The following is a 138,927-nucleotide window of genomic DNA, read 5'->3' on the forward strand; positions in this document are numbered from 1 at the left end:
CCCAAGGCTCTTACCCTTCCCAAGCTCTCTCCAAAACACCTTTCAAACAAACACCTCCTTTATTCTCCATCTCTCCCCAGCCTGCCTCAGATCAAGAAGGAAACCAAGCCACCAGAACGAGGGACCGAAGCTGCCCTCCCAGCCCAGGAGCCCGCGGAGGCCGTACCCTGATGATGGAGTCGTTGTTGGTGGCCAGGTAGACCCAGAAGGACAGCGAGGGGTGCTCATCCACGGCTTTGTAGAGGATGACGGCGCCGTGGTACTGCAGGGGCGCGGGGCTGTGGATCAGGGGCCCCACGGGGGACAAGGAGCTCACCAGCCATTTGACGTGCGAGGCCGAGAACTCGGCCGGGGCCTCCATGGCCGCGCCACCCGCCTTCACGTGCAGCACCTTGAAGGCCACGCTGCTGCCAGCATCTGTGGGGACACCCAGAGTGTTTGGGGCAGGGGGATGCTGCTGCCTTCTCTCCGGCTGCTGCCTTGTCTCTCTCTCCCCAGGGGTCTCCTTCAGAAGCCACAGCAGCGGCCATTTTAAGGCCAGGCACTTGTCTCAGAGGACGAAGGGCAGGAGGGGATCGCTCCCGTGGGGTGTTTTCCAGCAGGGTTTATTCTGGCATGGTGGAGGGATCAGGGAGAGCAGGCCCAGGCCATGTAGTGTCCAGGGGACGAGTATGGGGTCAGTGGGCAATGGTTTGAGGGCACAGTGACCAGGGACAGCAGACACAGCCCATGTGGTGCCCAGGGGTCAGTTGGTCAATGGTTTGAGGGCACAATGACCAAAGGACAGCAGGCCCAGCCCATGTGGTGCCCAGGGTACAAGTATGGGGTCAGTGGGCAAAGATTTGAGGGCACAGTGACCAGGGACAGCAGACTCAGCCCATGTGGTGCCCAGGGGTCAGTGGACAGTGGTCTGAGGGCACAATGACCAAGGGACAGCAGACACAGCCCACACAGTGCCCAAGGGTCACATATGGGGTCAGTTGGTCAATGGTTTGAGGGCACAGTGACCAGGGACAGCAGACCCAGGCCATGTGGTGCCCAGGGGTCAGTCGGTCAATGGTTTGAGGGCACAGTGACCAGGGACAGCAGACCCAGGCCATGTGGTGCCCAGGGGTCAGTGGACAGTGGTCTGAGGGCACAATGACCAAGGGACAGCAGACACAGCCCATGTGGTACCCAGGGGTTAATTATGGGGTCAGTGGGCAAAGATTTGAGAACACAGTGACCAGGGACAGCAGACCCAGCCCATGTGGTGCCCAGGGGTCAGTGGCCTGAGGGCACAGGGGCAGCACAAAGGGCCAGCCCTACAGAGGGCTCTGAGGGATGAACAGCTGGGGAGGGCAGGGTTAAGTGACCAATGAAGGGAGCAATCCAAGAGAGATTGGGGATAATTCTGCAAGACACCACGAAGGAAAGCCTTCTCTTCCAGCCAAGGCAGGGAACTCTACCGCAAATCTTCCCAGGGCAAAGCTTTGGGAAGAAAAGCGCAGAAATTTCCCTGAGGGGATTTTTAGGGTTCCCACAGGGCTCAGAGCTTCCAGAAGCTCCCAGGGGTCCCTCCCAGCCCCGGGCCCAGGCTCACCCCCCAGGCAGAGGCAGTGAGGGAACTGGATGGAGCTGAGCGCGGCGGGCGCCGAGCAGCGCACGTCGAACAGGGGCCCTCCCACGATCCAGGGCTTCTCCACCAGCTGGGCGTATTTGCTCCAGGACAGCAGGGAATAGGTGATCCTGGCACAGCCTGTCACCTCGAAAATCAGCCCAGTGATGCTGCACTGGTAGGAGCCCTCTGCATCCAGCTGCACCCTGCAAGAGACATCCAAAGATGTGGCGCTCGGCCAAAAGCACTGGGGGTAACAGAGAGACTCCCTCCTGCTTTATCTCCACAGCACAGGGGCCACAACGTGCTCCAGGCTGGTTTGGAGCTGGTACTGAGCTGTTAAAAACTGCTGAGGGCTCACCCAGCCTATGCAAAACAGCTGGAAATGAGCATTTTGCATAAAGCTTCCTGCGCCAGGAGCTGCCCTCAGGGGAAGGGCTCGGTGTCAGAGCCAAGGTTTTCCCATGGATATCATCTACAGCCAGAGGGGAGAACAGCAATGGACAGCCCACAGTGGCCACTGCAAGGCAGAGAGGGGGAGAACAGTGCTGCATCCAGGGAAAATGCAGAACTGAAGGGGAGGGGGAGGCAGGGGACATGCCTCGTGTGCACTCAGGCTGAAATAAGCAGAGGAAAATGGGCCTGCTGTTCACTGGGGCAGCATCCTGAAAAACCCTGCCAAGAGCTGTCTTGCACCAGGATCTGGAGGCAGCACAGGCTCTGAACTGTGATTTTCAAAGGATTTGGGTGCACCTTCCAGTCTAAATCCAAATGCATTTGTGCAGCAAATGAGCTGTTTGCCCACTCCAACCAAAGACTGAAGCACCTTGCTGAGAACAATGTAAACTCAAACCCATCACATTAAAAATATTCATACATAAATTGTCCTCCCGTAAGTCTCCTGGGGGTCACTTGTTCCTTCTGGTCCTGGAAATAGATTAAAAAAAAAAAAAAACAAAAAACCTTTAAAAAGGTGAGGAGAGAGTAGAATTACAGTTTGCAAATGATCTCATGCAAAATAAGTGGGTGGTTTTTTGCTCACAAACCTACATTATCACTCCTGCAGTGCTGACAGGGTGGTGGCAAGCAGCTCCCTCCTACTGGGGAAAGAGGAAGATGAGCTCATGAAAAGCCAAGTAATTAAACAGCCAGGAATAATTAAAAAAAAAAAAAAAAAACCTCAGGAGATCTGTTCCTACCTGACTCACTGCAGTAAGGTGTGGATTCCTTCTCCTCCTCCTGTTCTTCATCTAAGAAAAAGGAGTTTGGAGTAAATATCTCAATGTCCAGAGAGTTTCTGCTCCCACGTTCACCCAGGACATCCCAATTTCATTTGCTTAAATTCACCAAATCCTAAGGAGAACATTCCTGAGAGTCCTTGCATGCTGTGCACAGCCTGGGGGTGAAGCTGAACAATCAGGATACAAATTTGCCAAAGGCTCCTTAATTGCCCAAACTCCTGGGAATTTTCAGGGGGGTTAAAAAAAAACCCAAAAAGATTTATCCTGGGATGAGCCTCATAGCGCCAAGGCATGGAAACTGGGAACAGCTTTCCTAAGGAGCAACCGCCACACTGTCTGCACTGTGTTTGTCCCTAAAATGATTTTAAAAGTGCCTGGATTCTCCTGGCTGCATCCAACAGGACGGAATTCCAGCAGAGCTGACACTTCAGCCCAAAGGTTGTGTCCTGAGGGGTGGATTTGGGAGCAGGGGAGTGGCAGGATCAGCTGCTTCCCATCCCACTTCCCTCCATGGAAAAAGGGATGCTGGAGGCTGTCCCAGAGCTGCCCTGGAACTCCCATCTCCTCCTGGGCTGGGAGAGGCAGGGAAGCAGCCTGGCAAACAGCAGGAACACTCCCTGCACGTGGAAACTCGTGGCCTCCACCCCTCCTTTCCTAGGGATGCTCTCCAGCAGCTCCTTTTCCCCAAAGAGATGGAGCTGCTGGCTCAAAAAATCCTTCCTGCCACCCCACATCACCCCTGGGGCAGTGCCAGCTGCCTTCCTCCTGCTGAGCAAGGGACAACAGGGACAATAAACCCACCCTCACCCAGCCTTCCTCCTCTGCATCTGCAGGGAAAAACCACTGGAGCTGTTTAATTAGCAGTATGACAAAAAAAAACAGAATAAAGTGCTGCCAGCAAAACCCATGGAAGAGCAAAACCACCGACAGCAAACAACACTTCCTTTAATTCTTTTCCTGTCCATCCTGTTTGGTCAGTTCTGTTGCCAACTTTTGAGGAAATTTATGGTCCCCTGGTGTTTGGACAATGCTGTGGCTGTGTAAAAATACCCGTGGGTATTGTGTCTGGGGTGTTGTGTCTGCGAGGTGAAAGCAGCACCAGCTGCTGCCCTTTGATCATGGACAGGAAATCATTGGCTCCCAAAAATTTTATTGGGAAAGCAATCAGAGTTAGCATTCCCTAATAACTGTGAGGCTCTTCCCAGGAGCAGCAGCTGCTTTAAACTGAACATCAGCTTCAAAAAAAAGGGGTTACAGGTAAATAAATCACAATGTTCTGCTCACCTGACTCCTCTTCTGAGCTGCTGCTGGAGCTGTTTCCAGAACTGGCTTCTCCTAAAAAATAGACACAGGTGGAATGTGAGTCCAGGGATCCATCCAGAGGTTTGGATCCATCAGGCCAGGCGGCAGGTTAGAGATTGGAACAGAGGAAAAAGAAATACTGAGGGCAGAGAAAAACATCAGAGCATCAAATGCCACCACGAGGGGAGACTTTGGGGTCACCCAGACCCATGTGAAGGGCGTTTAGAAGATTGAATCCTCATGTTTTATACAACCTGGGATAATTTTGGAGCTTCACCCATGGCACATCCCAGTGAAATGATGGTTTTCCACGGCAAGTGGGAGCAGCTTTGGAGGGAGCTGTGTCCCACCAAGTGGGATGCACCAAAGGTGGCATCAATTAATTATCCTAACAAACGTTATTCAAAGAGAAACCAGCACTGGAAAGGCAGGGATGTGCTCTGGGATGTGGCTGGGGGGGGAAATTTGGGATGGAGGAGGGAGGAAATCCCTCAGCCATGGTGCGTGCTCACCCTCTGGCTGCTCCTCGGCCGATCCTGATCCGGATCCGGATCCCTCCACATCATTGGGTGCCACCTCTGCAAGGGAACAGCAGGGAATAAAACTCTGAGCAGGATTTAACTCTTCTCTTGCCCATTTTGTACCCAGAGAAAGGGAATAAATAACAAAAGAACAGGGATTTTAAAAACCAAAGTAATCCATAAATGAAGGGTTTACACCAAAGCCTCTAAAGGCAGTTATAGAATTCCCATTCCAAAAGATGGGCATTTCCACAAATTCCTGTACCTTTTCAACTGGTTTTTAAGGGCAATTTTAGAATTCTCATTACAAAGAATGGGCATTTCCCAAAACCCCTGTACCTTTCCAACTGGTTTTTAAAGGCAGTTTTAGAACCCCCAATCCAAGGAATGGCTATTCCCCAAAACCCCTGTACCTTTCCAACTGGTTTTTAAAGGCACTTTCAGACTTCCCATTCCCAAGGAAGGGCATTTCCCCAAACCCCTGTACCTTTTTCATCTGAGGAGAGGGACTCAGCTCCGCTGGAAGACAAGAGCAGACACACATGAAACCTCTGCCAGCCCTTTCCCACGCCTGCACAGGGGCAGCATTCCCAGCTCCTGCCCTGGCATCGCTCCCAGCCTCAGGAATCTGGGAGCTGGGGATGGAATATTCATCTCCTGCAGCATCACCCCTGCCCTGCCTCTCTCCTGACCCTTTTTGGGGACACTTGGCTCTGCTGGACACAACTCCCACTGGCACAATTCCTGGTGCCCTTTTGCCAAGCACCAGCGTCTTGTGCCAGGTGCCTGTTGGATTTGGGAGGAATCCAACCAATCTCCAGGCAGCCAAGAAACTCAAGATAAACTTTGTACTCCAGCAGAGCCATCTGTGGCAAATTCACACCAAGCTCCAGCCTCTAGCCCCTCCTGGGAAGGGGAAAAAACTGCCGTGTGCATCATTCACGGATAAAAATCCTGCTTGGAAAACCTTTTCCAGGAGCTCCACGACATCTGTCAGGCAGATCCAGGCAAGAAAAGCCGCCCTGAGGAAGGGAATGGCCCTGGGTGCAGTCACCATAAACCAGCAGGTGACATTCAGCACCGTGGTGGCATCAGGAAATATTCCAGAACCTCCATCCTGCCAAGGGGCAGCTGGAAGAACAAGCAGGGAAAAAAATCCAAACCATCCAGCCCTTTTTTTTTTTATGGGAGGTGGTGAAGGTGCCAGTGCAATCCCAGAGATGCTGGGGATGCTGAAGCTGAGGTGTGGGAGTTGCTCAGCTCAGGGGGATGATTTTTGGGGCTGATTTTGGCCATCCTGGGTGCACCTGGAATGAGGGGACATCACCACGGGGGCCAGAGGCTCGGGGCCATGCTGGGGCGCTCAGCCAGAAAATTGAAAAAAGAAAGAAATAAATTTCATAAAAATCAAGAAATAAAAGAGGCAGGAACATCCCAAATGAACTCAGGGAAGCGATGCCAGCTGGGGGAGTCCCAGCAAAAGGGGCTGCAGAAGTTTCTGGGTCAAGGGCAGGAAGAAGTGCTTGAGAAAAGCTTTTCCCTCACGAGACATTACACAAACAGTTCGCTCTTCCAAATTGTATCTTTGCAAAGAAAAACCAAAAAAAACAAAAAAAAAACCCACACACACAAAAACAAAAAGACAGAGAGTGAAAAAAAAAAAAAAAGTGTATTTATCTGGAGGATTTGGACAAAGCCTGGATGCTCTCCAAGCCCAGAGCCGGCACCTAAGCCAAGCGATGTTTTGTGCAACCCTTCCACCAAGTGCTGGCTTGCTAATTTGGGATCGCTTCCCTCGAGCCCCTCCAGCTGCATTTCCCTCCTCCCGCGCTGGCAAACGGCGCAGAAACAGCGAGGAGAGAGGAGAAAAAAACAACAACAAAAAAAAAAAAACCCACCAAAAAAAAGAGAAACAAAAAACCCGCCCGCAGAGCCTCGGAGCAGTGCACATTAATAACTGTAACCATTAATTGCGGCGGGGAGGAGCCGCGCAGGGCAGCGATAAAGGCAGGGGAAGATAAACACCAGCTTTGCTCGGGGTCACGGCAGCACCGGGGGCTCGGGGGGCTCGGGGGAGCGGAGGGGACCCGGGGAAGGCGGAGGGGACCCGGGGCAGGCGGAGGGGACCCGGGGAAGGCGGAGGGGACCCGGGGAAGGCGGAGAGGACCCGGGGCAGGCGGAGGGGACCCGGGGCAGGCGGAGGGGACCCGGGGAAGGCGGAGAGGACCCGGGGCAGGCGGAGGGGACCCGGGGAAGGCGGAGGGGACCCGGGGAAGGCGGAGAGGACCCGGGGAAGGCGGAGGGGACCCGGGGAAGGCGGAGAGGACCCGGGGCAGGCGGAGGGAGCCCGGGGAAGGCGGAGGGGACCCGGGGAAGGCGGAGAGGAGAACCCAGCGGTGCGGACGGGGCGGAGCGGCAGCCGCGCTTTGTTCTGCAGCAGCGGCGCGGCAGAAGCCCGCTGCAGGTGCACGGCCGGCCTCGGGTACCCGAACCGACCGGGGAAAGGAGCGGCTGGGCACGGGCGGGACCCTCCGCGCCCGGAGCCCAGGAAAAGGGGGGCCGGGAGGGGATGGAGGGGCGGGGGGATGCCGGGGATGCAGAGGAGGATGCGAGGGGCGGGGATGGGGGCGCAGGGGGGACAGCGAGGGGATGCAAGGGGACACCGGGAGGGTGCAGGGGGTGCACGGGGACAGCGGGAGGGGACAACAGCGGCGAGGGTGGCGGGTGGCGGGGGACGCCGCGCAGCCCCGGGGAGCGGCGGGGAGGCTGCGGGGGGATGGCGGGGGACAAGGGCACCGCAGGGACACCCCATCCCCGCTCACCTGTCGGGCTCCTGGGCCTCGGACATCGCCGACCTTCCGCTCGGGGCCACCGCGCGGGAACGGCCGCGTCCTCCGCGCATGGGGGGCGGGGCCTCAGGGGGCACGGCCTCCCCTGGCCACGCCCCAAACACCGCTGGCCACGCCCCAAACACCGCTGGCCACGCCCCCAACTCCTCCGAACACCTCCGGGCCCCGCGGAAACCCCCGGATACCCCCGAACGCCTCAGGGCACCTTCGGACACCCCGGAAATCCCCGAATACACCCGAGCACCTCCGAACAGCCCCGAATACCCCCGGACACCTTCGGACCGCCCGGAAATCCCCGAATACCCCCGAACACTTCCGAACACCCTCAGAGGCTCCCGGACACCCCCAAACACCCCTGACACCGCTAATATTTCTCTTATTTTATTATTCAAACACCGCTAATATTTCTATCATTCTATTATTCAGACACCGCTAATATTTCTGTTACTCTATTATCTGGAGGACAGCCCCACACACCCCCGGAGCTCCTGCTCGCCCCCTCGTTCTCGCCGCCCTCAGAGCCCCGGTGCTGTGTGTGTCCATCACCTCGGTGCGATGCGGATATAACCGGGATAATTCGTAAATAGAGAGTTAATATTGATATGCTGAGGGCGTTGTCTATTAGAATGTTTGTATTCAATGCACGCATTAGATAATTTTAAAGCTCAGAATGGTTTGGGAAGGGACTTTAGGGCTCGTCTGGTCTCACACCTCCCCAGACACGGGCAGGGACAATGTCCATGGCTCGGGTTGGCCTTGGGCAGCTCAGGATCCGCCTCCTGCCGCCTGAGCTGCTGAGAGCGAAAAAGGAAAAGGAAAAGGAAAAAAAACAGCTCGAACTTGCAGCACATTCAGACATTTTTTTATTGATTAAAAAAACCAAACCAAACCAACAAACAAAAACAAAAACAAAAACAAACCACCAAAAAAAACCCCCCACAACCAAACCAACCAAACAAAAAAACCGGAATAAAAGGGGAATAAAAAGGGAATAAAAATGGAATAAAAAGAGGAATAAAAAGGGAATAAAAATGGAATAAAAAGGGAATAAAAGGGGAATAAAAAGGGAATAAAAATGGAATAAAAAGAGAATAAAAATGGAATAAAAAGAGAATAAAAGGGGAATAAAAATGGAATAAAAATGGAATAAAAAGAGAATAAGAAGGGGAATAAAATGGAATAAAAGGGGAATAAAAAGGGAGTAAAAGGGGAATAAAATGGAATAAAAAGAAAATAAAAAAGGGACTAAAAGGGGAATAAAAGGCTCTTAGGCAGCAGCATTTGGACGCTCCTGCAGCATCCCAGCAATGCGGTAATCCCGGAGCCCCAGCACACCCCTGGTGTGTTCCCGGTGAGGGAATTCCAGAGCTCCAGCCAAGGAAAACCCCTCCCAGCCCTCCCCGACAAGCCCCGGGCTGGAAACATCCAAAATCACCCCAAAATCACCCCCAAATCACCCCCAAATCAGCTGGGCTTTTATGCCCCTTGCAAAGAAGGGCGTTCAGAGGTGTGGTTTAAGGGTGTTTCTCCCATTCCAAGAGCTGCTCCAGCCCCAATCCCTCTCTCAGCATCATCCCTCCGCCCCAGGGCAGCTTTGGGCTGAAGGTGGGCTCTGGGTGACCCTTTCTGTGTGTCTGCCCAGGGCCCGGAGCAGAAATGAAAATAATCTCCCTAAATAAACGGCAGTACTTGAGCAAACACAGGCTCAGAATGCTGCTTCCAGGCGCTTTTCAAGTGCTCCTGGAAATAATTCTGGATTGAGAGTTTTGCCCCTCGCCCCAAATCGCAGCCCTCTGGAGCTCCAGGACACCAAAAAATTCTGGAAAATCCATATTCCTGGGAAATTCCAAGTACAGAGCTCCCAGGAACGAGCTGCCAGGTCCAAAGGGAGGGTCTAAAACCCATGGAAACCCGACAAAACAAACCAACTTTTAATGGGACACCCTGGAAAAGCGACATAAAGCGGTTGAGTTGGGAAATATAAGGCAAGGAAATCCCCTATTTAAACGACTCGTCCAGGCAAATCCAGGCTGGAACAAACAGAAGGAAGCAGGAAAAGTTCATGGCACGATTGCGACAGTTGAGAGTGTAAATAATCCCCCACGGTGGAGAGTAAATACAGAAAGGAAAGCAAAACCAGGGAAGGGGAAGGAGGAGAGAGGGGGAAAGTGGAGTGATGCTTTTTGTCATTCCCAGCTCCATCCCTGCGATGCCGCTCAGAGCCGAGGTTTTCCAGCTTTTCCAGAGGTCTCCAGGCCCGAGGATGATGCGATCAATATCCCGGGAAGTGTCGGGCCACCGAGGAGCCACCGGGGCAGCCCCAGTCCTGCTGCTGGAGCCGCAGCAGCTCAAACATCTCCAATTCCGAGTTTTCCTCTTTGATTCACCCCCCCCAGCCAAAACCTGCCCCAGTTTACACCAACAAACCCTTCCCAGTTTAACTGGGAGTCTGGTGGTGCTGCGATTCAGTTTCTCAGAGCATAAATCAGCTTTTTTTTTTCTTTTTTCTTTTTTTTTCTCCCCAAGGACGAGACTAGATCTAAGACCCGGCTTTGTTGGCGCTTTATAAACCAGGCCTTTGTGTGGAAAAGGAAACTGCAGCTGCTGGTGGCACCCCGGGACAGGTCCTTGCAGGCAGCTCCCAGGGGAATTCTCGCTGCCAGGACCTGGCCAGGCATCCCTGCAGGGGCTGCGGTGCAGAGGCTTCAGGGTGCCAGACATTTACCACCGAAAAACCAGGCTCTGGAAGCACCCAGAGCAATTTCAGCCTCCCACCACCTCTCTGTTTTTTGCAGGTCCATCCCCTGAGCCCCAGATTCATCCCAGATTTAAAAATGGGGATAAATAATAAAAATCCAGAGCCTGAAGTAAATGTGTGCAGGGTAGCAGGAGTATCTCAGGAGGTGAGGAGAGACATCTCTTCCTTCTTCCCTGGCAGATTGGATCTGGGTTTTCTGGAGGATTTTCAGCACAGTTCGTGATACTACTTCTGCTTTTTCTTTTCCTCCTTCTCTTTCTTCTTCTTCCTTCCTCTTCTTTTTCTTTGGATCTTCTTTCCCTCCTTCTTCTCCTTTTTCTGTTAATCTTCCCTTTCTTCTATTATTATTACTACTATTATTATTGGGTTTTTTTGTGTTTTTTTGGGGTTTTTTTTTGTTTGTTTTTTGTTTTTTTGTTGTTGTTTTTTGGGGTTTTTTTTGCTACTTACAGCAGGCTATCCATTCACTTTTTGGGTACTATCTGAGCAATTAATACATTAACCAGATCACTCAACAGAAAATAAGAAAGAGGCACAAAAAAAATGTTGTCAGCTCCCAGAATCTCTCACTTTTCTGGTCCCAGCAGTTTTTTTCTCTCTTCTCAGGAGGATGAGAAGGGTTTGCAGTGCTGGGATGGATTGTGCAGCTCTTCCAGGGATTGCCATTTTTGAAGGAAAGCTGGGTGAGTGGCTGGTTGTACTTTCTGGGTGCAGTGGCCCTGCAGCCTCCCAGCACAACAGGGGAGTGTTCTGAGCAGGGCAAAGGGAGCTGTGTGAATGCATTGAAAGAGCAGCTATTGACTGAGTCCTGCAGGAATTCCTGTGCCAGGCTGGGAGTGAGGGCTGGGATTGTCTGCTGTGCACTGGAACCCTGTGGGAAACGGATTAGAAAGAACAGAAATCACAGAAACAAGTTTCAAGCGATGACCTTGCAAATAGACGAGATTGTCTGAAGCCTGGAGGCTGAAAATTTCAGGTTTTCTGTGCTAAAAGGTGCTGAGCCCCAAGGAAGCACCACATTTGACTGGAGGCCTTGGGAAAGGCTCCCAAAATTGAGTGAAGGCACTGGGGTTGTGGGTGTGTGCTTTGAATGGCGTTGTGTGATCTTGCAGGGTGAAAAAATTCGATTTAGGGGTTTAGTACATAGTAATATATATATGGGGCAAGGTGGAGCATTTGAGGCCTTGTCTAAGTCTTTCTTCTTCATCTTCTTCATGAGATTTGGTGTTTTTTTTCTTATTGGGGGAAAAGTTCTGCATTGCAGACCTTGAGTGGTCAATTATTGGGTTTAAAGCATAAATAATCAAAGTGTCATCTCGTTATTGGGTGATTAGTGCTTAAATAACCTTGTGAAGAGTTTGAGTTAGAGACAGAGCCCTTTTCACCTTGTCAGCTGGAGCTCACAACTTGTGAGACTGTGCTATAGAAAAGAATTAATAAACATCTGAGTCCCAACAGGAAAACTCCATCTCTTCCCTTAATCCTGGCCCTGACACGAAGAAAAGAAGATATGAATCCAAAATACCTGTGGATACTTTTTCTTATTCACCCAATAAGATAAAAAAACACACCCAAAACCATGAAGAAGAAGGTGAAGAAGAAAGACTTTGACAACACCCCAAATCCTCCATTTCCCCCCATACATTACTATATACTAAAACCTTAAATCTAAATTTTCCACCCTGTGCTATCCCACACTTCTATCCAAACCCCACACCCACAACCCCAGTGCTGTCACTCAATTTTGGGAGCCTTTTCCACGGCCTCAAGTTAAATGTGGTGTTTGCTTGAGGTTGTTTTTTTTTTTTTTTTTAGCACAGAAAGCCTGGAATTTTCAGCCTCCAGGGTTCCAGCGCACAGGGATTTTATTCCAGAGCCGCCTGCAGATGGCAACAGCTCCCCAGCCCCGTGCTGCTGCCCCCGGATTCCTCCTGGTCCATCCCGGCTCCCGGGATGCAGGAATAGATCATGTCATTCATAAAATAATAATAGAATCAGAGAGTGAAAAAAAATGAAAAGAAGTCGATGAACGGGGTTGTTTGATTATGGAGGAGTGGGTGCCCTGTAAATTTGGGAAATTGTTTGTAATCCCACCCCAAATTCGCCGTGGGCTCAGGAACTCCCTCTGCTCTCCTGCTTCATCCCTCAGACACCTCCCAGCACGGGGTGGGATGATGCAGCAACAGGTGCCTGTTGCAAATGCAGTTTTTATTTCACTCCCAACTCTATTTCCCCCCATTACAGCAGATTTAAACTGTCAGAGAGCAGGGTTAGATGGGATTTTGGGAAGAAATTCCTCCCTGTGAGGGTCAGGAGCCCCTGGCAGAGGTGGCCAAGAGAAGCTGTGAATTTTGGTGTTATTTTTGGTGTTTAGGGGGTACAGCGGGTCAAGAGCACGGGGGGAAAGTGAAAATGAAAGGAGAAATGGAGTTTTAGCCTCAGATACTCGTTAGGCTGCTCAGTAAAAGGCAGATTTTACTCTCTATAATCCATAGATATCATGCTAAATGCGTGTTTTACTAAATACATACATTTCTCTTACCATGTGGGTTGTAAAATCGACGGTCAGAAAATCAACATTTCCCCTCAAAATGACATCCAGGGACCCCCAGGGGAGGGGAAACATCACAGCCACAACAAAATCCCTGATTTTTAGCTGCAAAAACACCCCCCTGATGCCCAGGGACACATCCCAATGCCTCCATCCACATCCTGCAGCATTCCTGGCCCCAGAATTGTGCCCAGGCCTGGGGACAATGAACTTGAGCTGCGTTTTTGCTTTCCACCAACTCCTCTGCAGGCAGGATTTTTATGTGGCCCTGGAGCTGGGATCATCCCTCAGGGATCAGCACTGGTGATGTGGTGTGGTCACTCAGAGGAATAATTCCAAATATCCAACACTCCCTTGGGGCAGGAGGAGCCAAAATTGTGTCACTGCAGCTCCTGCTGCACAGCAAAGGGGGGACAGCCTGACTCTGGTGATCATGCCACGTTCTTTTTTGCTGGATATTCACTGTTTTTACCCTGTTCTGCTGCAGGTTGGGTCATCCTGGAGCCCCAAAAGGTGACAGGAATCGCAGGAGCCACCAAATATTTTGTTGCAACACATTGAGTGGCAAAGGCAGGGAGAAGGTGGATCAGAGCCCAGACTCCTGGGCTCTCAGTCACCGCAGATTATTTATTATTTGATTTTTTTGGTGTGTTTTGGTTGATTTGTGTGGAACAGGAGGGGCTGAGGACACCACCCAGCCCCAGGATTGAAATGTCACTGAGTGAAGCAACAAACCTCGGGCTGAGCAGGAAGCCGGGGCTGGACACGGCAAATCTGCTCTTGGGGCTTGACAGCAGCCACCCACCTCATTTTCCAGCAGGGAATATTTGCCTTCCTCCAGCCATCCCACCAGTTTGTGCTGCCCAAAAAGGGAGCAGCAGGACCCCCAAGGCTTGGGATGGATCCAGGAGGGGCCATTCCAGAGCTTTGCCCTGTTTTCCACGCCGCCTCCAAGGCTGACACGGTTGTTTAAGGAGAGTAAAAATAGCAGGGTCAAAACCTCTCCTGCCCCCTCAGAGTCCTCATCATCCCTCTTTGCATCTGCACCTTTCCCTGAGGATGCTTCCCTGTGGAACACACAGCCCTGGGCCTGCCCCAGTCCTGGAAAAACAGCTGGAAGGGGTTTTCTCTCCCCTTTTTTTAACATTTTCTCTCTTTTCCCCCCATTTTTTAGCAGCCTGGGGATGCCCTGAGCAGCCTCACTTGAGGGTGTTGGATTTTCCCCCCAGGAAAACTCTCTGGCTGCACAGGGAATCCAGGGAATTCAGGCTCCTGTGGACAAACTGGGGTGGGAAATGTTTGATTTGGTAAAAATGAAACGTCTTCAGAAGGAAAGGGAGAAGGAGAGGGAAATGGGAAAGGATTTGGTGCTCACTCCCTGCCCTGGGGCATTGCCCCACTCTTCTGACCTCACAAAAACTGGGATTACCTGGAATTCCTGGGACATTGGAATGGCAGGGAAGCAGGTGGGATCCAGCCAGGAAAATTGGGATTACCTGGAATTCCTGCTGGAATGACAGGGAAGCAGCCAAGAAAACTGGTATTACCTGGAATTCCTGGTGGGATGGAAGGGAAATGACCAGGAAAACTGGGGTTACCTGGAATTTCTGCTGGAATGACAAGGAAGCAGCCAGGAAAATTTGGATTACCTGGAAAATTTGGATTACCTGGAATTTCTGCTGGAATGACAAGGAAGCAGCCAAGAAAATTTGGGATTACCTGTAATTCCTGGCAGGATGACAGAGAAGCAGCCAAGAAAACTGCTATTACCTGGAATTCCTGCTGGAATGGAAGGGAAGTGGCCAGGAAAACTGGGGTTACCTGGAATTCCTGGTGGAATGGCAGGAAAGCAGCCAAGAAAACGGCTATTACCTGGAATTCCTGGCGGAATGACAGGGAAGGAGGCAGGATGCAGCCAGGACGATCCCTCCTGGAATTCCTGGAGCTGGCAGAGCATCCCGGGCTGTGTCACACGAAGATTCACCTCGGGATGCTCCAGGGCAGGCGGGGCGGGCTCATCCCGCTGGGAATCGCTGCTCCTGACTCATTCCCTTCGAGTGGGAGAGCGCCGGGGATGGGAAAGAAGCCGCTGCTATATTTAACCACAAATAATAGGAAGAGGTTAAGCTTTTTTTTTTTTTTGAGGGGGGGAGCTGAGTTGGTTGTAAATAGCAGCGGGATGAAATCACGGCAGAAATCCACGCCTGGATCGTGGCAGCCTCTGGAGGAACTGCTGTGACTAACGAGGAAAAATGTTGCTCCCTGAAAAACACAAAGAATTTCAAAATGAAAAAAAAAAAAAAAAAAAAAAAAGAAAGAAAAGGGTTTTGGTTATTCCAGACCGGCACAAAGATCCTTCCAACTGTGACAAATTGTCCTCTGGTGAATTTGAGGATATTTCAGCTGCTCCCACCCAGCCCTGTGTGGCCACTCAGCTCCTGCCTGGATCCCAGAGGGATTCCATGTGGATGGTGTGGGATGGAGGATTCATCCTGGAATCACTTTTAGGAGTTGGGATCATTTGATTCGAAGGAAAACCAGCAAATCATCCAAGATAGGAAGAGGTGTTCATCATTTGTAACTCCAAAAGCCTCAGCCAAAGTCACTGCGTTGCCTTTCCATGGAGTCAGGGGATTAAAATCCTAATTAGGAGGAATGGTTGCAAAGGGAAAATCAGTCTAAGCCAATCTTTCTAATGCTTCTGTGTAGAAGGAATAAAGAAGAATATTTTCAGTGTCACATGCAAGCTGAAAGAAAACCCACTGACACCAACATCATTGCCCTGATATTTCCACCTTTCATTTGCTGGAGAAAATGATGTTAAATAAATAAACATTTTTTACATCAAATACAAAAACAAATGCAGAATTGATAGCAACGATTAAATTTTATTTATTTCTTCGATTCGACTGATTTATTACAGAAAACACATTTCATTTCTGGAGGACGCCCAAACTCGTTAGCAGCCTGGGGAGGAATCAGAGTTGTCCAGGAGGGTTTCAGCCTCTCTCTCACTTTCCCTGGGTTTTAAACAGTCCAACAGCAAATATTTGCTGGCAGAGGAGATTTCTGAGCTGTGAGGTAATGGCTGGTGGAGTTTTTTTACATTTGCAGAGTCATCTCCTCGGGTTTTGGGCCTCATTGCAGTTACAGATGTGCTTGAGGGAGAGGAGGCACTGGAGCTCAGCTTTGGGATTTAATTCCCTGAGCCCTGCTCCAAGCTCCTGGGCCTTCCTTAGGAGCTCCTCTGGGAGTTTTTACAGGAATATTCACAAGTATTTTGTTCTATTAAGAATGATTTCAGAATTATTCTGGCCTTGGAGGAGGTTCCCACGAGGCTGTGTTTGATTATCGTGGAATCCTGGAATGGTTTGGCTGGGAAGGGACCTTAAAGCTCATGCCCTTCCACCCCTGCCATGGGCAGGGACACCTCCCACTGTCCCCAGGGTGCTCCAGCCTGGCCTTGGACACTTCCAGGGATGTGGCAGCCACAGATTTTCTGTCCAACCTCCAGTGCAGCAGAGATTTGCTCCATAATTCCTACAAAAGCCTCAATTATCACAAAGTTTGCATCTATCAGATAGTAAAATATTATTGAAGTTGAGAGTGTTGAACTTGCTCTTATCCACATCCAAAGCTGTTCTTCCCTCCATCAATCCATGGGATTTTTCCAGTCACCAAACACGTGAAGCTTTCAGAGTCTTCCCAAAAAACACCAAACCTCAGGTCATTATGGTGAGCTTTTCCTCACTAGTTTTCCCATATTTGAGAGCAAAACATATCAAAGGAAACTCAGATGGGAAGCATCCCTTGTGCAAAGAGCATTTTGCTGGAGCAGGTTCCCGTGGGGAAGAGTTTGGAGCTCCCCAGATGCCAAAGGTCCCAGGGACAGTGACACCGTGCAACGGTCATTTTGCTGTGTCAGCACTTTGGCTCCACCTGAAAGGTCTGGAAGTTGTGCCTTAACGATCCTGCTGCTCCAAAGGGATCGATGGATTTCTGCAGGGCTAATTTGCAGGATCAATAGTTGTCCATCCCCTGCAAAACTGGAGAAAATCCACTTGAAAGCTCTTTCCCAGAAACCGCGCGGCGGCTCCGGATTTTACCTGACTCCTGGGAGTCTCCAAGTGAGTTTCTTACAGGTTTTGGGATGGAGGAAGGCAGGATGTGGCCACTAAAGATGAGTTTGTTCCTGCTGGTCCTGCCCCAGAGCTTTCCTGTGCTTGGGAGGCAGAGGAATTCCAGGCTGGGTGGAGCTGGGAGCAACCTGCTCTAGTGGAAGGTGTCCCTGCCTGTGGAATCCTGCTGGAATCAAAGATCTCTGCCTGCCACCACAGTCCCTCTCTCTGTAGATTCCCAAAATTCAGCAGCTGAGCCAGCTGCACCTCCCCAAATCCCCCAAACCCACAGCCCCTACATCCACAGCCACCCCAGCATGGATCCTCTTGCCCTGATTCCTCCTGAGCCTGTATTCCTGCATTTTTCCAAGCCAGGCACGGGGCTGAGGGAGCTGGGGCTGCTGCAGAGCACAGCTACACACCAGGGCTGGAATTCTTCTTCCTTCTTGTGCCCTGCTCACTCCAGCCACGATTTTCCCTGTCTGATGGGACATGGAGCAGCTCCCGAGCCCCTGCTGCAGGCTGAGCACCAAAGCCCAGCTCACAGCACACAGGCCCAGCCAAAACGCTGGCTTTAACGAGCTATCAACAGGCTTTAATATTTCATGGAGCTCCGAAGGGAGTCCCAGCTGATCAGAAATGCTGTTAAAAGGCTGAGCTCTATTAAGGGCCGGGCAGGTTGCACAAGGCGCCTGCTGTTTACTCCCAATTTGCCTTCAAAACACCACATCAGTTATTGGCAGCTCTGTGGAGGGAATGTGGCCCCTGGAGCTGCTGCTGGAGCTGTTGCAGAGCAGCCCAAATCCTGCTGGCCACGGGCAGGGCTGAGCCCCCGAAGGAAAGGGTCTCCTCAGAGTCACCCAGTGTGTGATGGATGGTGGCAGCTCCTAAAGCAGCCGGGGCTGGACCCACTGCTGGCACTTCCCGCCCTCCTCTCCCAGCTCCTGTCCCTTCCTGCAGGGAGAAACGTCCCCCAAATGAGGGAACAGATGCAGAATAAACCCCTGAAATGCAGAAAGAAACAGCAGTTTCTCCTCGTTTGCCAGAAGCCCAGCACCACCTCCTTCCTCAAACTCCGTATCACAGCTGAGGATTTGCCCTTCATTTTTGTCCAAAATGTGTCATAAATACCATTACCCAAAACTGGGGCTGACAGCAGGGGGATGGCTTGCAGCTATCAGCAGTGAAATCATCACCAGGCGAGCAAAGAGGACAAAGGAAACAAATTTACCCCACGTGGCGCTCCCGTAGGTGGGTCAGCAGCTGCCTATCAGATTTGGCAGGGTCACCGAAGAGGAAACCAAGCAGAAAAGGTCTGGTCAGCTTTTGCCATGTTTGATGTTAGTTTTTCCATGATGAGAGCTCCCTCTGCTCTCCCCTTCACTGGAGTTTTGCAATTAAGCTGAGGGTAATCAGCAAACCACAAAGATGAGGGGCTGTGCTCATGGGGGTGGGTTGGGTCTCCACAGAGACCTGTGAGACCTTAATGGCAGGAATAAAACCCACCAAAAAAGAAGAAAGGTCTCACTGTGCCTGCACGGGTGCCAGGCCCCAGTTTGTCAGTGCCTGCCCTGACACTGCTGTTGGTCCCATTTTTAAGCTGCAAAATCAGTGCTGGGCTCTGCACCTTGAGTTCAGAGGTGAGGGTACGTAAACCTGAGCTCAGGGCTCAGTGTAATTTACCCTGATGTCCTCGGGTACTGCTCATCCCTGCACCCTTGGGTTTATCCCACCTGCTCAGCCATTGCTCATTCCCACATTCCCAGGTGTCACACACCCGTGTCCTTGGCTCCTGCTCGTCCCTGAACCTCAGGTTCTCTCCCATCCTTGGGTACCACTCATCCCCACATCCTTGGCTCCTGCTCATCCCTGCATCCTCAGGTTCTCTCCCATCCTTGGGTACCACTGATCCCCACATCCTTGGCTCCCTGCAGCCCCGGGTTCCTCCCCTCTCCCCTCTCCCCGCCGTGTGTGTGGGGGGGCTTCCAGCGCTCACTTCGGGGCACGCTCAGCCGTGCCTCGGTGGCGGGGCCATCCCTCCGCCGACCCCCGGGGCTGAGGCCGCTCCTGGCGGCGTGCCCCGGCCCCATTAAGCCGCGAACGGCGGCCAAATGGCCCCATCAATATTTCATGCGGCTCCAAGGGCGCGGATAAAGCGCGGCGCTGCGGGCGGGGAGCAGCGCTCCGGGGATGGCGGGCGGCCGGGGGCCGTGCGGCCGGGACCGCTGCCTCGGGCCGGGGGTCGCTCCCGCTCCGGGGCCGCTGGCGGCTCCCCCGTGGGTTCCGCGGGCGCGGTGGCTGGCGCGGAGGCTGGCGGCGCTGCTGGTGCTGCTGGCGCTGGTGGCCGCGGGCTGTGCGCTCCGCCGCCGCGCCTGCCCCGAGCCCCGCCGGCCGCGACCCCCGGCCCGCCCGCCCCCGGCCGCCGCTCCCGGCCCCGGGGCCGCGGGCAGCCCGCCGGCGGCGCGGACGGCCACCGAGCTGCCGCACCTGCCCAGCTACGAGGAGGTGAAGCACCTGCCCAGCTACGAGGAGGTGAAGCACCTGCCCAGCTACGAGGAGGCGCAGCGCTGCCCGCCCGCGGAACGGGGCGCGGCCGCGGGGATGCGGAGCTGAGCCCCCCGGGAACGCATCATCCTCCTCCTCATCACCATCATCATCATCATCCTCCGGACTGCCGGGAGACACGGCGCGCAGCCCCAGCTCTGCCCGGAGGGATGCGACGCCGGGAAGCAGCAGCTTTGTCTGGTGGGACATTGGGGATTCCTGGGAATGCTGCACCCCGCAGGTGACCTGCTCTGCAAAGGGACCTGCCAGGGACATCGGACATTCCCAGGGTGACCTGCTGGACACCCCAAACTGCAAAGGGACCTGCCAGGAATTCCTGGGAATGCTGCACCCCGCAGGTGACCTGCTCTGCAAAGGGACCTCCCAGGGACATTGGAGATTCCCAGGGTGACCTGCTGGACACAAAGGGACATTGGGGATCCCTGACGACCGCGGAGGGATGGCACACGCTGCCTGGACTCACCGGGACAGCCCCACAGGGACGTGGCACAGTCCTGGAAGGAGTTCCATGAGGAAGGTGACTTCCTTGGGGATATCACCTCCAGTGCAAGGACATGGAGTGATGGGAAGAGCCGGCTGTGAGCTCGTGTTCCCCGGGAATTTTGGGAATCCTCGGCTGTGGGATTTTGCTTGTGGGATTTTTGTGTGGACACGGCTGGGGGATCCTCACCCCACGGGTGCCAGAGGGAGGATTTTTGGGACAGGCTGTGCCCCTCTGGCTTGGGCAGCAGGGGAAGGAGAGAACCTCTGCAAAACCTGCAAATCAACAATCAGCACCTCCTGCTCACTGAGGGGACCTGGGACCCCTCCTGCTCTAAGGGAAATAAATGTCACAGCTCCTGCCCACGGCTGGGAAATTCTCCATGAACAAGACAAACGTCAAACCCCGGGAAAGGCAGAAACCTCCTCCACCCTCAGTGCCACCACCCCTGAAGGAGCTGGGAGTGCCTCATTGACTCCTGAATCCTCCTGCAGCATCATCCCTGACTCCTGAATTCTTCTATAGCATCCCCCCTCGTTCACTCCTGAATCCTCCTGCAGCATCCCCCTCATTCACTCCTGAATCCTCCTGCAGCATCACCCTCATTCACTCCTGAATCCTTCTGTAGCATCCCCTCATTCACTCCTGAATCCTCCTGCAGCATCACCCTCATTCACTCCTGAATCCTTCTGTAGCATCCCCTCATTCACTCCTGAATCCTCCTGCAGCATCCCCCTCATTCCCTCCTGAATCCTCCTGCAGCATCCCCCTCGTTCACTCCTGAATTCCTCCTGCAGCAACACCCGAGCTCAGCCCAGCTCTCCTGACAATGGAACTGGTCAGTGCCCAAAACTTCCATTAAATACCTTTTGGGTTTTTTTTCCTTTCCTAGTTTGACTCCAGCCCTGGGGACTGAGGGTGTGCTCAGTGCAGGAGCAGCAGCCACGGGCACCTTCCTCCCTCTCGTTTGGAGGTGTCTCTAATGGCAAAGAAACCTGCAGGTTTATTTAAAATACAGATTAGAGCTTCTCAAAACTGCGGGACACCAACTATCACAGTCGTTTCTCTATATAAAGCCAAATAATTCTTGCTGACTCTTCATGAAAAACATGGAAAGAATTAAATATTTTGGGTTTTGTATAACCAAGCTCTGGGCAGACTCATCCCTCTCTTTCCCTGAAGCTATCACACCATCCTATTTTCCCAAACGTTTTTACAGGAGGGAAAAGGCACCTGAATTAAAATTGAAAGTTTAAAATCCAGTATTTTGTATTTCCAATTGGGATCAACAGAAATAAACTCTGGAAATAAAGATTCTCACATGTGATCAATTCATAAAACCCTTTTTTTTTTCTCCCTGGCTCTTCCCCATCCCCTGCAGAGTAAAATCTCATCTCTGTTATCATGAAAATAAAGAAATGGAGGTCGTAAAATTTCTATGTTTAATAAAAAAATGTAAAAAATATTAAAAACCATATGTATAATATAAAAATAGCAAATTGCTTCTCTCCAACTTCCTCCCCCTGTATCTGTAGGTGATACAAACTTTATATTTCTACAAATATCTATTAAAATTTCAGAATTCAATTTTAGAAAGCTTCGAGCTTTTCCATTCCTGCTCATTTATGATTTTGACTCTTCTGAGGTGAATAAGGCAACAACCACCAGAGTTGTTCTGCAGGAAATGGTTCCACATAATGTGTAAAATCAAATTTTCATGTCAGATGATTCAAACCTTCCTCCTTGTTCCAGTCCCAAAGGGTAAAAAGCCCACGGACAAATCCAGATCTCAAAGTTTTATTGCCTTAAAAGCCAGAAAACAAAAGATATTTTTCTTTTTTTTTTCCCTTGAACTATTACAAATATGCAGGAGGTTTTTAAACACCCACCTGAGCTTTTGATTTTCCTTCACTTCAGGACTTCATTTTTCACCTAAAGATGTATTTTTCAACCTCTCTTTTTGCAATCAGAGAGGATTTACTGTGGCCAAGGTTAAATCAAGTGAATGAACTCAACTCCCACCCTGCAAATGGCAAAATTTGGGATATTTTTCATTATTGATTCATAAAAGCAGCACCCAAACAGCTAAACTTTAACCATGTTAATTAACCTGTTTCTTAAATTGGTTTATGATGGTTTAAATCAAGCAGTCAGTAATTAAATAAAAGGTATTTCTTTTGGAAAGAGGGTTTTAAAATAATTTCTTGTTCTGGGCAATAATGTAACCAAAATGTACCTGAAACATCTGTATCCTTCTGCTATTTTTTTTTATTTAATACTGAAAATAATTGAAACTAGGTAAAAATACAGTGCAAAACTTTGGAAACATCCCAAAAAAACAGCTCAAAATTCCCTTGGCACAGATGGATGGCACTTCCCTTGGAATTACAATCCCTGAAATCCCTGCCACAGGGCCAGAAAAGCCATTTAGGAACATTTTCTCCTAAGATATTCTGAAATTTAGATTTCATACCCAGGGTCATGACTGTATCTAGAACCTGGTAAAAACAAGGAATAAAAGTGCTTTTCTAAAATATTTTGCTTTGCTTTCTATTTAGCACCAAGACTGGATGTGTGTGATAAAAAATGGAATGAAACACCTCTCCCATCCCCTTGAAATGTAATTAAAACACCCCAAATACTCTTTTTTTTAGCTCTCAGATCCATTAAAACCCTCCACTTTTATTTGGTTTTATTCAGAAATTTATGAACTGTGCAAGAAAGGGTCACACAGAGATTTACAAATTTGCTGTATGTACAGATATTTAACATTTGGCTGGTAACATTTGAAAGATACATAATAAACCTTGTCAGTGGTGAATAAACTGGTAATATATTCATAACACCAAGAGAATCCAGCCAGTTTTTGGGTGTGAAACAAAGAGAAGTGAATCTTGATGAAAGAACATAAATTGAAAACCAAAGTATTTACAAATCAAGTGCTTTGGGCAAAAAAAAAAATACATGAAATATTCTCTTCTTTTAAATATTCTTGTTAATTTTACACATCAGATGCTACAAATGCTGTTTGTTACTCCCAACAACCCTGAAAGCACATTCCAAAGTATTTTTAAACAACAACAAAAATTCCTTTTACTGCTGAATGTTTTGCTCAGTGATAAACCTGAGCTGCTGAAATTATCCAAAATCATCAATTAAAGAACTCTCTGCTACATCCTAACAAATATGTGTTCTCACAACTGTGAGGGAAATATTTGCACTTTAGAGGCTCAAGTTCCCTTTTTTTTGTTGTTGCATTTTCTGCACTTCCTGTTTGCTAAATTTGTTTTTAGGGCAATTTAAGCAAGTCTGGAGAGATCCCTGAGGCTGCAGAAATATCCCAACTGCTTAACTCGGGCCTTAAATTGTCATTTCAGTAGAGGCAACCCCAGTTAAAGACTATTAATGGCAATGAAAATTTAAAACCACTAAGAGAGGAACAGTTAATTCCCTTTTTTTGTCTCATTTATGTAGCCATCCCTGGCGCCAGAATATAAACCCAGCTCAAAATGAAAGGAAATAATTCATCCTGTGTTTCACCCAAGGATTTAAATCTACAGAAATTCTCCCTCCCTGTGGCCCACAAAATGTTTGCTGTGTTTTTTTTTTGTCTTTTTGGGGTTTTTTTACCACAAGCCAGTAGCAAATATTGAAGCAGCACTTTGAAGGTGCCCAAAAAGTGAATTATTGCTGCACAGTCACACTGGTCCTCACTGCAGCACTGGCTGCTGCTCGTTCTCTTTCTTTAGCAATCTCCATCTCTATTTTGGCTTTGATTTTATTCCAATCCACTTCCAGCTGTAAGAAGAGAAAAATTAAACACACAGAGCTCAACATCAGAGAGAGAGAGACAGGTCAGTGATTCACTGTAAAAATACAATTATTAAGTGTTGAGCAGCCAAACTCATGAAAGATGTGAAGGCACAGCTGAGTTCTGACTGAGCTTCCACCTTTAAAACAAACCAAGCCTGAGATATTTTAATAGATCTCATTGTGCCTGGCAATGAAACACAAAAATAACCTGCTTCTAATTCAGTATCATGGTATCAGTGTCCTGTCACTGAAAATTTAGCCCTGCATCATTAATTTAGGAGTGATGTCTCCTCCAAGGAAGATGAGAGGAGTGATCTGCTCCAAGAGAAATCAGATTTCTGCTTGGAACTGCCTTTCTCCATCAATAAACGTTTTAGTTTTAACCTTGGCATTTCTCCAGCTGCAGAGAATTGGCATTTTCTGCCTGTGTTCTGTGTCAGTGAAACCTCAGAGCACAACATCACAGCAGGAATGTGGGGAGAAAAGCTGTTTCTTCCCCCCAAAAAAATGCTTGACAAAAGGAAAAAAAAAAAAGGATCGTGGTGTATTTGATGACCATAAAAACATGCCCAAAAATGTCATTGTGCAGTGCAGTTTATTGCTGGGGAATTAACCCTGTCAAAGGTGGCATGGGAGAACAATTTCAAGGGCTGCACAGGTAAATTTTTGCTGTAATTAAGTAATGGGATAACAGGGGAGATTCTCCAAGAGGGAAAGTGAAATTAAACACCCACATTCTCAGGTGAACATTTAATAATAATAATAATAATAATAATAATAATAATAATAATAATAGTAGTAATACCTCCGTTCTAGAGGCATTGACTGGGTCCAGGATTCTCAGGACATGTGTAAGGTATTAAGAACCTGATATATAAAATAAGCACAATTTTAGATCCTGCCTGGCTCCAGAAAAGAGAGGAAAAAACTCCTTATTTAAGCCTGAAGAGGTTTTAGTTTGTGAGAGGGAAACTGAGACCCTTTTTTACCCCTGAGAAGGAACAGCAGAGCACAAAATCTTGCTTTTCTTATCAATTTCTTTCTGATGTTGCTTTATGAGTCAGGTTGCATGAAGAATTTAATTACAGCTGAAAATTCCCATTATGTGGATCCCTCCTACTCTCAGATCCAGCAAAGACCTCCAGCACCTGGATGAGGAAAAAGCCTTTTTCCTTCCAGAAATCTCCTGAGTGAGACCCAAATTTCAAGAGTGAGGAAGCTGAAAAATCCTCCTGCTCACACCTTGTCACTGCCAAGGTGGAATCCTTATGGAATCTACAGCTTTCTCCAGGATTTTAAGAAAATCAGGATTATTTCCAGGGGATTTATGTGATTTTTTGCTCTGTCATGGGTTTGCACAACACACACTTCCCACAGAGCAGCTGGAGAAGCTGCAGGATACAAATGCTTGGAATCTGTGCTTTATTTTTCTGTATTTTCCAGGTAAATTACTGTGGGATGGTTCATTAGGGGCTGACTTTTGTTTAGGAAATGAGAATCTTTAAAAGTGCTAAGAGCTAATGACTTCCATTAGAAATCCAGCTTTATTCCAAATGTCCAATGAAAGGATGTGAATTCCCAGCTCAGGTGTTCCCTGATCCATCAGCTGCAGTGGATAAAAGGATTTCACACAAAGAAAAGGACTTTTTTTGATAATTTCTCCATCAGAATTTTGAGGAATAAAGAGGGGAAAAGCAGGAAGGACTCAAAGGCTGCTCAGTGGAGTTGTGCCTCTCCTGAGGGAAATGTGTGGAAATATTCCAGTGGAATTCAAGATACAGCATCAGAACTTCAGGATGTGCCCTGAGCCTTCATGATCTGTGAAATACTAATAAATTAATTTACTGATGATGCAGAGGGTTCCCAATAAATGTATCTTAATTGTTTATTAGAATGGTTCATAAATATCCAGATTCCTTCAAAGTTTGTTACTGTTTCCATCCATAAAATGCCACAAAAATGTTGGAAATATCTGAGAGACTCATTGAACCACGGTGAAGTTCACCTCCCTGTTCCCAGAAAACAACTGTGCCTCCACTTGGGTGATCCTTACCAAGTATCAAATGTATAAATATTGTGGATCTTCAAATAAACCCCCAAATGCCCAGCTATTCCTGGCCAAGCAGCTCAATATTAGGCCAAAAACTGTAAAAAAATCCCACATTTATGGTCACAATTGAACCCCAGAAGGACAACAGAGGTGCAAACCCACCCCAGCCTCCCACGGGGTGAAAGCAGCTGAGGGACACTTACACCTTCTGCATACTGCAAAAACCTTTGGTTGGTTTCTTTCTTCCCAAAATCTTCCAAGAATTTCTGTCTGTAAGCCAGGACCGTGTCCACGTGTGTCCTGTGCTTCACTGCCAGCTCCAGGGCTCTGCAATAAAGCAGGAAAGGGTTGGGAAATGCTCTGGCATCACCACAATCACCAAGATCTTGCAGAAACTCTCAGGGTGAGGGCAGAGATCCCAAATCCAACCCCACATTAGGAGCAGGAGGTTAAAAGTAGCCAGTGATGAAAAATACCCAACAATTATTCCCATAGACAACCTCATCATAGCATTAATTTGACCCCAGAAGGTTTTTTCTTTCAAGGAAATGCAGAATATTTCAGAGTTTAGCACAAAAATAACATTGTTTAGTAAGTTTTTTCTAGTCAAAAATAGGTTCTGAACACTCATAATACACATTTATTATATATTCTATATAATATTTATAAATATTGTATAGGTGGAAAAGATCAGACACTGCATTAATTTAATTCATTACTCACACTTGGTTTCTTCTCAATGGCTTAAGAATGCTGATATTGGATACACAGAGAGGTTTTAGATGTTAAAATAAAATAATATTCTTTTCCTAATATCCAGCTGAAACCTCCCCTGACACAGCTTCACAACAAAACAAAATTACAGATTTGTGGGGGAAAAATCAACCTTTTGCCTGAATATATGACTGTAACAGCAGAGCAATCAGGAGTAAACAACTCAGAGGATTGTGTCAGAAAACGTGGGGGTTTTGTTTAAAGGAGAAATTCCTCCTTTGTTTTCTCAGCCTCAAATTCACATTTTCTCCACCTACACAATGCTGGGAGTCTGAGTGGCCACAGATTTATTTTTAGCAACAAGACATTTTAAAGCAGCCCAAATTCCCCAGCCAGTCTGGGGCATCACTGAGGGCTCTCTGTGAAAGCAAAATGTTATTTCAAAATGCTTCCTGGAATATTTTGGGCTTTTATCACCAAATATTTGTATTTTCTAACCACAACAACAAAATGCTGGGGTGTTTTCTGCTTATCATCAGGCAATGATTTAACTTTTTTCTTTTTTTTGAAGTGGTGGGTGATTAAAAGATAAAAAAATGAGTCAGCAATGAAACAACTGATGGAAATAATTAGGAAAACGTATTTTAATGGGGAAAAAATTCCTACCTTTCCCAGTTGTAAAGATTAATGTTGACTTGGATAGCTTGGTACACCAGGCCTGACTGAAGCAGGAGGGTTTCAGCCTCCTGGGTGTTCCCACTGAACAGCAGCATGTGAGCCAGCCTGGATTCCTTGGATGGCAGATCCTTGATGGAATTGATGTACTGCACTTTGTCAATCTGCTCAGCAGGAGGACAGCAAGGAAATTCCTTCATCAGCTTGGCTTTGGAACCGTTTAATTGGGATTTAATTCCATTTTGTAATCGCGGTTTCTTACCTCGCCGATGGCGGCGTAGGCAATTTCGGCTGTGCTCATGTCCTTGTTGGCCACTGCCATGGCAGCCAAACAAGCCCAAAGGGTCTGATCCTGAAATTCAGAATAAGAACAACTCCTGAACCTTCAAATGTTTATCACCATGCTGCCAGTGACTCCTCAAAGCTGCTGCACGAGGCCTGAAAATGATGTGTCACGTTTCATTTCTCTGTGTGTGGTCTAAGTCTCTTAGTAGGAAGTTATTAACTATTCCTCAGAACTAGGAATTAGAAAAACTTAATGGTAATAATAATATTACACCTTTTAAAATTATTTTTATTGCTTTTATTGTTTCTTTGAGGTTTTGGGTATTTTGCACAAGCTTGAGGAAACCCCCTGAACTCAGAATCCAGGAAAATCCTAAACGAGATTTTGATGGATTTTCAAGCGACAACACTATGACAAAGACACACTAATAAACCATATTTTAATATAGTTTAAGCACATCTAAACTATTTTAATATAGTTTACCACATCTAAAACTCTATTCAGACAAGGAAAATGTAATTTTGGACTTGTTAGCCCAGGAATTAAGGTGGTTTTAATGTTTTTGTTGAGTGTGTTCAGTAACAAATCTGGAAACAAAGACTTTGCACTGTGAAGGTTTTTAGAAGGATCACTCTAGACTGAAATCAGAATTAACACCTGCACTGAGGATGCTCTAAACACATTCCCATATTTTCCAACTGACTTTTCCATCACTCAGGACAAACTCTGGGAAAATTCGGATCGTTCAGAGAATCAAATGTTCCTAAAATCATCATCACATTCTCTTCCCATTTCCCTTTTATTTAGAAAATCAGGTGACAAAATGCTGAAAGCTCAGCCTGAAATTGCCCAGGAGATAAAATTTCCTGGAATTGCTCCTTGATGGTTCCAAGTTTCTGGCTGGTTTTTTTTTTTTTTTTTTTGCTTCAAAGATATGACCCATTTTGTTATTCCTGATTGGAAATACTTTTTACTTTCTACCTGGGTTTCCAAAATCAAAATATCCTGACTTGGATGCTTAAATCAGGTGATGTGGGACGCTGCAAATAAAGATTCTGTTACAATTAATTCCAATTATGCAGCCCAAATTATCTGGCTGTGCAATAACTGGTTACAAAAATACCTGAAATACATATTTAAGGTCATGACAAAAGTGCTGAACTTTTCTAGGAATAAATGGGAAGGAAGGTTTGAAGGGATTTTGTTGTTTTAAAAACTACCACACTCACCTCATCTGGTGCTGTTGTCTAAATAAATACAAAAGAAAGCAATGCAAAAAGGAAAAGAAATAAAAAGAAGTGAAATAAAATACAGAAATGAACAGGTCGTTGTGGAAACGTCACTTTTAATTGGTTATATTAAAATTTAAGTTTAGAACTGAACTCTGTGAACACTCTGTGTTCAATCCAGCTGGATTCTGGTGTGACTAAAACGAAGAATTATTATTTATCATGGAAGTCAGGGAACTATCACGTTATGGAATCAAGAAAAGCACATCATTTTCCACGAGCAGCCAGAACAATGTGTGATAAAACAGGCTGGAGATAAAACTGGAGAAACACAGACCTGGAGAGCTCATTATTAAAGAACAGTTAAAGCCCATGAATGCCCTATTGTTGGGGAAGATGAATCAGGGAAGCCTTATAAATATGATTGCTTAGCAAAGATTCTGAAAATATGAAACCTGTAATGGAAACAGAAATGAAAGCTGACTTTGAGTTGTAGGAAACTGAGTCTTAGTTCCTATAGAACCTGAAAACAATGGTCTAGCTGAAGGAGAATCCCTTTGGATTGAACAATCCCTTTCTGCTGGTTAAGGGATCCAAAGGTCAATGTAGTAAAACAGAAGTCTATAGAGTAGTTTTTAGAGTTTAAAATATAACACAGTATGGTGATATAGTAGTTCTTATAGGCTGGGTGTAGATTCTATAGGATTTTGTGTCTTGTGTTGGTTGGTCACTGTGAATTAGAATATTCATCACGAAAGGAGATAGAATGGATTGTAACAGGGACCTCTTAACTCTCACCTCTCTTAACTCTCACTCCTCCTGCTCTTCCTTCTTCCTCCTCTTTTCCCTGCTCTCTCCCCTGCCCTTTGCTCTCTCTCTCCCTTCTCTCTCAGCTCTCCCCCTGCTGTTCTCTCTCCCTCTCTCTTTGGGACTCCCCTCCAGCCCAGGCTGGTGGCTGAAGGCAGGACCCTTTTACCCAGACCCTTACAATAAACCCACATGTCCCAGAATATCCAGGTTGGCAGAATTCCCTGTCCCAGCCTCTGTGGATTCTCCTACACCCCCTGGGCTGGGTGTGTGAGGATTGATACAAATGAGCTTTACCTTGACAAAACGACAGAGCCTGAGCCCGTCCTGCCAGCTGGAGGTGCTGATGTAGCCGTGGAGGATGGAGGGGTAAGGGGACACGTGCAGGTGCACGAGGGACCCGTCTGCTCTCCTGATGGTGATCTGATTGCCCACAAAACTCACTATCTGGGGGTTTTTGCTGAATTCACTGAGTGGAGAAAGGAAAAAAAAAAAATAGAAGTTACTGGTCATCGTTTGTTTGTGCAGGAAAGAATTTTTTTCAGATCAGTTTTTGGTCATCTGGTGTTTTGTTATAGATCTTTTCTGCTTGGTTTGTTTTTTTTACAAAAGCTGAGGTAATCTTGGATGAGAAAGAATTCCAATTTTGGAATTGAAAAATGGCTTTTACTTCAAGATGCTGCTCTACCTTTAAACCTTGCATCATCATTTCGACCCTAAACTTTTTAATTTTCCTTAGAAAACCCTTTTTCCTCATTTCCCAATCAAGAACCAGGAGAATTTTACAAGTCACAAGGTCAGCTTTTACTTCTCCTGACCACAATTTGTTAAGAAAGGAGGGAAAGAGTTCAAATAAATCATCTTTGGATGAAAAAGGCTTTCTCACCTGGCATCTTTTTCATACAGGGTTTTTGGGAGAAGATCTTTATCCACATAGACTGTGTTGGGATAATACCAGACTGTGAACCTGGAATCCTGAATCCCACACAGGATGTTGGAGGTGTCATTCCAGGCCAAGCTTTGCACCATTGTCCCTTCATTTATAGACAAGAAATAATGATAATAAAGAGATAAATAGCTAAAGAAAGGAACAAAACATTTCCAGGAGCAATTTCAAAATAAAGGGAGTTATAACAGGGTGGTTATTCAGCATTTTCTGGTTGCTGTTCAAAGATTTTGACCCTGAATTTGTAACATTTTAAAAGCTGCTTTGCATGGAACTGATAGAAGAAGTATTAGAATTTAGATAAAATCTACTAAAATTGTTTCTACCTCTATGATTTAAAAGCCACAGTTTTTTTTTAAAAATTCAATTTCACTATTAATTAAGCAAAATGTTGTCTCTTGTATTAAAATAAAAAAATATTTCCCTCCCAGCATCTTCCCAAACATCAATTTGAATTTTTCTCACCTATTTTGACAATTTTCTGCTCTTTGCCAAACCTTTTCACTGAGGTGATGAAAAGATCTCTGTTCTTATCAATAAAAGCAATTTTTCTTTCACTCGTCAGTCCTTTCTGGTCCAAAGCAATCTCCACAATCTCTGTCTGAAAAGATAAAAAAGAGAATCTCTAATTTTTATTTTGGAAATTTTATATTTGGACCTCCAAATTGATTTTTTTTTCCCTAAAAACAAGGCCCAAAAATCTTTGATAAACTGGGTTGGAAAAACACTTTGTGTGTGATTTCTCTATAGGATAAATTATTCCATGGGGTTAGAATTAAGATTATTTTAAAGTCCTTTCCAACCCAACCCATCCCATGTCCCTGTGATTTTACACACTGAATTTCATGAGGATTAAAACAACTCTGAAGACAACACAAAGCATTAAAAGTTCAGCTGAGAAGCTCCTTTCTATTAAGATTTTAAAACCTTTAATGGGTTTTTAGTCCCATTATTGAGGAAACCCATTAGTGATTCTTAATTTCTGAGTCAAATAAAGACATTAAAGCCTTCACTTTACCTTGTGGGTCAGAGGTTTTCCATCACCCAGTGGCTTCCCAGATAAAGCTTCAAATATGTAGATAACTGAAGAAAAAGAATGATATAGTATACAATTTATTAATAACTTTATATCTATAATGTAATATGTGATGTGGTTCACTATATATATAATAATATGTAATTATATAAATCCTTGATAATGATATATTATATGTTTTATTCACTAAAACAGAAGTTCTTAATGGATTCTTTCAGTGATTCCCTTCTTTTTTGAGAGTTATTTAGTGCAAGTGGATAAAATATTCTGTGTGAGCTTCACCACTGATTTTCACACTGTGGTGAAAAGAAACTAATATAAAAAACTGAATTTTCATTTCCTATCCCTATTTTTCATTTCCTATCTCAAATGGGGCTTTACAGGAATGACACCAAATTGTGACAGAAGTCTGCACCCAGAATTTGAATTTGAATAAATCCCCATTTTCAGTATCAGATGGACTCAATCTTAACCCACAATTTAATGTTTAGAAAGAGAAAAAAATTGAAAAATCCCATCAGAGAGTAAAAATTTACTCAAGTATTTTCTGTAAATATTCCACGGATCAACTGGAAATTCAGCACCAAACCATTCTCTTAAAGCTTTTTAATTCATTTTAAGCAAGACCCATAACTTGAATTCGTTTTTAGAATAAATATATGTATTTTTATCCAAAATAAAGCAGAATTTACCCTTCTCATCAGCTTTGTCCTTCACTGCCAGGGTGTCATTGCTCAGGGACACTGTCTTGGCATTTAAAATGTCTGTTCTCATCCCTGGATATTTTGGAGAGGAGATTAATCTGCCTTCATAGGAATATAAATAAAGTCCTCCACCATCCACAAGAAGAAAATGCCTAAAAAAAGAAAAAAAAAGAAAAAAAACCACCCCAACAACAAAGAAGTAAATCACTAAATAATATAAAAATGGTATTTTCAACAAGGGAAAAGTCATTGTTTAACATCCTGCAACTTTCTATCAGTTTCCATCACTCCTGAGCTTTACATTTTCAAGATATTCTGGAAGTTCTCTATGGAGAAGTTGGGTTTTAATGTTATTATCTTTTCTCCAGAAGAGATATTTATTATGTGAAATATTTATTATTTTATCTGGCTATTTTTTGTTTATTTCTGGTATTTCAATGTGAGCTTATTTTGTTCATTTTATATATATACATAATAAATAATTTATTAGAAATACAATAAACATATTTATCATAACAAACATTATTTATACTGTAGACAATAAACAAACAAATCCATTTATTTATTTAATAGTTTTATTATGTTCATAATGAGCATTTTAAGAAGTCAGGTACCTTTCTGCTTGGAGGATTAAACTCACAGTTCCTTCCTTCAGGTCAAAAATCAATGGAGTGTTCCAGTTCTTCGTCCTGCAAATATTAAAAAAAAAAAAAATCAGCATTAAAATCACTAATTTCCACATATTTCAAAGACAAAGTTGGATTCAGCAAGTAAAACACACATTTTTCATTATCAGATATTTCTAAAAGGGAGGTTTTCCAACTTCAAACAGCATTTAGGAAACCAAGGAACCCTGATAAACACAAAATACGAGAGAATAACACTTTTGCCTTCATTATTTCACCCCTTCACATCAGCAGCAGCTGCCCCAGAAGCCCTAAAACCCATCAAAGTTATATTTATATGGATTATTTAATTAAAAAAACATTTAAAAATTATTTCTGACTCTTTTATGGTGATCTGCACTAGTGTTCACCGAGCAGATATTCCATCAACTATTTCAATTACTTCAAATTCAATTAATTCTCGTGCTTCCAATCAAGTTCCTGCCATTTTTTTTTTCCCCCAAACAATCTGAGGAAGAGGAAGGAGCTTTACTCACGAAAACACATAACACTGCAGGGAAGTGGAAACCACCAAATAGCCATAATTCAGGGAGGCTTTAATCACCCTGTCCCGGAATTCCAACAAATCCACGGCGTCGTTGATGACATTGTGCACCTGAGCCAAGGGAAATGGAATTAATTGATGGAATTCATGAAATTAAACAACAGTTAAAGAGCTGGAATTAAAATTCATTAATGGTAATAGTCCTGGTGGAGAAAATCTCATTTGAGATGGAGGAAGTCTGAAAATTCCCGTTTTCAGATTGTTCAGTTGTTGGTTACTTGAAATAAATATGTCAACGTTTATTTTGTTGTTATTTAAATAAATATCAGTGTTATTTTAATAAACACTTCATCTAAATAATCCAGCAATATCCAGGATGGGGATGAAGATGTTGCAGAGCTCAGGAATTTGAATGATTCCACACTTGGAAGCACAGGATATTCAGGACATGGGTGAGCAGGTTGTGGTTTTTTAATTCTGCTTAAAATTGGCTCAAGAAAATCAGAATTTGTCTCAAATCAACACAGATTTTTCAGCTCAGAGATTTTAGGGAGGTAAAAATCCAAGAGTGGACCTTAGGCAAAAAAAAAAAAAAAATCCTGTTTTTTTGTGGAGTTTTTTTTTGAAGATATCACCATTCTGAGGGTGGTGACTTCCTTCTGATGTTCTCCATTATCCACCAACTGCAAAACAAGGACTGACCTCAATTATTCCAAGAGTCTAGAAACCATTTCCAAGGATGTATTAATTATATACCCACCACAGTATCACTGATTAACTTTTCCATTGTAATACTAAAGAAAAAAAATCCATCTCCAAGTTTTTTTTTGTAGGATTTTGTAGGATTTTCCTACATAATATATAGAAAAAAAATTCACTGTAAAATAGTAAAAAAAAATGAAAAATGAGTCAGAGTTAGCTACACTTCCTGACTCTTTGCATATTGAAAAAGAGAATTCAAATCCCATGGAGACCATTCCCAAGTCCAGCTGGTACGAGTCGATGTCTGGGAATGAGGGAAAAAAATTGGGAATTTTGAGCAGATTTGGGCTTTGTGTTCCCAGACACTGAGTCACAACATCCCACCCACGGCCCCAACCCCAAATCCAGCCCTGCTGCTGCTCCAACTCTTCCCAATTCCAAACCCAACATGACAAAAGAAAAAAAAAAAAAAATTAAACCATTAAAAGGTCTATTTAGGAATTCGATGCTGGAAAGCCCAAATGTGTAATTTGGAAAATGCGGAAGGATGGAAATCTTTATTATAAATCCCAGAGAACGAACGCTGTGAGTCAATGTCTGGGAACACAAATCCCCATTTTGCATTAAAACATTTGGGATCTCGAGGCCGAGGCTCTGAGGTGATTTTTACCTTCATGGTTCTTCTCTTAATTAAAGTGATTTCCAAGTTTTTCCACTCCCAGTGCTGTTCCACCACGTGGGCAAAGATGACCTGGCCATTCCCACAGGCTCCAGCCAGCTGGGTGCCATCGATGGACCATGAGATGGCAAAAATGCTGCCAGTGTTGGGCTTCTCCAGGGCATAGGACCACTGGGAAAAGAAGAGAAAATCATAATTTAAGTCATTCTGTATTTTTTAGAAGTTTTTTGTTGTCATCAAGAGGTTGGCAGGGTTGGGATTTCTCACTAAATGAAGTTTTGGTTGCATTTGGATTGGATGTTGAAGTCAGACTCTAAGGGAAAAAAAAAAGGGAAAGGATCGGTAAAGCAAAGATTTAAAGTCACAATGGTTGAAGTACAGCAGGTACTAGTTTTCTACTCATTTATTCTCATTCATAAATCCAGGCAATCACTGCATAAAAATTAAGTTGCCTAAGAAATAATCACATTTCCTTCACTCTGTTACTGGCCAAGTGAATGATTAATTAAAAAACTTCCTCCAGCAAAGACCTTAATTCCTCATTCCCTTGGTCTTATCCATGAGACTCCTCTGAAGTTTAGATCCTCCTTAATAAATTCCTATCAAAAATTAGAATTTTCAGACCAAGACACTTTTTTTTTTCAATTTCCTGCATATCAGAAACACAAATCATCCTGAATCTCCAAACAGATGTTTCACTGAAAGTGGATGACAAATAAAAAATTAAATAACCTTCTTAGGGAATTTTAGGAAAATATTAAAGCAGATTCTAAAACAAGAAGCAAATCTCAATTATTTCCTCTTTACGTAATAGAATATATTTTAAAATTTAGTCATTGAAGAACTACATGAATATTCAAATATACTGGAAGTCTTAAAGAGCAAATCAATAATAAAAATCATGTGATTGAAGTTAAATATAAATATTGGATTGACTTTAAGACACATGAAATTACCCCAAAAGGGGCACAGCTGGAAGAAAATCCTCACCTGATGCTTCTAACACATCTCATCTTCTGATTTCTGTTGCAGAGCATAAAAACCTAAAAATTAAGTCCTTCAAACCAAGTCTTCATATGATTTAGGTGGAAGGAAATCCCAAAAATCCAAGTCTTTGTGTGATATAGGTGGAAGAAAATCCCCCAAATCAGTGTCTCTGTGGGATTTAGGTGGAAGGAAATCCCAAAAATTCCAGTAAAATAAACCTTGAAAGGTTCAGTGGGAAGGAAATTCCACGGGGTGAAATCCAACCCCACTGGTGCTCCTGGTCTGGGAATTCTGAGTGGAATTAAAGCTCTTTTTTTACACCCCAGGGTGAGTAAAAGGTGATGCTGGCACTGCCTGAATTTCCACTTCCAAGCCCTGATTTTAAAGCTTCACCTTCCCCATCATCCCCTGTTCTGTGCAAGGGAAGGAAATTCCAATTTTTGAATTCCAAGGAAGGGAATCTCCATTTTTAAATTCCAAAATTCCAAATTTTGACCGGTCCATAACTGCTCCTCCTCCTGACCAGGCTGAATTGAGCCCCAAACCCTCTCCAATAATTAACCCCAGTAATTAAAGCCTCTCTCCAGGCCTGGCAGCTCCATCCCAGATGTTTTTCCCAGCTGGAATGTGTCTGGGAACACTTGGAAGGAGCAGAGCTCTGGGATCCTCCCAGGCAGACCCGGCTGTTTCCGAGGTCATTTCCCTTGGATCAAGGATCCACCCAGAAGGAATCAAAGGACATCAAACCATAATTAAAAACCACTTTAAGCAGCTCCAGGAATTTTTTTTTTTGGAGCTACTTTTCCATGGAAAGCAGAACCACTGCAGCTCTGACTGCATCCATTCCTCAAATTCCTTTTCTTTTTTTTTTTTTTAAATAACCTTTTTTTTTTTCTTCAGGCCATTGAAAACCACTCAAATATTTCCAGATCATAACCTACATTAAAAAAAAAAAGAAAAAAAAAAGAAAAAACCCATTTCCAAGCTTTATTTTCCAGCTGTTTTGAAGGCTCTGTGTAAGTCAGAGCACTCCAGTGATTCATGCTCCCTGCAGATGTCTGGGGCGTTTCTCATGGCCATAAAATGGTATCAGAAAAATCATTTTTAAATAGAAAAAAAAAATTATATATTTTAAAACTGGAAGAGCTGCTGTGGAATTCCTAAATACATGGATTTCTGTTTTTATTTTTTTTTAGGAAAAGTCTGACTGTGACTCCAGGAAGGAATGTTGGTCCAACATTAATGCAACATTTTGGGTTCTACTTTTCCTGTGCCATCATTAATTTTTCACTGAATTCTCTCAAGAACAAAGCCAGGAGTTCTCAAAGTTTCATTTTATTAAATAAATCCAGAAAAGCAGCAGCTTGAGCTTCCCTTTTCTGATTGCACAATAAAGTAAAAGTCTGCAGAATGTTTTCTCTATTCTCCAAAGATATCAGGCAATACTCCATATTTTAAATAGAATTTCTAGCAAAATTTGATAGAATATAGAAATAGAAGAGGATCACTCAAATATTTAAACTGCCAATGTAGTAAAATGGCCAAAATTCACTCTGCAATACAAGGAAAAGTTTGAAGAGTGTTCAAAAGAATTAACAAATTTAGGGATTAATGGAAAGAATTGCTTTTATTACACAGGATTTTCTCAGCAGAGTGTTGAAGACAGGAGGGAAGCAAAGGACAGGATTTAACAGTCAAACAAACATCAATATATAGAGAAAAATCACCAGAAAATAAATGTTAAACAAGAAGAGCACAAACAGTTTGGAAAATAAACAAAAGCATTAAATGAAACTGGTCAATCCCATTCAGGGTAAGTCATTAAGAGAAGATGTATAAATACATTCAGCATTATTTAAATATAAACTGGATGCCTCTTTTTTGCTACTTAAAATGATTTATTTGGCCAGTGTTTCACTTTTAATGTTTTTTTTTTTTTTTAATCACTGATCCCTCTACACTTCCAAGGCCCAGGGAACACAACTTGCCTGTAGGCCAAAGTTATTATTAAATAATAATAAATATTAATTTATTTGACATATAAACACACCATGTCTTGTCACGATTTTTAATCAAAGAAACACAATTAAAAATGTTATTATTAATTTTTTTAAGTTTGCTCTTTACCATGAAGCTGCTGGAACATGACAGGGAGGTTAGGTAGAAAAAAAAAAAAAGAGAATAAAAAGATCATGGAGTGCAAGAATTGACTAGAATTCTGCCCCAAATGATAATGAACATGCTGGAGGAGAGTTCATGATAAATATGGATTGTCCTGCTGGAGCAGTTTGCAGGGTCTGTGCTGAGCAGGAAAAGCAGCTCCTCAACCTCCCTGTGCTGGGATGGGAATTGTTCCCTCTTCTCCCTCAATTCCAGCCACTTCTTCACTCAATAGTTACATTCAATCTCATGATTTACCTTCAAAAATCCTGAATTTGAAGGGAATAAAACCTGCTGAACACACCAAGCATCTGGCAGCAGCTACTGTTCATTTGTGATTAAGAGCTGAGTAATGACCCAGGTAAAATAATCTTAATTTTATACAAAAAATAAGCCTGTCTGCATTAGAATTCCCAGTAACCTGTGCAGTGTAAAATGCTGATTAAAACATTGCTTTTTGGCCTGCAGGAGTCTGAGCCAGGCTTACAGTAAATGAAATTACAGGTCTGTGGATATCAAAATAAAACATTTTTAAATCAGCCACTTTACAGAAGAAAACTGCATTTGAGTGCTTCTCCTCCAAGATAATTGTAATTAAATTTCACTTACAAACTTCTAATTAGATTCTATTTATATGCTGCCAGTGAACATCAGTGGGATCAGAATCACTACAGAAGGTGAAAATTCAGATTTTATCCTTTTAAAAGGTTCCTCTTGATGAATTGAAAATATTTGAAATCCACACTCCAAATTCAGGGTGAGGTGAACCACAATTAACTGAACACACCCAAAACACCACAGCAGATTTCTCCCCAAAAAGACCAATCAACACAACAAGAAAATAGGATGATGAAAGTCCCCCAAAAAATTAAGGTTTGCAGCAAAAAAAGTAAATCTGAGCAAAAATGTGCAGAGCCACAGGAAACTCACAGGGACAATGAGGTCAATCTGTGCTAATTCACAGCACCAAGGAATGGAGGTGAAATTGCATAAAATTCATTTTAATTGGAGACCAAGTTCCATAAAAAAACCCTACAAAAATAATGATTCAGGAGCAAACCTTCAAGGGAAAAAAAAAAAAAAAGATTTAATAATAAAAGTGCAGGACATGGTTCTTCCCCTTCCTTTTCTACCAGGTTATTGTCATACACTCTATTGAATGATTAAAAAATTGCAATTTATGATGAGCACTGATCACAAGAGATGTTCAGGTTATTGTCATACACTATTTAACGATTAAAAAATTGCAATTTATGATGAGCAATGATCACAAGAGATGCTTCTGAACTCTGCTTGTGGTTTACAGGTAACAAATTTCACATCCCAAAAGGCAAAATATTATTAAAAATAAAATATTCTGGTCAGCAAAAAAAAAAAAAAAGTGCTGGCAATCACAAGCAGTTTTTTGCTAATAAAATACCCACTTTTACACTGTTATCCTGAAGGAATATTTCCCGTATCATCAGTAAATTTGGAGTTTCACACTGGAATCTTTAAATTGAAAAGATTTAATCTCATTTAAATTTAATCTCATTTTTAAATACCTTTCTGATATGACATGTTTTTTTTTTTTAAATCCCCACCTAAAAGAAATCTGCAGAGTTGTTTTACTCACCCCAGTTTTATCACAGAGACGTAAAGTGTTGAATGATCCCACAGCAAAGAATTCCCCGTGCAGAGCCCAGGCAATGGAGGTGATGGGATTCTCGTGGGGCTGGGAACTGAACAGGACACGGCCAAAACTGTCCCAAACCTGCAGCAAAAGTCACATTTCCATCCTTTGGGTGCGTTTTTATCATCCCAGAAAAATTCATTTCCCCTCATTTTAGTTCTCAGCGTCATTTAGTTTTAGTGTTGTTTGAAATATCATCTGTGTTGCAATTAATTTTTGGTTTTTTTTTTTTTTTTTTTGTATTTTTGTTACACCAGAAGAATAATTCTTCCTCAGGTTTAGTGTCATTTGAAACATTACCTATAATGCAATTAATTTTCACTTTATATATATATATATGTATTTTTTTTTTTGTATTTTTGTTACTGCAGAAGAATATTTTCCCCTCGTGTTTTAGCGTCATTTGAAATATCACCTGTATTACAATTAATTTTTGGTTTATTTATATTTTTTTGTATTTTTGTTACACCGGAAGAATAATTTTTCCTCAGGTTTAGTGTCATTTGAAACATCACCTATATTACAATTAATTTTCAGTTTATATATATATATTTCTTTTGTATTTTTTGTTATTGCTGAAGAATAGTTTCCCCTCATGTTTTAGCGTAATTTGAAATATCACCTGTATTACAATTAATTTTTGGTTTATGTAAGCTTTTTTTTTTTGTATTTTTGTTATTGCAGAAGAATAATTTCCCCTTGTGTTTTAGTGTCATCTGAAATATCAGCGGTATTACAATTAATTTTCGGTTTATTTATATTTTTTTGTATTTTTGTTACTGCAGAAGAATAATTTCCTTCATGTTTTCAGTGTAACATGAAAAGTCACCTCTATTATAGCTCACTTTTGGTTTTTATATTTTTTTTTCTGTTATATATTTATATATATATATATATATATATGGTTTTTTTGGTTATATATTTTCATATATATATTTGTTATACATTTATATATATATTTGTTATTTCTTTAATATATTTTTGCTATTCCAGAAGAATAATTTCCCTCATGCTTTAGTGTAACTTTAAAAATCATCTGTATTTTATACCTCCTTTTTGTTTTATATATATACATTTTGTATTTTTACTATTCCACAAGTATAATTTTCCCTTCTGTTTTAGTGTAACTAGAAAAATCAATTATATTACAGCTCACTTTTGGTTTATATATATATATCTGTAATTTTTATAATTTTTCAGAACTAACATTTTCCCTCATGACTAAGTGTAACTGGAAAAATCACCTATATTATTTATTTTATATATACACTTGATATATTGTTATTATTTCAGAAGTCTCATTTTCCCTCATGAGATAGAAATTCTAGAAATAATTGCTCAAGTTAATTAAAGTGTAACTATACATATAAATATATATATACATGCGTATATATATTATTATTTAATTAGAATTGATTTATATAATGCAGCAGATTTTGATTTTTGCCATGGCAAATGTCACCTAATTCTAGATAAAATATTCTATATAAAATATTTTGCACCCCTGAGATTTATTTCCTGTAAATTACTATTTATTTCCTATAAATTATGAAGTCCATCAAAGAACCACAAGGTTTATTCTGTTTGCACTCATGAGGCTCCTCTGCAAAACTTAAAAAAAACAAAAAACAAAACAAAACAAAACAAAAAAAAACAAAAAGAGAGATTTTTTTAATGGAAATCAACAGAATCCCAGGAAGCCAGTCTACAAAACAATTTAATAATTTATTGGATTTTTAAAATGTCTTAAGTTTATATCTTCTATCGCAGCCATAACACAATTAAATGACAGAACCAACATACGATACATTTAAAAATCAGTTTTTATTTAAGGGAAGACACATAAAAAATGCTTTGTAGCTTGGATGCAGATTATATGAATATATTTCCTGCATCCAAATTTATATGAATATATTTTAAAATTTGCTGAGGGATTCACTGATGTTCCTGTAGTAGAAAATCAGCAGCTTTACCTCCTCTAATTTGATATGCCAGCTTATATTAATTCAAATAACCACTTTTTTATTTGTACATATTTCTCTTTTTGTTTCACCTCCATTTTACCAGTTTTTATCCTGCTGAATTTAAAAAAGACTTGTCATTTTATGTTACTGCACAGAGTGAGGTGTATTTATAATTAATACAATTTTTTTTTCTTGAAAAGTGGAAGATTTCTCATTTCATTTTGAGCTTCCAGGGTAAACATCAAAAATTTCAGGGTATGTAAGAAATGTTTTGGTCATGAGGTTAAAATGGAACCAGAACTCACCTTGTATCTACAATCCTCCCCTGCAGAAAGGATCAGATCACTCACTGAATTCCAGTCTGTTTTTAAAATCAGGCCATCGTGGGCTTTCCACTGAAATGGGAAAAAAAAAAACCCAAATTCAACAGATGCAACAATTCTGACAACTCCTATTTTTAATATTTATCACTCCTTGGACTTGATAATCTCGAAGGTTTTTTTACCAACCTTAAGGATTTTATGATTTAGCAGAAAAAGAAATTAAATAAAGGCTGACCGAGGCAGAGTCTAAACACAAAAAATCTGCATTAAAATCCTCAACAAGAGAAAAGAGAAAGGCTTCTGTATCTTTATTTAGGTACAGAAATCTCATTAATGAATCAGATTATTAATGATACCTGTAAAACTTTAGCATTTGGCTGCAGGGGTTTAATAATCAGCTGCTTTCCTGAGGTGTAGAGAACTTTGTCAGAGTCAGGTGCCCAGGAGACTGAGTACACTGGTGTTCCTGTGGGTATAAACAGGGAAAAAACATGGAAAAAAAAACCTGGAAAACATTCCTGGGCTTTGCTTTGGCTGAATAAATCCTGCAGGAATTCCTACAGCAAGGTAGGTCACCCATTTGGCCTTTTAATGCTGTATTTTAAATACATAATATATAATTATTATTAATAATAATAATAATATGGAGGAGACGATACAACAGTGCATAAGAAATAAAATATATAATTATATATAATAGAACATAGAAATATAGATATTTAAGGACATAAAATACAACCATCATTATTGCATTATTAAAATAGATTAGATTTCTATTAGATAAATATCTAGGCAGATAATACAGTCTTATCTAAACATACATCACACATTTCTCAAGCCTCTTTGTCTGTTGCAATTTCTACATTATCAATTTCTAAAACTTTTTACAGTTTTAAGTCCAGAAAAGTCCAGAAAATGAAGAGGAAATTGCTGCATTTTGTATTTATATTCAGATTTTATCCACTGATACAATTTTAGTCCCAACTGTCACTCCACACATAAGAGAAAATCAAAATAATACTCACCAAGAGACAGCAGAAAATAAATATTTTCACTCAAATTATGAGGCTGAACACGAATGTGGGAGGAAATAGTTTTGGTTTGCACCTAAATTATTCTTTTTTAGATTTTTGGGCACCATAATTAACACAGATTTTTGTTTTGCTGCACAAACATCCCATTCACAAATAACCTCCAAAATAAATAACACTAAATAAAACTGGCCCAGAGACTTGACAGATTTTTCCCAATGAACTGAAACTTTCTTAGACTGAAACCCCCAGAATTTTGTATCTGGAAAAAAGCTGACTGTTCCATTTAAAAATCATGTTCCAGTTTTCAAATTAGATTTTTTGAAAAGAGAATAAAGCAAAAATTAGATGGAAAAACATCCAAGGGAAGAAAAAAAAAAAGAATTTACAAAAGTCAGACTTGCCAACTATGCAAATATTTTCCATATTATTTGACAGGATTTGTCTCCTCTGAAGAAAAATCAAAGGATTTTGCTACTTGATTCCTTGAAATAAAACTAAGAAAGTGAAGTAAAAAGCCTCTCCAAGTATTAAACTGAGCAACTGAATTAAAATTGTTTAAATAAACCATTTGAAATGTTACTTTATGGTAATAAAAAAACCCCAAAAGGCTTAAAGATGCTCTTCCAGGGTAAAATTCTCAGGGACAACTTTGACATATTAAATTCCATTTCCAAAAATGACTCAGGAATATTTTTGTATGGGAATATTTGGCTGAGATTTAGACAATGAAGTGATTGAACTGCTACAACTGCCCTAAAACCACCCAGGATCTCCCCACTTCTCTCTGTGCAAAAAGGTGATTTTATTATGGTTAAACTCAATTTGAGCTCCCAAATATTCACCCTCTAAACTGAGACCTGGTGTCGTTGCTCCTGGAGGTTTCTGTATTTCATAGACTTTTCTTTTAGGGGATTTTATGACTTAAAAATACAGAATTATGGCAGATTTTTTTTCACTTGTCAACCATCAGAGCAGACAAGCCCCAGAAACACAACATATATTAAATAAATGTGGCTCTGGCTGTTTTCCTCCTGGCAATTCCTGGTGAAAATGCCATAAATTCTGTCACCAGCTGGAGCAGAAATTCTAAATAAACTCTTTTTTTTTTTTTTTGTCCTGTCTTAATGCCGATCTAACAATCAGAAGAGGTTTTTTTTTTCTATTTAAACCAAATGTTTCCCTTTTTTTTATGATGGCTGAGGACTTAACCACAATTTCCAGGGCTTAACAGCAGGAGCTGAGTTAACTCATTTCCTTCTGCACTTAACAAGGGCTGGGTTGGGAAAATGCTGCCAACACCCTGGAAAACCCAGAGGGATCCAATCCTGCAGGGATAAACAGGAATATTCTGGGAGAAAAGGAGGAAAAAAGGCACAAAATTGGCATTTGAGGAAGGAAGATCCAGCTTATCCCACAGCAGACTTGGCAATTCCAAGAGTTAGTGTGGGAGTTTGGATTTTTATAGGAGGAGGAAAAAATAATTGAAATAATTGTAGATCTTGTGAAGGTGTCTCCAAGTTATTATAGGTATCAGGAAAAAAATTCCTCCCTGGGCTGGAATTCCCAGAGCAGCTGTGGCTGCCCCTGGAAATGTCCAAGATCAGGTTTGGGATAGTGGGAGGTGACAGGGGATGAGCTTTAAGGTTTAAACCATTCCAGGATTCCATTTTAATCTTGTGGGTTTTCCAACACATTATCTCAGAAATCCATAGGAAAAAAAAAAAAAAGTTTCCTCATCAAAATGGAACCCAAATACAACATTTCAGTGTCAGGAGAGAGAAGAAGAAAAGGAAGAATTGTAAGAGAATCTAAGGAGGAATAAAGGTCAAAGACAGATAATCCTCCCAAATTATGAGCCTGAAAAGTGATTTCTAACACAAAGAGTGCAATGAGGCACAGGAATGTTGGCAATGGGATTTTTTTTTTTTTTCAGTTATTATAATAAAGGAAGGGGAAAATTAGTTGAACAATTGATGCACTTCCCTGGAATATCAGCATTCCTGCAGGATCCTGTCCTGAGGCCAGGTATGGCCACACTTACAATGGGACTGTGGGATTCTCACTCTGAATTGAAAGATTTCAGGGCCTCACGAGGTTTTTCAGTTGGAAACACAAATGCAAGGTGACAGTTTTTCCATGGGGACTCAGCTGTGCTTTTGTGCTGCACCAGAAACTTGGAGAAATCATGAAAATACAAAAATTCCTATTTTAAACTACAGCACAGAATTTAACGTATATGCTTTTTCAAACCTCAAATAAGCAAAATAATATACAAAAAATTTGACAACATCAACTGAGATACACTAAAGAATATGTGCCTCAATTTGAATTTTTTTTTTTCTAAATTCTAGTTCAGTTGGTTCATCTTTTCACCTGACAAACACTGCAGGAGCATGTGAACTTCCTTAAAAGCACAGAAATGCATTTTACACTCACTGCTGTGGTTAAAATGCCTTCCCCAGGTTGAAAGAATTCAGATCATTTGTTTCAGGCAGAGATAAGGGCCTGACATTTAACCCAAGCCCAGGTGTGTGTGGTTTCTTCAAAAATGTCAGAGGGTCACATGGGCTCCATCTATGAAGGCTGAAAAACAAAATTTTAGCTGAGGATCCTCACTGAAGTGGCACCAAATCCTTAGGGTGGGACTGAGACTGCTGCCCAAAAATATTGCAACATTTTTCATTTGAAAAACGGAATATTTTTTAGAAATCTTATTGAAACGCAACTCTGATTAACGTTTCATTTTAATTAAGGCCTTAACACCCTTGAACAAACCATCACTGCCATATTTAGGGGCTGGGATTTTAATATATTTCAGAATAACCCAAAGGAATGAATCCTGATGGATCTTTGAGCAAAGAAACTCACCTTGCTGAGCCAAAGTGGATCTCAGCATCCCACTTTTGGACCAGATTTTCACTTGGCCATCTTCCCCAGCTGCAAATGAGCACAGGAATCAGCAAATGCCATGCACTCATCACTCTGACAAATGTGTTTCTGTTTACTCAGGAAACATGTGAGCTCAAATAAATCCAGGTAAATTTTCTTGCAGGTAAATTCCTTTTGTTTAGCCTTCCAAACATGCAATAGCAAGTACACGAAGGAGAAATATTGAAGAAGGTCCTTTTGTTATGATTAAGGTGTTTTTTTTCCTTTCCTGAAAAATCCCTGAATTCTTTTTCTGCAGCTGCTCCTAGGAAGGGAAAACCCATCATTATTTAAGCATCCCAAATTCTGTATTTTTGATTCCTTCAGTGGCCCAGAAGCTGCTTAAAGGAGTCTGAGGAGGCCCAGGGGAGCAGGAGCAGATTTGATGGATTAAAGTGGAGATTTCCCAGCTGATAAATGGTGGAAGTGAAGAGAACTCTGTTGGGATGGCTTCAATTTTTTACCATAACTGTGTGTTACCAAAGAACTCGGTTTATTTATTGAAGAATTAATTGCTAAACACTACACAGCACAGTTAGGGCTCTTTTGACAGCACACAACTCCTGGTGTTGGTGTCATTTTTAAAATGCTCTGCTCCTTCAATTTAGGCCTCCCAGATCCAATTAATGAGAAAAAGGTGCACCTAGAAATTCATGGATTCTTCCATTCAAATCTAATTGATTTACCACATTTCAGGTTTCTATATCTGGCCAATGTTGGCTTAAATGTTTCAAAAATTGTTAAAACAAAAAAACCTCAAAATTAAAAATTTTATTTGTGCACATTTGAAACATAACCATAAAAAATATTTCAAGTGGTGCAGTAGCAATGATTTATTTCCTCTTCCTCCAAGTACAGCTGTGGTAGAAAAGGAGTTGATCTCCTCAGAATAAACTGGAAGTGGTGATGAATTCCCACACTCCCAAAAAAGTGTCAGTGTCATGCAGTCTCATAAAAAAAGCCATTAAAAAAAGGGGGGATTCAAAAGACAATTTTGACTTTGTCTTTGGAGAAGTTCCTGAGGCAAAGCTGCCTTTAAAAGGAACAATATTTCCATCCCTCTGGGATTTCAGAGGAACAGGCCAGACAAGAGTTCCTTGAAGCAGCATTTCAGAGTCTGGAAATGAGCAGATCCAAAATTATCTTCAGTTCTTGTGGCCTGAGCTGGAATTTCTCCAGAGGAATCAGCTGGGCTCCATCAGCAGGAGGCTGACACCACCAGAAAGCCCAGCAAGGAACCCAGCACAGGGAATTTCAGCAGTTCCTCTCAACACCAAGATGGAATTTGGGATAAAAAAAATGCCAAAAGCAACAAATTAACCAAAGATTTAGGACAAAAAAAATGGTGTAGAAATGAAGAAATTGTGGGTTCACTCCCCTGACATTAATACAAACAGGCTGTAGGTGATTCCTGATAATTAATGAATAAAACACAGGAATATTCAAGACCAATGAGCCTTTTGGACTCAAAAACCCCAGAAATGTGCAGAGATATAAATGTACCAACTCAACAACTTTTTCTTGTAACAGATAGAAAAGAAAGAAACCAAATATTCTCCTTTCTGAAGTTCAGAACAGCCACAAAACCACCTAAGCAGTCTGATATTATTAAAACATTCACTTTCAAGTAGATTGGATGGCTTAAATGAAAAAAAAAGAAATATTTTTACTAGATCTATTAATTAAAAATGGACAACACTAAGCTAAAATAGCATTAATTGAACAGTGCAAAATGCACTCCTAATAAACAAGGTGATAACAACCTCTGTGATAATTAAGACCAAAAAAAAAATAGATTATTATTTTAGTTTTCAAAGCAATTTTTTTAATGAAGAAATGCTCACCTGTAACCAGGGCTGTTCCCTCATAATTCCACCTTCCTGCAAGGACAGCTCCACCATGTGCTTCTACACTTTTCTCCACTCTTCCTAGCTTGGAAATCAAGTGGAATTTACCTAAAATAAAATAAAATAAAATACACAGTGTATATAATTTACACAATAACAAACAATTAATTATATTACAGCAGTGCTGGTACCTTCTGTGGAAAACAAGCACAAGGTTTTTGACAAACCAAGAGACCAACAGCACAAAGAGAACATCCAGTTGTTTTTCCCAGCTGAAATCAGAACTATCCCTGTTCCATGCTGGAGCTGGGATGGAATCCCACAGCAGCCAGCCCCAAAATTTGCCATGATTGCAACAGAAGGAGCAGGAAGTTTTTCTTCCCAAATAAAGGATGCTGCTCAAATCCAGGAAGATCAGATTTAAACTGGAGCAAAGAGCAGACAATGGAGAGCTCGGAAAAATGAGCAGTCCAGTAACTGAAATGAGCTCCTTCAAAATCAAATTATTTTTAGCATTATTTGATGTAAGCTGCCAGACTGAACCACTGCAAGGAAGCTCCTGAGTGAGCAGAACTTTTGGAACAATCAAAAATCTCTGCCAATTCAAGATTTCCAAGGAAAAGACTTTTAACACTGATTAAAAAAAATTCTATGGTTTGGCTAAATCAATTTACTGATTTATAAATTATTTAAAGTATCACAGAATCCCAGACTGGTTTGGGTTGGGAGGGACCTTAAATCCCCATGGGCAGGGACACCTTTCACAAGACAACACTTCCAAGGTGTTATTAATTAATTACTATTAATAATTCCATTATTTTATTACTACAAAACAGAATTTATCTCATTAATGTATCACTTATACAGAACTTCTCTCAGGTCTGAGATTTTCATGTGTAAGCAATAACTGGTTTTAGAGGAATTCAATGTTATTTTCTCCAGTTTGCTTTAACATTAAAAGCAGCTTTAATTTTCTGATAAATAAATCTTTTCTGCACCTTTTTCCATGCTTTGCCTTTGCTCCAGCTGTATCCAAGACCTTTTTCATTGCAGAATCCTTAAACCCAGGGCCAGGATCATTCCCATGCCATCACCTACAGGACTCAGCCTGAGGAGGTTGAGCTCTTCAGAGCCACTTTTTTCAGGATATAAAGAATTCCATGGGATTTTATCCACTGATCTAATCCAGAATCCCTGAATGTTTCTGTTATTTCTGTAACCAATTCCCTGACTCATAAGAGACAAATGAAATTCCAGTGGAAGCACAAGCAGCTGGGAAGGAACTGAAGGCTTTGGTGAAGTCAAAATATTGGGAAAAGCATCAGATAAAATCCTGATATCCAGGGAAAACTCTACTGTTTTGCCAGTCTTTGGCATCCTCTCCCACTCCACAAAATCCTACTTCTCTCACAAGGCCCCTTCCAAAGAGGGGAACAGAGGAAATTGTAGCTGAGCAGGGAAGAACATGGTTCACATGTGAAAATGCAGGATGAACTTTCCAGAATTCCTCTGGAAAAAATGTGATCATCACTTCAAACTGTATCCTAATCCTTCTGCAGAACAGGGGAAATCAAGTTTTCATGGGCATCAGTTTTACTTCTGCAATTTCTTTGCTTTTCCAGGAGGGGAATTCACAATTGCTGACAGTCAAATGCTTTTTCCATGGGGAGGTTTCTCCATTTCCATGGATTTCTCCTCTTCAGCTGAGAGAACAGAGACTTTCAAATTACAACTTATTACACAAAAAAAAAAAAGAGAAAATTTTAGCCAAATGCCTGTACTAGGAAGAATTGATTCAACTTAATCTCTGGTCCTTTATTTTAATTAAGTTCTGAAACCAGAACTGTTCTCAACCTGAAAATGACTCCCCAGTTCTGAAGGAATTCCCAGTGAGAGATTCCCAGCCTATCCAAATACAGAATATAAAATATTTATGTTTTGTTCATTAACTTTTGTGGACTCTTCAATGCTGACCTAATATAAAATTATCATTAAAAATTAAAAAAAAAAAAAAGCACTAAAGATTTGTGCTTAATTTGAAGGCTAAAGCTAAACATATTCTTCATTTTTGTTAAAAAATAGCAACAAGACCAATGTCAGTAGGAAATAAAAGGACAATATCCCCCAAGAGATGCATTTCAGAGGAAAACCCAAGGGGGCTAAATTTACATTTGCTCTGATTTCCAACATCTGCAGCTCAACTAGGAATTAATGCAACCCTGTAAAGACATTCTGCTCCTTTTCCATTGGATTCAGCAAGTTTCCAGGAATCCTTACCACAGAGGAAAATTGCAGGAATAACCTGGTGCAGGAAAATTCATGCAGGAAGAAAAAAATTCTGGCTGGGTGCAAAATCTTTTTGGGGAGAAGGGAAGAAAAAAAAAAAAACACCCCATCCTAAGCAATCCTCAAAGCTTCTTGCTCCCCAAAGAATGCCTTGTATTTGGACTGACACCAGCACGAAACAAGCAACATTTTATATTTTCTGAGCTATTTGCAATTGCTTTACCATCAGAACTGGTCAGAACAAAGCTCTCAGCCTGGGATTGCTTCTTCCCACCAATCCCTCTGGGGAACCAGTGCAGATCCAGGGGGTAGACATCATCTGGGAGCTTCACCACTCGAGTGGCCTCGCTGGTGACAGGGTTCCATTTCAGGACCTGGTGGTCATCACTGCACGAGTAGAGCTCGTCTGCTGTTGTCCAGCCCACACAGCTCACCAAGTCCTTATGTTTTATTGAATTAAGGAATCTGAAAGGTGGAAACTCTCACAAATAATTAAATACCCCATCCAGGCTATTCAGAACTGAAGGGATGTTGCAGGATGATTATTTTGGTGAGATTGTGTGGAATGTTCTGCTTAAAAAAAAAAAGGAAAAAAATCTTCTTTTTACTTTTTGGTCTTATGTGCCGAGAAGAGCTGGGGGAAATTCAGCCAAAAATAAAGCAAATTGTCATGTAAAAATAGAACTTTTATCATGATGCAAAGTTCTCAAAGCATGGCTAAAATGTTGGGTTAATGGGCTTAATGCAAAACCACCCAACCATCATTCAAAGGCATTGGTTTATTAACACCACATTATATGTAAGTGTTCAATATCTCTTAAAACATTGTCCTGAAAGGCTGAATTTAAAGGGAACAAAAGAAAAACTTGGGAAAAAAAGCCATCTACAATTTACTAATATTTTACTGTAACTTCAACAATTAATAAATATTTTCTGGAAGAGTCTGTTCAGAATGAACATGATGTTCCATGGTTTTGTTTTTTTTTTTTTCTGGGACAAAGGATATGTTTTGGCTCCTTTAAAAGGGAAGTCTTCAGTCTCATCTCAGTCGTTCAGTGGAGCATTAAAACCATGTGTTATAACTGTAATGAGAGAAAACAAATACATAAATATGTATAATTAACATAACACATATGCACACACAAGCAGCCAAAATTAAAAAGGAAAACACTACCACTAAAATTAAGAGTTCTTAAGTAATACTGCATCACGACTGGGGAAAAATAAACACAAGAAATACCTGAGTTTAAAAAGAATTCTGTTTTCACATTATCCAACTGAGTATGGACAACTTGAAGAAAAAATGATGCTTTGAAGAGTAAACCCTTAAATAATTAAAGTTAGAAAAGACCTTTGAGATCAAGCCTGGAGCGTCAGAGGTTGGAGCACTGGAGATCCCTTGTGCTGACACACAGCCGGGAAGGGGAAAACCTGCTATTTTCATTTCAAAGCCCACAACTTTATGATCATTTTGAACGCATTTTAATCGCTCTGTAGTGGCACTAAAAGGCAGAACGCCCACCCTGGGTCATCCACAGGTACATCCATCACTCCCGGCCCACGTATTCCCTACATCCCAAGGAACGCAGCAGCGGCTCCGCTGGAATCTTACGAGAGATGTGGCACCAACCAGGAATTAAAACTAGGAATTATTAAAAGCAGGAATTATGCCGACTCGGGGAAGCCAAAGCGCCTCCCGCCTCCTCCTTTTCCCGGAGCTGCCGGCCAGGATCGGGGACGGCGGAGATGGGGACAGCGCAGGGAAGGAATGCCAGAGGGAAGGATGGGGGAACACCGGGAAGGAAAACTGGCGGGATAAGGGAAAAAAGCATCGGGAAGGGATGGGGTAGAGCAGGGAAGGAAAAGAGCGGTAGGATGAGGGCAAAGGGAAGGAATGCCACAGCTGGATGGGGACACGGGGAGGAAGAATGTCACAGCTGGAAGGGAGGAATGCCGAGAGGGAAAAGCAGCCGCCGGAACGCACGGAGAAGGAGACACCGAACCCTCCGGGCAGCCTCGGCCAGCACCGCCCGCTCTCCCACCGCGCCAACACTCGCTTTTCCCCTCCGTTTCCAGCTTTCCAAAAAAAGAGATTCTCCAAGCCGGGCCTCCCCGCCCTGCCCTCAGCTGTCCCCCGGAGCTCTCCCTGCCCTCCATCGGCGCGTCCCACGCCCAGCCGGGGTCACGGCCGCCGACCCTGTCGCCCACCGCGGCGGTGACTCAGCCGAGGGCAGGCGGACGGCGGCCGCCGCCTCCTCAGCGCGCCTTTACCTGCGCGGCCAGCGGGAGGGAGCGAGCAGAGCGGCGGCCGGAGCCCGCTGCCGCGGATCCCGGGACGATCCCGCTGCCGGCGGATCCCGGGACAATCCCGCTGCCGGCGGATCCCGGGACGATCCCGATCCCTCTCCCTCTCCCGTCCCCTCAGCGGCGGCGGCTCCCGCTCCGCCGCCGCCAAGCGCCGCCGTCTCTATGGCGACTTCTCGCGAGAACTCATCCCCTTCATCCTCCTCCGCCACCTCACGGGTCCCCCCCCGCGGCCCCCCCAAGGTGCCACGGCGCCGCCCGTTCATTAATTAAACCCGCTTCAAACTCGCCGCGCTGCCGCCACTATTTTTTTTATTTTCGATTTTTTCTTTTTTTTTTTTTTCACGCGTAAAAATATTTTTTTTTAATTTTTTTTTTCCATTATAATTTTTAAACCAGCGCGCGTCGCCCAGCAACCAAGCGCCGCCCACTGACCTACTTCTAAAATGAAAACGAGCCCCTTTCTCCGGCGGCACGGCGGCGAGGCCGTGTTACCGCGTGGCCCTCAGCCCCTAAAGCCCGGCAGCCCTCCGTCTGTGGCCGGGAAAAGGCGCTCCCGGCGGGATTTGGGGCGCTCTCCCCTCCCCGCCGTAACGAACACAAGATGGCGGGCGGGGGCGGCGGGGCCGTTCAAACCCGCGGGCCGGCCCCTCCCGTCCCAGCCTGCCCCGCGCTTTTTCTAACGAATTTCGGTTCGAGTTCGCCGTTTCGGCGCCATTTTCGACTGTGGAAGCGGCCGAGTGTTTTACAGCGGTGCGAGCTGCCCGAGCTGCCGCCGCCTCGCCGGGGCACGGAGCCGCCGCGGCCAGCAGGTACGAGCTCGGCGGGAAGGGAGCGATGGTGGCTCGCTTCACAGCGGTGAGGTGGGGGGACTTGGCGGCGCAGGAGGTGCCCTCAGGGGGTGCCGAGGGAATGGTGCTGATGGTGGAAAAAAAGAGAGTTGAGGGGTGCTGAAGCGAAGAGAAGGATTTTTGAAGGGAAGGTGCTAACGGGCTGTTGAAGGGAAGGTGCTGAGGGGGCAGGCGGGGGGCGCCTTGGGCATGGCAGGAGGCGCTGAGGGAACGGGCGGCTTCTGCCCCGCGCTTTATTCCCCCGTTTCCCTCCTGGGCCGGAGGGAGAGCGGCTTTCCCCGGGCCGGGCTGTCCCGGTTTGACACCGCCGAGGGCCCCGGCTGCTGTGGGCACGGCGCTTTGCGGAGCGGCTCTCCGTCCAGCCCCGTGCTGTGCCCGTGGCACCGCGGCTCGCAGGACCGGGACTTCAGGGACGCGTTTGGGTAGAGACACATTTTTAATCTGCTTAGAGCAGGGATCCTTCTCGCCCCGGCTCTGCCTGTTGCTTTGATGCTCGAAGGATGAGAGAAAACCCCCAAGAAAGCCTTTAACGATTCGCTTAAAAGAGCTGGACTCGATGATCCCCGTGGGTCCTTTGCAACTCGGAATATTCTGGGATTCTGTGGCTTGGAAAGAGCGTGACAGGGCTGCAGGCTGGCTCTTTAGGCTTTAAAAAAAGCCTCAAGTTTGTCACTGACAGGGCTCGTCGCTGTGCGATGTAATCGGCTGTTAATAAGGCAGCTTTTTCTGCCCGTCTCCGACTCTTTTTTTTTTTTTTTTTCGCCATCCCCGTAAGGAAAACGGCGCTTGGCAGGAGAGATGCTTTTACCGAACACCTTCGAGCTGGCTCGGGGGAGGGGCTGGGCACGAATTTGTTCAATTTGTTCGAGGCTATGTGGCAGCTGATTTATCGCGATTTAAAAGCTCAGGTCAAGTAGTTGGGCTTGTTCATTCTGCTGAAGTGTCCCGAGGACGGCGGGGGAAGGGTTGGGAAGGTAAATAGGTCTATATTGCACAATTCTGTTGGAGTGGAGCAGTTTGGGTGGGGGGGGGGGGAAATAAATAAATGTGTTTTTTGAGAGGCTGTAATTGTCGGCGACAGCCATTGCGGACCGGTTCTGAACGGGGGCATCGACTGAAATCGCCTGAAAATGAGTCGTGTCTCTGATTTCCCCCCGCCCCCATTGTCCCAAATGAAGGACTCTCATGAGAGTGTGGGCTGGGGGTAGGTCTGAAAACGTCAAATGATTGGCACCAATTGTAAGATGACTTTCTAACCACGTCAGTTTTTTTTTATCTTGTGAGAAGTAAACTTTCTCATGTCTGGTTGTTTCTTTTTTTTTTTTTTTTGCGAACTCACTTCGCCACTTGCTGCGATTTCAGCTCTTGAGGGGGGAGAGTTTTTGCTCCTCACTCGTCATTTCTTCTCCTCGGGTGCTTTCTCTTCCCCCGTTTGGGGAGCTGTGCTCAAGTGCCAGCTGATGGCTTTTGTAATGCTCGTCCTCGCTCGGATCGCTTTAACATCCCAGCTAGATGAAGGTATTTGGTTTTTGCTTTCTCTCTGAAATTGCTGAACGCTGGCAGGAGGTGTTGTGCTGTATTTTGCGAGCGGAGTGTGTCGATTGAAATGATTTAAGAGTCAAGTCGTTGCTGTAATCACGCAGGGCTTTTGTTTCTCTTGCCTGTTTATCAATCTCTCTATGGCCATCCAAATATTTAGCGCGGATTATTGGAAGTCAAACGAGTGTCAGGTCCGAAACATAACGAGTTCTTCTGGGAGAGCAGAGACATGTGGCTCCTGGGCTTGTTATTCAATGTGCATTTAACTCTTCTGCCCCCAGCACCACGGTGGCTTTCAGGGAGCAAAGTCAGCGCCCTGAACGTGTCCCCACGAGTTGGCAGCAGGTTCATACAGATGTTAACACGCTGTTAACACAGATTAGGCTCAGCCCTTCCTTTTGGGGCTCATGTATCTTAAAATATATCGTTATGAAGCTCACGTCGATATTTTGTTTCAAATTTGGATTTTTTTTTTTTGCCTTCCAAATACCTCCAGGCTGAAGTTTCTAAATGAGTCAAGCCTGTGGGCCGAGGTGTAGGTGAATTCCTTGCGGGGCTGTAGCTCGGGGCTGAGATCACGGGGTTCTCTTGTTTGTGTTAGCAAAGGAGATCGAGCCCTTCGGTGGTTTGATTGCTGGGCATGGAAGGGGAGCAGCCAACAGGGACCGTGCCAGGCAAGAGCACCAAAACCTCCACTGCAGCCCGTGGGAAGGGCAGGGAGCCCTTGGAGGAGTCCTCCATGGACATGGAAGTGGAGAACGAAGGCACCAGGAGGGACAAAGAACCTCCCCAAGGTACGTCTGGGCTGCCTCTGGTGGTGCTGGTTGAGCCTCCTTAGCAGCAACTTGAATTTCCCAGCTCTAACAGATGGGATTTGCTCTTTTTTCCCCTTTTTCAAAGCAACGCTGGAACCCCAGGCGATTTCCAACTGCTTTTAAAGTGGTCAAAAGAGCTTGCAAAGAGTTAAAGGGTTTGGCCCAGTGCAAGTGCAAAAAAACAATTTGTAGGCTTTCTCCTAATAAAGCCGATTTCGGAGCTCTGATCTGAGACATTGGACTTCAAATTGTGATACAACAGCAGGATTTTTCAAATTTATAGGCAGCCAATGGTATGGGATTTCTTGGAATGGAATAAATGTCAAGTTTATTTACTTAACTCTTAAAATGATTTGACTTTCTTTTTTTCATGAAGCAGTGTATTTTCTTGAGCTCCTTGAGCTGAGCTTATGCAGAAAAACTGCAAACCCAGCAGCTGGGTGACTTCTTAGGGAGCCAGCTGTGCAGTTGTTCAGGACAGGTATTTGACAGACAGACGAATCCATGGAAATCGGTGGCAAAACCTGCTGCCTGCTGGAAGGAGGACTTGCTGGTGCCTGGGGAAAAGCTGCTCTGCTGATAGCCAGGGGGCCAGTTTGTTTTCGTAACAAACTTCCTGTCTTTGCAGAGCAGCCGTGCTGTCATTGCAGCTTTCAGAGCCTCGTGCAGAGAGCCCCAAATCTTGCCCAGGGACTCTGAAATGTGGCTTTGCGCTCCCTCATTAGGGAAGGCTTTGCCTGCTTCACATTTGGAGATTTATTGTGATGGTTGGAGCTGTTGGAATTGCAGGGGGCCCGTTAAAAGTGTGGTGGAAGAAGAGTTACATAATGAAAGAACAAACCCAGCGATGGGACATCTTAAGTAGCTCTTAAAAAACATTTTGTTTGTGGAAAGAGGAATTTTAATTCCACTGAGCTCGTATTAATGATTCCAGGCCGAAATGTAGTTTGGTTCTGACAGAAGTGATCTTTGCTTTTTCGGTTCAGCATTTTAAAAAGGTAGTCAAATCATCGAGAGCTCACAAGGGGTTTTTTTTGTTGTTGTTGTTTTCTTTATCTTTCCATTTATTCGGATGGCTTTTAGCAGCCCCAGAGGAGGTGGTGGATAATCGAAGTTTAGAAGAGATTTTGGGTAGCATCCCTCCTCCCCCACCTCCAGCAATGACCAGTGAACCTGGTGCTCCTCGGCTCATGATCACTCACATCGTAAACCAGAACTTCAAATCCTATGCAGGGGAGCAAACTCTGGGACCTTTTCACAAGGTATCTTTCCTTTTCTTTTTTTTTTCTTTTTCTTGAGGGCTTTTGAGCTGTAGGTAAAGCTGCACTGGGTGAGATTATTCCTTCCTGCATTTGCATCTAAGCTGACCTCAAAATATCTGAAAAAAAAATATTTCAAGTTGAGAAATATTTCGATAATAATATTCTAAATGAAGCAGAGAAAACAGTTAAGTGCAATTTGAAATTGTCAGCACAACTTAGCAAAAAGCTCTCTTTGCTCTTGATTTCGTTTGCTGGAGAACTTTTAGGGCTGTGTTTGAAGAAAGAGAATATTTTTGAGTGCCCACAAGAGACTTACGTGGCTGAGCATGAAACTTTGCTCGTGCAGAGCTTTGGGTGAAGAGGGGAGAGCTGAGCTCAGCTCTGGATTCTCTGGCTCCACTTGTCCCTTGGGCAGCAAAAGCTGAGCCCTCAGCCCCCTGCACACGCTGTAACTGTGCTAGAACAGGGTGATGGACCCAGAGCAGGGTTGATTTCCCTCTGAAGGTGATTTTTCCCCTTCTGTGTGCAGCGTTTTTCCTGCATCATCGGCCCCAATGGCAGTGGCAAATCCAACATCATCGATTCCCTCCTTTTTGTCTTCGGCTACCGAGCCCAAAAAATCCGCTCCAAAAAGCTCTCGGTGCTGATCCACAACTCTGACGAGCACAGGGACATCCAGAGCTGCTCTGTGGAGGTTCACTTCCAAAAAATCATTGACAAGGTCGGTATGAGTCTCCAAGTTGTTTTGTTTTTTGTTGGGTTTTTTTTTTTCCTTTAAGGAGCTGAAAAACTTTTGAATATTTGCTTATTTTTGTTGGAGCTGGGGAAAAACTTGGTGGCGTGATTCGTTTACCTTTGGGATGTAAAACCATCAGCGTTAATTAACTTGAAAAAAAAAATCCTCTGTTGAGTAGTGCAGCTCTTCAGATCTTAGGAAGGATTCTTTTATTTGCTGCAGGACTGTTAGAAGGTAGATTTCTGTTGGAAAACAATTTAGGCCTTTTTCATCATCATTTTAAGAAGAACTCGTTTGATTTTGTAATTTAGTTTACCTCAAGTCAATTTATTTCTGCAATTAAAAGAATTTACTAAAAATTTGTAAGTCTATGTTTGGACATATTAAAGATTTTTAAATGTATAACACAAACAAATGTATTAAGAAATAAAACCTATTTAAGCAAAACTTTTCAAACCAGTTAGAAATTATTTTAGGTTACCTAAATTTAGAAAAATATATCATGAATCTGAAACTTATTTACACTTCATGTACTGTAAACGTGGCTGCAATTTTGTAACAGATTTTTCAGCAAAAATTCTGGACCCCACATTTTACCAGTAAAATTTTTTGAAGCTGATATTTTGTTAGAATGAAATAGAAAGAGTTGGAAAATTTAAAGAATATTTCTTTTGCTTGCTGCTTTGTGTATTGATAAAAACTTCAGCACTTTTTTGTTGCTTTATTGCAATTGCAGTGCAAAAAAAATATTTCTCTTAATTTAAATTTCTTTTTCGTGCACACATCCAAACTTTGAAATTTAGAGTCAACCAAAAAAGTGAGAAGTGTACATTGAAATTCCAAAAATGGTGTTCACAAAGTGCAGCATTTCCAGCCTTTTTTAGAAGCTGCTTGAAAAGACATTTATTTTTTCTTCTTTTTATATTTATAATAACCAGATTTTTAAAAATTAATCTATTTAATTTTTTTTTCTAATTTTTTGTTTTGCTTTGAGTGAACATCCAGAAGCTGGATGTTTGATTTAAAACCAATGAACAATTTGAGAGCTCTTGGGGGTTAATCTGGATGAGTTTTAACTTCTTCAAGGCTGGCAGCAGCTTTATTTTGCCTGCTGCTCTGGGAGGTAAATGGAAGCTCTCTTTTGAAGCTGCTGATCTCACATTTGTCACATCTTTAATGTTTGGCTTTTTTGTTTTTTAATCTGGTGCAGTTTCTCTTTGGAGCTGGAAATGCAGGGAGCTCTGCAGTCCCCAGGGCTCCCCACAGCAAAGGGAATTAATTCTCATTTCTCAAAGCACTGGCTGATTTTAGAGGTGGGAAATGCATCAGATCAACACAATTCAGGATATTTTTTTGTCCACTTCTCAAAGGATTTTTTGTTGTTGTTATTTTTCTCTCTCTCTCTTTTATTTTTTTTTTTCTTGAGAGATGCAATTTTAAGGCAGCTCCCACTTGTACAACTCAGAGTCCAGGATAAAAACATCTCATGATGAAACTTATCTACTTCATTGTGAAATAGGAGGTAAATCCACAGCTCCAGTGATTGTTTCTGTGCCTTTGTGTTCCCTCAAAGCAGGAAGGAGATGATTACGAAGTCATTCCTGACAGCAAATTCTGTGTCTCCAGAACTGCCTGCAGAGACAATTCCTCCTCCTACTACATCAACGGCAAGAAAAAGACCTTCAGAGATGTTGGGCTGCTCCTCAGAAGCCACGGCATTGATCTGGATCATAACAGGTTCTTAATTTTACAGGTTGGTGTGTGAACAAAACCCAGTTCCAAGTTCTATTTCCAGTTAAAACTCTTTGGGAAAACAAAAAACAAAAACCCTGCAGGTTTGGAGTGTTGCCTTGGAGGCCTTGAAGTGCTGTAGCAGCACATCATGGTTTGCATGCTCTGCTCAAGGTGCGAATCATTATTTGCTGCTGTAGGAATTGAAGGCCCAGAAGCAGTTGGGGGGATCCTGGTGGCCCTTTTTCCAGGAGGGAATTGTGTTCCTGACTGCAGGACTTGTGCTCCTGCTCCTTTTTCCAGGAGAGAATTCTGTTCCTGTCCCTTTTTCCAGGAGGCAGTTATGGTCCTCACTGCAGGACTCGTGCTCCTGTCCATTTTCTGGGAGGGAATTGTCCTCCTGTGCCTTTCTCCAGGAGGGAATTGTGCTCCTGGCTGCAGGATTTGTTCCTGTCCCCTTTTCCAGGAGAGAACTGTGCTCCTGTCCTTTTTTTCAGGAGGGAATCGTTCCTGGCTGCAGGAGTTGTTCCTGTCCCCTGTGTCCAGGAGGGAATTTGGGCTCCTGTCCCCTGTGTCCAGGAGGGAATTTGGGCTCCTGTCCCCTGTGTCCAGGAGGGAATTTGGGCTCCTGTCCCCTGTGTCCAGGAGGGAATTTGGGCTCCTGTCCCCTGTGTCCAGGAGGGAATTTGGGCTCCTGTCCCCTGTGTCCAGGAGGGAATTTGGGCTCCTGTCCCCTGTGTCCAGGAGGGAATTTGGGCTCCTGTCCCCTGTGTCCAGGAGGGAATTTGGGCTCCTGTCCCCTGTGTCCAGGAGGGACTCATTCCTGGCTGCAGGATCTGTGCCTGTCCCGCCTTAGCAGCACGTAAATATTGGTGTGTAACAGAAACCTTCAACCCCAATATTCTTGTGCTGCTTCAGCGTGGCAGAGACTCAGCAACTGGGGCTGCTTTTATCCCTCAATTCCACCCACCCAGCATTCATTTCCATCTGCACTGTTGGATTGTTTCATCTGCTCCTGTCTGCAGCTCTCTCATGGTTTCTCTGAGGAATGAGTGTGGAGAAATGAAGTGTGCATGAAATAAGTGCAAGAAAAAAAAATCCCCTGAGTTGTGTTGGTTGGTTAGCAGCTCTAAAAGTAGCACGTCTATAAGCAGTTACAGTTTACAGCCCATACTGTAAAAAATAATCACAATTTGTCAATAGGATGTCATTTATATTCATGTTTGACCTTCAGAGGCTGAGGCTTGCTTGCATCTGTTTGCTGTTTTAAAGTCAGGCTGAAAGGAACAACATTCATTGCTTTTCTAGTTTTTAAATCATGAGAATTTTGCTACGTGGCAGCCAATTAAAATGTAAATTAAGCTACAAGTATTTAAATAATAATTCCATTAAAGAACTCTTTCTGCCATTACCTGTAATTACTAATAATCTCCTCTGGCCCAGAAATCAGTGATCAGTGGGAGCTTCCCAAGGTCTCAAATGTTTTAACAGAGTTTATTTTAGGCCTGGTTCTGTCAAAGGAGCTTCCAGTTCCCCTGTAAAAAACCCAAATATTTAAAAACCTTGTAGCTGGGTGGCTGGGCTTGCTTCACTTCCTCCAGGCTTTCTGTGCAGTCCTTTTTTTACAGCTACACCCACAAAAAGAGGATATCTCTGTTTGCAAGTCTCCATGCCAATTAATGATTTCCTCCAACACTTTATTCCTGTGTTTTCTGCTTCAAGATGGAGCAAGAAGCACCTCCAAGAAAACAACTTGGTGTAAATATATTTATTTTTTTTAAAAATACAGTTCTGAAATTTCATTTTGCCAAAATTTCCAGGAGGGAGAAATGTAAAGTGAAAGGTAAAGCAGGGTGGAAATGCTGGGGCAGAGATGCCCAAAACTCAGAGTTACAGAACACTGGGAGCAGGGGAACATTTGGAAAAGAATAATGATATCTTAATTTATTTTATATTTTTTTCCCTGAAATGGGATTTATTTTCCTCTCCCACAAATTGTTTCAGTGAGGGCAGCATCTCTTTTTCCCCTAAAAGCTGCAGTTTCAGGCTTTCCACCCTACAAAGGGAAATAAAGGCAAGAAGAACAAATATTAACCATAAGGCAGAGTTTTCCCACCATAATTTTTCTCTTTCATCCCACCAGGCTTTGTCTCAGAAAGTGCCCTGAGATCTGCTTTTTTTTTAGCCTTTCTGACTGAGGGCAGGGCCTTTCTCTTTGCCTTTTTAAACTGAAATCCACTGCTCTGACTGTCTGAAATTCAGGATTTCCACGTGGGAAATGTAGCAATATTTTCTACAGAATGACAGCAGAAGTTCAACCTCCCAAATCCTAAAATTTACAGTTAGAAAGAAATAAAACCATCTAAGGCTGTGCATTGTTATCACAAAGATTGCATTTTTCCTCCCCTAATGTTTTCCAAATTATTTCAAATTGAAGGGACAAGTTAACAGGTTTATTTGGCTTTTCCCCATTTTTTTAACAACAAAACTAAGACTTTAATTAAACTACTTTTAACCAAGTATTTATCATTTAAGATAAGTTACAAATCTCTGATTTTTAACTCTTATCAATAGGGTGTAACTAAAACATTTCATTTGCACTCCAGAGTTCAGGGGGAAATATTAATTCAGGATTATCCAGTGCTGCTTTGGGTGTGTGACAGGACATTTGCTGTCACTGCTAAAGAAATGTTGTAGGAGAACGTGTCCTACATGTAGTAACAACACCTTTAGAGCTTTGATTTTATCTTGCTCACATAATTGCCATTACTCAATGGAAAATATTTGCTTTTTAGAAGACTGCTTCAGGGGCTTTTTTTTTTGCTTGCTTTTCCCCCTTTCACCCCCTATTTTGCAGTGGTTTTCTGCTGATTTTAGTGCTTTTTAGGGTAAAATTTGAAAGCTGAGTTTTGATCTAAGTATTTCTGCTGATGCCAAACTGAAAATAGTCAAATCAAACTGCTGCTGACTTTCTGTGAACAACATCACAAAAAAAAAACACAAAAAAACCCACCTGTGGGAAAACAGAAAATGTTTAAGAGTAATTGAGTAGTTTGAGGAGAAATTACAAATTCTGTGCCTGAACTTGCAAATTGAAATAAATCTGGTTTTAAAATTGTTCTGGTTTCAATGGGATGTTGCCAGCACAGAACAGGAGGAGTTTGTCACTCCTGGGATCCTGAACTCCAACACTCCACAGTGCATGTTTCTCATCAATTGCCCTGTGCTTTTAATACCTCAGCAATAGGCAATTCTTTTTGCATTATTATCAGAATTATTATTGAAAATGATCACAAATACTTTGCCTTTTGAATCAGCTTGCCACAGCCTGAAACTGCAGCAGGAAAAAAAGTTGCATTTTGTCACTTAAAAAAAAAAAAAAAAAAAAAAGAATAATTTGGGGGAAAATCTGGCACCTTGCTGCTACTTTTCTGTCTTGCACACCTTCCAGGAACTTGGAGAGGTGTAAAGAACAACAAATAAAATAATGTAGCTTTCACTGAAAGCCTTGGAACCCTGCTCTGGCCAAACTCAGTAAGTATTTATGCTGTTCTCTGCAGTGAATCCTCTGAAAGGTTAAAAAAAAAATATCTCAGCCTCTTCTTCCTGCCTTGCTTTTCTCTAAGGAATGAGGAGGAAAAAAAATGGGAGTACTGGAGTTATATCAGGTTTGGAAGTGCAGGGGGGGAATATTTGGGATTTGGGATGGGCAAAGGTGAGAAGCAGAGTCACCAAAAAGGGTGGAAAAGCCAAATGGAGGTGCCCAGGTGACCCTCCCCCCAGGCAGCACATGAATATTGCAGAATTCATTCTGTATTTCCAGCAGCAAACTTCTACATTGATTAGAATTTATTTCAGAATCTGCCAAACAAATTAGAACTGGTTTAAGTCAGTTTTGTCCTAATTACAGTGGTATTTTATTGGAATATATTTGATAGACTTAATTAAAAAAAAAATTCTCCTGTAATCTTAGGTCTAAACAAGTGCAGGGATTTTATTTGGTGTATTTTGTACCTGATTTGGAGCTCAGTTTTACCCTGTGACAAGATGAGGTTGCCAGGAAGGAAATTCAGGTTTTTCACCTTCTCCTGTGTGGAAACAAGGTGTGGAGGAAATGAGGGAGAGAAACCAGAAATTCCCAGTTGTTGAGGCCTGAGCTCCTGGTGGGCCATTGGAGCTGAGGCTATAAATGGGATTATAAATGGAATTATAAAAAACCCAGTGCTGCCAGCAGTGGGGGTGAAGAGAGACTTGTTCCTGTAAGAAATCCTGCAGAAAAACATGGGAAAATGGGAGGAGAAAAGGAGTGATAATTGAATAGTTTCTTTAGAACACACCAATAATAAATCAAACATTGCAGATTGGCTTTGCCACTTCCTGGCTTAAATTCCAAAGTGTCTCTGGATTTGCACTCACTTTGTGCTCTTACATTAAACACAGAATTGTCCTTAAAATTTCTAAACTGAATGCAGAATTGTAGTTTTGTGCAAACAGCTGGATGCTCTAGAAAGGCTCAATCTGAGATTTTCCTCATCTCTGGCCCGTGGTGACATTGTAGATTTTTTTTATTTGTACATTTATTTTTTTATTTGATTTTATTTCCCGCTGAGTTTTCCTGGAAAGGAAGAATTTTTTTGGTGCCTTTTTTTTTTCTCCTCCTCCTCTATATTCACCATGTGGTAAAATTGAAGGGTAAAAATCAGATAGGACTGCAAGCATTAAATAATAGTAAAAATGACATGGAATTGCAGGAAAAAAATCCCAAAAGCTGTTTCACAGCAGGAGAATAATGAAATTTTGGGATATTTGCTCTCTCCATACCTATTCCAGCATCCACAGAATTGGAATTCATGGGCAAAGCTTTGTGAGATGGGATAAAATAAAGAAATCAATTGAAGATACAGAATTTTAGGATTTATTTTTTTGCCATTCTTTACTGTACCCTTGCTTAAAAATGACAGTTACCATTGTGGTAAAGTGGGGGAAAAAAAACCCTCAAAGCCAAGTGTGAGCACATAAAAGAAATATTAAAAAATGGAAATCTGGGAGAGGGTGAAATTAGTAGAAGCTGCAGACAGGCAAAGGGAGACCCTTGTCTCATTTTGCTGCCTTTTTTTGTAGGGAAAAAAAATGCACTTTTGGTGCCTTTTTATCAAGAAAGTGCTGGCACAAACCAGCCAGGAAGTAAAAATGCAGTGAGAAGATAAAATTCCACAACATCCAGGCTGCTTTTGCTCAAAATTTTCCTCCTCCTTGGCTTTTGCTGCAGTTTCAGGTTGTGGCAAGTGAATTGGTGCAGTAACTTTGTGCTGGTTCTGCTCTTGTGTGCAGGAGTGGGATAAAAAAAACCAAAGGAAAAGCAGGAATTAGCCTTGGATTTTTTTCCTCTTTTCAGTCTCTAGAAAAACCAGCTTTATAATAAACAGTCCAGATGTTTTAATGGGATTTTCCTTCCCTGTGTCACTCTGCCTTTGCCCCTTGTGATGCTGAGAAGTTTTCAGCTTCTGGAGAACCTCTTACAAAATCTCTTCATTTCCATTTGCTTCAGTGTTGGAGAGAATTGAAACATTGAAAGAGTAAAATATAACTTGGCTTTGAATTAAGAGAACTTTGCCCTGTGCTGGTCACTTTTGTCTCCAATCCCATGGTAAAAAGTTAAGGAAATAATTGAAATTGGGGTGTTATTTGAGTGAAGATGGGGTCTTTTGACATTTGGACACACAAATAGCTCTGGCTGCTCTAATCCTCCACAAAAGTGTGAGTTAAGGTGGGTTTTACATGAAATTGTAATTACCCATACATTTATGGTACTATTTCATCACAAATATCCCTTCATCTCGTGATGCCTGATAAATTAAATTATGTTCTAATCACTGCATTCAGATATGAATTCCATTTCATTTATGTCATACCATAAAAATGCCAACTGATGTATGTAATAATTTGATTTCGAAAGCAAATTCTGCAGATAGTGAAGTTCCAATATAAAAGTATTAGTACTGTTAAATAGGAAGTTACAGGATAATTGGAATTGTGCTGGAGCAGGTGTTATGGTTTAATTACTGTAAAGTTTTGCTGAGACTCAAAGATGTTGGTCTCAATAAAAAATAATTTCCTTTTATGGGGGTTTAAAAACCCTTAAAAGCTTTTCTGTTGTAAAAATATACTGCTGCTACAGTGAAATTGCTAAAATATTACTCTGAATTTTAAAAAAATTGTCTTTACTAAATATTCTTAAAAATACCAAGTGTCATAGTCACAGTTGTCATACATTAAATTTTCTGGTGATTTAATGGGATTTGGAAACAAATTTCTATATTTTGACCTGTCCCTGAGCAGGGAAGGTTTTCCTGATCCACAGTGTTACATTTTCCAGGAAATACTTTCTCTAAAGCCATTTCTGCTGAGCACAACTGTGATTTTCACTTCAAGCAGATGTCACATTGCTCCACTTCTGATTAGTGATGGAGAGAAAAAAACCCCAAAACCTGAACCACCACAAAATTCCCCTCCAAAACCACCCAAACTTCCCAGAGCACGGTGCATTCCCAGCTGCTGAATTCTAAACCCTCCCAAGGTTCTCAGCTTTTTAAAAGCTGAGCTTAAGACAGCAGAAATTGGGAATCCGAAATCCTGGAGAAGTGTTTTTGTCTCCTTGGTGCCATAATTATTGTGTGGGATGTTGCCAAAGGGCTCTGGGGGTGCTGCAGTGGCAGTTTAGACAAAACTCGGGCTGCTCAAGGTGCTGCCTTCCCAAAGCTTTATCCCAAATACTCCGCGATGAAAAGAGGAAACAATAATTAATAAAAGCAAACATCTCCCTGGGTTCTCCAGAAAAAAACTCCTCCCTAAGGGCAGGGATGGATGGGATATTGGGAAGGAATTCCCAGAGGAGCTCTGGCTGCCCCTGGATCCTGGAAGTGTCCAAGACATCCTGGGATAGTGAAAAGTGTCCTTAAAGTCCCCTTCCAGCCCAAAAAGTGTTACTTGTTCTTCATGAAGAGTTCTCAGGTTGCTGTCAGTAATTTTTCAATACCAGACTCTTTCTGCCATCCCTGTCTCTTCCACAGGAGAATTTTAGGATGGAAATTTAGGATGTGGTGGCTGGAGCCCAAAAGCGACCCACAATCCCAGTTACCCCCCTGGGGCTGGGTCCTGGCCCTGCTGGGATCAGCACTTGGTGCCACTCACACTCCACAGCTTTGGGAAACCAGACCCAAAGAGAAGGAGGAAGGTTCTGGAACAGAGCTCAGCAAATGAGAATTGCCTCTGCAGGATCTTGTTTCTAGAGCACAGTTGCAGGAGGAGCCTCAGGAGTGGGTCAGACTTTCCCTTTATCGGGCAGTTAGACGAGCTTGTTTAAAATTCCAATCCATATGTGCCAGAAAACGGGATGAACTCAGGTTGGAGCTGTGCTGAGAGGATCAGCTGTTTTCCTGCTTTTACAGAGAACGGTGCTTGTGGGCAGATTCAGAATTTTAAACTGCTGCTGGAGTTGCCAGTCCTGAAACTTCTTTTCACCTTTTCCTCTTTACTTAGGTACAATAGAAAATTAAATTGAGGATGTATCTTACACATCACAGCAGTGCAAAGAAGCACAGGCTCCAAATGGCAGCAATTTATTCCTGGTGCTTTTCACCAAAGGAGCCACTTGCAGCTGAGAAGGGCTTTTCCCTTATTGTACAGCCTGGTCCCCAAGCAGGTTTGTCCTGATTTGTCCCAGGGCTCAGTTCGTTGTTTGGAAATGTCTCCCCAGATGAGGTGGTGCCTGGGATTCCCCGTGGTTGTTCCCTGAGGAATTCTGTGGGAATTGGTGCTGGGATGTGTGTGCAGGGTACAGAGCTGGAGTTGGCCACTTCCAGCTCGTGCTGGATCTGCATCCCAGTGGATCCACCTGGATGTGGAAGGTTTTACACGCTGCAGGAGCTGAGATTGGGTCTGTAATTCCATTTAGAGCTGAGTGTAGAACCTTCCCAAAGGAAACATGGAATCCCAGGATGGTTTGGGTGGGAAAGGACCTTCAGTCCCATCCAGCCCCACCCCTGCCATGACAGGGACCCCTTGGCTACCGCAGCTTGCTCCAAGCTCCAGCGTCCAGCCTGGCCTGGGACACTGCCAGGGATCCAGGGACAGCCACAGCTTCTCTGGGAATTCCAGCCCAGTCTCTCCCTACCCTCCCAGGGACAATTCCTTCCCAAAACCCCATCCAGCCCTGCCCTCTGGCACTGGGAGCCATTCCCTGTGTCCTGTCTCTGCAGCCCTTTAAACAGTCTCTCCATCTTTCCTGAAGCTCCTTCAGGCACTGGGAGGTCACAGTTCAGTCACCCTGGAGCTTCTCCAGGACAGATCCAAGGCTGGTTTATTGAGGAATTTTTTCCCTTGTGTGGACGTTTGGTCCCTTGTTGGCATCACCCATGGTCGGGTGTTGACTCCATTTTGATTATCTGAGCAGAGCCTCCATTTCCTTTTTGATTTTCCACTTTGCTCCTTGTCCTGAATCCCTGAGCCACAGGGAGACAACTGAGGGAAGGAATTGCAGAATTCCAGAGGTTCTGGTGGCAGCCTTGGCAAAGCTGGAGGTGGCAGCTCGGAGGAGCTGCCCGAGCTCCTTTTCCCCTCATTGCTCAACAAATGTCTGCCTGCCCCGCCTTGGTTTCACTTTCACAGTGTCGGGCTGCTTCAAAATTCACAAAGAGCAAAGAGGTTTGGGGCTTTTAAATTCGTCATTCAAAGAATGGATCAAGTAATGAGCACTGGTAATTAATTAGGAAACACTTAAATTGAGTTTTAGCAATTGGAAAATCTGTTTGCTGTGTTAATCATTGTCAAGAAAAACAGGTACAACCTTTTCACTCTCCTTTATCAATTTAAGGAAACCTTTAATTTCTTTTCTGGAAAAAATTATTTTGATTTTTTTTCTGGAACCCTTTTGTTTCTTAAATCTGGCTTGAACTAGACAGATCTCTTAATATATTAACTTATAAATGGTGTAAGTATTGTATAATACCTAATATTCTTATTATCTAATCAATAACTTAGCAATATGCTTATTTTTACCCTCACTAAGAAAATAATTGAAGAACTCACATTAGTAAGCTACAGAGAAACCCCACAACTGCATCATCATCTTTCTTAGAGGTGGTTAATTATATTTAGCCAAATAATAAAAATTGGATTCATTTTTTGCTTGCCCATAATTGCCATTTTTCCTTGTTAAATCCAAGGTGGCTTTGTGATTTCCACCACTGAACGTGGGGGCTGTAAACCCAGTGTAAAAAACCTCTCAGTCCTGCTCAGCACTGAGTTAAAATCTTTCCTGTGATTGTTTTCTCGTGGATGTAAACAGAGGAAATGCTTTAATGCAAGAAGGAGAAATCCTTCTGACAAGCCCAGAATAACTGAGGAGGTTGCAGAGTTTCCTCCCCCAGGAGCTGACAGGCAGTTTTTGGGGAGAGAACCCACACTTTTGTGGCAAGGGAGCAAATGGGGTAATTGGGGTTTTGTACAATCCAGCAGCAGTTATTCACAAACTGATTGTTTTGCTTTTTGAGATGTGCAAGAAATAAAAATAAGAGTTGAGTTGGGGTTTTTTGTCTTGTCACACCTGCAGCAGTAATCCAAACTGTCCTTGTCACAGGCTCTGTTTAATCCTTTCTGAATCTTATTTTTGAAAATTCAAATTATTTTTAATACCAGCTAAATCACTTAAAATTAATGCAGTACAAAAAGGGAGATGACACAAAGGAAGCCTCCTACCTAAAGAATCCTTTTCCTTCTCCACCAAGGAGGCCTCAATTAAATGAATTGCAATTCCAGTTCATCCATCAGCCAGGATTTTATGGACTTTCTGTTTCTAAAGAGACCTTTCAGGGACTTCAGTCCTGATTAAACTCTCTTGCCAAGGGCCTGCTTTATTATATTATTTTTTTTAGCTTTGGGAAACACATTTTGAATCTTTAGAGAATAAAGGAGTGGTCAGACCTGAAGGGTAGAGGAAATGGAGAAATGGAGAGGAAATTTCATTCTGACTTTATCATCCCAAATAAATGTGAAGGTGGACTTGATCTTGGAAGGAAATCCTTTTCAACCTTAATGATTCTGTGATACTCCAGTTGGAATAATTTTAGAATTGGAATAATCCAATTAATAATTGAATCGCTGCCTTCTTTTATTCTTTTTCTATAACGTCTCATTCTCATTCCATAGATTATTTTTTTTCCAGAATACTTCCCCCATCCCCCCCAAAAAAAAAAAAATTAAGAAAAGAACCGCCTGACTTTTTGTTTCCCAAGGGGGAGGTGGAGCAGATTGCCATGATGAAGCCCAAGGGGCAGACGGAGCACGACGAGGGGATGCTGGAATACCTGGAGGATTTGATCGGCTCTGCGCGGCTCAAGGAGCCCATCCACACCCTGTGCCGCCGGGTGGAGCTGCTCAACGAGCGCCGCGGGGAGACGGTGAGCCTCCAGAGCTCCAAACACACACAGCTCCTGCCCTCAGCCTCCTTTTGGGACCCTTTATGGACTGCTAAAGGGACTCAAAAAAGCTCTGAAAGCAAAGCTCCTTTTCCTTGACGTGGCCAGTGGTAAATCCTGTGCCAGACTCTGTTTTAAACAACACCTGTAGTTGCAGGAATTCCAGTAAAAAGAGCCAGTCAGGAGGTGGAGATAAAGGAAATCGCAGTAAAATTTCCTTCCAGAGGTGGTTTCTGTGGCAGACTTATTTTCTAGGTTAACACCTGTAGTTGTAGGAATTAAGAGCAGCCACTCAAAAGTTTGAGATAAAGGAAATCGCCATAAAATTGCCTTGCAGAGGTAATTCCTATGGCAGACTTATTTTAAAGATAAAACAACACCTGTAGTTGTAGGAATTCAATTAAAAATGGCCAGTCAGGAGGTTGAGGTAAAGGAAATCATCATAACATTACCTTGTAGAGGTAATTCCTATGGCAGACTTATTTTAAAGGTAAAACAACACCTGTAGTAGGAATTCAATTAAAAATGGCCACTGAGAAGGTGGAGATAAATCACCATAAAAATGCCTTGCAGAGGTAATTCCAACAGTAGACTTGTTTTATAGGTAAATAACACCTGTAATTGTAGGAATTATATTAGAAATAGCCAGTCAGGAGGTTGAGGTGAAGGAAATAACCATAAAATGCCTTGCAGAGGTAATTCCTATGGCAGGCTTGTTTTATAGGTAAACACCTGTAGCTGTAGGAATTAAATTTAAAATGGCCAGTCAGAAGGTTGAGATGAAGGAAATTACCATAAAATTATAAAATTGCCTTGCAGAGGTAAATCCTGAGCCAGACTTGTTTTAAACAACACCTGTAGTTTTAGGAATTAAATTAAAAATGCTCAGGCAGGAGGTTGAGGTAAAGAACCATAAAATTCCTTGCAGAGGTAATTCCTGATACCATTTTCCCAAAGGATTCATGTCCTACAAAGGGGTTGGAATTTTCTCCTCATGGTTTTCTCCTGTAGTGCTGGTCCTGCCTCAGCTCTACCCCTCTGTTTTCTCCAGTTAAATCGAGTTAAAATAGTGGAGAAAGAAAAGGATGCCTTGGAGGAGGACAAGAATAAAGCCATTGAGTTCCTTTCCTTGGAAAACCAAATATTTAAGGAAAAGAATCAGCTCTGTCAGTATTACATGTAAGTCATTCTCAAGCTTTGGCTTGGCTTTAATGAGGTGGGGCTGCTGTTAAACTTTGCTTCAGTATCTCTAATTAGAAATATTTTCCATTTCTAATTGCAAATTATTATTGTTTTTGGTGCTTTACATAATTCTCTTGTTACACTGAGAATTGGAAGTAGACATTCATTGTACAGATGGAGAAAAGTGAGGATTTATTGTTGTTTTCTTTTCCTAGCCACGACCTAAAGAAAAGAATAAAGGACCTGGAAATGCAGAAAGAGAAAATTAGTGAAGAAACTAAAAGTATTAATGAGAAAAGCAGTAAACTTGCAGAGGAAACAAAAACCAAGAATAAAGCTTTGAAAGAACTTGAGAAGTGAGTACATTAGGGATGTGTAATACCATGTTTTACATGTTTCCCACCAAAAAATTAAATGATCTGATGAGCAGAGTCACTTCTGGTACATCTAAATACACAAAGAAGCATTTAAATTAATGCACAAAAATAAATTTAAAGCACAAAAATAAATTAAAGAAAATTCACATTGGTTTGATTTGGTTCTGGGTAAGATTCACAATTACAAGAAGAAAATGTCTCGTGTTTTTAACGGATTTTAAATATTTCTTTATATTGACTGTACAAAAAAAATTAAAAAATATCTTGTAGATTTACAACCCTAATGCTTAGGGACATGGATTTGGGATTTTTTTCCCTGGTTTCCTCATGAATCATTTATGTATAAATTGTGTTTCTTAAAATTGCTTTGCCTGGGTGCTGATCCCCAGTCCAGCTGCAATATTGACCTGCTCATCCTCAGGGAATTACTGGGGAGAGATGGGAATTCTCAGTTCTGTCAAGAAAAAAAGAAAATTTCTGAAAATATGTTTAGTATTGCTTGAGTAGTTGATCTTTTTTTGATGGAACATCGTTTTCCCAGGGAAAATACTGGGAATATAGTGAATATTGGATGTTGTTTATCAGAAAACCTGAGTAATATTAGTTTAAATTCTTCATGTTATTAAACCAAGCTTAATAAGCCTTATTTTTCTGCTGTATGAAATCATTCTGGTTTTTTTCTTTATTCCTTCAGGAAACACAAGAAAATCACAAAGTTCATCGAGGAAAAGAAAGAAGAATTCACTCAGTTGGATTTGCAGGATGTGAAAGTGAGGGAGAACCTCAAACATGCCAAGAGCAAGGCTAAAAAACTGGAGAAGCAGCTTCAAAAGGACAAGGAAAAGGTAAGGAGGTGGATCAGCTGGATTGGCTTGGAAAACAAGTGCAACTAATTGTGGGAGAAAATGGGAAGGGCACCAAAAAGTGGGAAAACGGGGTTTAAATCGTTTTAATCAGATATTTTCAGTCATTAAATCAGTCAGAGGTTTTGTTTGCTGATGACGACTCCATGAATGGATGGATCTGGGTCACCCACACTTGGTCACTGGGGGCTCTTGGGATCCTTTGGCTGGAGGAGGGATTCAGGAATTGCTGTCCCAGTGGGAGAGGAGCCTCCAAAGTCCTTTCCTGGTGCAGGTGGAGGAGCTGAGGAACGTCCCCTCCACGAGCACCAAAGCCATCGAGGACGCCACGGCCAAGAAGGAGCTGCTGGGAAAGGCCAAGGACAAGGAGGAGGCCAAGCTCAGGCAGATCCTGGCCAGCCTGCAGGAGGAGACCAAGGAAATTCAGAAGGAAAAAGAGGTTTGGACTTCACTCTTCTCAAAAAAAAAAAAAAAAAAAAAAAAAAAAAAAGCAGCAGGCACTTGTAAAATGCCATTTATTGACAATTCCTTGTGGTAGTTCAGAGGAGCCTCGGTGGGAAGTTAATCTGAAATTAATAATTGCAGCTAAACCCTTGGCTGCTTTTTGAGTGCTTAAGCATTATCAGGTAGCTTGATCATAGATTTAGTAAAAATAATGCACTCTGATTTTCTGCCACCAAAACATTTAGGCCAATGGTGTTACTTAAAAAAATAAAGATATTCTGGAATGATCTGTTCCCAACCTTTCCCACACTGTCTGTGAATTAATGGGCAGCTATTTAACATTTGGTTATTGGTGATGGTGATGTTCAGTACCTGGAGGCTGAAAATTTATTCTCTAAGTTTGCAGGGTGTTTTTCTGTCCTTGAAAACGTGGATTTGAGCTGTAATTTAGTTCAGTGTGTAGGGCTCCTCCCACCTTTCAGAAAACAATACAATGTATGGAAATGCTCTGTGATAACTCCCTGAAGTTCTTTATAATTAGGAAAAGCCTTGTTAAGTCATTAACGCTAATTAACGAAGAAATGCTGCTTCTCCCAGAGAACAGAAGCGTTTCCTGCTGCCAGGGCTGGAAAAGCACATCTCATTCCTGTTCCCTTTGCCCAGCTGAGGGGCTGAGCTGTCCCTGGGTGTCTCTGCAGGGCAAGGAGAAGGAGCTGATGGAGTTCAGCAAGGAGGTGACCGAGGCCTGCTCCAGGATGGAGATTGCACAGTCAGAGCTGGAGCTCTACCTGAGCAAGTACAACTCTGCTGTGGCTTGGCTCAGCCAGGCTCAGGAGGCCCTGGGGAGCACCTCCACCACCCTGAAGGAAAGGAAAGCTGCCATCAGAGACATTGCAGGGAAATTGCCCCAGGCTGAGCAGCAGCTCAAGGAGGTGAGACTTCACTTTCCCATTTCATTCTGAGTCACGCACAAACCAAAGGCCCACTCATCTCTTTGGCAGTAATTGTGGTGAAAATAAACCATGACCCATCTCCTCTAAAACAACATTGAAAAGCTGTTTTCTAATACTCACTTTGCTGCTGGAGCAAATACTGCATTTCAGACTTGCTTTGTTAAGCCAGTGTTGACTTAAATCCTACATATCCCTGCAAGGGAATGGGTTTAATATCACACTGAGATGTGTTTGCAATCCTGAGCCGCCTTCAGGGTGCTGAGGCCCTGGAACAGTTTCCCAGAGCAGCTGTGGCTGCCCCTGGATCCCTGAGTGTGTCCAAGGCCAGGCTGGACTTTGGGGCTTGGAGCAGCCTGGAACAGTGGGACAGGGGTGACACTGGATGGGCTTTAATGTCCCTCCCAACCCAAACCATTCTTCGAATTCCATTTCTTGCTCCTCAATCATTCCCCAAAGAACAAAGCCATGCATTGCAGACTCCCTGAATCCAGCAGATTTGGGGAGGCTGAGCCAATGTCTTTGAACCCCCAGAAAGAGACTGCTCTGGAGAAGCTGGGAAGGGAACAATCTGGGACCAGGGATCTCGTGAGAGACCTGCGCCGAAAAGTAGAAGAAGCCAAAAGTTCTTTAGCACAAAGTCGCAGCCGAGGAAAAGTGCTCGAGGCTCTGCTCCAGCAGAAGAAATGTGGGAATATTCCTGGGCTCTATGGGAGGCTGGTAAGTTTTAGAAGGCTGTTAGAATTTTAGTGTTGAACTTTGGAGGAGCTGAGTGGTGTTCCTGTGACAAAGTGTGGGATGCCTCACTTCCCTGCCATTAGGGAATTTGGAGAGGGATTCTTCATTTCCCTGCCATTAGAGAATTTGGAGAGGGATTCTTCACTTCCCTGGCATTAGGGATTTGGTGAGGGATGCCTCACATCCCTGGCATTAGGAATTTGGTGAAGGATGCCTCACTTCCCTGGCATTAGGGAATTTGGAGATGGATCTCTCACTTCACTGGCATTAGGAATTTAAAGAGCAGAGCTGTAAATCCTGCGGACTTGCTATAAAATCAGATATTTTTCAGTTCTTCCCAAGCAACATTGGTTTAAAGTTCTGAAAATTCAGAGCCGAGTTTTTCATTCCTGTTGCACATCGGTGTAATTGTGAAAGTGCTGGTTCTGTATTCTGCAGTTTTTTATCCAAGGAGAATTTTCTCTGCTTCAGAAAAATCAGTTTATTCAGATTTTAAAAAGCACATTGATGGATTTACTGGGACAGAGCTCAAAGAGCAGCTCAGGTGCCAATTAATCAGTGTTTGCCCCTCAACCCTCAGGGAGACCTGGGAGCCATCGATGACAAGTATGACGTGGCCATTTCCTCGTGCTGTGGAGCCTTGGATTACATTGTTGTGGACACCATTGACACTGCCCAGGCCTGTGTGAACTTCCTGAAGGCTAAAGGCATTGGAGTTGCCACCTTTATAGCCCTGGACAAGGTGAGAAAACAAATCATTTTGCTGTTAATTGCAGTCTAATTACATTAGTTTTAAAGCCTTAACATCCCACAGAATAACAGAATGACCTCAACGTTTATCCCAAAGATTCATTCCTTGATTTCCTTTGTGGCTGTAGATGGCTGTCTGGGAAAAGAAAATGCAGAAAATCCCAACTCCTGAGAACACTCCACGGCTCTTTGACGTGGTGAAAGTGGAGGACCCCAAGATTCGCCTGGCCTTCTACTTCGCTCTCAGGGACACTCTGGTGGTCAAAAACCTGGAGGAAGGCACCAGAATAGCATTCCAAAAGGAGAAGAGGTGGAGGGTGGTAACCCTGCAAGGACAGATCATTGAGACATCAGGTACTGTACCCCAACTGGAGCTTCATTGGATGCACTTTGTGGGTGATACCAAAGCCCAAGGAGTTCTCTGACCTCTTCTCATCCTTTTTTCTGTAGGAGCCATGACTGGGGGAGGAAAAGTCATGAAGGGCAGAATGGGCTCCTCAGTTGTGATGGATATCTCAGAAGAAGAGGTGAGTACCTCATGGAAATGGAATTCCAGCAGAATTCCTTCATTTGGGCAGTTCTGACACACGTGTGCCTTTCAAAGCAGTGTGAGCAAGAGCAATCTGAGATGGAAGATAATTACAAAGGGTCACAAAGCCAAAATTCCCAATGTTAGCAGAGGTTACAATGCTTGGAAGTGCATCAGGGATAAAAGGGTTGTCTTTGGCAGGGGCTGCCCGGGGAGGTTTGGAGTCCCTGCTCCTGGAGGTGACAGTCACTGCTCTGGGCTGGGGACAAGGTGGTGACCAGGCACAGGCCTCTGTGCTCCTGGAGGGCTTTTCCAGCCTCAGGGATTCTGGGGTTCTGTGTTTGTTCACAGCCCAGCCCATTACTGAATTAACAGTGCTCCCTTTGATAGATTGGACACCTTCTTGGCAGAGCAGGACACAGTTTGCTTTTCCTTCTGAATTCCATTCAGGTTTTAATCTGGAGCTGCTCCTCTTGTTCCTCACTGGCAGAGCTGATATTCCCAGCACTCACACTCCCCCAAGCTGAAGTTTTCACTCCACTTTCTCCTGTGTTTTAAGAGCTGTTGAGCACAGGGATGAGCCCTGGCTTGGTTTTGTTGTGGTGACACCAGTAAATAATCCTCTCATTCTGTGTAGATCAGCAAAATGGAATCCCAGCTGCAGAAGGATTCCAAGAGAGTCGTGCAGTGTGAGGAGGAGAAATCCCAGCTTGAGGAAGCCATAAGGAAACTGCAGCAGGACATTCGGGAAATGAGGAACACCTCGGAGAAATACACAGCCAGTATCCAGGTGAGAATTCCTGAGCCCTTCCCAGCCTCAGCCCCACACAGGCCTGCCTCCTGTCAAGGAGTTTCCAAGGACAGGATTCCAGCCCAGTTTTGTGTTCTCTGCAGGGATTTTCTGAGCAAGAAATTGATCTCAAAAACCGAATCAAAGAACTCGAAGCCAATGTGGCTGCTGCTGCTCCAGACAAAACCAAACAGAAGGAGATGGAAAAAGCCCTTGATGGTTATAAAAAAGGTACGTTTTGTGGAGAAGGGATTAGAGATAAAAGTTGTAGTAATCTCTTTCAGCAATAGAGGAAGGAATGGGTTTGGGTTTGTGATTCAGTTCCCTGTCTTGGTTTGAGACCTCGTTTTTTAAGGTGTTTCTAGAGATCAGAGAGTAAAACCCCTTCTCTTTGTAATTGCTCAAGTTCGTGTTTCAGTCAAGCTAAAGTAAACATGAATTTCAGTATTTTGTTTCTTTGCTTAGATTTCTGTGGTTGTATCACACATTTATAGGGAAACTTAGTTTAATTAGAATTATTAACGAGGAGGTAATGATATAAAAGTCAAGTGAAGGTTTTTGCCAGGCTCTAACCAGCCTCTGCCATGAGTCTAAAATAAATCCCTGTATTCTTTGTGGAAACACATCCCTTTTGTGCAGTGATGCTGTTCACAGTGGGGGGCAGGAACTACACAGTTACACCAACTCCTGGGAAATGCTGATGACCAGTTCTTAAAATCTAACTTTTGAGCATCTTCACATTAATTAAATGCAAAGAATGAGCTTGGAGTAACTTGTAATTCACCACCTCATGTCTTTAAGCACTCTGAGTACATTAACTAATCCACATGGAGTGGTTGTTAGGGCAGGAGAGCTTTGGCAGAGCAGTGGCAGAAAGAAGTGGCAGGATTTTGATGTTTGTCCCAGTCAAACTCATTGAGTTTGTTTCAGTTAAGTGATCACTGTCACAGTTAAACTTGTCACAGCACAGAGAATCTGTGCAGTTCTCAGTGGAGGGACAGAGCAGAGGTTCCATGTGAAATCCCTTCCATCACTTCATCCCCTCAGTGCTGATGTCCCTGAGCAGCCCAGGGCTGGCAGTGCCTTTAACTCCATTTTCCATGCCCAGATTATGAGTGTGTGGCTGAGAAGGCCAGCAAGATGGAGGAGGAGGTGAAACGACTGCACCAGCTCATCATGGACACCAACAACAAGAAACTGAAAGCTCAGCAGGACAAAATTGATCAGCTTGACGAGGAAATGGATGAATGTTCCTCAGCCATCACCAAGGCCCAGGTGGCTGCCAGGAGTGCAGAGAGGTACAGCTCAGAGAGCTCCAGGCTGGAGCTGCACTCACTCAGTGTCTGTGCTGAGTGGGGCTCAGGGAGGGAAAAGGAAGTCAAATTTTGTAGTTTCTAATAGTTTAAAAGTCATATTTAATCAGCGTTTCTCTAGTATTTGCCTGAATTATTTCTCTAATATTGCCTAAACTGTAATATTCAGGATTAAGTCCAAAATAGCACTTGATTGGATATGCTGGAGCAGTTCAAACCTGAAGGGACTGATTTTATTAGGAGGTCTGTCAGGAAATAAAATGAGATCTATTTTTTATGGGAGCTCAGCAATCCATAGAGATTCCAACCTCTGAAAGAAGAAACGAAGTCATTTAGTGAGGTCTGGCTGCTGAGGAAGACAACTTTGTTTTCCTTGGATCCCTCTGCAGTGTGGGAGTTGGTGCCTAAAGCAGCACTTGCTCCTTGTTGTCAGTGAGGTGGTGCTCCTGGGGTTATTTTCTGTGCTCTTTGCCTCGTGTGAGGTGCACAGAGATCCCTCCCTGTGCCTGGGCAGGAACCTGAAGAAATCCGAGGAGGCTCTGAGGCGCACGGAGAAGGAGATGGAAGAAAACGAGGAGCAAATGAAGAACTTGACAGCAGAGCTGACAATGCTGGAGGACAAAGCCACCGAGGTGATGAACGAGTGCAAGCAGGCTGAGGTGAGTCCTGGCACCACTCTGGGCTCCAGGGGAATCAGGGAGAGGAGTTCAATCCTCCCTAGAGCCCACTGACATCCCATTCTCTCTGCAGAGCAACCGTGGCAATGGTGTGGGTTTATTTTTTTATACTCGCCTGGAAATTTATCCTGAGCTAGTTTAGGAAAAAACTTACACCAGGTGTCCCCAAAGAAATTGCTGAGTTTAAAAGTTGCTCAAACATAAAATTTTTCCAGTTATGTGGGATTTTAGTTTCCCATGTAGATTTCTGTGGGAGAGGGAAAACCAGGATGGCTGAAATGCTTTCAAATAAATCAAAGATTTTTAGCTCTGATTAGCTAAAAATGTGTGGGACCCATTTGATCCAGATCTGGAAAGAAAATACAAACTGCAGCATTTTCTCAGTCATTCCAGAATTCAGGGATCACTTACAGATCCAAGAGTATTTATTTGTTTCCATCAATAACCATGAGTACATTAAGTGAAAACAGACCTTTCACTCAAACAAGGGACAGCATTTTTGTAGGTGATTGATTATTGCCCTTTTTGGGGACATTTGCCATTTTTCTATTCAGGAAGCTTTGCCAGCAGTGCAGGAGGAGCAGAAGAATTTACTCCAGGAGGTGAAAACTATTCAGGAGGCTGAACATGCCCTTCAGAGTGAAGCTCTGAGCATCAAGCTGAAAATTGAACAAATTGACAGCCACATTTCCACCCACCAGGGAAAGATTAAATACTGGCAGAAAGAGGTAGGAAATGCTTTAGTTCCTAAAATTTAAATCAGGGAATTGTGAAATGGTTTGGCTTGGGAGGGACCTTAAACCTCATCCAGATCCACCCTCAGGGACACTTTGCACTATCCCAGGTTGCTCCAAGCCCTGGCCTGGCCTCGGGCACTTCCAGGGGTGCAAGGGCAGCCACAGCTCAGGATGAACTCATCCCCTTAGAAAACAGAGGATTTGGGAGAAAATTCCTCTTCAGATCACAGCTTACTGCTGTAAATGCAGGAACAGGATAACAGGATAAAGGGAAATTTATTCTCTGTTTCACATCCTATTTTCAAGGGACTTGTGGGAAGAACCATGGAGCGTTTGGAGATCAGAAGCTTCCCTGTCCTAACCCAGTCAAAACCTCATTTTAGAAACAGAATCTAAAGTGCTCCACGTGTTAGTTAGAGCTCTCCACCCCTTGTGCTTTGCATTGCAGATCTCCAAGTTCTCCCTGCACTCCATCGAGGGCCAGGCCTCTGAGGAGCTGCGGGTGCTGAGCGAGGAGGAGCTGGAGGCGCTGCAGGAGCCCGACGTGCTCAGCAAGAGAATCGCCCTGCTGGAGGCACAGCACCAGCAGCTCCACCCCAACCTGGCTGCCATCGACAAGTACAGGATGAAGGTAAGGCTGCTGCCAGCCCTGGGGGACAGGAAAACACGGCCTGGGCCTCCTCCTTCCTTCTGGGAGCCCGGAATCCGCCTGTTCCTGTTGTTACCAGCTCTTGGAAAGCTGTTTCTAGGGGCTTCCATAGTGTCCTTGTCAGCTGGCAACAAGTTCCTGGGTGATCTTGGAGTTTTTTCCAACCTAAATAATTCCATGATTTGTGGGTTAGTTATCTTCTTTTCTGTTAGAGCCAGGATTAAATGCTGGAATGTTCATGTTCAAACTCAGATGTTTATTAATTCTTATCTATGTATAACCATTTATACCTATACCTATATCTATATATCTATATAATCTATATATCTATATCTATATTCTTATCCTCCTGAGAATGTTTATTTAGTAGAGCCAAGTCTTCACAGCCAAGACAGACACAAAACACCAGGATTTTTCCTTCCTCACATCAGTAATAGTGATGAGCCATTCAACAGATGGAATATTGGTTTATTTTGACACGCGCTTGGTGTTTTGTTTTCCCTCAGCAGCAAAGATGGAAAAAGAGAGACAAATTTGGGGGTTTTGTTTCAGGGCTGTTAGCCAAGCTGGGGAAAAGGAACGTTCAAATGGTAGGAAAAGTGGTTTAAACTCTAAATTGAGGAGGCAGCTGCTCTAAATTGCCCTTGGGTTTGGTGGTTTTTCCCCTGCAGGAGGAGCTGTACCTGAAGCACGTGGGAGAACTGGACAACATCACCAGCGAGAGGGACAAATTCAGAGAGGCCTTTGAAGAGCTCAGGAAACAGAGGCTGAATGAATTCATGGCAGGGTTTAATGTCATCACCAACAAGCTGAAGGAGAACTACCAGATGCTCACGCTGGGAGGGGATGCTGAGCTGGAGCTTGTGGACAGTCTGGATCCCTTCTCTGAGGGAATCATGTTCAGGTTTCCAAAACACTTTCTATTCTCTTCAGTTTAAATCATCATAGTCCTTTTTTCAACCTGTTGTTAAACTAAATGTTCACTGAGCATCAGTGAACCAAGACAGGCTCAGTGTGGGCAAACAGTGACAGGAACCACAACTTTTTAGCTCTCAGATTAACTTTTTTCTCCTGGAGAAATCAGGAATTACAGGAGTTGGGCTCATTTCCCAGCATTTCTGAAATCTCAGGTCACTTTGTTGTGCCTAGGGAATGATGGCAGTGCTGTGTCACAACTGCTCCCAGGGGAAATTCCTGGATGGGCAGTTCAGCTGGGAAAGGCAGGGCACAGGGGGGTGAGGAGCTGCAGTTCCTGCAGGAACAGCCCCGTGGTACCTGAGCTCTGGAGGGATCACACCTCCTGACACACACACAACTCTTGCTCTGTTCCAGTGTCCGGCCTCCCAAGAAAAGCTGGAAGAAAATCTTCAATCTCTCAGGAGGAGAGAAGACCCTGAGCTCCCTGGCCCTGGTGTTTGCCCTCCACCACTACAAACCCACCCCTCTGTACTTCATGGACGAGATCGACGCCGCCCTCGACTTCAAAAACGTCTCCATCGTGGCTTTTTACATCTATGTAAGTCCCTCCTGGTCCCCATTTTACACCCATGTGAGTCCCTCCTGGTCCCCATTTTACACCCATGTGAGTCCCTCCTGGTCTCCATTTTACATCTATGTAAGTTCCCCCTGGTCTCCATTTTACATTTATTTAAGTTCCTCCTGGCCTTCATTTTACATCCATATAAGTTCCCCCTGGTCCCCATTTTACATCCATGTTAGATACTCCTGGCCTCTATTTTACATTTATTTAAGTTCCTCCTGGCCTCCCTTTTACATCCATGTAAGTTCACAGAATCACAGAATGTGTAGTTTGGAAGAGACCTTCAAGATCATGGAGTCCAACCCAACCCCAACACCTCAACTAAACCATGGACCCCAGTGCCACATCCAGGGATGGTGACTTACACCACCTCCTGACCTCCATTTTACATCTGTGTAAGTTCCTTCTGGCCCCATTTTACATCCATCTAAGTTCCTCCTGGGATGGTCCCTCCTCCTCCAGAAGGGACAAAGTGTCACACAGTTTCAGGCCCATTGAAGCTCTGGGATGCTGCAATTTCACTGCTCCTTCACACAAACTCCCCTCAAAACCATCAGCTATTACCAGAATACTCAACCTCAGCTGTTACTGATGGATCCAAGCTCATCATTTCCCAAGATTCCTTGGATTTATATTCCCATGTCATTCCCATCAGCGTGTTTGATCTGTATCTTAATTAGTAGTAATTAATTCTTTTCATGCCTTTAAAACTTCTGCCCTGACCATATTTAATCAAAGCAAAGCACTTACACAGCTCCAGTTCAGGTAATGAAACTTGACTAAAAATTGCCTATTTAGAATTGACTATTTGCAGTTTTGGAAGCAGGTGGCAAAGATTAAGGGAAGCACTTGGAAGTTCCCTGCCTGCAGCTGCAGTTTTAATCTTGCCTTTGTGTGCCACAGCAGGACAGGGGGGATTTGGGGAATGCCAGGCACTAACACCAATCACTTCTGTTTCAGGAACAAACCAAAAACGCCCAATTCATCATCATCTCCCTGCGGAACAACATGTTTGAGATTGCAGACAGATTAATTGGCATTTATAAAACCCAAAACACCACCAAAAGTGTGGCCACCAACCCCAAAATCCTGGCTGTGAAAGGACTGGAGGAACTTGGCCTCCCTACGTGCAGTGTAGCCCAAAAATAGGCAGGAAGTTGCCCATTCCGTGGCTGCTGGTTATTTTTGTCTGATCTCATTGTATGTTGTAAACTTTGTTTTGTAGATTTTTAATAAATTTTGTAAAAATTTTATCTTGTTAATATAATACCCAGCCTCAATAAATTCCACTTTTTGAATGTCATGTAAAGATTGAAGGAAGAGAGATGTAAACTGATGAAAAAGAGTTGCATCAGGTTTACCAGGGGGCAGGGACAGCACCAAAGACACGGACACCAATTTTTAAGGAATCAATGGAATTTACTGTAATGCAAAATGGTCAAAAATTACAGCAGAAGCTCAGCAATGCACCTGGTTTTTGGCAAAGAATTCCAGGAGGACGTTAAGGACTGAATTCCAAAGTTGTGGATCAAGGCAAAACTCACCACTCCTCACCTTCAGTTCAGAGATCCATGCAATACAGAAAAGGAAGGACATGAAAACAGAACAAGTGGAGTTTTATCAGTGCAGCTTTGAAGTAGAAATTGAAAACAATGCTGGATTGCTGCACTAGGTGTTCTCAATCTAATCAAAGTAGTCAGGAAAAATTGTCCTGCACAGGCGCAGAGGCAGGACAGAAGTGTAGCACAGCTCTTGCACTCTGTCCTGCAGCTCGGTGCAGCAATCTGGAGAAATCCACTGCAGGAATTTCCAGAGCTGCACCAGAGGAGCCGGGATGGCACCAGCTAGGAGATCCTTGAGGGACAATGCCAGAAGGGCCATCAGAATCGCCAGAAGAACGTTTGGGTCAGTCAGAGCAGCCTGGATTTCAGTCACCACCGTGCAGAATAGAGCTGATACCTCTCCAAAGCCCTGGCTCTTGGGAACCAGCTGTAGCTTTGGAGTGTGGATCCTGTGCACCAGCCCCAGTTCAGTTTTGGACCACGTGTCCTGCAGCACGTTCTCCATCCTGGGATGAATCTCCAAAGGTTCGGGCTCCGGGAGCTGCTTCTGTCTGAGAGCCTGGAGCCTGAGCTTCAGCGCGTCCAGCTTCTCCAGGAAAAGCAGCGGGGACTCCTCCTCCTGGAGAGCTGAATACAGCTCCTTTAACTCACTCTCTTCCAACTTCACTTTCTCCACCTCCTCGATGAGGGGATCGTATTTCTCCGAAATGCTGCCGTCCAGTTCATCCAGCGCTCTCAGCAGATCTTCCTTCTGCCGCTCCAAGGCATCACCCAGTTCCTTAAAATACCGCAGCACGGCCTCCCTGTCGCTGTGCACGGCGTCCCGGCAGCGAGCCTTCTCCTGCCGCAGCCTCTCGGAGCAGAGCCCGGAGCGGGAGCGCTCCCCCAGCTCCCGCAGGAGGCTGCCCGAGGCCTCCCTGCCTTTCCTGTAGGCGCTCTGCAGGTCATCGATGGGGTGCCCGCGGTGCTTGCCGACGGTGAGGCACTGGCCGCACACCAGGCGCCGGTCCTGCAGGCAGTACACGTTCAGCGGCTGCCGGGGGTGCGCCGGGCACGTCCCCGCCTCGGGCGCCGCCGCCGCCTCCTGCCGGCACTTGTCGATGACGGCTTGGATGGCGAAGTTGACGGGCAGCGCCTCGGGGCCGGCCGAGGGCACGGCCAGCGGCGCCCGGCAGCTGGGACAGCTCAGGAGCTGCCGCGGGGAGCGCAGCAATCCCTGCAGGCACGGGCGGCAGAAGGTGTGCGAGCACGGCAGCACCCGCGGCTCCGAGAAGATCTCACAGCAGATGGCACAGCTCAGCTCCTCCTCCAGCCGCTCCATGGCCTGCGGAAACACACACACACACAACAGCCTGGTTCATCTCTGCTCGCACAGCTCCTCGGCGGTTCCTCACCGGGAATTCCCTGCCTCGGTCATTTGGGCAGGAAAAACAACACCTCGGTTCGAGGAGCTCGGCAAATCTCAAAGCTGTGCTCAGAGCACTCACCCAGCCATATTCATTCACATCGGCCATATCCAACCCTTAAAAAGCCAGGAAAAGCAGCAGTCTGCCACCACATATTTGTTACAGTGAAAAACAGTAACACAGTGGTAAAAGCCAGAACTAGGATTTCTAAATAACCTCAGAGCCATGGCAATTTTTTCCCACCAGGAGTAACATTTTCAATGTGAACAGAAGTACAGTTTTCTTTTTTCTCTCCTGCATTAGTTTCAAATGTTACTTTTGTAACATAAAATAGCCATAAGTGCATTAAACAGTCACATTTAGAAGCTCTCTCCAGGCTCTGGCACAGAAAGTCCAGCTCAGCAGCCCTCACAGACACCGCCACACCAGGAATTACTCCTGGCTTACTTTAGGCACAAAACTAAAAAATTAACTTTCACTTTCCATTCTCTGCAACGTTGCTTTGTTCTGTTTCCCAGCTGAGTGAAATCACACTGCAAAATCCCAAGTAACAGCAACACTGAAGCCTGCTTTCCTAATAAATCATAACAATCCTGATTTTCTATCTGCTAAAAAAAGGGGAAATTGGTACCAAATTTCCTTCTCTTTGTGCCACACTTTCCTGCCCCCTTCCTCAGTTCCAGTCAGCTCTGTGGACTTTGCTGCACTGCAGAAAAGAATCGTCAAGAGCATTTAGGATCAAAGCCCATCAATTTAGGGTCCAGTGATTGGGATTCCAATTTTGGGATCTGAGGGAAGGCAGGAGCTGGGCAGACAGACCCTGTTCCTGGGGAGGTCAATCAGCCTGTGCTGCTGGCACAGAAATAAGCCTGGGTTATTTCACTGAGCTGCTGACTCAGCCCCTGCGCTGGAACTGAGCTGAAATGAGGCCAAAGCATCCACTGGGACATTTTATTTATGGCAGCGGGAGTCCCAGCTTGGAAGGAGAGGAAGAAAAGAGGAAGGAAAGAGAGGAAAAGAGGAAGGAAAGAGAAGAAAAGCACAGGATCAGCACCCAGGGCTGTTGTGGGAGGGAAATTTCCTTCCCAAAGAACACACACCCAACCGACCTGAGCTATGGAAAGGGCGAGAGGAAACAAACCTGAAAAGCAAAGGAAAACCTTCACAAAAGCATCTCCTGGCTGTGTCAGGAATGGCCTCAGAGCTGCAGGGGGAAGGTCCCTCCCAGCACACGGAGCCAGCTCAGCGTTTCATCCCCATCCCCTGGTCCCCAGGCAACTCCCAGGGTGAATCTGGGCGGGAGGCAGCAGCCTCGGGCACCTCTGTTTATTCTGTTTATTTGTTATTCCTTCATGTCCCAACAACATCTGCAGTGCTCGGGTTTGCCGTGGGCACCCAGTGTTTTCTTACTTTGTCCCACACAAAGAAAAAGGTGGAAATCCCGAAATCCAGTTTCATCCCACACTGGCAGCAGCACGGAGGGAACGTTCATTTCCTGATTTATTTCCACCCGCAGAGTGGATTGAACAGATTGGAAACAGCCTGGGAACACAAGGGAAAGGACAGAGGAGACACCACAGAGTTCAGCAAAGAACAAAAAGTTTTCCAGGGGGGAAAAAACAAAAAGCAGCAGGAAGCTGGGAAATACTGCCTTTATGTGCCACAACATCCACTGCTGGGGAATACAGCGGCCGTCGGTGTTCAGGGAGAGAAATCACTGCTTTATGGGGCAATCCCAACCCCGTTCTGCTCTGAGGGGTTAGAAAGGTGAATCTGGCATCAGATAAGCAAAGGAAACATCTGCTGTGTCCTGAAGGATGGGACACTCCAACTGAACACAAGCCAAGGCACGGCCAGGGATGGGCTCTGCTCTTCAGTGTCAGCAAGAACTCAGTGCCAGCCTTGGCTTGTAACAAATCCACAGCGATTTTCGCTCAACTTCCACGCTCTGCCTCAATCGCAGGGATTTTTCCAGACCGGTACAGGCATCGCGTCAATTCAGACGTTTACAATAGGAACCTATGCTGGTAATTTTAAACCTGAACTTCCAGGAAGCAGAACCCAGGGCCAGGAGTTTGGTGATCCCCGTGGGTCCCTTCCAACACCCTCAGGGTATTTCACGATTCTCTGTCCCCCTCTGTCTATCCTTTGCCAAGACTCTCTCCATCCTTTATAACTCTGTCAAAGCCTCTGCTCAGGAGCATTTACCTGTTCTCTATTTCCCGGGCCGGAGGGAGGAGCGCACCTTCACTGTCCCCCGCAGCTCCCGGGGAGCGATGGGCGCCGGCGCTGCACCAGCAGCGGGGAGAAGCGATCCGCACCTGCACCCTGCCGAGCCACAGCCACGGCAACCGCTGAAACCCCGCGGGGGCTCGGGAGGGCGGCGATCACCGGGCTGGGTTCCACCGGGGTCTCCGCTCGGTGATGGAGCCGCTCTGGGCCCCTCCGTTCGGTGATGGAGCCGCTGCGGCCGCCCCGCCCGCTGAGGGCCGCGCCCCGCGGATGGCAATGGCGGGAGCGGGAAGGGGCGGGGCTTGGGGAATGGGCGGGGCCGAGGGGGCGGGGCCTGGGAAAGGGGCGGGGCCTGGGAAAGGGGCGGGGCCTGGGAAAGGGGCGGGGCCTAGTGAATGGGCGGGGCCTGGGGAGAGCAGCGAGAGGGAAGGGAAGGGAAGGGAAGGGAAGGGAAGGGAAGGGAAGGGAAGGGAAGGAAAGGAAAGGAAAGGAAAGGAAAGGAAAGGAAAGGAAAGGAAAGGAAAGGAAAGGAAAGGAAAGGAAAGGAAAGGAAAGGAAAGGAAAGGAAAGGAAAGGAAAGGGGGAAAAGGAAAGGAAAGGGAAAAGGAAAAGATCAAACAGGACACACGGAAGCTCCTCTCTGCCTGGGAGACAGACCACGCCTTGTCCAGCTGCTGAGCACCGAAATTGAAATGATTTCCTCTTTTTGAGGCTCATTTCTGTGCCTCGGCTGCCGAAGACGCTGAGAGGGGTTGAAGGCCCCAGGGAATGGCTCCCACCGCCAAGGGCAGGATTTGGGGAAGGAATTCCGCCCTGGGAAGGTGGGCAGCCCCAGGGGAGCACCCAGCGAAGGCTCTTCTCATATTCCACATTATTCTCTATTATTTACAGCTCACTGAAGTTACTCTCAGCTGTTACAAAGGGAATTTGAAAGAGAAATGAAACTCCTTTAACGTTGTGGTGTAAATCATCATGCACCATCATTCAAAACTTACTAAAACTTAAAAAACTAGTGTGTGGAGGATGTTTTACCAGTACCTGGGAAACAGCTAGAATTTCATTTCAAATTAATAAAAAAAAAACCCTCAAGCTCTAATCACAAATTACCCAACACATCAGGAAAATCCTACAGGGAAAACGACAGGAGCAGAAAATAAAGGAACTTGTGGCAATAATTCCCAATACTGGGAGTAGGAACGTGTTTGTTTTCATTGATTTTATGCACTGAAATTAAGAATTCAAGATGAAGCAGCATTTCGAGTGCAAACTGCCATTCCAGGGATTAAAGCTGTGATTAAATGTGGGATTAAATCCATGATCTGTATTGCTGATGTTGGTCTGACCCTCATCTGCCTTTCCATCAAATCACAAAACTTCTGGCATTTCAAATTCCCCTAAACTGATCCTTTTCTAGTAAGAGCAGCCTTTAGTGCTTCACAGAAAATTAGAATTGAAAGAATTTAGAATTTAAAATTGACATTTTTAATGACAACTTCAGGAAAAGTCTTCCTCAGCTTTGGGGCAGCAGGACACACACAGGATTTGTAATGGATTAAACAGCAAAAATGGGAATTATTTGATGGATTGACCAGCAAAAAATGGGAATTATTTGATAGAAATAAAGCTCCCAGCCATTTCCCCGTGGATAATGCAGCAAATATTAATTTTCCCGATGGTTTTTCCGTGTGTCCCCCCCGAAGTTTCACTGGAGCAGTAGCTACAATTTACCCCGAGAGAGTTTGTAAACTTGACACGTTTGCAGCTACTAAGTTTCCTCTCAGCAATATTTGCTCCAGATGCAGAATTTCCTTTAATTGTTTCCAGCCTCAGGAGCAGGGATCTGGTGACACTCAGAGCTGAGGAAACATTCACGGCTCAAAGTGGCCAAAAAAGTCTCGGAGATTTCATCTGGAGACATCCTGAAGTTACTCAGTGGCTCTTGCCAGGGTTTCATTTTCTCTGAAACGCTTTGAAATTGGTTCTTTTCTGAGCAGAAATTTGGGGGTTTTACAAAAAAGCAGAAATTCACAGTTTACTGGAAGATTGGATGAGTCTGTCCAGGGCTCTGTAATCCAAGGATAATTCCATTTCCAGCAGAAAAAGAATTAATTTTTCTCAAGAAACCCTTTTCCAACTCAGTTTATTCTTCTTCCCAGATCCTAAAATTACAGGGGAGCTTTTTGATTTATTTTTTTTTTTTCCTTTAAAAGAAAAATTCCCACCTGGCACCTGATTTGTGGATTAATTTTTGGCCTTTTAACCTTTTAAATATATTTTCTGTTTCCTATCTTAAATCCTAAAAGATCATTTTCTACTCCAAAATACAGGATATTTTAATATATAAAACCCATATAAATATGGATACAACATCCAAACTCAGTGATCAACATGCCCAGAGCAAATTCTCGATTTTTTTCTGGTTTGTATCCCAACAAATCCCCTTTTCCCCAACAATGTCACTAACGGCATCACCTAAAAAACAAAACAAAAAAACCAAAAAACCCAAAAAAAAAAAAAAAAAAAAAAAAAAAAAAAAAAAAGGCAAATTTTGGGGAAAAAAAAAAAAAGCCTCGCACAAAGCAGCTGCAGTGGTGCCACCCCGTGGAGGCTGGAATGTTTCACGTTCCCACATTTGAATGAAATAACAGTGACAGGATCTGCTGTGACACAGGGGAAGAGAATTTCCCTGTTAAAACCCATCCCCCAAAGCCCCAAATCCACCAAAAAAAGGGGAAAAGCTGCAAGAGCAGCAGCTCAAGGGAATTTTCTGGAGTTGTGTTATACCCAGAAGGGCCCCAAAAGACATTTTTTAGCATAAAAAACGTATTTTTTTCAGTATTAAATAGAGAATTTGGGGGTTAACTTGGATTTTAGAAAAACAAGAGGCTGCCACAAATACAATACCCAAACCAAAGGGTTTGTGAAGCAGCAATTTTCTGTGCAACTTCCCTCACAGAAGGGTCTGAGGGGCAAAATTAATAATTCACTGCTTAGGATTTGCCTTAGAACATTGCAACTTCCAGAAAAAGGATTTCATTTCCCTCCTCCACGGATTCCCTGGATCCATGAAAACAGCCCTGAGTGAATGAGGGAACACGGAAAGAGGGGGAAAAGAGGGGGGAAAAGGGGGGAGAAGTAAAAAAGAAGGAAAAAGAAAGAAAAGAAGGAAAAGAGAAAAGAAGGAAAAGAGAAAAGAAGGAAGGAAAAGAGAAAAGAAGGAAAAGAGAAAAGAAAAGAGAAAAGGAGGAAAAGAGAAAAGGAGGAAAAGAGAAAAGGAGGAAAAGAGAAAAGGAGGAAAAGAGAAAAGGAGGAAAAGAAAAAAAAGAGAAGGAAAAGAGAAAAGAAAAGAAGGAAAAGAGAAGAAAAGAAGGAAAAGAGGCAATGTTTTAACATTTACAGCAAAATAACTCCACGCTTTCAGCCTGCAACACACCGACATTTAACAGGTCAAAACCTCAACCCAGAACCCTTCAAAGTCCCTTTCTTCCAACCACCTCTGTGTTTGATGCCGAAAACCCGAGAATATTCTATAAAGAAACAGCCAGAGGAAGCCAGAGTTGCAAGTTTTAATGTTTATTTCCCCAAGACAGCCTAGCCTGCACTCTACTTGGATAAATTCACAAGCTAGTTTTTCCGCTGCTTCTAGTTTTAAACTTTTTAAACCATGTTTCTGATGACAAGGAATGCTGCAAAAATACTCTAGAGTCCAACAAAGAGTTATGATCACAAAATAATCTTTTTTTTTTTTTTTTTTTAATCCATTCTACAGTGTTTCAGAATTACCAGCTGATTGGAAAACACAAGGTAGAGAAGAGAGATGCTAATGGTGGCTAACCTGGGATGGTTTCTTATAGCAAACTTGTTGTTCATGCAACACTTGTGCTCAAAGGGGAAGGCACAGCAGTTCCTACAATGAGCCACCTTATCAAGAGTTTTCACTTGGTACAAATTTGTAACATCACCTCGAATTTAGTGTGCACCACCTCAAAACTGAGGCAACTCCTCCAATTACAAAAAAACACTTGCAGCCTTTTCGTGCAAGTTTTAAAAAATACAAAGGTTTTTATTCTCTGTGTGTGTGTGTGTTTGGTTTATTTTTTTTTTCTCTCTAAAGTGGCTCAAAATAGATTGTTCATGGCTGCCTACATCTAAGATAAAAAGAGTCTAAAACAATTGGATTAGGCATATTAAAGGTGTTCAAACCATGACTTGATTTGTACATCTATTCACACCTCTTTTTTTTTTTTTTTCGCTCTTTATTCAGCAGTACAAATGCACCAAATTTCATTTTTTAGTCGTTTCCATATCATTTTCATAGAAAACAAAGTTTGAAAACAAGTAACATTGAAACACAGCACGGTATCCTACCACAACAGAAACATTTTGGTTACAGGACTCAACGAAATCTAAAAATGAACTATGCTGGAGATTACCACATGCAAAGGTCTTCATGTTATCTTTGAAAATGAAAAGGATGAGGTTTTATTACCACATTTTACTGCTTTTTCTAACTATTATGGCAACTTGTGTACTGCAACACAGTCTAGTTCAAAGGGAAATGGATGATTTTTTTTTCTTTGTTTGTTGGTTTGGTTTTTTTTTTTTTCCCATGCAAAAAAAAAAAATAAAATAAATCTACAAATTAGTTTTGATGATATGGAAAAGCTTTTTCATAACATCAAACATTCATCTGGTGCAAATGCACAGGGAAGCCTTCCTGAAATTCTTGACTTTTACAAACAACTAAAGAAGCCGTTAACAGGAAAAAAAAAAAGGAAAATGAGGAAAAAAGGGGGAAAAAAATAAGAGGGGGAAAATTAAAAAAAAAAAAAAAAAAGGAAAAAAAAGAAAAGGAAAAAAAAAAAAAAAAAAGGGAAAAAAAAAAGAAAAAAGGAAAAAAAAAAAAGAGAAAAAAAAAAAGAAAAGGGAAAAAAAAAAGGGGAAAAAAAGGGAAAAAAAAAAAGGAAAAAAAATAATAGAGAAAAAAACACAGGCTGCAGGAGTAAACCAGAGTCTGCTGCTAAACCGGTCTCGGTGTGTCCAGTGTAAGTCGACACTTGAGAAGTCGTTGGATGGTTTCAGGTTTCTCAGCCCCGGGGGCGATCCAAGCTCTCACGCTCACAGACACATCACAGCCGCTCCGGCCCGGGCCGGGCCCGGCTGCAGACACTCACTCCACCACGGCCATTCACACTGGGCCCTGAGCAGGGCTGCGCTGCTCCTGCCCCACGGGCGCTGGGGCAGCTCCTGCTCGGCTGCTTTCAGGCTGATGATGAGAGTCCTGCGGTCCCTCCCCGCCGCGGCGCTCTGGGAGGTCGGTGTTTCCTTCCTCAGGCACTGAAGATCTGTGACCTGTAGCCCTTTTGTTGATTTTGTTGGTTTTGTTGTTGTTTTTTTTTTTGTTTTGTTTTCTTTGAACAATCTAAAGAAGCATTCAGTGTGAAGTTTTGTCATTACATTTTGCCACTCATTCTCACTCGCACCCACTCGCCAGCTTGACTTCATTTGGGCTTTTTTTCTGTGATTCCAAATGAAATCTTCACATTTTACTTCCCCGATTTAATGCAGCAGCGGATCCCATGAGCCAAGATTGATGGATCAAACCTTTTTTTTTTTTTTTATTCAGTGCTGCATTGTACCTAAACTTCCAAAATACCGCTCTAAAACTGGAACCCTTCTGCTGGTACGTTGGCAGATGAATTGAAACCAAATGTTCCGCCTTGGATCGCTTCTGGAACAAGGCTTGGATCTTCATCAATCTGGAAAGAAATGGGAACACGGTGAGCAGGGACACAAGCAAACCTCCCTGCACGGGAGCTGGGCAATCCCAAAAGCAGCTCCCTGTTCCCCTCCTGGCAGCCAGTGCTGCCATCCCTCCCCTCATTTAGTGAGAGAGTTAAAATGAAGGGATTTAAACCCAAATGTTGTAGCTTGTGTTTGTCAGGGAATGCTGACAGGGCACCCCAAAGCCTCTTCTTTACAGAGTTTTCTCTCCTGGATAAAACCCTTCTGGCAGTGTCAGGAATTGTCTCAGGAGAAGAGCAAGGCAAGGAAGGACTAAGCCCAAAGTGACACTGGATTGAATTCCAAGCTGAGTTGCTGAACAAAGCTTGGATCTTGTAATTCACATCCAAGTGGAACTCCAGCACAAAATCATCTTCCAAGTGAATGGAAACAGGTCAGGAATGCAGCTGAACTCCAGCATTTCTGCAGCAAAGCCTCCCTGCATGGCACAGCCTGGCACTTCCCCTCTCTGCCATCAGCTGCTGTGACTGAAGTGCCCACAAACCAACCCTGCCCTTGATTTATGTCCCAGGTTTGAAACGGGAACAACGTTCCTGATCAGCACATTCCACCCTGGAACTATTTCAATATTCCAACTGCTTTGTTTCCTAAGCAGTTTCTCAGTCCTGGAGTCAGCAGGAGCTTATCAAATGGGAAATGTCAAGCTCAGGCAGGGGCTGAGAGTTAAAGGAACTATTCCCAGCCTGGGAGTTTAATCCCTGGAAGAGATGAGGCTTAATTTAGGCATCAGATCTTCTTTAGATGCTTCATCATCAGCAATGGCAGGAGATGCAACAGGTTCAAACAAGGGCTTGTGCCTCCCTGAGCCCACAAGTGTCCCAGAGCAGCCCTGGGGCTGCTGCCTTTCTCCTGAGGCAGATCCAGGAACTAAAATCATGAGCACACTGCAGGGAACTGCACACTCACATCATCTGAAGAGAAGAACTGATCAATGATCTCATAAGCCAGTTTGTAGATGTCTTCATTTTCATGGTTTTGTAGCTGTTCAATTTTCTCCAGGCCTGCAAGAAACACACGAGAGAGTCTCAGAACATTGAATTCAGACCAAACTACTTCCAACAAAGGAATTAAAGATACATCTGGGAATAAGGTTATGAATAAGGTGGTTATGAAGAAGATGCTTTCAAACCCACCTGGCATATTTATTATCTGTATTTTATACACAGAAATACAGATGTTCAGTACACAGAAATCTTTCTGAAGCAGAGTTTTGGCACAAACACTTTTCTCCTCCCAGCCATCACTTGATCTTTCTGCCCTCCTTCAAGATTTGGTATTTTAAAGATTATTCTACTCCATGTTAACAAATCCCAGATTTTTACCTGTGCCCAAATTTAGTATCACTGTTCTTTCATCCCTGAAAAGTTTCACTCAACTTAAACCACAACCAACATGGAGAAAGTCTCAAAGCCATGAGGAAATTAAAGTTGTTACATTTTTACAACCATTGTATGCAGAATTATTTTTTCCAAGTTCACCTGGACATGACTTGTGCATGACTAAGGTAAGCACAACACCTCCACACTGACTAATTTAGTTTCTGTTAATTAGACTGATTTGTCTAATATGCAGACTGTTATAAAATTAGCACCTAATGAACTTTCCTGTCATTTTCCTGCTCCTCCACATTTTATTTGAACATGAACTCAGGAAAAGCTGTGGATATTCACCTGAGAGGCAGGAAAAAGGTGATTTTAAAAAGGTTTGCTTAAAATACCTGTGCCAACAGCAAACCCAACAGAAGCAGGATGCCAAAGCAGCAATCCCTGGACAAGTTGTTAAAATTTTGCTCTCCTTACCTCCACACTCTTCTATAAGGTTGGCTATGGTTTCTGCTTCCTCTTCAGCCATTTTTAATATATTACTTAGTCCATCCAGAACCACTTGCACAACTTGTGCATCTTTTACTGTCAGCAAATTGCAAAAGGGAGGAATTACATTTTGTTGAATTAAGTAAGCCACCTGAGGGGGGAGAAAAGCCAGAGTTACAGCAAGAATGTGACAGCAGCACGAGCAAACACATCCCAGCAAGTCCAAGGACTCCAAGTCACCCACCCTGCTCAGAGATTTCTGCAGTGGCCACTTGAGGAATCCCTTCTTGAACACTGAAATAACATTTGGGTATTAAACTATGAATAGGTTTGAGATTTACCACACCCAAGGAGCAAATACTGGGAGTTTGGCAGTGTCAGATAAACGGTTTTAACCTCTGCAGTGGCCACTTGAGGAATCCCTTCCTGAATATTCAAATAACATTTGGGTATTGAAGTATAAAGAGGTTTGAGATTTACCACACCCAAGGAGCAAATACTGGGAATTTGGCAGTGTCACATGAGGAGTTTCAACCTCATCTCTGAAGAGTGACAGCACCACCCCAACTCTGCCCCCAATCCCCTACTCTGGGCTTACAAGAGACTTGTGCACTCCTACTCCTTGGTTACTACCCTTTTATTGATCACAGCCTCATGGTTTGTGAAAGAAGGGAAGAAGAAACGTGGAATGTTTGAGAACTGAAGGCACTCATCCCAACAGAGCTGCCAACCAAAGCCCCAGGGATGCTCCTGACCTCAGGTCACTCCAGAATCCAGGGAAGGTCCCTCTTAAATCCCACGTGGAGAAGGGAAAGGTCACACCACAGAGAAGGAACTGAGGTATTTGTAACCCCAGCACCTCCCCAGACAGGAAATGCAAGTTTTCTCAAAGCTGTACTCACCTGGTCTTTTCTCCCGCTGATTGTTAAGTTGCTTATTGCCCAAGCAGCTTCTTTCTGAGTCCCAAAATCCCCCTGAAATCACAACCAGAGACAGGAACAGTCATCCCAGGCTTTATGCCAGGCAGGATTCCCACCAAAGCTGCATTTGTTACAGGCCCCTGTCACATGGTGTCACTGTAGCAGCTTTCTGTGAGAGTAACAAATAACTCCTGTCCTGTCTGAGTCTCTGTGTCCATCCCTTCCCTATGAAGAGGGTTTGGAATTGATTTTCCAGGGGGAGGGAGCTTTGTTTCCATGCCAGCCCACAGGAGCTGGCACATCCCCAGGGTGTGAGCTGAGATAAAAGCACTGCACACACTGCACCAGCAGCTCAGGGCTGGAATCCCATGGAACAGTCTCCAATCTTTTCACACAGATCAATAAATGATCAATTCACAGAGCTGTTTGTGACCAGCTCTGTGTTAGTTGTCTTTTCCCTCCAATAATCCCCACATGCTTTTGGCTGTTCCTTCTGCCACAGCAGATCCTTGGGAGCACACAGTGCTTTGGGAAATCATTTTTTTTTACCCAACAGCTGGAAAGGAACACAGGATTTGAAGCCCCAACACCAATCCTTGGGATCTGACCTTATCTAGAAGATGGATTATCATTGGAACAAGGTTTGCATCTATTACTGCCTGGACTTGCTGCTGGTTTCCTGCAGTGATGTTAGATAGGAACCACACTGCTTCCTGAAAAAAAAATTAAAAAAACAGGAATTAATTCACAGAAAGATTCTATATAATTTATGTCCACTCTTATTTTTACATCTGCAACTGGCCAACCTTGAACACAACCAAACAGTCACTCAGCTGGACTGTGCAGAGCTGAATTCTTGCTAAGACAAACCAAAGGGACAATCTCACCTCAGGAGACTCCACAAGACTCCTCAGTCTTTCACTGTTACCAGCTTCAACCAAATACTTCAAATTAAAAGGAAAAATTACTTGGAGACAGGAAATGCCAGTTGAGCAGTGAATGTTTCCAATAAAAAGCAGGTTTGAGGTGCTGCCCAAGCTGCCTGACACACTCCTGTGCTCCAGACACGACAGTGCAGGACACAGTTCTTTACCTCCTTCCTGATGGCTCTTCTTAGCTTGAGGAAAATGCAGCACTATTAATTAAACACTTGATTTTTAACAATACTCTCAAGTTTATGGTTCTTTTTGGTCATTCTGTTCACAAACCCAGGACTCCCCTCCCAGGCAAAGCAAGAACAGATCTCTTCCCCAAGAACTGAATTAAATTCAGAGCCCTCACCTCCCTTCTAGACTGGGAATCTAAACTTTAATCAAGAAGTAACACTTTGAAATATAATTTGAAGTCTATTCAGGGTATCAACCTTATAAAATCCTGCAGCTGATAAGATTTCTCCTTTCCTAGAAATCCTCCATTCCCTTCTTCACCTCCCTGAACTTTTTAGCTGAGAATTTCTCTCAAAATAAACTCGAGCAATGTCCCTGACTCTCTGAGATCAGAGCACAGGATCACTGGTGACCCTGGGAGACGTTTGGGCAGCCTGGGGCTCTCCTGGTGAGCTTTTCTTGGGGCTTTAATCACTGGCAGTGTTGCAGAGGGGCCCCCGAGGTGCCCAACACGCCTCAGATGCACTCCTGGCTCAGCACTGCCATCAGAGCCCCCAGGAGAGCCCCCCTCACATCCCCACACACACAGCCCCCACCCCAGCTGGGGATTCATGCCCCTTCTCACTCACACTCCAGCCAAACGCACCCAATTATCTCCTTGTCATCACTTCCCAGAGAGTCTCTTTAATTAAGGTGACATTTCATGTCCTGACAACTCCCAGGGTTTAAGTCAACAGCCAGGATTATAAGAGCAAGCTTTGATTTTATGCAAACATTGACATTCCTGTCAAGCACGATTCTGCAGCTCCTAAGAGACTTCCCTATGGATATTGATTTCCAGAAACAACAAAAAAAAAATTTAAAAAAATCAGCATTTGCTGAGATTTGCCACCAACTGGTGGAAAGAGTCAATTATTCCCATCTTTATGACCCTCCACAAGTCAAACAGAAAAGCTCTCAATCAGGTGGTGCTCACCTTATTAATTTTTTCTTTGGGATGTGTCAGAAGTGCTGGGAAATGTGAGAGAGCTTCACAGTTGAGGACAACCTGTGTCTGCTCATCGGTGCCCGTGACGATGTTGCCCACGGCTCTCAGTGCAGCTGTCTGAAAACAAAACAGCTCCTTTCAAAACAACCTGGCCTTCTCAGCACAAAAAAAGGTTTTATGCAAACAAACAAACTAACTAAAAAGGTTTGATGCCAACAAAAAAAAAAAAAAAGGTTTCATGCAAACAAATAAAAAAAAGGTTTTATGCAAATGCTGCAGCGCACAGGAAGAGTAATATTTTTTAAATTTCAATGTGAGCTGTAAAAAAGGAAGTATTTTCTGGAGTACAACTTGCTCCATGTGATCCAAACTCACCTGGACTTTGACTTCCTGGTGGCTGAGGAGAGGAACCAAGTGAGGGACAATTCCAGAGTCTATCACCATCTGGATCTGCTCATTGCCAGCATCCGTGAGATAGGAGAGAGCCCAGACTGTATCTACCAATATCTGACAGGAAAAAACCACAACAGCTCTGTCAACAGCCCAGAAACTGCTCCAAAATAATAGACACTCGATTCAAATTAATGACAAATTTCTCCCTAATGTGTGTGTGCATTCACAGGCAGAGGAGGCAGTTTGAACAGCAGGAAATGTGAGCATTTCAACTGACAGCTTGGGAAAATATTGAGTGAGTGTTGTTTGAGCTGACAGCTCTTGAGTGGCTCACCAACACAGGCACTGCAAAAATTCAAATAAATTTAATTTCACCTCTTTAGAGAGAAGAAATTCAATCACATAATTACAATAGGAATAGTAAAGTAAATATTGATCTGGTTTTTGCAGAGCGCTGTTGTCATTAACTCAGATACAACTTTTTTAGGAAGCAAAGAAATAATTTTAAATTCTCATTTATGTTCAGACAAAAAGCTGACTTAATCCATAATTTCAATAAAGTTTTGCTCATTTACTTCACTTTTAAATAACAATATTTAACTATTCAATTATTCATATTTAACACCTCAGAAGTTACACCTAACCCTGACATTTGACATGTGCAGTAAACAGTGATTTTTCTGTCATTCACACTGATTTTCATTACAAATTTAAGTGCTAGGCTAAAAATCTCCTGCATTCCTCTGTGAATGAATGCTCACAGAAATAAAAATAAAAATGCACTTTCAGTTTTAAGTGCAGGGAAAGTACATGCAAATAAACACTTGCAATGACAGAAAGACCAGGGAGGGAAAAACATCACTATTTAAAAATAACATCGATATTTTAAAATAAGCTGTTAATAGATACCCAAAGAAGTTTGCTCTAATCAAAGGGACCATTATACATTTTTTCTTTCCTATTTCAGCTAAAAAGCTCCAGCAGAAGTGGCTTTAAGAGGGGGGTCACTCACATTTACATCGGTGTGGTGAATCAGAACGCAGAGCGCTGGCAGGATCTGAGGGGGGAAACAAACACCCGAGGGTCACTTTGACATCACCCGAGGGTTCATTTGACACAATTAACAGCCCAGAGCAGCCCCATCACCTCCTGGATGGTCTCCATGGGTGGAGGGGGGTCTTTGTGGCGGCACAGGTTGACCATGACCCAGGTGACGTTCCTGAGGAAGGTGATGGGGATGGAGGGGCTGATGAAGGACAGCAGCGGCTTCACCACGCCCAGGCTGATGACATAATCCCTACACTGGGGTCCGTCACCTGGGGACACAGGAGTGGGCTTTGAACACACAACAGCTCAGCCTCCAGAGATTTTAACACAAAACACACTGTCATTTAGAGATTTTAACAGGAAACACCCCGTTCGTTTAGAGATTTTAACAGAAAACACCCCGTCATTTAGAGATCTTCCCAGAACACAGCCCCCCATTCCCAGATTTTACCAGAAAACATCCCACTATTGACAGATTTTACCAGAAAATATCCATCCTTCCCAGATTTTCCCAAAAGACGCCCCATCCTTCCCAGATTTTCCCAAAAGACGCCCCATCCTTCCCAGATGTTCCCAAAAAACGCCCCATCCTTCCCAGATGTTCCCAAAAAACGCCCCATCCTTCCCAGATGTTCCCAAAAAACGCCCCATCCTTCCCAGATGTTCCCAAAAAACGCCCCATCCTTCCCAGATGTTCCCAAAAAACGCCCCATCCTTCCCAGATGTTCCCAAAAAACGCCCCATCCTTCCCAGATTTTCCCAAAAGACGCCCCATCCTTCCCAGATTTTCCCAAAAGACGCCCCATCCTTCCCAGATTTTCCCAAAAGACGCCCCATCCTTCCCAGATTTTCCCAAAAAACGCCCCATCCTTCCCAGATTTTCCCAAAAAACGCCCCATCCTTCCCAGATTTTCCCAAAAAACGCCCCATCCTTCCCAGATTTTCCCAAAAAACGCCCCATCCTTCCCAGATTTTCCCAAAAAACGCCCCATCCTTCCCAGATTTTCCCAAAAAACGCCCCATCCTTCCCAGATTTTCCCAAAAAACAGCCTACCACTTAAAGATTTCTGGTGGTGGGTAAGAGAAAGGACTCCTTGACAAATATCCCAAACAATCATAAAACACCCCCATAGATTGGTGGAGGCAGGATTAGTAATAATAATAATAATAATTAAAAAAAAATAAAAATAATACAAATAAAGCATCCCCAGAGATTGGTGATGGGAGGAGTAATGAGAGTAATAACAGAAATAATAGTAACAATAACAATAATAATAATAGCAATAAATCCCCAGAGGTTGGTGGGGGCAGGAGTATTAATAACAATAGTAATAGCAATAATAATAATAATAATAATAATAAATCCCCAGGGGTTGGTGGGGGCAGGAGTATTAATAACAATAGTAATAGCAATAATAATAATAATTAATAATAATAAATCCCCAGGGGTTGGTGGGGGCAGCAGAACACCCACCTATGATATTCCCTAAAGCCCACACTGCTTGCTCACAAACATTTTGATGAGGTGAATGCAGCAGTCTCAGGAAAAGGGGCACAGCATCTGAAAGGTACAAAAAAAAAAAAAAACAAACCCAACCAAACAACAGGGAAATGGTTAAAAAAATAATTCACAGAATTAACTCTCACATTAAACATTTTTCTCCTGTTAAGAACTGGTCAAAGCTTCACTCATTGCCCAGGTGATACTAAAATAAAGCACTGCAATCATTCCTCCTTTGCTGCATATTCTTACAGAGCCTGCACTTGAGAATATTAAAACTCCTGACATTTAATTTGTTTGCAAGTCTCAAGTTTATTGAAGCTTGTCAGGATCCAAATTTAGCTCCTTTTCTTGAATTCAGAAATTCTCTGCTAAGTTATGCCCCAGACCCAAGTGCAAAGTAACAACAGAGACCAAACTCAGGCATTTAAATGAAGCAACTGGAGAAGAAGCAGGAGTGGAGTGGGAATTATGGGGTGGGAATTAAGGAAAAGGGCAGGAAAGGAATTCCAATTTACATAATTGATGCTGGTTTATTCCCCCCCAGCACTGAGGTGCTGGTTTACATAACAGCTCAGTCTAAGGAACCCATTTACTTCATCTATTTCAAGGGAAATTTGAATTTTTTTGTTATTTTTTTTTCTTAATGTAAGCCATGTGTTGAATAGAGAAACAACAAATCAGCAGGATTCTTATTTCCTGCTAAATAAAGATATTTATTTAGTGCCTGTACGCAAGGAGAAAAAATATCTCCAGCCAGCAGATTAATAAATTCTTATGGAAAATGACAAAACAGCAGAGTTTAAGTGAAATAAATCCTAATTTCAGATGACACAGCTATTAAATTGACTAACAGAGGGCAATACAGACCTACAGAAATCACTGAAAAAGTGCTCAATCCATTGATAGATTAAATTTAAAGTGTTCTAGATCAGGGGTGGGATAGATTATCTATTAATTAGATTTCCCAAAGAAAACTCAGGTTATAACTGGGCAAGGAAGAAGATGAAGGAAAAGATAAAAATATTACCAAAGGCACATCCTAGAAGGGTGAAAACCAAATTATATCACAGCTCATAGGCTCTTAACACTGAGTTTGCAAAAGTAAAAGCAACTGATCCTGCAGCCAGCATAAGTTTTTTGTTATTTTTTCCCCTTAAACTTTAGGAAAAACTCATTTCAGAGTAACTTTGATCCTTCAAGCAGCTCAGGTTTGCTCACTCCATGAAAAACTCTGCCCAAAAAAGCTCTGCTTCAGGACATGCTGGAGTCCAGAACAAAGCTGGCTTTGCCTGGCACCTCAGATTCCAACCACAATTCCATCCCATGTTTCTGATGCCTCAAAATAGGAAGGACAAGTTTTTTAATTCAACTTTGATTTTGGAAGAGTTCAGTGTCAGGCACCCTCTGGCCCAGGAATATTCTTTCCTCTTCACAACAGGAGAAGAGGGAAGAATATTAATATTTCAGAGGGGCTGTTTCGTTTTATTTCAAGTTTTTTTAGTGACTTCTGGTGGGTTTTTTGATTTTTTTTAAAGTTTGCAAACTGGAAAGCAGCAGATACCAACTCTGCTGAGATATTTTGAATTTCCAGCTGTTGCTCACCATTAGGAAACCCCAGTGGGTTTCAACCCTGAGCAAATGAAGCCAAACCAAGTGTGTGAGGTGAACACCTGGCAGCAGCTCCTGTAGGACTGACAACCTGATCCCAATTAAATCCCAATGAAATGTGGGATGGAAGCAGGACTCACTGGATTGAACCACAGCCTGGGTTTGTTCCGAGGTTCCAGAGGCAATGTTTGTCAAAGCCCACGCAGCCTCAAACTGTAAGGAAGGACTGCAGAGAAACAGAAAACCCAGAGCAATTATTTATTCAAATTACAGCACATCAGCTTCAACAGCAAGAACTGGTGCAACATTTTGAGTTTTGGCAATACTCACTTGTCATCTCTTTCAAGACAGTGCACTAAGATTGGTAATATTCCTGATTTTATTAGGTCATCAATGGGTGGGTTCCGGTCACTGGACAGCAGCTTCCTGTGCAGGGAAATGGGAAATAAAAACCAAATTACAGATAAATCCTGCCTGCAAAGGAGCAGGGGGTTGTTTCACCAGGGCTGACACTGGAGCAGCTCAGTAAAGGCTTCCTGAGGGGAGTTTGGGAATCTCCAATGGATTCCAACAATTAAACTGCTTTCCCAAATTCCTTCCCAAGTGTTTCTCTCCCTCTCCCAATAAACCCACAGGATTTCTTTCTTTCCTCCTCTTTAAGTTAAAATAATCCCCAAAGTGGATTATTTTTTTTTCAAATGATTGAGCCACATGAAAAGCAAAGTCATTACATCCATTTGTTCCATTTCATTCCATGTTTTCTCCCCTTTGGAAGTTTTATCAGTGTCAGGAAAATAAAAGAGTTACTCAGTTCCAATTCCTGCAGCTTCCAGGAAAGGAGACACTCAGCTCCTTCTGCTCTTAAAGCCAAAGGTTTTACAGTCCTTTAAAATGTGTATTTTACTCTGTGAGAAGCATCAAGTTTGCACCAAACAAACCCAGGTATTTATACATAAAGAAAATCCACACTATTTAAAAGGTCTGTGTGGTTGATTTCTTTAAAGTTCTATTTTCCTTCTAAAAATCAATTAATACAATTTCAGATAAGTTGGACAACATTTTCTGGCCTCAAGAGCATGATAAAATAAGAATAAAATCAGAATAAATTTGAGCAAAGTGTCATCTTACCTTGCTGCCTGCACAGCACTTAACTGAATTCCCTGGTTGTCACTTGAAGCATTCTAAAATGAGAAAAAAGATCAGATTTTCACACATCTGTCACCTTGCCCTGAGGAACAGTCAAACAATTTAATTGTTTTTTACCTGTACTATGGCCTCCAAAGAAGTGTTTTGCTAGAAAACAGAAACAAAAAAAGCAGTTAGAAATTCCAAATGTCTTTTAAGTGTGCAAAGAGAAGAAATTATTGTGAGTTAATTCTTACCACTCTAAAGTCCCCATCTATATCCGAATCTTCACAGATATCTTCATGGGGAACATTTCTTCTCTTTAGGAGATGCTCATCTCTTTTGTTCTTCAAGAGAAAAAGGATGGGATACCTTTAAAACTTGGATTTAGGGGAGGGTGAAGGTGTTAAGAAGGGAAGAGAAGCTTTTGTTTTAAACAATCATAAATACACCATAACTGTGTAATTTTAAAAAAAAAAAAAAAAAAAAAAAACCTTGGAAAGGACTGCACAGAGAATTTGGAGAATTCTTCCTAAAAACAATCCTGCAGCCAACTTGTGCTGAAGTTTGATGTGCACAAATCCATCAATAGTCCAATTTATTTGTCATCACTTCTAACAGGACACAGCAATCCCCAGAGGTTTTCTGTTCAGCTCAGAAGAAAAATAATTCCAGTTGTGATTCCTTTCTCCCAACAATTCCAGTTTTACCTTCAAACACTTCCACACTTGTAAGGAAAAGCTTTTTGCCTGCAGATGAGCAGGAACAGCTGATTTTCAAAGGAAAAAACTAAGCTTTTATAAATCTTTAAAAACCTCTGGAAGTGCAAGAATTAGTTCCTTAATTAGGATACAAACTCCTGGTTTTCAGGACAAAAGTTGTGCAACTTCAGAACTTCTGAGTCTTTGACAAAAACTCTCATAATTTTACTGGAGCAACAACAAAATCAAACCCCACTTGGTAAGAAAGATAATAGAAAATAAAAGAATAACATAAAGTAAGAGAATAATATAAAATAAAAGAATTATAATGCTGGGTCATCTCACCTTTCTCAACTCCACAACAACTTCATTTCTTTGTCTTCTCATAGTCTGGAAAGATAAAAAAAAAAAAACAACTTCATAATCAGAACTCTGACTCATTAAAAAAGTTCTTGTACAACTATTTCAGTTCATGCACTTGAAACAAAACTTTTACACACGGGGTTTAATTTTCATTATAAAAGTAGAGATCCTACAGGAAATGGAAATAACTACAATATTTTTGCTATTTCACAATAAAACATTCTCCCTAAGTCATCATGTTGAGCAAAAAGGGAAATTAGGAATAAACCCATGGCTTTTTAAAGGGAAAGGAGTTGTGCATAAAACAGCACCAAAAGCATTAAAAAGACCATGGCAATCTAAGAATAAAATAACCTTATAAACAAGCTCAAATTAAGAGATCCTGTAAGCAAAGCTGAGTTGCACAATTATTATTTATAAATTAAAACCTTTGACATTATAACAGCAATTTTTTTTGTGATTTTTCTCTACAGTTGCCATTGACAGTACTAAGGAAAAAAATCAATTGTAAATATACATAAATTGGTTTATTGCTGCTTGTGCTACTGCAGTGAAAACAGAGAAATAAATCAGTCTGGAGTGATTTTATTCTACACTTTGAGCTCTACAGTGAACGAGAACAGCAAAATTCCCAACAATTCCATTTTGACTGTGACAAACCCAGGGAAAGCTGGAAGGAAAAGGAACCTCCTGAACAGCAAAGAAAGCTGGAGATAAATATTAAAATCTCACTTTCAAAGCATCATTATTTTTATCAAAAAAACCAAATTTCAGCTGAACACGACACTGCAGCTCCTCAAAGGAAGGAGCTACAAGGAAAACATTTAAAATAGGAAAGAAGTGGAAAAGAAGGGATGGTTCCCTGCTGCTTTGGAGGGAGAACTTTGCGTGGTCTGAGGGGAAAATCCAACCTCCTGCTCTGGGAAAAGGCAAAGTGGCCACTGCAATTGCTCCCAGGGCAGCAGCCCACAGCCTGGCACTGCCCAGGACAATGGATGCAGCTCTCAAGAGCAGGAATCACTCCAGGGATTTTCCTCTGAGCTCCAGGAGAAGCTGATCCACTGCTGGATCCCACCCAGCACCTCCAGGCTTTGCAAAGATGCTACAACTTTACACCTGATTTATGTACTCCAGGCTCCTGCTCAGTCTCATCAGGAATATCCAAGATGAAAACAATGGGAGGGAAAGGCTCTGCTGATCAGATTGCAGAACTGCACCACACCCCTGATGATCTCACAGGACTTTTAACACCTTCCCAAAGCATTCCCACCCAAAATTTGCCCTGGGAGAGAGGGATGCCTCTTCCCAGACCCCAGGGATGACATTGCTGCTCACAGCAAAGCTGGTGCTGGCATAAGGACAACTGAGTGGGACTAAAACAAATATTACAACCAAAAAAAAACCTGGCCTCAGATGTGTCATTTAGAAAATTCTTTACTTGAAAAACCCTGTCTGCAGTTGATCAGACTTTAAAAAGATCCTCTGCTGGGACAAGAAGAGTTTTTTCCCCACCTGCCAGGCCCTTGCCTGAATTCCTGCCTGCACACCTTGGAATCACAAAAACCTTCACACGAAACACAAGGCACCAGTGAAGTCACTCTAAAGCACAATTTATCAAAACCTGGCTCCACTAAAATCCCTCTCCGTGCAAACAGAGTCTGTTGACAGACTAGTTACAGGTCAACCTGGCCCTGCTCATCCTCTGAGGAAGAGGAAAAGCACAACAGATGAGAGCTGAGGTCAGCTCTGCCACGGCATTTCCCACATTCATCCCGGTTTGGAACAAGTAAAATGCCAACAGAGTCGGGATCAACGTGTGGTGCCTTTTGGAGAGCAGCTCACAGGGCAGAGATGGTGGGGAATTATCCCTTCTGTTCTGGGGGAGAGCTGAGCTCTGGGAATCTGCTCCCACCAACCCAACTGTGAGCAGGGACCTCTCACCAGAGAGGGTTTTCAAAGCACAGATCAGCATGGCCCTGGGAAGGGCTCCAGTAGAAAAAACATGCACCACTCTGGCAGGAATTCACGTGGCTCTTTCAGTCACTGGATCCTGTTTGTGAATTGCTACATCAAAAAAAAAAAAAAAATCAAATGATCCGATCTATTTCTGTCGGCCTGGGATGGCCACCCCTCCATCCTCCTTTTTTATAATTATATTTAGCTTCAGATTTATCATAAGGGCTATTTCTGACCGTTAGTCATGACTGAGCCCTTCAGCTTCGCATGAAAATCTCGTGTCAGTGATGCCTGCAGGATCCTGAGGCATTTCTGGGGCTTTTCACACCACCACGAGCAGCATTCCAAGCAGTTGGGATCCTAAAATCCACCTGGAATGGGATCCTTCCCTGAGGGATCAGGAGCTCAGCCTGTGGTCACTCCTGGATGGGATTGGTTTATTTTTTTTTTTTTTTTTTTTGCTGTTCTAAAATATTCCTCCCCATTTAAACACCTGCAGCAGGAAGCTGTGACAGCACAGGGGGAACTGTAGAACTTGGGCTGCCCCTCTCCTCGCAGGGAATGGTTTTTCCAAAGGCACATTGTTGCTGTTGGGGAATTACAAAGCCAACGGTTACTGTAAATAAACCAGGAGTTGGTTGTGCCATCCTTCTTTCCTTCCTTCCCAGGAAGTTGTTACCAGCACCAGCGTGGTCTGGGATTGTAAATAAAACCAAAAAACACCCCGCAGGGAACAGACACGTGAAAACACATTGTTTTCCCTCAGTTCTAAACCATGATTCAGGCTCTCCTCCATCCATCATTCCCCTCCTATACAGCTCCAAGCTGGAGCAATGCAATCTGCTCTCGAGATCACTGATCCAAACGCTTTGGGATCATAAAACCAACCCAAGAGACCTCCAGAAATCACACCTCAGCAACTCTTCCCCCCCTTCAGAATGAAAATGGGAGGCTGAGTTCCAGATAACAAAACCAAACAAAAATAAAAATCAATGTGACATGACATGTGCCACCAGCCCCATTTTTCCTGGAGGAGCTGCTCATGGCACAGAAAATGCCTCAAACAAATATCTCAGGATCGTTTGAAAGTGACAAGATGGATGAGCTTCACCACAGAACTCCAAGTCAGCTTAAAGGAACCTATTTTTATCCCACTCACTGAAATTCCTGCTCTCCTTCACTTCTTCCATATTTAATCCCAAGCAGACTATTTTGTGTGGGATACAGAAAGGGTTGAAAAAGCTCCAAAATACCTGCAATATTCAATATCTCTCACACCACCACCTTTCCTTCACTCCCCTGGAGCTTCCTTGGTGTTCTCAAATATATTGGGTGTTTTTTTTTAAAGTCCAGTGAATGATGCTGGCAACTCTTAAAATCCTGACATTACTGATCTTCAAGCATCTTGATGCAATGGCTGCTCCAAAATTAGTTTTGAAGTGCTCTGCACCACGGAATTATCATCATTTCCCCTCATGCAGCTCTCAATGGCAGAGCAGAAATCTCTGTTTAACACCTCTCCTGGGCTGGCACTGTCCAAGGAATCCTTAATCTCCTGCCCAGACACACAGGTGAGGCAGGGGAGAAAAGAGTCAGATTCTTCCAGGATTTCCAGAGAAATAAAATGCAGGAAATAATTTTAATTTCGTTAAAAAAATCTCAAAATACCTAAATGTCAGTCAGATGGAAATGCTGGAGCAGGAAACAATCACTGAGAGAAAATGAAATGTTCAATGACCAGGTGAAAGAAACTGAAGCAAATAAATCACCCCAAAACTCTGCAAACCTTCCCAAATACAGAACTAAAAAGGCAATATTTAAACTCAAATTGTTCATTAAACTCTGGCACAGACACAATGAACAATTTGCACTTCCCTGGCTCAGAACAGTAAAAATTTGGGATTTAATTCCAAGATCTGTGGCATCATCATTAAAAAGAAAAGGTGGATGGGTGTCAGCACAGCCATGCCCACAATAAACAATAAAAAACAGCTCAACCTTTCTCATCCAAGGCTGAAAAAAAAGAAAAACCTGTTCCTCACTGAAGACACAAGATGAAAAAAGTCACCTTACTCCACTCCCTAATGGATAAGTATTTGCATAATTTAATATCAGATAAGTCTTTCCTCAAGTCAGATTTTGGGGTTGGAGGTTAAAGAGAAAAACTGTGGCCACTTCTGCAGTTTTGAAGGTTCTTCTCTGTGCTGAACCAATTCTATTTTTCCCCCACAGCACTAAAATCTTGAAGACCCTAAAAAAACATGTTGTAAGCACTGAGCAGAAATCTTCAATTCCCCTCAGCTCCAAATTCCTGCTCTCCCAGCACCAAGGCTCCCACCAGGAAAAACTTTATTACAACCTGTATTCCTTAGAGCAGGAGCAGAAATCAGGGAAAGGCCAAGGAATTATTGGAGATTTCTGGTCCCAGTGAATCCCTTTCTTCCCAGTGTCACCACCAATCTGTCATCTCCAAACACATTTGGCAGCAATTATTTACAACGTGCCAGTGCAGGAAATGTTTACCCCAGACTGCAGCATATAAAGGAATTTTATTTAAACACCTCATGTAAAACAGGTGCTTGTGTTGGGCTTTTTTTAGGCCAGAATTTGTATTTTTAGAAGCATATTTGGAGGGGGAAAAAAAAAAATCAAAGCCCAACTTTAAGTGAAGTATCCAAAAAGATGGTTTGGGATAAAATGTAGGAAATCCCCTAATTTTGGTGAGAAATACAAGAACTTCCTGTGGCTATGTAAAAGCTGGAAGGCAAGGACAATGTGACAGGAACTGCTGGCACTGTGACTCTCAATGGACTGAGCTGAGCACACGGAATTAAAAGAGATAACATTTTTAGGAAGTTTGCAATTCACAACGTGGCAACCTTTCCTAAGCTCCAGAAATCTCTTTCATTTGGCATTCGCCAAAATTAGGGCGATTTCTTATTTCTCTAGCGGGTGAACCACCATGGAAAAATTAAAATTAAAAAAAAAATGTTTTTGTCAAAACAACCGAAGGCCAAGCAGAATTTCAGCAGAGATAAAAAAAAAAAAAAAAAAAAAAAAGGGGGGGAGGAGTGAAGGAGAGATTAAGATCGAATGTTGGCTTCCTCTGCCAAATAAACACACAACTTGGGGCCCAAAGAGCCAAATGCAGGAGCTGGGCTGAGGGTGGGCAGCAGCAATTCCCTGAGCCTGATGCCCAGTGGGATGGGGAAGAATTAATGAGCAGCAAGGACAGCCAGGAGCCTGAGCTATTGTATGAAAAATAGCCCTGCACCGTGGTTATTTTAGGGAGCAGGCGTGTGTGCTCCAGGATTTGCTGGATAAATGTCACTCTCTAAAATTTACCACGGCCCGGGAGTGTGGAAAAAAAAAAAAAACGAGTTTAATGCTGCAGCAAATGATAAAGCAAAAATGATTGAAGGGCTTCTCTGCCTTCTGACATGCTCACACGTGGTGTTACCTGTCTGTGTCCATCTTGAAGCTTCCCTATTTCAGCCCTTTTCCCCTCAATATTCTGCATCAAATTCCACCCTGTGTCTTCTCAGGAATCCCATTTTTCACTGTAACAGCACCTTCTGTGGGCATTCCTGAAGATGCCTTCCTGCAATTGTCTCTTCGGTGGTAACAGAATTTATATAGAAATAAATTAAATTCTAAGGCAAGGGGTTACCAACCAACCTCACGACCTTGTTAGCAATTCGTTATTCCCACAATATTTTCTGCCAAAAGCTTGGGCAGAAAGTGAATAATAAACTGGTTCATCAGTCTAATTGAACAGGTTAAAAATCCAGGTGGTTACAGACTCCCGGGAAACTTGGCTGATGTTTTAATTAATACAGGGACATAAAGAAGGTTTTTACTTTTGAAACATTGTAACGTCTCCATGTAAAAGGCTGGAATATTATGGGAAACACAAAGGCCACTTCGAGGCTAGTAAAAACCAGCCATGAGAATGCCAAAATTCTTGTCCAGAACCTTGTACAGACAATTAGTTTTAAGCTCCAAGCAGCACTCCTGACCGAGCATTTAAAGGTGAGGATTGATACTTAGTTTTTAAATTGGACTATTTCCTAAGGAAACCCCAAATAATGTATCCTGCTGTCTTTAGGAAGCAGCTCTAAAAAACTGAACCACCAAAAAGTTCAGCGGCCCTGCGCTACAAGCCAGAACTCCTTTTTAACTACCTGAGCAGAAAACAGAAACATAAAATATATCTAAAAAGAGAGAGAAAGAAAAAAAAATTTAAAAAAAGGGGGGTTAAAAAAAAATAAATTTTGCTGTGAAGGTTAGTGCGCTAATTTTATTGAAGGGGGCATACTGCACACACGCAGCAGAAGAGGCAAGCCGGGCCCTAATCCTGACTCAGGCCTTTGGAGCTGCTCGCAGCGCTGGCTCCTGCGGGGGGATCCCCGCCCGGAGCGATCCCCGGAGCGGCGCGGGGCCGCCGCTGGGCGCCCAGAGGCCCGAGGGCCGCGCCCGGCCCCACAGCGCGGCCTCGGCGGCCCGTCCGCCCGCCCTGCCGTGCCTCCCCGCCGCCGGGCCCCGCCGCGCTCACCTCCAAGTCGCGCCCTTTGTTCTTGAAGTTCTTAAGGCGCTGGTTGTCCAGCTTCTCGTTGTCGGCCATGGCGGGGGCGGCCGAGGAGGAGCGCGGCCCCTCCGCCTCCGCCCGGGCCCGTGCGCGCCGGGGGCCCGGCGGGCCCGCTCTCGGCCTCGGCGAGCCGGGAAGGGCCGCGGAGAGGGAAGCGGCGCCGCGGGGCCGGCTCGGCGGGGCCGGGCGCGGTGAGGAGGGCGGCAGCGGGGCCCGGAGCGGGGCGGTTCGGAGCGGGCCCGGGCCGGTGCCGGCGGCCCGAACGCGCCGGTGCCGCCGAGCGGGGGAAGGGACGGGCCGAGCGAGGGAGGGGGAAACGGGGGCAGCCTCGCTCTGGGCGCCGCCGCCCATTGGCTGCGCCGCGCGCGGGCCTCGGCCAATGGCGGCGGGGAGGGAGAGGGCGGGAGCCGTGACGCAGCGCGGGCGCGGGGACGGAAGGAGGGGCCGCCTCAGCGCCGCCGCCATCTTGGCGGGTGGAGGGCTGAGGGGAGGCGGGCCCGGCGCCTGCGCTGCTGCCGGCCCGGCCGCGCAGGGACGGGTTAATCCTTTCCGTGCTCGGCTTTGGAGGAGAAAGTTAACATTTTAATCCTTCCCCCCGTTTAGGCTTTCCCTTCGCTCCCCTTATGGAGCCGAGAGTTAACAGTTTAATCCAGTGCTCCGCTTGGCGTTCACTCCCGTCACGGAGCCGGAAGTTAACGCTTGAATCGCTCTCCACGCTGCGCTTATTCAGTCCCCTCGTGGAGCCCAAAGTTTAGAGTTGAACCCTTCCTCTCAACGAAAGTTTGCATTTGTCCCCGCCGTGGAGTCAAAAATGAAGTTTAATCCTTCCCCTCATTACATTTTGAAATTATTTGCATCGTGGAGCCGAAAATTAACACTTTAATCTTTTCCATCACTACGCTTTGCTTTCACTAATAATCCCTCTTCCTTCCAGTCTTCCAGAGTTTTAGACGTAAAAAAAAAAAAAAAAAAAAAAAAGCAAGCTGCTACAGAAACTTCTAAATTTTTATTGAAATAAGATAAACAGTATTGAAAACAAGAGAGAGATACACTTGCAGAGCAGAGGGGACGGTAATTTTGTTCCTACTTCTGAAATTTTACCTAGAAATTAATGCCTTTGTGCCATAACTACAAGAATTCTCTAGGGGATGTGTGTATATAGATATATTTAATAGATAGACATATATAAAAATACATAAATATATATATACTGCCCTGATCCTGCGTGCCATCTCTACTCATTTTTAATGATTGGACATGAACTCTGTAAACTCTTCCATGTTGATAGAGCTCATGACAATTCTCCATGATCCTTGCTAATAAAAGTCGAAGTTATGACAGCAGATGCAGCTTCCCAAGAGTAAAAATGAAGCCACCAAGTCCCTTTAGAGACTGAGGAGTATCAGGAATTATTGGGGGAAACACAAAGACAATGATTTTTCAGACTTTGAGCAGCTGTGTGTTTTATCTCTGGACACTTCCCAGAGGATGAGGCTTGGCTCTAGATGGTTCTCAAAAAAATCCCCAAAACTGACAGAGGAGCTGAGTCACCACAGCCCCATCTGTTGCATAAATGTGAGGAAGGTAAATTACTTAAGGCTAATTAGTGCTGGTGGTATTCCATATCAGCGTGGCTAACAGCATGTAAAGCATTTTGTCCAAACCTGCTGTAGGGACAGCAGCCCTTTCCCATCCCAGGCCGGATGGACAAAACCCACATTTTCTTGATGCAGCTGTTTACCTCTTAAAGTGTAATGCAGATTTACAGCTATTTTTTTTAAATAGTACCTTTAGTTAGTGCTCTGTTCCATTTACAAGCTGAGAGATTTAGGATTGTTCAGCCTAGAGAAGAGATGGCTCTGCTGAGACCTCAGAGCCCCTTGCAGTGCCTAAAGGGGCTCCAGGAGTGCTGGAGGGGGACTTTGGACAAGGGATGGAGAGACAGGACACAGGGAATGGCTTTAAACTGAAAGGGCGTAGGTTTAGATTAGATATTAGACACAAATTCTCGGATGAATAATGAAATTGGACTCTGGTACTACGTGTTCCATCCCTGCCCAGTGCTCAGAACTAGTCAGACCACGATGGTAAAAAACGCTTCGGTGTGTAAGATCCAGCCTGGAATTTTATCAAAGGAAAGAAAAGCCTTTTCATCACCACCTTTTCCAGGTCTCTGTTAGCCCAGCCGTGCTCACCCCACCTCTGCCACCTCGCAGTGTCACCTCCCTCAGCACTGAGTGACCACTGGCTGTGCTCTGGGAAGGACAATCCTGGCCTGACTCAGTGCCCAAAGCAGCGCCAGTGACCTCGCAGGGAAACCATCCCTCTTGGAAACAGACTGACCGAGTCAAAGGGCTGAGCAACAACCTTATCCCTTTATGAGTAACCGCTTGAAAATAACTGAGAATCACCCTGGAGAATCTTCCTCCAAATCCAGACCCGTCTGAAAGTCGCACTCCTGCGCCACTGGGTCTAACACCCCGTTTCCTTCCTGTGGAACTCCATGTAATAATATCCGAAACACGTTTTGCTCTTGCTAAATTAGGAAGGAAGACAGTCCTTCAGTGGCATTTTGATCTGGTATCATCCAAAGAATAATTTATATTGTGACTTCATTGTAGGCATAATCAGAGATGAATCAAGTGCATTTTGTGTAACTGTAATCTAATTAAGCTGCTGGGCTCTCAGAGGAACAATTACCACACTGTTTTTGTTTGATTTTACCTCAGGTCCACAGTGCAAAAACAGTCAGAAGACCAGTTTTGAAGGATAGACCAGTTCCCCTCTGAATCCTTGAGCCAGTGTAACTGGGCTGTCTTAAAAAAAAAACCCCAAACAATTGGATATTTTGATTCTGAATGAGTTTTTTTTTTAACTAAATGTAGGTGCCTACAACATAATAAATTATGCATAAAGCACAAATTCTTATGATTGTTGTTCAGACTTCATGTGATGCTACAAAACAAAACTCTCCTTCTTTGATATTTTTTGCTTGTTTTTTAGCTTGGAAAATAATAATACAAATATAAAGGTGGGAATTAGGCTCTGCTCACCTTCCTATCCTTCAAGCAACAAATAGATTTGTTTTACAAAGGGCTTACATTTTGTTTACAATTTACAATTTGTGAATTTTGCACCTCGTTTGGCAATTGAAAAATGTTTAATTCTCATCTCATCTCAACACCTCTTCTGAGTAATAATGTGAATTGATCTGAGAGCTTTTTTCCAATATATCAGTAAATATATATATAAAATATATTTACCAAATGTAGACTTAGATGAAAGAAACTCCTCCTTTTCATAGCCCTATCTCCCTCCTATAAGAAACAAAATGTTATGTAAAGCTGCAAAGATTTGTGTTGCACACAGAAAAACACCCATTAATCCGGGGTTTGTACAAATGGAGTAGCTGGCATTAACAAAGGAGCAGCCCACTGCTGGGAAGGGTATTTTATAATAATCTTTCAGCTGATGTGCAAACCCAGACTTTTGCAAGAGCCACGTTTGAAGGGGATTTTTGTTGGGAGTTGGCTGAAGGGCTTTGGATGAGAGCAGGAATCAGAGACTTGGCCCAAGGACCCCGGAGCAGCTCTGCTGCCTCAAGGCTGTGCTCACACTCGCTCAGGGGTTACTCCCTTGTGGAGGGAACATTTTTATTCAAAAGCTGTAGAGCTCCTGTGCATCTTTCCCCTTGGGTGTTGCTCATTTAGAACCACTGGCTACACTGTATTTTTTTTTTCCTATTTAGAAAAAAATAAATATTTACACTTCGAGAAAAACACTCTTCAGTCAGGGTGATACTTAAAAACTCACTTTTAAAAATCAGTTTCTTAAAGAGACGGACTGCACAGGCTTGAGCAGGAAAATCAGCTTCAAATGTTCCCAGTATGACAGGATCCCAGTATGACATTCCTGACCCTTTAATCCAGCGGTGTGGGAGCCCCTGGAGCTGCTCCGGCCCCTCTCAGATGTTAAGGCAGCCAAGGCCCTGCTGATGGCGCTGATTTAGTCTGGGATCTCTCCCTCATTCCCGCTGTCCCTGGGCTCTGCCGTGTCCTCACAGCCTGAACTCTGCAGCTGCCTCGAGGATCTGGTCCCACAAAGCCTCTCTGAATGTGGAACGCCCTCTCACGAGCACTTCTTTCCTACTTAAAGGCCTGGAGAGATTTTTATTTTTATTGTTTTGGAAGCCGCCGCGGGATTAGTCCTGCGGTGACTCCCGGTGTTCTGTGTTTTCCAGAGGACAGGCTGCAGCAGAGGAGGGTGCAGGCTGCGGGGAGCTGCCCTGGCTCCAGCGGCCCTTGGCTGATTCACATCAGCCCAACATCTGCTCCTGTGATCAGGAAATCAGCCCAGGGCTCCCACATGACACCGAGCAGGAGCCAGGCAGCTTCAAATGCATGAGCAGAGCTCCAGAGCTGCCTCTGCAAGGGCACAGCCTGCTCTGATCTCAGCCACTCTGCTTTAAACCACTTTTTATTTTGTTCTGCATTCGACTGGGGGGGCTGCCTTTCATGTACATTAGTACCTTTGCTACAGTTCAGCCTGTAAATGTTCAGGTTTTTAATGCGCTAAATCAGAGCTTTTGCAGACAAATTTATAGGTCATGACGTGACCATTGGCAAAAATGTTCCTTGGTACCAGAGCTGGAGTAGATCCCAAAAATCCATCAGCTGCAAATAGCCCAAGAAGAAGAGGAATCAATCCTCAATCAGCAGATTGTGGAGCTGCACTTCCCTGCTGGTGTCCCAGCTGCTTTGCCTTTCCAGCACAATTTCCTATTAAAGGACAGGGGAAAAAAGATTGGTTGAGATAAAAAGTGAAGAAATGGTCACTGAAATGGGCCATGTCAAGGTGCCCTGGAAGATCCAAGGTTATGGTTTTTCCATGTTAAATCCTGGCAGCACCGCTGGTGGTGGGACAGTGACAAAAATTCCTTCTGTCTCTGCTGGTTTGGGATGAGTTCATTAAGATTTCTAAAAGGAAAGGAAAACTTCTCATCTGCTGGCAGGCCTGGGAACTCCAGTATTCTGCAGGAAAGGAAGTTGCTTTTCCATCCTTAATTCCTCGGGTTTCCAAATGCAAGGCTGATCATTTGAGCTGTATTTGAGAAATTAATCTACACAACGTGCTCAGATAATTAAATGATGTGAGGTGTTAGGTGATGTGTTTGCTGTGGCACACAGAAACACTGGGAGCATCATGAAAACAGAGACATTTCTGGGAGCATCTCATCATTAAACTCTTATTTCTGGGAGCATCTCATCATTAAACTCTTATTTCTGGCTGTTAACACTTCCAGGGAGCAGAGTTTAACTCATAAAACAGCATCAAACCCAAGACGCAACAAAAATGTAAATGTCCAGATGCAGATTGCTATTGTCAGTGCTGTGTCTCAGGCTCATTTGGAAAGGAAACTCGACTACATGACTGAATGAGGAATTTTGAAAGGCTCAGGGCTCGGTATTGAGCAGAGAAACGAAAATACTCCAAGTTTGCATCTCTCTTTGTTCCGCTGTAATGGAGAAAATGAGTGCTCTGAGCAGCAGCACTAACGAGCCCCATTCTCCCAAGGCTCAGGACTGAGATTTCCCTGATTATCTGATGTCTGAGAAATGATAATATTTCTGTTCAGCTTTTCTTTTGAGGGGGGAGAACGGGCACATCATTTTCCTGAATCACGCAGCATTTCAGCAGCTTCAGGAATCTGTGCCTCTGTCAGATCACCGAGACCAACCCTTGCTTTGAATGCTCATTATTCCTCTTTATATTCCAATCTCACTTGAGTTATGAACTGATCACCACGGCTCTTCTAAACCACAATCAACTTAATGTGGAAAAAAACCCAGGAATTCCAGTTTAGGAATCTGCTGGTTTGGGCACTTTGGCCATCACTCATTGTTAGGAATTTTCAGTGAAACTTCATCTTAATGCATGATGAAAACGAATGTGGGCTTTACCTAAAGAGCAGTAATTTGTATTTGTGTTTGTATTTGTATTTCTATTTCTATTTCACAAATGGAAAATAATCTCTGAAAACAAACCCATCAGCGCTGTAGTAAGGCAGATTTTGTGTAAAAAAATGCGATTTTTTAAGCTGTGTAGTTTAAGCCTCCCAGAGAGTTCTTGAGCTCCTCTGGTCTCCGTCTGAATTTGCAACTCGATAGTTTCGTTTTGACGAGCTGCAGGAAGCCTCGCACACCACAAGATGTCTCAGCGAGGAAACACATTTTATACAAGTTATGTTTTAATAATGTTACTCAATTTTCTGGTGTTCGCCTCGGGTTTTCCTTCGTGCTTGACAGGGGCTTTTCAGCAGCACACGAGGAAAACAAAGCCTGTACAAATTTACCCGCTGGCGTGGGCAATAAATGGGTTTTTTAAATAATCACTGATCCAAATGACTCAGTGGAAAACCTTGAGCTTCAAAAAGGAAAGGCTCAGTGTAGGTTGACAGCAAAGAAGTTTTAAGTTTCCCCGTGTAGGTTAAATGGAAGAGTTGTTCGAAACTATAATTCATTCCCACAACGTTTCACCTTAATATGTTAAATATTTTTCACTATCCACACTAAGGATTAATGTTGTTTAGAGTCAGTATGAGGAGACGGTTCTTTGCAGAGTATTTTCCCCGAAGTTGCATCATCTTTGGGGTCTGATATTATTTTATCTATGAAACCGCTGCCTTCAGTGTTGAACGCTCAGGGAGAGCACAGGGAAGTTCCCCCTGTGAGCACCAGGAGGGTTTGCACACATGAAATGTTGATTTTAAAAGAAGAGCAGCCTCAGTTTTTGCATCAGAGTGCAAAGTTAATGGTTGGGAAAGGATATATATCTATATATATATTTTCTTTTTTTCTTTCTATTGCTCTGTGTATCTACAACGCTCGGTACTTTGGCCTGAGAATTTTCTCACTTATTTTTCTTTTCACTTCCCTTTTTCATGGTCGTTACTTTTGTTTGCTCTCGTTTATCTTCCCCCACTGCCCCTCCTGATCAACTCCTTAAATTCTTCTTTTTCACTTTCTCTATTAATTTTTTTATTTTTAATAATTCTTTAATAATTAAAGTTCTTTAGTAATTCTTTAGTAATTCTATATTTTTTTCACCTTTTCAGAGAATTCAAGCTGTGTATCTACTGATGAGCACAAAAGAATTGTGTGACCACCTACAGACATTTTAGGTAAATTAAACCTTTACTGTTAATCCTGAACAAAGGAAAATCCATGTGATTTCAATCCAAAGTTATTCCCTTGTGCTGAGAAAGGCATCCAGCCCTGAGCCACCCCATGAGGAGCCAGACATTAATTTATCATCTGTTAATTAAGCTGTTTGCAGAACGCCTTTATATTTTGTGTTCCATCCAAATGATACGAGGGATTTTCACACCAATCTGGGGCGACCCCTGTAAGAAATAAAAACTCTCTGACTTCTCAAGGGAAGTCAGAGAGTTGAGAGAGGTTGAGAGACTCAAATTCTTCAGTGATAAACGTGTGTGCTTTAGATAAAATAACTGAAAACTATTGACTAGGGCACGGTTACCCTTTAACAGCCAAGCAGAATTTCACAGGAGATTGGCCTTTGTCTGGATCGATAAAATCGTTGCTGCTGTTCCCAACCGTAATTGCTGAAACCAAACAATATGCGGGGCTCAGGTTTCAGAGCCAGGTGGTTTCTTAAACTCACTAAATTACTTATTTTTATTTTTTTTTGCAGGGATTTTGCCAGAATCGGGGTAAATCCAAGGCCTAGAAACTTCTCATGGGCCAGGCAAATAAAAAGGGTAAAACAAAGTAAAAATGAGTCAACAAAAGGTTAAAAAAAAAAAAGGGGGGTAAAAAAGCCCAGGACAAAAAGATGATCTTTGCACCAATAAAAGCACCTTGTAAGACTAAAAGGGAGCAGATGACAAATACGGGGAGAACAAGGAAATAATAATAAAAAAAATCATCAAAAGCCACGGCTCACAAAGCACTGTCAGCAGGTTTGCATACATCGTGGGAAGGGAGAGCTTGGAGGAAGGACCTGCCAGCAAACAATGGAATGGGGCTATAAATGTCTTGGGTCACTCCAAACCCAAGGAGTGGCTGAGAGCAAACGCAAAAAAACCCTCTGGGGAAATCTGATAAGGAGAGCAGGGGAGCTGGCAGTGCCATTGGGACTCCTGGGGAGGGACAAGGACAGGGGGAAAGCTCTGCAGGGAGGGGACACAGAGGTGCCAGGGCTCGGTCCAAGTGCCACCAACACATCGAGGATGAGCAGGGGCAGCACAGGAACACCCAGCACAGCACAGGAACAGAACATTGCAGAAACCGAAACACAAGGAAGGCTCAGTTCCCTAAAATCCCCTCCCCTCAGAATGTGTCTGCACTCCTTAGTGGCCTTGAATTTCCATTTGCAAACGGTCCCCTGCGGTGTGGTGTGTGCTGAGGGCCTCCGCCCTGCAGAATTTACATCCCAAATGACAGCGAGTTGGCTAATCCAGGCTGTGGGAGGTGAGGAGATGCATGTCCAGAATCCAAACAGGATACCTGAGCTCTTGGACGTGGAGGAAAGCCTGACTGTAGCAGCACAGAACTCAGCACGGCCTGTTTACATGGGGAAAAAATCCTGTTTAATGTGCACACAGCACTTCCAAGTGGTGCTGTTCTCCTTTGCAGCACTTAGAACTTGTTAGACACAGGAAAGTCTTTCCTTGTCCAAAGTGAGATGGCACAGAGACATTTTGGGTGGCACGAATTATCTGCTATTGGAAAAGCCTTGTCCTGTATTCCTGAGACACTACAACTTCTCCTGGATTCTAAATTATTGGACAGTTGTCTCCCAGGCAAAGCAGGAGGCAGGGCTGCTGTCCAAATTTGCAATGGTTTCTTCTGCTGCTCCACACCTTCCTTCCCTTAAAATGGCATTTCATCCCCATTTCACCCCACTGGATCCATTCAGTGAGCTCCACGAGTTATTCCTCAACTCAGAACCCTCAGTGTGACTTTAAACCAGAGGGATCTTATCAAGGAATGGCCAACAGGACAGGTCCCCATGCTCTGGGTCTGTCAGCTTTTAAATGGTCCCATCCAAACTCATCTCCTAGAGAGGTCACAGGGTCCTGCAGGCCTTTGGGCTTCAGATCCTTCTCTTTTCTTGTTCCACTCATTTTGTCAGCACAAAGGACCAGGGACAGCAAACTCTTTAAGGAATATGAGCAGACACTGAAGGGTTTGAGCCCTTTAGCTGCAAAACACCTGCAGTGCTTCTGCATGAGGCTGCCAGAATGCTGCAATTAAAACATGCAGAACAGCAGGGTGAGCTGAGGACAAAAAATTCCCAAGATTTGGAGCAAAATGAACAGCTGACCCCAAGGAACATCTGAACCCAACTCTTCAAAGCCTTTCATGTAGTGAAAAGCTTTCAGCTCCCAGACTTCTGCTCCACTGCCTCAGGGCTCTTCAGATTCTGATTTCTCACCATCACAAAGCAGCCCCAAAAACCTCCAAAAACCCTAAAAGTGTTTTAGTGAGTAATCTGTAAAAATTCTAAATAATAAAATAAGCCAAACGTATCCAGGAATAAAGGATCCCGGTGCTGTGGGCTGGGTTTTAGCAGCAGCAGAATTCCTGAAACACCAAGACAATTCTGCTCATGGTGTTCAGCCAAGCACTTTGAACTCTCTGAGTGGGATGGAGCTGGAAAACACCTTTGGAACTCCCTGGGTATTGATTTCAGCATGGAGCAGGTGATGGGATAGAAAAAATTAACCAACAATTCCCAGGCTTCCCCGGGAGCACACAGCACCCTGGGGTGAGCCTGTGCTCAGAGCTGAGCCACAATTCCCTTCCTCTGCACCTTCTTGCCCAGACAATTCCCTTCCCCAACACCTTCCCCAAATTTGCTGAGTGTTCTTGGCTCCAGGCGGTTTGAAGCAGTGCATTCCATCTCTGTCTCATCCTGAGGAAGCTCCTGAGTGCTCTGCTGATCCCAGCACGATGGAGAAGCCCTGCAGCAGAGGAACTCATTAAGCCCTGGCTCTGGATTGATGTCCCTTGTCTCTCGTGGAACGTTTGTCTCCATGGGGATCAGTCTTTTGTACCTTATCAGCCTTGCCTTTAAGGGGGCACCGGTGTGGTCACTTTTCCCTGTCTCACTGAGGTTTTTAATTAAACTTTCAGGCATCTAATTCCTCTGAGAATTCCTCCTGCGTCTCCAAGCCAGTTTGACTGATTTATTTTAAACCTTTAAAATAGTTCCAAAAGGTCTCCTCGGGCAGATATGACAGGCCTGCCTTCACTTCTCTGGGAAATCAAGCTCTTAGAAAATGCAGTTTTTAAATACTTGATATTCTGTAAAGTGAATGGAATTGAGTTTATTCCTTTCCTTTGAAGCATAATGTAAAACACTTCTTCAAGCTGATGTGTCATTTAGTGTAATTTGATAACCTGCAGAAGGGCCTGTGTGCCTGAGAGCTTCTTCTCATTTTTAGCTGTGTGAGCTGGTCAATTTTACGACTTTATTTCTCCCTTCAGAACTTGCTTCTTGGCTAATTAGAGACCCTGGTGCACCCTCGTTAAATCTCTCAGGAGTGTTCCTCCCTGAGGAAGTCCTGAGGCCACAGAACTAAATTCTGCTTTATAACAGACACGTGATTAAGAGAATTCAGCCTATACCAGACACACGCAAATGTTTATAAATGTATTGATATCAAACATCACATTTTTAAACATTGAATTGTTCGCCTTGGAAAACCAACATTAATGGCTTTTAAAGAGTTTTTTAGCGACAGAAGATGGTATTTTCTATTGAGCCCAAATCATCAGAGCAGGCAATAAAAAATCCAGACTCTTGCTCTGCTTTTAGCAAGAGTCTCAGCATGAGTCAGGATTTAACCCCTGCTAATTAATTAGTCTCAGTATTAATAACAGCTTCTATTGAGAAACTTCCCTTGGTTTACTATTTCAGCAAGTCCACCTGATGACTTTTTTTGGTCTTTGAATAACCCGTGCATGAGACAACGAGGTACGTCTGGGTGATTTTATTGCTGCTTCACCCTTTTATAACTTGACGTTCCTGTCTGTTAGTAAGAATGAAATGTAAACTCCCCATTTCCCACCTACTTCCTTAGTGTAATCCTGAAACAAAAAAAATGGGAGCACAAGAGGACCCCTGCCACGAGTTTTTTTGTGGGAAATCACCACAAAACCAGTGGGGTTCAGCTGTTTGATCTGAGCCTCCTGTAAGGAGGGCAGTCCAGCAGTGCAGGAACAAGGGTAAGCTGTAACAACAAGGAAGAAGCAGCACGTGGATATCTGGGACAAGCTGTCTGGGACAGCTGCACCTCGGGGACAGCACTGGAGCCAGGCTCTGTCTGGGGCTGGGCAAGGAGCTCCTCCTGCTCCTCACAGCCTCTCTGCAGGAATTGCTCCTAGAATGCAGGAACTGCCAAATTCTTTTGTACATAACTAAGAGCTGAAGCCCTCACCCCACTCTGTTTTCAAACGAGAAAACACATCCATGGAGCACCTATTACAGAACAGCATTTGATCACTGCTGACCAAATGATTTGGCTGGTTTACACCTTGGAAAAAAAAATACATTTGAATCTTCATTGGATTTAAGCCACTTAAACACTGCTCACCTATTTTATTTCCATGTGCTCGACTGCCCCTTTCTCATCATTCAACTTGAATACCCCCAAATAAATAAAAAAAATAATAACAAAATGCTACAGAGTCCTGTCTCAGGTGTGAGATGTCCTATCAGATATATCAAGTATCTGCAGGTCTAACAGCAGAAGTTAATATTGTCAAAGTCCTTTATAAATATTTATGTATAAAAGTTCTTCAGGATCCAGTATTTCCTGGTTTAATCCGTCCAACAAAATATTTCAAGAGCCACCAGAAGTGGATGATAAAAATTCTGGAGAGAAATTTTATGTACAAAAGTTCTTCAGGATCCAGTATCTCCAGGTTTAATCCGTCCAACAAAATATTTCAAGAGCCACCAGAAGTGGATGATAAAAATTCTTGAGAGAAATTTTATGTACAAAAGTTCTTCAGGATCCAGTATCTCCAGGTTTAATCCGTCCAACAAAATATTTCAAGAGCCACCAGAAGTGGATGATAGAAATCCTTGACAGGCATTGAGTTCCTTGAGGGTGGTGAAAGTCTCCTTTGACTTGCTGTACTGCCTGGCAAAGGTGACCACTCTCTGGAAAGCTTCTGCCAGCCCTTGTCCCGTGATGGCACAGCAGGGCTGCACGTACCAGTTCCTGTCACTGCAGTACTTCTTCATCTTGAACCTCCTGGTGATCTCCTCGGCGTTCAGAGCTCCGGGCAGATCCTGCTTGTTCGCCAGCACCACCACAGGGACGTTTTTGATGGAGTCACTCTTTAAAATGAGCTCGAATTCCCTCCTGGATTCCTCCAGCCGCCGCTTGTCAGAGCTGTCCACCACGTACAGCAGCCCGTCGGCTTCTTCCAGGAAATTGCTCCAGAGCTCTCTCATTTTCTTCTGTCCCCCAACATCCCAAAATGTCAGTGTAAAGTCTTTCCCCGCGTCAATCATGTCCACATTAAAGCCGATCGTTGGCGTGGTGAGAAAAACGTCTTTATACCTGAACTTGTAGAGCAGCGTGGATTTCCCCGCAGAGTCCAGCCCCAGCATCAGGATGTTGGCTCTCTTCACTGAGGCCTTGGCGTTCTGGAGGCCCATTGATCCCGGGCAGTTCTCAATTCCAGGGATATTCCCCCTCTTCCCTGGGGCCAATTGGTGTGGCTGCCTTTCCCCCTCCTGAGGTGAGGCACAACCAGTGAGGGAGAAGAGGCAGCTGCGAGCTCTGGAGCAGTCCAACCTCTGTGCAAACACACGCTGCTTTTATCGACCTGATAAAGAGCCAGGAGGCTTCCGAAGGTGCAGAGCTCCGTGCCAAGCCTGTGGGTGGGACTGGGATGAGTAACAACGGCCCCAGTGGCACAGGCACAAAGGTTACAGGGTGTTTGAGCAGCCACGGTCCCGGCACCTGCAGCCTGATCCATGGCCAGATCCTGTCTCCTCTCCCCTGAGCATCCGCAGCCATCTGGGGAAAAAATGAGATGTGAACACAAGCAGCGAGGAGGGGAGATTGAAGATTTAAGGTTTGTCCGTACTTGGGAAGCCACAAAATGAGCAGGTGGCCGATTTCTTGGTGCGCCTCATCTCCCGCAAGCTGATCTTAGTTGGTCTCTAATGTGACTTCCAGCCCATGGACTCGATCAAGCTCCAAGAGAACTCCACTAAAACTGGGCTCTGCCCTAAGCAGCTGCCTCAGGGACTCCTCCTGCCAGAGCTGTAAACTCAGGGGTTTGTTTAGGTTGTTTGTCCATGAGTTTAACTGCGCTCCTCAGGGCGGAGACTGAATACAGACCTTATGGTCTGGTCATCATCGGGATCCCGCTGGCTCAAATTAAAAATTCCTGTTATTTTCATTTCACTCTACTCCAGGGTTGCCCAATGAAGATTCCCTTCAGGAAAGGATCAAGAAGCAAGGAAATAACCGAATCTTGGTAATTTTTTTTTTTTTTTTGGCCACCATTCCAAGTAGTAGAATAAAACAAGAGGAGACAGAAGATTAGAAGATTTAGTCAGCTATTAATGAATTCCTATTGACTGCTCATTTTTCTGATAGTGGATGCACGCCGGGCTGCTCTGACACATCCTGAGTACGGTGGGAGTTGCCCTTACACCCAGGAAACCATTTCTCTTTGCTTCAGAAAGCCCAGAATCAGCAAAAAGATGCAAAGGTCTTGTGGTCAAACAAGCTGCTGACTGATAGAGCAATCATTTCGATAATTACGACATTGGTTGCGTAAAATCCACCTCAGCCCTGACAGACAAGTTATAATCTGGTTTCTCTCGAGGCTGAAAGGGTCAGAGCAGGACTAATTGGGGGCAACGAGAGATGACAGTGACGCACTCACTGCTGTACGGTTTTGATAGTTAATAATACGGATGGATTATGTGTAGGACCTTTTCAGGAGCAGGGCAGGATGTATTAAACCAGGGTTATAAAGTGTGATAAATAAATGGGCGTGAATGGATGGAAAGATAGGGAGGCAGCAAACGGCAAAACAGAGGGTTAACACATCAAGAGGGTCAGAACTCCCTGATGCAGTTCCAATAAATTATGGATATCTTGAGTTGTGATTTGAAGATCACTCACAGTTCTCTCTGCTGTGTGTGCTGCATGTGTACTGGGTTTTTATGACCACAACTGTTATTTCCTTAATCAGCTGTCACTTTAAAGCAGCCATCAGTCGAGCCTGACTTTTTACCAGGTAATTCATGTGGGTCTCTGCAGGTTCCTTCACTCTGACTGTGCCAGAGTCCAGAGCCAGATCTTGTGATCCAGAGCTGCTCCCAGTGAGGATTCCAGAGCTGCTCCCAGTGAGGATTCCAGAGCTGCTCCTAGTGAGGATTCCAGAGCTGCTTCAGGTAAGGATTCCCAGAGCCGCTCCCAGTCAGGATTCCCAGATTTGCCCCCAGTGAGGGTTCCCAGATCCACTTCCAGTGAGGATTCCCTGCACTGTTCCCAGTGAGGATTCCCATAATTGCTCCCAGTGAGGATTCCCTGCACTGTTCCCAGTGAGGATCCCCTGCACTGTTCCTGGTGAGGATTCCAGAGCTGTTCTCAGTGAGCTTTCCCTGCAGTGCTCCAGGTGAGGATTCCCTGCACTGTTTTCAGTGAGGTTTCCTAGGTTGTTCCCAGTGAGGATTCTCAGGCTGCTCCCAGTGAGGATTACCTGCGCTGTTCCCAGTGAGGATTCCCTGCACTGCTCCAGGTGAGGGTTCCCAGGCTGTTTCCAGTGACGGTTCCCAGGCTGTTCCCGGTGAGGGTTCCCTGCACTGTTCCCAGTGAGGATTCCCTGCACTGTTCCCAGTGAGGATTACCTGCACTGTTCCCAGTGAGGATTACCTGCACTGTTCCCAGTGAGGATTCCCAGGCTGTTCCCAGTGAGGATTCCCTGCACTGTTCCCGGTGAGGATTCCCTGCACTGTTCCCAGTGAGGATTCCCAGGCTGTTCCCAGTGAGGATTCCCTGCACTGTTCCCGGTGAGGATTCCCAGGTTTTTCCCAGTGAGGATTACCTGCACTGTTCCCAGTGAGGATTCCCAGGCTGTTTCCAGTGAGGATTCCCTGCACTGTTCCCACGCCGGGACTATCCCCTCCGTGTCCCCTTTGCCTTTCAGCTCAGCCGCAGACCGGCGCCACGAAGCCGGCAGAGCTGATTGAACACCGGCCAAGCGCAGCTCCAGCCCCGCACAGCGACCCTTCCCTCCGCGGCCAGCGGCACCCCGCACTGCCGAGCGCCGGGACACCGCGCACACCGCGGCGCGATGGACGGGCTGCGGAGGAGCCGAACCCTCGGCAGGGGCACTCGGAGCGGCCGAGGCAGGAAGGGGAGGAGGTTCCGCCGCCTGTGCCCGGCCTTTGCCCTCGCTCGCTGCCGGAGGGAAGCCGCGGAGCCGCCGGGGCAGCCCCAGGGCGGAAGAGACGGCAGCTCCCGATCGCTGCGGCCGGCCCGGGGACACGGTAACGGGGATGGGACACGGTAACGGGGATGGGGCGGGGCGGTGGGCACGGGGACACGGTAACGGGGATGGGACAGTGCGGTGGGCACGGGGACACGGTAACGGGGATGGGGCGGTGGGACGGGCACGGGGACACGATAACGGGGATGGGACACGGTAACGGGGATGGGGCGGTGGGACGGGCACGGGGACACGATAACGGGGATGGGACACGGTAACGGGGATGGGGCGGTGGGACGGGCACGGGGACACGATAACGGGGATGGGACACGGTAACGGGGATGGGGCGGTGGGACGGGCACGGGGAATGGGGCAGTGGGGTGGGCACAGGGAATGGGATGGGCACCGGGAATGGGATGGGGCTGGGGCAGTGCGGTGGGCACGGGGAATGGGATAAGGATGGGGCAGTGCGGTGGGCACGGGGAATGGGGCAGTGGGGTGGGCACAAGGAATGGGATGGGGCAGTGGGGCGGGCACGGGGAATGGGATGGGCACGGGGAATGGGATGGGGCAGTGCGGTGGGCACAGGGAATGGGATGGGCACCGGGAATGGGATGGGGATGGAGAGCCCAGGGCGGAGGGAAGCCGCCCAGCCCCGAGCGCTGCCGGGCGGCGGGATGGGAACACAAACACGAGAAGCTGCTCGGAGCGGCTCCGTGGGTTGGGCAGAGGGTGGCACATCCCCTCGCAGCCATCCATCCGTCCTTTCCTGCCCGCCCGGCACCTCCCGGCTCATCCCCGGCCGGGAGAAGCTTCGGCAGCCTCCAGGCGCCGGCAAAGGTCCTTTCCAGAAAAAGCTTCAAGTTTTGTTGTGTTAGAGCATCGCGGCCCGGGATCTTGTAAAATCGCCTCTGGTTTCGATTGGGTTTAAGCTTAAAAACGTCCAATCAGTGGCTGCTTTGGGCTGGGAGGATAATTAAATATTATCTCGTGTGCAGGGACACCTCTCTCAGAGCAGGCTGCTCCAGGCCTTAATTCCAAATTGTTTCTGCTGGTAGCTTTAAAAAGCATTTATTTTCCTATACACCTATTATTACGGTACTTTAAAATCATTATCTTGGACTATTGGTTATTATAACTAGTAATGAAAATGAGATTTTCCCACCTTTGTCCTGCCAAGCACAGTGTCCACAATCCCCCACCTGTGCTGGGAGATGGATCTAAATCCCTGTGGAGCATTCAGAGCCTTTTGTTCCCTCACATCTATTTCAAAGTTCGCCTGTTTTATCTGTTGGCACCATCTCAGCCTGGAGGAAAATGAAAGCAATGCCCTGGAAGGAGCTGCCCGTCCACAAGTGGAAGGGAAAAACTGGCAGCAGAAATTCTGGAAGTGGAGGAGGAGCTGGAAGAGCTGCACCGGGGCTGAGCAGAATTGCCCAGACCTCGCTGCCTCAATTTCCTCACTCTGCTTTCAGCACTTGGAAAAGAAGGAGGGGATTTATTTCCCTGTGTGGCTGGGGTTTCCTGAAGGACCTCAAATGGGGTTTATTTCCCCAGATTTTTTTCCTTACGTAGCAGATTTCTCTCCAGTTTTGCTGTTCACAATCTCACGAAATCAGGCTTTTCTTCCTCTAAAGAATCAAAACATTTGAAATGATTTTTTCATTAGACAGACAAGAACTGATCGAACGGATCAGTTTTCACTGATATGCTTTAAAGTTGATCATTAAAAATAAATGTTATTGATCTCATATCAAATAATAAGCACTGATACATACTTTAAGTTATTTTCTTCCAGTGGGTATTTTCCTACTGTCCACTGAAAATCAGGTTGATGCATAAAATGAGCAGATGCCTGTAAGTTAATTACTGATTTTGAGATGAATCAGTCCAAAATTCTTCTCTTTAAATGCTTTATACAAAATTGCTTCAATCCATTTTAAGGCCCTTGTTGGTAAAATGTTCTCCAAATGCTTCCTTTAAAGGAAGATTAATTTAAAATCAGGTCCTACAGAGAAACATGAGGCAGGTGGGCTCTGGAAAATCAAATTCCTCTAGATTCCAGAGTGCTATTCTGGGGGTTGGATTTATTTGTCAAATAGAAAACATTTATGAGCCCTGTGGTGTTATTTTTCGAAGATAAAGAGTAATTAATTGTGCCGTAAAATCAAACCTTCAATCATCCTGACTGTGTCTTCGTGTGTGCTCGTGCAGGATAAATATTATTACTGCAAACATCAGAAACAATCTGGAATTCCCACAGCTGGGCACTGGAGTTTTTTTGGTTTAAAGATGTCTAAAATAGATGCTAAAGCACGAGTGGTTTTAAGGAAATACAGCGAAAGCAAAACTTTAGATTTGCTTTCAAAAGAAAAGAAAGATTAATCCATTGGAATCTCTAATCCTGACACTGGATCTGTGGCTTCAGCACAGATCCCACAGGGGTTTGGAAAGCCCTGCTGTGGACCTGGGTGCCTCAGATCCAGAAATTACCTGGCTGATGGTAAAAATGTCGTGGTTTTGGTCAAAAATGGCTTCAGCACATTGCTTGGCTTGAAGAAGTTGATTTTTACCTTCCCTCCTCCCCCTCAGAACAAGCTTGGAATGAAGATGAAGTATTTGCTCTTACTTCTGCTTTCTTTACTCCAGCTCACGCAGATCAGGCTTCCTGTCTTTATCAGAAACAAAAACTCTGAGGCCTCTGAGCGTCCATTTCCTGGAGCACTTGTTGGGTTTTGTGCCCTGTGCTCTGTCCTTGAGGTGGAGCCGGGTCAGAGACGTGGTGCTGTGATCCCTGGGATCCTGGGGGGGGATCAGCTCTGTGCAGGGAGGATTCCAGGGATTCCCAGGGGCTGTCCATGCAAACCCTGCTGGGGCAGTGGCTCCGTGTCCCGCTGCCGTCCATGGGATGAGGATCAGGAATGGATCAGCTGCCTCAGGAATGCTTGGATTGGCTGATATTACAGCACAAGGAAAAGATGTTTGACCAACAGCCCTCTGAATGCCACTTTCCCCTTTCTCTTCCAGCCAGGATGCTGCTCCAGGACCCGTGGAACGGGTTCTGAGGGGCACCACCAGATCCCGACCATGACACCGGTGCCGGCCAGCACCTGGCACAGGAGACCCTTGAAATGGATTTTCCTGCTGCTGCTGCTGTTTTCCCTGGTGACCATGTGGTACATCACCCTCTCCTCCGAGGCCGGCCTGCAGCACCTCAACCTGCTCTACTTCTACGAGTACGAGCCCGTGTACCGGCAGCAGCGGCCGTTCACGCTGCGCGAGCGCCGCGGCTGCGCCGACACCGACCCCTTCCTGGTCATCCTGGTGGCCTCCAGCCCCGGGGACGTGAAAGCCAGGCAGGCCATCAGGATCACCTGGGGCTCCCGGGATTCCTGGTGGGGCCAGCGCGTCCTCACCCTGTTCCTGCTGGGGCAGGACACGCGCGGGGAGGACGGGGCGGCGGCGGCGCTGTCGGTGGAGGACGAGAGCGTTCTCTACGGGGACATCATCCGCCAGGATTTCCTGGACACTTATGACAACCTCACCCTGAAGACCATCATGGGCTTCCAGTGGCTCTCCGAGTTCTGCTCCAACGCCAGGTTCTTCATGAAGACCGACGTCGACGTCTTCATCAACACTCCCAACCTGGTGAAGCTCCTGCTGCAGCTGAACTCCTCGGAGAACGTTTTCACCGGCTATCCCTTCATCAATAACTTTGCCAACAGAGGCTTGGGCAGAAAATCGTTCATCTCCTACGAGGAATATCCCTTCAAGTTCTATCCTCCCTACTGCAGCGGGCTGGGATACATCCTGGATGGAAAACTGGCTCTGAGGACTTACGAGCTGATGGGCCACGTCAAACCTGTGAAATTCGAGGACGTTTATGTGGGGATTTGCTTAAACATACTCAATGTCAACATCACAATTCCAGAAGGTCCAGAACTATTCTTTCTCTATAAAATCAACTTTGATGTCTGTAAGTACAGGCATCTGATTGCAGTCCATGGCCTCACATCGAGTGAACTGGTCCAGTTTTGGCAGGATTTGTCATCATCCGACGCCTCAAAAACTTGCCTTTGACTGTGGATTGATTTATTCACTTTGGTGTAAGAGGTGACTCTGACTGGGGCAGCGTTTCTCTAGGGCATTCCAACACTCCTCAATAAAACCAGGGATTCCCAAAGCACTTCTCCATGTGTGTATCCCACACCCAGAGGGTCCCTTGGAATGCCCTGTGCCCTCTGCCTCTGCTGCCTTTTCCATGTGCTCGTGGGATTTCCCCCTGGGAATCTTCTGGAATGTACAAAATGCCACCCAGAAAAGATGATGATGCCAAGAAAGCAGCTTTGAGGATGAGTCCCAACTTCCTGCCTGGATTGTTTTTATTGTTTATTGCCACTCTATTTATTTGTCCAGCAGGAAATTTAACCCAACTCAATCTTTTTTTTTTTTTTTTTCTCCTGTGGCACCCTCCTGAGAGTGTCACACCTTGGTATTTAAATGTGTCACCTCCACAAGGCTCCCAGGAGTGTTCCCAGCCTGGGGATCCCGTGGGATCTGCAGGAGCTGCTGGGAAATGCTGGAAATGTGCTGCACTTTGTGTGTCCATATTAAATGGAATGGCTTTCGTGTCTCTGCCTTTGGTGTTCCCACACCAGGGGGATGAAGTGGAGCTTTGGGACATCCCAAATTGGGCTCATTAATCCCCCACCCCTCTGTGTGTGTGTGTGATGCATCCCAGGAGTTTTGGAACCCTGTGGGGGAGATGAAAAATCATTTCTGTTGTGATTTACGCCTTGTTCCTAAATGAGGTTTTTTGGTTGCAATTATAAAACGCAAAGAGAAAGAAATTCCCCCGTTGATACTTTCAGGAAGACCCAACTCTGCCCTGTGTGTAAAGACCGGTTTTTAATCACTTTATTCATGTCAGCAAGGCCCAGTTTTCAGTAGTTTACACTTCTGAGGGACAACGATACAGAGTCTGCAACTGCATGGACAGAATTAACCTGGACACGTTACAGAGACGTCCTGGCCACGCTCCCAGGGCTTCCCCTGGGGCTGGCACAACCCCACGGCCCTGCTGCCTCCTGGAGACAAAGCCCAGGGGCTGCCCACACCTCCAGGAGCAGAGGCTCAGCAGATCTCCAGGAGCAGGGCTGAGGCTCAGCAGATCCCCAGGAGGAGAGCTGAGGCTCAGCAGATCTCCAGGAGAAGAGCTGAGGCTCAGCAGATCTCCAGGTGAAGGGCTGAGGCTCAGCAGATCTCCAGGAGGGATTTTGAGGAGGGGCTTTGTGTTTGTTTTTTTTTTTTTTTTTTTTTTTTTTTTTTGTTTTTTTTTTTTTTTTTTTTTTTTTTAGGGATAAAAAGCTTCTTGGGGACAACACTCCAGACAACGATCTCTGATGTCAGGAGTTCTGATGGTGAAGTCAAAGCTTTTAAAAAATAAAGGCCTTTTTGTAGTTTTTTTTTTTTGTTGGAGTTTCGAGGGGTTTTTTTGGGGGAAAATACAGTATTGCATAACTGAGGGAATGATGGGCTTGTATTCCTAGATCCAGGTGAAATTCCAGCTGTGCCGTGGGGCTGGGAGCTGGGATTTGATTGTTCTCTGAGCAGCTCCTGGGAGAACTGCCTCGCTGTGTGATTGTTTGTACACCTTAAACCCCAAACTCCTCCTTTCTGCTCTCAGCCTGCCACGGGAAACGCTCCCAAATAAATTATTTACCACAAGAACACTGATACTACAGCACAGCTTGTATTGCTTTTTCCAAAGTCAGATGGGATGACGACTCTGCTGCCTTCAGGAAACGGAGAAAGCAGAGAGTGCTCGTGGTGAGGGAGCAGGGACAGTCCTGGGGAGCTGAGGATGGCCACAAGTTCTCCTGGCACCGGCAGGAATTTGGGGATTTGTGCCCCAAAGGCTGACTCTGCTCACAGCTTCCAAGGCTTGGGTTTATACACAGTGATCTCTTTGTGCCACCTGAAATGAATTGTCATTTCCAGTGCCAGCAGCATTGGACAAACATCCATCCTGCTCCTGGTTTTCCTAAAAAAAAAAACAAACCCAAAAAAACAACCCCACCTCATTTCCAAATCTGGCTTGTATTTGATTCTGACTTTATTATTGCTTAAAAGCCTGTAAAATCCCTAACTGAGCTCCTGTTTCTGCTCAAAGCCATTCTTAGGGAAGTTTTTGGTGTGAGCAGCCTGGCAAAAGGTGAAAAACCTTAAAAAATACGGAATCATCTGGGCATTGAAGTAGGGGGAGGCCCAAATTTTATTGCATCTGCCGAGAATATTGTACTAAAAACAAAGTGTAAAACACAGACTAAAGGTTTTCCAAATCCTAAGGTGTTTTTTTTTTTTTTTTCTCTCATGCAGCTGTATTAAATCAGAATTGCAAATATTTGTGACTTTGATAGGAAAACCGTGGGGTTTCCTGACCTGAAGATAAAATAATAATTGTTATTATTACTCATTGGGCAAAGATGTTTGGAAGTTGCTGCTGAGTGGGGAGCAAAAGTAGGTTCCAAGGTGATATTCCCAATCTGGATGTTATTTCAGGGGAGTTAAAATGCTTTGTGTGCATCCTGGAACATCCCAATTCCCAGGAAATCACACAGGAGATGGAGGGGCAGCGTTCCCTGTGGTCACTTTAACTGGATCTTTGGGGTGTTTCCCTAAATTCTGTCTCACATTTATGGATGGTTGTCAGAGCAGGCTGGGCAATGCCTGTGTCCACGGGTGCAACTCCACAGGCTCCAAAAAAATGGACTGGCCATTCAAAATGTATGGAAAAAAAGTGCTTTAGTTCCCTGTTGTGCTCAGATAATTCCCAGAATTATCTCAGCCTGGTTTGGGTTGGGAGGGACCTTAAAAACCTCCTCATTCCAACTTCCTCAGGACTGAGCAGAGCAGATACAGGAGCTGCCCAAATCCATGAAATCCCATCAATTTTTTTTTTTTTTTCCCTCAAGAATTGCCCTCAAATCTCTGTTTGTGGTTCAGGAAAAGGCTTCAGCTGCACCCACCAAGGTTTTGTTTTCCAGAGCACCCGAATTATCCTCCAGAGCTGGACAGAGCTGATCCCTGGAATTTTAAATTCCCTCAGATGAAATCCAGATTTATCCACCTGCTGCCCTAAACCTTGTCCAGTCAGCACTGTAAAAACAAAAGCAACAAAACTGCAGCTCGTTGTTAACTGTTAACAGATCTTTTTGAGTTTCAGAAAGGCCATTTATGAATATCTTGGGCACGAGGGGCAGCAGCTCTGGGCTCTGCAGTGGCCAAATTCCAGCAGAACATTCTCACCTGGAATTTCCTACAGAGGCCTGAAATCCTGCCTCGGGAGATGAAAGGCTGCTGAGGTGGTTTTTTTTCTGCAGTATAATCACTGACTAAATGCTTCTCTGTGTAAAACAAGTACCAGCTACATTGGCAATAAATCCATGTTATTTAAAGCAGGGTTGTCCTGTATCCTGAGACACAAAATTCCCTTTTTTAAATTATTTTTTAGGCGGTGGTATTGGTGTTTCTGCAGCCAACACTGCTCAAGCTGAGGCAGTATTTAAATCCTCACTTCTGGATTCTAAAATCTTCCCAATATTTTTCATTTCACCTCTGGAAATGGTTTAACCCTGCAACAACAGCAGCAGTGGGAGTTGAAATCTTTCATCCTGGGGAGCTGCTGTGGGATTTGTGGGAATGTCAGGGCAGGAGAGGGAGCCATGGTGCCACCAGAGGGACAGGCTGGGACAGTCCCAGCCCTGCCAGGAATCCCAGGAACCATCCCAGCGCAGTGTGAGGGATGGATGAGCTCCATGGCTGAGAGAATCCTCAGGACATCCCAGGTGAGTGAGCTGGGAGCTGGGATATTTTCCCAATTCCTGAGCACTGCCTCAGCCGAGTCCTTCCAGGAACATTTTGTCACCTCAGACCTTCAGGAAGCTGCTCTTTGGGAGGCTCCAGATGTCCCCAAGGGGGATCAAACCACCAAAACTCCCTGGATGAGCAGGCAGGAGGAGCTCCCAGCTGTGCCAAAGGCAGCTCCCTGCTTTTGGAGAGGAGAGCAGAGCCCTTCTGGCCCAGGATATTCCTGCCTCCAGCAGCTGGCAACCCTTCCCCGATGGAGGATGGAGTGTTAAGGCAGCGGGAGAACCCTGGCTTGGTCAGGTTGCATAAGCAGAATGTACAAGGAGTTCACCTGGTCAGCCTCCAGCTGTGTCACGACAGAGTTTGGCACAAATCAGCACGGCTGGAAAGCTGGGAATGCTGCCACTGGGAGGAACAACTTCCCAACCTTCCAGCTGGGAGCACAGGTAGGCACTGCACGAGGATGTGGGAGACACACAAAGCCTCTCTCACCTCCATCACTCCTTCCTCGTTAAACCTGAAGCAACTGAAGCTCCTTTTTTTTTAAAAAAAAAGTAATCAAAGCAAAAATCCCCAGGCTAAGCAGAGATCATTGGCATGGATGGCCTGGGCCAGGGAAGGGGGCAGAGGAGACTGAAGGTGCTGAACCAGTTCTTGCTGCAGCTGCAGCCGCTTGGAGGTTGACCCAGGGCTGCCTGGAGTGCCAGGGAATGATCCTGGAATGATCCAGGCAAAGCTGCAACCCCCTCCAGCCCTGCTGCGTTGGCCTAAATCCTGCGAGCGTGAGCTGCTCTCCCAGTGCTCCCTCCCGCCTGGGAATTCCTGCCAGCTGCTTTTCCTGTCTGTCCCAGGGCTGGAGGGGCAGCCAGCCGTGCTCCAGAGGTCACAGAGCCCTCGGGAATGCTCCCTGACCTTGGGATGCTCTGTGCAGCCATCCCAGAGCTGTCACCTATCCCGGTTTTCTGGGCATGGCCCATCACTGCAGCTTCTGCAGGGCCTGGGGTGGGTCTGTGGGGATGTCTCTGGACACAGACATCCCTCTCCTTTAGGGCTGCCATTCCCCTTTTCCCAGGTGCCCTCCACAGGAAAGGCACAAGGGGCACGTCTCCAGCGAAGGACACAGGGAAGGCAACCTGAGCTCCGCCTGCTCCAGCACTGCTGCTGTGCCATTCCCAGCCCAGGAATTCCATCCCCATGGAATCCTCAGAGCCTCAGGGCTGCACTCCCCAGCACTCTGAGCCCCACCTCTTCACACTGAAGCCATTATTAACCATTTCATAATTAACCACTGCCTGCTGGCTGAACAGCCGGCCTGAGATTCTCCCCAAACCAATTAAGTTTGTTGGGGGAAGAGGTGACCTAGGGACAAAACTGGGAAGGCAAGGATGAGGATTTCTTTCTGGAGCAGAAATTTGTGCTGTTTGATTTTTGCCTTGAGAGACCCCGACCCCCTCAGCACCTCCCCAGCCCAGCTCAGGCTCCCCCAAACCCCTGCAGGGGAGCAGAGGGCGCCAGGCAGCTGGGAAATGAGGAATATTGGACTTTCCCAAGGAAAAGGCAATGCCAGGTAATGCAGCCCACCCCTGAGCCACCTCCAGCCCCAAACACAGGCAGCCTCCAGCACCCTGAGGACTGGAGCAGATTGTCCAGGACCACATTGTGGGGCAGATCCCAAGGACTTCTGTAAGGCAGGAGAAGGAGAAAGGAGCCATCCCAAAATCCTGCCCTGTCCTTCTGCCATGACACAGCTGGCACCAGAGCTGCAGCAAACTCAAACTGGCCTCATTCCAACTTACAGCAGTCACACATCCCAAAATACAATTAAATACTGAAAGTTAGATCTAAACAGACTTTTTAAACCTAGATTGAACACAACCTTTCATCTCTACAGTGCATTGACGCTGCCTGGCGTTTGCAGGTCATCCCAAAAGCCGCTTCCAGAGGGGTCTGCCCTGGGATTAACGCCACAAATCCACCTGCAGTGGTACAAGGAAGTCTTCCACAGGCTTGACTTCCAGCTGGGTCGCTCTGAGGAGCGCCCTGGATGAGGTTCCCAACAGTCCCCAATGAAAATCCATTTTCTCTCACATCACTTTCCGAGTCCACGCCACAGAAATAAGGTCAGGGTGACGCTCAGTGAAGGACAGACATTCTGCCATCACAGCTGAGCTCTGTTCCCATCCCGGAGGTTCAGAACTCCCAGGATTTTGCTGAAGTTCACCATTGGTTGGTTTGGATACGATATGGCCTAGAAGAACTGTCCTAGAGTAATGCACAGCCTGAATAAACGTGGTAATTCAGGAGCTCTACCTACTCACATGCTCGGCAGGGGTCGAGTTTTGGGGAGAGGTTAAACAAAGCGAGAGCCAGCAGTGGCAGCAGGCTGAGAGTTGGCTCCTCGTCCTCCTCAAACCACAAACCCTTCTGGCTGCAGCTTTGCAGGGATGAGGAACACCAGAGCAGCTTCTGAGCAGTGACACCCACGAGGGAAAAGCAGCAGCACTGCCCTGACCCTGCCGTGCCCCCGAGGCAGCGCACGGGAGGGGAAGGGACCAAACCCAAAAAACCTACACGGGGTTCGTAAAGAAAAGTGAGAAATGGACGGTGCCAGTCGGTTCCTAAGGAGCAGCCAGGGCACAGGAGGCAGGGAACACGGGGACAAACTGGATTCTTGTCGCTCAGCATGGATTTTTTTTTTTTTTTTCTTGTTGTTGTTGTATTGCTCCTTCTGTCAAGCCAAGAACGGAGCCCAGAGGGATCGGCTCCTCCCGGGAAGAGCCCGCACGGCGTTTCTAGAGCTACAGATCCAACCTTGGGAGTCCTGAGCGGGCCCCAGGGGCTCCTCCCCTCCCTCACTGCTGCTCCTCGGCTTTGCTGCTATTCCTGAACTTCACCACCATGACTGTGATGTTGTCGGGGCAGCCCCGGTAGAAGGACTGCAGCACGATGCTCTTGGCGCCGAAGTGCGGCTCGTCCAGGCGCTCCTTGATGAACCTCACGGCCTCCTCGTTGCTGAAGGCGTCCCACAGCCCATCCGAGGCCAGGATCATGAACTCTGGCTGCAGTTTGTCCAGGTCAAAGCTCAGGATGTCGGGGTCAGGGATCACCACGTTGAGGTTCTTCAGGGGGTAGTCGCCCAGCGAGCGCGACATGGCCAGGATGCCCTGCACGCGCCACGAGCCGTTGAAGCTGATGAACCCACCTGGGGAGAAACAGCGGGAAAAAAACAACAAAGCAGCTCTTTGGAAAGTCCAGGTAGATCTCTGCTTCCTGCCAGAGCCGCCCAAAGACTCATCCTGAGGGGTTACAGAGCTCACCATTGGGAGATGCCTCTGGGAGATCTCGGAGCGTGGTGGGGAAGAGCTGGATTGCAACGGCTGGATCAGGAATGGCTCTGCTCTGCCTTCCCCAGGAATGGCTCTGCCTTCTCCAGGAATGGCTCTGCCTTCCCCCAGGAATGGCTCTGCTCTGCCTTCCCCAGGAATGGCTCTGCTCTCCCCAGGAATGGCTCTGCCTCTCCCCAGGAATGGCTCTGCCTTCCCCCAGGAATGGCTCTGCTCACCCCAGGAATGGCTCTGCCTCTCCCCAGGAATGGCTCTGCCTCTCCCCAGGAATGGCTCTGCCTCTCCCCAGGAATGGCTCTGCCTCTCCCCAGGAATGGCTCTGCTCTCCCCAGGAATGGCTCTGCCTCTCCCCAGGAATGGCTCTGCCTCTCCCCAGGAATGGCTCTGCCTCTCCCCAGGAATGGCTCTGCCTTCCCCCAGGAATGGCTCTGCTCACCCCAGGAATGGCTCTGCCTTCCCCAGGAATGGCTCTGCTCACCCCAGGAATGGCTCTGCTCTCCCCAGGAATGGCTCTGCCTCTCCCCAGGAATGGCTCTGCTCTGCCTTCCCCAGGAATGGCTCTGCTCTCCCCAGGAATGGCTCTGCTCACCCCAGGAATGGCTCTGCTCTCCCCAGGAATGGCTCTGCCTCTCCCCAGGAATGGCTCTGCTCTGCCTTCCCCAGGAATGGCTCTGCTCTCCCCAGGAATGGCTCTGCTCACCCCAGGAATGGCTCTGCTCTGCTCTCCCCAGGAATGGCTCTGCCTTCCCCCAGGAATGGCTCTGCTCTGCCTTCCCCAGGAATGGCTCTGCTCTCCCCAGGAATGGCTCTGCTCTCCCCAGGAATGGCTCTGCCTCTCCCCAGGAATGGCTCTGCTCACCCCAGGAATGGCTCTGCTCTCCCCCAGGAATGGCTCTGCTCTGCCTTCTCCAGGAATGGCTCTGCTCTGCCTCTCCCCAGGAATGGCTCTGCTCACCCCAGGAATGGCTCTGCTCTGCTCTCCCCAGGAATGGCTCTGCTCTCCCCAGGAATGGCTCTGCCTTCCCCAGGAATGGCTCTGCCTTCCCCAGGAATGGCTCTGCTCTGCTCTCCCCAGGAATGGCTCTGCTCTCCCCAGGAATGGCTCTGCCTTCCCCAGGAATGGCTCTGCTCTGCTCTCCCCCAGGAATGGCTCTGCCTTCCCCAGGAATGGCTCTGCTCTCCCCCAGGAATGGCTCTGCTCTCCCCAGGAATGGCTCTGCCTCTCCCCAGGAATGGCTCTGCCTCTCCCCAGGAATGGCTCTGCCTCTCCCCAGGAATGGCTCTGCCTCTCCCCAGGAATGGCTCTGCTCTCCCCCAGGAATGGCTCTGCTCTCCCCCAGGAATGGCTCTGCTCTGCCTTCCCCAGGAATGGCTCTGCTCTCCCCAGGAATGGCTCTGGCTCTGCTCACCCCAGGAATGGCTCTGCTCACCCCAGGAATGGCTCTGCTCTGCTCACCCCAGGAATGGCTCTGCCTCTCCCCAGGAATGGCTCTGCCTTCCCCAGGAATGGCTCTGCTCTCCCCCAGGAATGGCTCTGCTCTCCCCAGGAATGGCTCTGCCTTCCCCCAGGAATGGCTCTGTTCTGCCCCAGAAAACCCCCCAGCTTCTGGAACAGCACAGGAATTCCTGCTCCACACAGCTCCTCAGGAAACCCCTTGGAATTTTGTACAAGGAAAGAGTGAGGGCGAATGTTGACACCCCTGTGTTAGTGAGGAGAGGTGTTTGTGCTGGTGGGAGCACAGTGATAACCTTTAAAACGTTTTATATTCATGGAAAAACTCGTTTATTCCCATTTTGGAGGGGAGACAGGCCCTGCATTGCCAGGGCAATGCTCAGTGGAGGGTTAACACAAATCAGA

The 138,927-nt window shown here is 44.6% G+C and overlaps 8 protein-coding genes, 1 long non-coding RNA gene and 1 other non-coding gene across 15 annotated transcripts in view; 2 read left to right on the forward strand and 8 right to left on the reverse strand.

The window, feature by feature from the left end:
• CARD8 (caspase recruitment domain family member 8) overlaps nt 1-5,577 on the reverse strand; it is a 10,495-nt gene extending 4,918 nt beyond the window's left edge. The window contains exons 1-8 of the mRNA XM_066325669.1: nt 5,149-5,577; nt 4,653-4,718; nt 4,123-4,173; nt 2,797-2,847; nt 2,648-2,694; nt 2,475-2,524; nt 1,583-1,803; nt 167-417 (exon numbers count right to left, since the gene is read on the reverse strand). Of these exons, the coding sequence (XP_066181766.1) occupies nt 167-417; nt 1,583-1,803; nt 2,475-2,476 (474 nt within the window). The 5' untranslated portion in view covers nt 2,477-2,524; nt 2,648-2,694; nt 2,797-2,847; ... (1 more) ...; nt 4,653-4,718; nt 5,149-5,577. The remainder of the gene's footprint in view (nt 1-166; nt 418-1,582; nt 1,804-2,474; nt 2,525-2,647; nt 2,695-2,796; nt 2,848-4,122; nt 4,174-4,652; nt 4,719-5,148) is intronic.
• Nucleotides 5,578-22,309: 16,732 nt separating this feature from the next.
• Nucleotides 22,310-50,442, reverse strand: IFT80 (intraflagellar transport 80). Its single transcript, XM_066325679.1, has 18 exons — nt 50,219-50,442; nt 47,707-47,817; nt 45,803-45,871; nt 42,257-42,366; nt 41,883-41,972; nt 39,557-39,694; nt 34,786-34,965; nt 33,406-33,524; nt 32,858-32,932; nt 32,232-32,395; nt 31,522-31,586; nt 30,969-31,104; nt 30,444-30,591; nt 29,855-30,026; nt 27,498-27,587; nt 27,227-27,399; nt 26,050-26,173; nt 22,310-23,781 (listed from the first exon to the last, which is right to left on the reverse strand). Exons 3-18 carry the CDS (start codon nt 45,828-45,830, stop codon nt 23,668-23,670), a joined length of 1,926 nt encoding a protein of 641 aa, XP_066181776.1. The 5' UTR covers nt 45,831-45,871; nt 47,707-47,817; nt 50,219-50,442; the 3' UTR covers nt 22,310-23,667.
• Nucleotides 50,443-52,852: 2,410 nt separating this feature from the next.
• On the forward strand, nt 52,853-82,498 carry SMC4 (structural maintenance of chromosomes 4). Of its 3 annotated transcripts, none has more exons than XM_066325682.1 (24): nt 52,853-53,111; nt 55,291-55,483; nt 56,588-56,766; nt 57,296-57,487; nt 59,079-59,255; nt 69,526-69,690; nt 70,760-70,887; nt 71,106-71,246; nt 71,962-72,112; nt 72,405-72,569; nt 73,273-73,506; nt 74,059-74,244; nt 74,843-75,004; nt 75,141-75,366; nt 75,463-75,539; nt 76,179-76,331; nt 76,436-76,562; nt 77,440-77,629; nt 78,159-78,303; nt 78,876-79,049; nt 79,507-79,689; nt 80,379-80,611; nt 81,040-81,223; nt 82,208-82,498. In XM_066325682.1, the coding sequence occupies exons 2-24, from the start codon at nt 55,330-55,332 to the stop codon at nt 82,394-82,396; spliced, it is 3,915 nt and encodes a 1,304-aa protein (XP_066181779.1). In that variant the 5' UTR covers nt 52,853-53,111; nt 55,291-55,329; the 3' UTR covers nt 82,397-82,498. The 3 variants fall into 3 exon arrangements, with proteins under 3 accessions (XP_066181779.1, XP_066181781.1, XP_066181780.1); XM_066325684.1 differs by having other exon boundaries at nt 56,591-56,766; XM_066325683.1 differs by lacking the exon at nt 52,853-53,111 and adding an exon at nt 54,454-54,668.
• Nucleotides 80,175-81,084, reverse strand: LOC136365332 (uncharacterized). The gene is made up of 2 exons (XR_010744346.1): nt 81,015-81,084; nt 80,175-80,808 (listed from the first exon to the last, which is right to left on the reverse strand). It is a non-coding gene; the product is annotated as an uncharacterized lncRNA (long non-coding RNA).
• Nucleotides 82,499-82,645: 147 nt separating the features above from the next.
• On the reverse strand, nt 82,646-86,587 carry TRIM59 (tripartite motif containing 59). 3 transcript variants are annotated; one of them, XM_066325685.1, is made up of 3 exons: nt 86,424-86,575; nt 85,626-85,757; nt 82,646-84,133 (listed from the first exon to the last, which is right to left on the reverse strand). In XM_066325685.1, the coding sequence occupies exons 2-3, from the start codon at nt 85,671-85,673 to the stop codon at nt 82,931-82,933; spliced, it is 1,251 nt and encodes a 416-aa protein (XP_066181782.1). In that variant the 5' UTR covers nt 85,674-85,757; nt 86,424-86,575; the 3' UTR covers nt 82,646-82,930. The 3 variants fall into 3 exon arrangements, with proteins under 3 accessions (XP_066181782.1, XP_066181785.1, XP_066181783.1); XM_066325688.1 differs by lacking the exon at nt 85,626-85,757 and having other exon boundaries at nt 86,424-86,587; XM_066325686.1 differs by lacking the exon at nt 86,424-86,575 and having other exon boundaries at nt 85,626-85,980.
• A 5,230-nt stretch (nt 86,588-91,817) lies between these two features.
• Nucleotides 91,818-110,561, reverse strand: KPNA4 (karyopherin subunit alpha 4). Of its 2 annotated transcripts, XM_066325680.1 has the most exons (17): nt 110,330-110,560; nt 103,801-103,845; nt 103,012-103,101; nt 102,893-102,922; nt 102,758-102,810; nt 101,960-102,055; nt 101,770-101,855; nt 99,992-100,078; nt 98,617-98,786; nt 98,483-98,527; nt 97,453-97,584; nt 97,066-97,194; nt 95,592-95,696; nt 94,966-95,037; nt 94,052-94,214; nt 93,159-93,253; nt 92,038-92,206 (listed from the first exon to the last, which is right to left on the reverse strand). In XM_066325680.1, the coding sequence occupies exons 1-17, from the start codon at nt 110,396-110,398 to the stop codon at nt 92,108-92,110; spliced, it is 1,566 nt and encodes a 521-aa protein (XP_066181777.1). In that variant the 5' UTR covers nt 110,399-110,560; the 3' UTR covers nt 92,038-92,107. The 2 variants fall into 2 exon arrangements, with proteins under 2 accessions (XP_066181778.1, XP_066181777.1); XM_066325681.1 differs by lacking the exon at nt 94,052-94,214 and having other exon boundaries at nt 91,818-92,206; nt 110,330-110,561.
• LOC136365826 (small Cajal body-specific RNA 7) lies at nt 96,474-96,762 on the reverse strand. Its single transcript, XR_010744426.1, has one exon. It is a non-coding gene; the product is annotated as a small Cajal body-specific RNA 7 (non-coding RNA).
• Nucleotides 110,562-122,415: 11,854 nt separating the features above from the next.
• ARL14 (ADP ribosylation factor like GTPase 14) lies at nt 122,416-123,189 on the reverse strand. The gene has a single exon (XM_066326429.1). The coding sequence runs from the start codon at nt 123,059-123,061 to the stop codon at nt 122,447-122,449; it is 615 nt and encodes a 204-aa protein (XP_066182526.1). The 5' UTR covers nt 123,062-123,189; the 3' UTR covers nt 122,416-122,446.
• A 5,701-nt stretch (nt 123,190-128,890) lies between these two features.
• B3GALNT1 (beta-1,3-N-acetylgalactosaminyltransferase 1 (Globoside blood group)) lies at nt 128,891-129,944 on the forward strand. The gene has a single exon (XM_066325689.1). The coding sequence runs from the start codon at nt 128,944-128,946 to the stop codon at nt 129,934-129,936; it is 993 nt and encodes a 330-aa protein (XP_066181786.1). The 5' UTR covers nt 128,891-128,943; the 3' UTR covers nt 129,937-129,944.
• Nucleotides 129,945-135,444: 5,500 nt separating this feature from the next.
• Nucleotides 135,445-138,927, reverse strand: part of PPM1L (protein phosphatase, Mg2+/Mn2+ dependent 1L) — an 8,163-nt gene continuing 4,680 nt past the window's right edge. The window contains exon 3 of the mRNA XM_066325690.1: nt 135,445-136,927. Within this exon, the coding sequence (XP_066181787.1) occupies nt 136,578-136,927 (350 nt within the window). The 3' untranslated portion in view covers nt 135,445-136,577. The remainder of the gene's footprint in view (nt 136,928-138,927) is intronic.

Source organism: Sylvia atricapilla, chromosome 10 (genome assembly GCF_009819655.1).
Source record: "Sylvia atricapilla isolate bSylAtr1 chromosome 10, bSylAtr1.pri, whole genome shotgun sequence".
NCBI lineage: Eukaryota > Metazoa > Chordata > Aves > Passeriformes > Sylviidae > Sylvia > Sylvia atricapilla.

What these genes read in the sequence shown, in the direction of transcription:
- IFT80 (XM_066325679.1), bottom strand. Translation starts at nt 45,830, where the DNA reads ATGCTGAGATCCACTTTGGCTCAGCAAG. An exon ending in ATCCACTTTGGCTCAGCAAG is followed by an intron (nt 42,367 to 45,802) that starts GTGAGTTTCTTT and finishes TTATACCCACAG; the next exon opens with GAACACCAGTGTACTCAGTC. An exon ending in TTAAGAGAAGAACCATGAAG is followed by an intron (nt 33,525 to 34,785) that starts GTAAAAATCACC and finishes CCCTTGGCTCAG; the next exon opens with GTGCACAATGTCATCAACGA.
- SMC4 (XM_066325682.1), top strand. Translation starts at nt 55,330, where the DNA reads ATGGAAGGGGAGCAGCCAACAGGGACCGTGCCAGGCAAGAGCACCAAA. An exon ending in ACAGATCATTGAGACATCAG is followed by an intron (nt 75,367 to 75,462) that starts GTACTGTACCCC and finishes TTTTTTCTGTAG; the next exon opens with GAGCCATGACTGGGGGAGGA. An exon ending in TGGATATCTCAGAAGAAGAG is followed by an intron (nt 75,540 to 76,178) that starts GTGAGTACCTCA and finishes CATTCTGTGTAG; the next exon opens with ATCAGCAAAATGGAATCCCA.
- TRIM59 (XM_066325685.1), bottom strand. Translation starts at nt 85,673, where the DNA reads ATGAAACTGGATTTCGGGATTTCCACCTTTTTCTTTGTGTGGGACAAA. An exon ending in TTTTCTTTGTGTGGGACAAA is followed by an intron (nt 84,134 to 85,625) that starts GTAAGAAAACAC and finishes GTGTTTCCGCAG; the next exon opens with GCCATGGAGCGGCTGGAGGA.
- KPNA4 (XM_066325680.1), bottom strand. Translation starts at nt 110,398, where the DNA reads ATGGCCGACAACGAGAAGCTGGACAACCAGCGCCTTAAGAACTTCAAG. An exon ending in TGTCTTGAAAGAGATGACAA is followed by an intron (nt 101,856 to 101,959) that starts GTGAGTATTGCC and finishes GTTTCTCTGCAG; the next exon opens with TCCTTCCTTACAGTTTGAGG. An exon ending in CCATGGAGACCATCCAGGAG is followed by an intron (nt 98,528 to 98,616) that starts GTGATGGGGCTG and finishes TTCCCCCCTCAG; the next exon opens with ATCCTGCCAGCGCTCTGCGT.
- ARL14 (XM_066326429.1), bottom strand. Translation starts at nt 123,061, where the DNA reads ATGGGCCTCCAGAACGCCAAGGCCTCAGTGAAGAGAGCCAACATCCTG.
- B3GALNT1 (XM_066325689.1), top strand. Translation starts at nt 128,944, where the DNA reads ATGACACCGGTGCCGGCCAGCACCTGGCACAGGAGACCCTTGAAATGG.